The sequence below is a fragment of the Gambusia affinis genome, linkage group LG02 (assembly GCF_019740435.1).
Source record: "Gambusia affinis linkage group LG02, SWU_Gaff_1.0, whole genome shotgun sequence".
In the NCBI taxonomy this organism is placed as follows: Eukaryota; Metazoa; Chordata; class Actinopteri; order Cyprinodontiformes; family Poeciliidae; genus Gambusia; species Gambusia affinis.
The window spans coordinates 16833839-16955734 of record NC_057869.1 but is presented as its reverse complement, the minus strand read 5'-3'; the positions used below and the strand labels follow the sequence as shown (position 1 = coordinate 16955734).

Sequence of the window (121896 nt, the reverse complement as noted above, 5' to 3'; positions counted from 1 at the left end):
TATTTCTTTAGCTATTTCAGTGATATCACACAAGGAAGCTGTGTCTTTGAGGTATTGCCTAAAAGTACATCCACAGGTGAATCTTGATCTAACTCAGATGTCAAAGAATCAAAGCCATTACATTATTATCAAAGCTTTCTAAAATGACTTAGAAGCTCACTAATTTTAGTGTGGTCTATGTAAATTTGTAATTTCAAGAAAATCATTGAACTCTTCTCCTTCTCATTCTGGCATTTAGAAAATAAAAGAAAGAATTTTGTTTATCCTAACTGGCCAGAAACTGAAGAAGTCTATTCTGATTTGATATCAGACAGAGATCAAACAAGTCTTTATACACAGTATGTAGATATTTGGTTTCAGTTGTTTACCAAATCATTGTTCAGCAATTTATTAAACAAAGGCCTTACCACCATTTACTGACACAACTCTAAACTTTAAACAATTATTGACAGACAGATCCTTTTATTTTGCCAAAATTAACATTCTCACCATTGCAGTGACTTCTAGACAATATTAAGCTGGTTTTTCAACATGTTGCATGTTGTTCTTGTTTGACCCTACAAATAATTGCTGCATTAAAGTTCATTATTATTAAGTCTTATAGCTGCAACATTTTTCTCATAACTCATCCGCCATCTCTTCTATTTACATCTTTTTTTACTACAAAAGAATAGACTATTTAGGATAACTTGCACAAGACTGATGTAAATGTGTGTTGCTGTTGAGGAACCAAGTGTTCTTGTAATGCGTGAGTTCAAAAATAAACCTGTCTGCCTGAATCCGCCTTCCTCTGCTGGATTGGGAGTCTGTTTATCAGGAGGGGGGTAAATCTACAAGGACGTTTCGGCTCATGGATAATCAAACCCTTCTTTTTTTAAAGCACAGTGAAAGTGATGAGAGAGAAAAGGATGCAAACATTTGCTTGGATTTGCTCAGTGTGATGAATGCCTCGCACTAGGATGCCACACCTACATCTCCAGGAGGGAGACTGTGTGACCAAATGTCTTCTTTGTTCTGTTTTCATTTTCCTCTCTTTGTCTTAGCTAAATATAATTTGAGCATGTGAAGCTGTTCTGCTCCAGTCAGTTGTGTTTCTTTCAACCACCCTCAGCATGTAATTTTCTCTTCATGTCCCGTTTGGATATTTACCACTTTTCAGGTATTTTTAGGCAATGAGTTCATCTTCTAAATGTCTTTAAAGAACTATTAAGATAACTCTACAAATGGGCAGAATCTGTTTTATTCATTAATTGCCAAATAAAACATGTGAATTGAAATTCCTCCTGCCTGAGACCACCAAATGTTCAAATACTTACACCAATATCAATATTTTCTCTTTCCTAATGCTGAAAGATGTAGCTGATTATGCACTCTTATTACTATTACGTGGCAGAAAATTAAAATTTTTTCCCCTCCAGGGGGTGTTTTGTGGGCTCTAGTGTCCCTTATATGACAGTAGGCTGACAGGAAAAGGGGAAGGAGAGGTGGGAAGACATGTGGCAAATGTCAGTTGGGTCCAGGAATCGAACCCGCGACAGCCACATCAAGGACTCAAGGCCTCCAAATGTGGGTTGCACTATCCTCTACGCCACCACAGCACACCTGCATGGCAGATATTTATAGAACATTTTCCTGAATATAAATTCAGAAACATGAAATGATGATCACCATTATGTCTGATAGATGTATATTACTTTCTCCAACTTGTCTGTATTTCACATTTATCCTGTCCTCATCTAAAAATATCCAAAATACACTGAATATATACTTTGCTGTTTTGCCAATAATGCAGTGAATCTTTTACAGATTAGACTGCCAGAACAATAAAGTTAATATAATCAATGCTATGTACACTGGGGATAAGTTTATTTAATTTCCCTCTAAGATTAATAAAATCAATTTGAATTAAATTGATTGCAAATGATTAACCCTTCAATAGCACTCCAAGTTGTTAAAAGGACCAAATACCTCCCAATACTCCCAATACTGTAGTTTCTGTGCTGCTGGTCTTTGAGATGAGTCTCTCTTGCACAATCAAACTGAGCAACAAATGATTGGACTCTTAAATCCACAATCACTTTTTTTTTTTGCTTTTCTTGCATTATCACATCTTCCGTGCATTCATTTCCATCTGTTTCCACAAAACTGCTGGAAATGCAGCATAGCTCATTTTTGATTAATGAGAAATCTATACAGTATGCAGTGAAAATAAGCAGTAAGATCAGGGAAAGTTCTTTACTCCAAGCACTAAAGCCAGTGGAATAAACATCAGATCCAATACCCTGTAGGCAAGAATGTCTTTTTAAATTTAGCTCAGGTAATTCCGTGTCGAGAGGTGAAGATGAACTGTGGCTCCATCAGTTTGTCACCCAGACTGATAAATTCAGCTATTTATTCTGTAACTCTTCGTGGCTAATGCTGCCATTTTCTGTTTCAAATGAGCAACTAACTGCAGGCAACAAAAGTTAGCATGTTCCATCATACCTGTATGTAAAATCACAGACCAGAGGTTGCTAATCCTCAGGATTTCAGGATTCTTCTCTCTGATGCAAACATATCTTGATTGAACCTATATTTGGGATCAGACCAGGACCACAATATTTTGATCACGATTGTGCCATTCAAAAAATATTTTCAAACTTGTAATTTATGGTTTCTAAGTTTGAAGTAGTCAAAATTTTTGATATCTTTATTGCTGTGTTTCCATTATTTTCTGTCATTCTTTAAACGGGTCCTTATTTAGTTGTACTTTCCTCTTGATTGACTTCCTGGCATTTGTCTAAGTTTCAGTTTCACTGAAACACACTGTATTTAGTATTTATCTGGTGAAGTGTGTTTTACCCTCAGGTTGAAAATACTGCTATTTGTTTCACTTTCACATTTCCAGTGCATGAATTGGTTCTGTTTTCTTAGTTCTTATTTTCGCCTTTTACTTTAGTTATTTCTCTAAAAGTAAATTCTTCTTGGTTCTTATATCTGCAACTTTTTAATTAATTAATTAATTTATTTATTTTGCTTTTGAGTTCTTTGGCCACTTTCACCCATAACTATATCACACCTGTAAATTGTATCTGGGTTTTATCTACTGTAATGTTACTTCCTTGTTTGTTTTTGTCATGTTTTTGTTTCCAACCATTTTGTATTACCTTGTTGGAGAAATATGTTGTATAAATAAAGTTGCTTTGGCTTGAATTGGCTATAAAAAATATGTCTTAATTCTTTATGTTTTGACACATTTAAGTCATGTTTTACATGCAAAAATCTTTGTAACACTATTCAATAGTGCTACAAGGACGTCTTATGGGGAGAGAAAAAAAATTAAGATTCACAAAAACTGAAAAATCTAAATCGTGTGCAAAGAAACCTTGAAAGAAACTGTTCCAATTATGTCCTTTTAAGACTTTACAGTGTTTTTGTCCAAGTTTTAATAAACTCCTCCAATGCTGTGAGCATTCTTATTTTTTATAGTTTGGTTAAAATGTATGATTTCATCTAAATTTTCTGCAGTGCTTTCCACCCATTTTTTTTTTCACTCTGGTTGAATCGGTTTTCCCCTACAGGGAGCTTGTTGGCTCCCCGAGTATGTTGAGCCCCATTAAATTTTTAATGGTGCATTTCAGCATGAATTAGGAATATGACACAACTGTCAAAACCTGATGTTTGTTTGCACTATACTCAATGGAAAAAAAGTGAATTAATAATCATAAAACCCAAAACAAGACAAACCCAAAACAAATTCACTTTTTTGTGAATTTAGCTCTATCTGCGCATAAATAGATGTTTAGAATGTAAATATTTGAGTTTCTTCTTCACACATGATATGATGCTATTTTTGCTGCTTTTCACATTGGGATATTCCAGGGCAAATTATATTTTGTTTAAGTTTGTGGTTTTAGCCTTTAATCAAAGATGTTCAATTCTTATTATCTTTGTTATGATTATTATTACTACTACTACTACTACTACTACTACTACTACTAATAACAATAATAATAATAATTTTATGTAATGTTTCCATTAAGTCAAAAGTGTGGAGAAAAATTTTACAGTACTGTAATAAACAAAATTTTTCTTCCTTTAATGGTCGAATGACCATGTTTGTCTTTAAAAACATGCACATGTTTCTGACTTACTACTTTACTGATTTGTTCTCCACTTTGGTTTTGCTTTCAATTCTAGTACTAAAACAACCTCTTTTAATCTAGTAAATGCTCATGCTGCTTCCACCTTTATGATTTTCCAGATATGATGGAGATGCATTTTTCTACATAATATCACAAGACTGTTTGTTAAAAGAGTCATGCTGAAAAATATCCTTATCATTCCCTTTTTTTCAATTAAACAGTTAGAGATATGCAATGAAAAATCAAATTAATTCTTGTTTTATTGGGCTGATTTTATACAGTCTGAAATAAAAAAAAAACTGCACCATGGATCTCATGAACTTGTCATTGTTTTAAACAAGGAGACATCCACATAAAACTTATTGCTATTGCTTTAAATTCAAAATTCACAATGTGATGTTCCTCTATCATGTGGTTAAACCAAACCATACCAAACCATGTTTATCCATTTGTAGGAATGACTGTGGCATTAAAATGCTCAGCATGATACTGAGTGCAAGATCGATTTAAACCACGTGTTACAACTTCATTTTTCATTTGGATTAAACATAGGCAGCAGTTGTGTGTTGTACAGCTGTTGCAGGAAGGCTGGCGGGACAGATGATATGCAAACACAATGCAAGACCCAACTGCTTTGGATGGCACCAGTTGAGCGGGATTCTGGGAACCCGAGGTTAAAGTGGTTTGAGCTGTTAAATATGTATGTGGCACTTCCACTTGACTCTGTATGTGACCATAGATGTCATGTTACATAGAAGTTTGTTCCAGATTTGTGCTGCATAGAAGCTGAATGCTGCTTTTCCAAGATTGGTTCTGGTTCTGGGGATGCAGAGCAGCTGGAGAATGCCAGTTCCACACTCTTATTTTTGGCAATAATTTCAGTCACTAGTTATCCAAACTTTAGATTGAATATTTATGTTGGTTCCAAAATTAGATCCGATTAGCCTAATGTAGAAAACAACAAAATGGGAGTAATTTTATGTTTTTTATGGTAAAATCTTTCCATGCTGGAATGCAAAAAACAGAAAATCTCTTTCTTCATAATGAAAGGTTCCAAAAACGTACAAAGTAGCCCCTCAGATTGCATGTTCATGTTGAAGCAGTACACCAACAAGAACACTAAATCAGCAGCCAGAAATGATCAAATACAAGATGGAGTAACATATCAAAAGGATATGGAGAGAATTTCATGCAGAATCAGGAAATAAATCCCTTTGACCATCAACAATAGCCCATTAAAACATTGAGTGTCATGGTAAAGAATTATTTCCACATGAGAATATGAAATAATCTTTCAGTTCAGACTCACTTCATTAAACAGAGCATCATCATAAGTGACCATGCAATTTAAGCTTCAACTTGTCATATATGATGATTTTACATTCAAAATTGTTCAGCTGGAAGGAAAAATTATAGTTTGCAAAAGTTGTAAAATAGGTGACAGTATTATGCTTACAGAGGATTAATGTCACATATGCTGCATACTGTTATATGTGTTTGAATGGTAATTAATCAGTTTTATTGAAACCATGCAGTTTAATTTAATGAGCATTCCTGGTGTTAGAGTTATTTATTATTCATTTTAGGAGCATTGGGGATATTGCACTATCTCATTCTGTGAGGTAGAATTGGCATGGTTCAATGCAGTAAAATAGGATTGTACTACTGTACTGAGATAAAATAATAGCAAAAGGGAGCACAACTTTTCATAACATCTTTGTCTTGTAAGTCATAAGTCATATGAATTGCTAACCTGGGTTCAAACTGCAAAGTTGCTGTAAATTCAGTAAATTTTATGAAAAATTGAGGTTGGAAACACAAGAAAAAAAACTAACTACTGGATATTTTTCTGTGATCCGTTTAGGTTTTGGTGGTCTGCTATTTTAGCAAAGTGGCCACCTTTGTAGCCAAATGAGGAGATTTCACATAAAATAGATAATACAGAAACCCACCTGGTTCAGATCTTGATAGGTTGGTACGTTCCAAACTTAGCAAAGCTTTCATTCTGATTTAAAGAGATAAGTGGGTGTGAAGGAGGAGCCGTCACGAGCTGGGACGTAACTAGAGTCGTGTCGGCATGCGAGCACGCCTGCACACACATACACACAATGTTCCTGCTTCAGTTAAACATTCAACTTAACCTGTTTTCAGATTCAAGCATTTTCCCGGTTTTATTTTCAAGCGGGGTTGTTTCCGGATTGTGGGAGTCACATGATGACTTGGTGATGTCATCGGAGCGTGCAGAGCATTGTCTATTAAATTGAGTATTGTATTTTTGTTTACTTTATTATTATTATTATTATTATTATTATTATTATTATTATTATTATTATTATTATTATTATTATTATTATTATTATTATTATTATTATTATTATTATTATTATTATTATTTTGTATACTTTAAGAGTTTATTTGAGTTAGAAGTAATTGCTGAGGTTTTTTTTTGCTTGTTTGGACTTTTTGTGGGCGGAGTCTGTGACTAGACTCCTTAGAAGTCACATTGAGAGTTGTGGAGCACATTGGAGTCTGACAATGAAGGTACTGCTATCTGATTTTTACCTGCCTTGGATGTCCTTTGTAAATATTTTGCACCTGCCACCTTGTTCACTTGAAGAAACGCTTCTCTGGCCTTGGCCAGTCATTTATGTTTGACCAAGTCATAATAGAACCCCGTCACAGTGGGGATCTGCTGTTGTGGATGACCGTTCGCTGGAGGCCAAAGTCCTCTTGTAGACCACATTCCTCATGCTGTCACTCAGTGTAACAAGGTCAGAGGCGCGGATGCCTTATTTGATGTCCTTGCCGAGGTGATGGCCAAGATGATGAATCAGGCCCTAAAATGAGAAGCTTTGATTTGTAGCTTCAGTCTTTCTTGTCATCAAGGTCAGAAAGAGAGGTGGTGGAGATATGAGATGCAAATCTCTTTCATCAATCACACACCTGTTAATCACAATATTTTTATTATTATTATTATTATTATTATTATTATTATTATTATTATTATTATTATTATTATTATTATTATTATTATTATTATTATTATTATTATTACTACTACTATTATTATTTCTCCTGATGTACGCTTTTATCTGTGCCAAACATAGGCTGCAAGTGCAGCCTTATGACCCGTTAGCCAATACCAATAGAGCTGAATTGCATAATTTATACTTTGTTCTTTATAACAAATCAAAGCCACACTGGCCATACACCCAATAACCAATAATGAGCATTTTCCCTGGCAGCATCTTGCCTATTTATGAAAAGGGTTTACTTTCTTCAAAAACCTTTGTAGACACACATGACTTTTTAGGTTCATTAGCATTTCAAGCATTTAAAAATCTGTCACATCTTCTTATTCGGGAAAACAGGATCAGAGTTGCTTACCCCAGCCTTCAGCTCCACAGGTCATTTGTTTTTATTGAAGATGACATTGTGAGCAGCATATTAAAGAAGTGAGCGTTATAATGTTGCCCTCTGCTTTTGGAGGTTAGTCTTCTCTCCATCAACACTCTGGCCTTGTTTACAAATGACTCCAGAGAGTTATTCAACTGAGGCAAATTTGCTTCTTGGACCAATCATCTTTTACATATTATCCATATCTTCTCTCTTGAGAAGATTCCCAGTTTTGTGTAGATGAAGACATGGATTATTATGTGATACAATTTATAACTATATTGGGACTTTTTTAATAACACAAAATGATAAAGTTTTTGGCTGAATTCACTCACATTTTTGTTGCTGCCTTGCTTTAGAAACCTTAAGAGTTAAAAAGCTGCAAAAGTAGCCAGAAAACTGGGGGAATAAAGTCACCCTGGGGGAAAAAAAAGGTCTGAAGGCTGAATTTTGATACATGAAAGCTTCTTGTAAATTTTCTGGCTGCTTTTGCATTTATGTTGAATCTGCCCCACAAAGCAAAAACTAATTATGTAGTTAGTGCCAGGGTTTATCCTCTGGAAAGGTGCAGCACAAAGACACTTGCAGTCAGCATATTTCTGTAAAAACTGGTAAAAAATGCTATCCAGAATTTTTTTCACTGTGAAACATAAATACATGACCACATTTTGCTTTTAACATGTTTCACTTTGGTTGTTACATCTTTTTAAAAAGCCTATTCAATATCACAACATATCTTTCTGTCAAGAGTTGTGCTGTTTATTTGCAGTTGAATGGGGAGTTGGACCATTTCATCAAGTCTTCTACAGAACATTACCACACTTCTTCATGGGGCTTATGCCTGAACACCATGTCTTCATGCCTGTCTTTAATTAATCCAATAATCCAGTTTTCATGTTCCCTTGTAAAGTTTCTGTCAACCTCAGTGATGGGTTGTTTTCAAAAGAGTACCCAGCTTGTTTGCTCGAATACTCAAAATTTGTGAAAACTGCTTACTTCATTATGTGTAATTAAATAATTTGTTGCTAGCTAACTTAATGGACTCAAATGAGCTGAGAAATGTGTTCTCCTTTGTTCTAAAATTGTGTTCCTAATGTATTTCTAAACCTTTGGTCAGGAGCATGAAAAAAATGCACTACTCTGAGCCAATTTTCTTTCCAATTCTCTTCACCAACACTATTGATATCTGCCCTCCTATAAACTCTGGAAAGCTTCTTTGTTTTTGTCACTTCAAAAAATTATTCTGATGCATATAAAGTTTGTGTTTGTAAATTAGCTGATGGATCATTTCTATCAAAGAATCATTCTAAGCAATATTAGAATATTTCAGGAGATGTGCCTAAGTTCATTCCAGTATAGTGCAAGACCTTAGAAAGAAATCAATTTCTAAACATTAAGTTTTGTCTGAATGAATTTGAGATACGCCTAGAATCACACCTTCACTTCAGTGAAACCCCCCATCCTAAGCAAGCACGGGGCAACAGTGGAGAAGAACAATTCTTGTTTAACAGTAATAAAAATCAGTAGAACCAGTGTCAGAGTGAGCTCTCATCTGCTGCGACTGATGGAAGACAAATACTAACAATACTGGTTTACAGAGACACACCACTAAACAGAAAACAGAAACACACTTATGTAAGAAGGTTAAAACGAGAAACCCATTACCATAAGCTAAAAAAAGAAAGGTTCGAGACTAGACTTGTTGATTGAATAACTGGGAGGTAATTTAACAAAGTAGTTCAGATAAAAGAAACATAAAATATCCTGTTAGCTTTCACCAGAGCTACAAGATATTACTTGATCTGATCAAAGCTATTAGAATATTTCTATTCAGAATTGTTCCAGCATACAAATTATATACAAAACTGAAACTCGCCCTGTACTTGTCTAACTTATTATATTGGAGTTTCTTGTTTTTTATAAGCAGCGATGTGATGCTTTACTCCTTATCTGCTTTGTTTACATGCCTTCCAATGAAGTGTAACTTCTGCTGCTCAGTAACGTTCTGAGACACAATGTGGATTTTGCTTTTCAACAGACAGTGGCACATGAGGTGATGAAAAATGTTTTAAAAAGAAAAAAAAAACTGACTTGTTTTTCATTGTTTGCTGAAGCAGCTGTAATTGGGTTCTGTAAAGACATTTCAGGAATGGCTTATTGATATATTTTCGTCCAGCAATCTAGTGAGGATTATGGGTTATTGTGCAGTGAGTAGCTTTGATAGGTCCAGAGTCAGGTGGCCATAAAAATGATCTTCTCTCCATTTAGGGCTCAGATCACTTCAGTGCTCTCCATCTGCTCTGACAGATGCTGTTTGCCAGCAGTGATTAATTTCGCAGCTGGGTCAGAACGTTTGTTCTGTGCTTTGAAAGGCAAACACACTAAGCATGGACATTATATTCAAAAGGGGCTCAGATGAAGGAACTGTAAAGAATTCCTTTTAATCTAATGCTGATATATTACAGATCAAACATAAGCCTTCTCTTTAGCTTTTTTTAATACTCGTGGTGCACATTCCTCGGTTCTTTCAGCTCAGATTTATCGTTTCTAAGGTTTTCACAGAAAAATAACTAGCCTTCATTCATGAAGAACAACTCAAAAGATTACAAAGGTGTTATTTTTATTTTTGAATAAAACCAAGAATTTTCTTTTTTTAACAGGCAGAGATTTAACTCTTTTTTAAATAATCTGCATTCAGAGAAGAGCTGTTGAATCCAGCTTTGGCCCCTTAATGCGGTGCGATTCAAATGTGTCAGACTGTATTTGAAATGCAGTGGATGAACACCACCCATATAACCTTTGTCACTCTGTTTGGTGCATCCTGTGTCGAGCATAGCTCCCTGTGTGGTAGGAGCAGAATGGAAATAAAGTTTTGCTCTAATACCCACATGATGTCTTTCTTGACAGTGCTGCAGCGGTATGAGGGCAGACTTTAAATCCAGACTGATGTGTCAGGACATTGTTAGCAGGAAGCAAGGTCTTCTCCTTTTGAACTATTTCAGTTGTCTCAGGCCAGGCGTGTCAGGGTTTAGTTATTCTCTGTGAGTTTGTTGAAACAGCAGATACTGTATGTGTCTGCTTGAACCCAATATGTGGAAGGTGTGACAGACACAGACTGAGTCAGTCCTTGAAGTGTGATTAAATTTTGATTAACCCATGCTGTCGTTGGCTCACCTCGTTTCTGTGAGGTCTGACATGCAATCTTTCACTGAGACAAAATATCACAACCTCTGTCTGCAGAAGGCATTTCCTCACTCTGACGGATTTTCGAACTGTGCATTTTTTGAAGGCCATTCAATTATCGTCTGTTTGCTGTTCTTTTGCTGAAGAAGACTGGCTGTACGGCGGGAGCATTTGACAGAAGAAACAAGAATTATTGATGCTCAGTTAAATTAATTGTGGGTTTCGTAAGATTTAATTCAAGGTCAAGGGGATCCATGCATCAACATATAGCTCCCAGGCATTTAATAAGGGCCTTGACCACAGATATCTGACTCATGTAAGGAGCTCTTTTTGGTGAAAAAAGTTACGTTTTTAAAAATGATTTTCTAGAGTATCTGTGCAGACCTGGTCAAGTAGATTTGAAAAACACTTTATTCAATGCTCATAAATGCTTCATAGGTATAAAAAGTAAGTCTGTTTGACAGCAGTTACTTCACATTTACACTTATAATAATCCCTATATGTAATCTTAAAATATGAAAACACATATTGTTCATTATATGGACATGTTAAAACATTACTAGCCTTGCCATAATAAGAATGATTCTGATGGTATTTTGTCATGTTGTTCATGAGGAAGTATTTACGTTCTGCTTGTTTAAAATGTCTGCTTCTCTTTTAAACATTGTCTGAATTGTGGAATAATGAATTAGTTTTTAAAATAGCAGAAACAATCTGCATGGATTAAATAGACAACAAAGGTCCAGATGTTGGAAAAACATTTTAGGTTAAAGATTTCTTTTTTCCCTCCATGACAAGTGACAATGCGTGTTAGAGCTGTATTGTTATAACAATCTTTTTCACTGGCAGCAAAGTAGCTACAGAGCATGACACTGACAAATACTACAGTGATGTTTTTGGAGTTTTATCCTTCACTTTATAGTTAAGAGTTGAAGCAGGAGCTTCCACTGAGACAGAAAAAAGAATAAATAAATAAATAATAACAATAATAACATAATAATAAATTATAACATTATACCTTTTTTGTTGGATAATAATATATATTGATAATAAAGTTGATAACTAGTTGAGAAAATGTCTTATCTACTGGAGCTGATTAAGTTTCATTTCATGCTTGGCTTGGATCCAATGCAAACATCTTAATGTAGGAAATGGAGACTTTATATTTTCAAAAACTGCTTCAGCAGTTCTCAGCAGATAGGACTGAAAATAACCTTTTTTATGTTATACTATTTTTATGTCTTAATTTATAAATGTGAAGGTAAGGATGTTAATGTTAAAAAGTGTTTTATATGTGTGTGTGTGTGGTAGTGGTGGGGGGTGTACATATTTTTGCGAAATCACAGAACAACTTCAAAATTGTTACTACAAAACAGCAGCTTTAACAACTAACATGAGTTTATAAATGAAGAGGAATGTAGTTTTCCTTTTAAAAAGTTTGGCACAGCTTACATTGACAAAGTATAACCAAATGAAGGTATAAATTTGAAAGGAAATAGGTAATTAAGACATTATTGATTGCCGATTCAAATATGGAACGAAACTCAGATTTTCCAAAGATGTCGGATTAGCCTCATGATAAAGCTACTAAAATGCAAAAGCAAACAGGCTGCACATTCCAAAGTCAATACTGATTTTCACTGTTTAATCTGATTTATGGACCTCTAAATGGGAGCTCATCCATCACCGTCAAACGCGAGATCGAATCGATAAAATGTCACAGCCTACATCCTCTCACTGACTGGATATAACAGGAGTAATAAAAGTAATGTAGAGAGTGATTCGGGCTGTTCAGGCAATTAATCTTCTTTAAAATCTGTGCTCATCCCTCTTTCAAGAGGGAAAGACAAAGTTGAAAATGTTACGGCAATGCTCAATTGAACTCACTTCGTCAAATGTACAAGAAAACTTTTTTAGCCTTCAACGAGTCTACTTGAAGAGAAAATTAAAACACTGCATGGCTTAAGATGTGTTGAACCCTTAGGAAGCCACTGCGTCTGTTGTATAGTTCTGCTTTGCAGAGTCCATTACTTAGTTTTCTGTAGTAACAAGGAGCTGCTCTGTGTGCTCTGAGGCTGCAGTTTGGCACCAAACAAGAAAAGAGACTTTGACGGACCTGGGGAAATTACAGGAGATATTACCTCTGGAAGTAGACAGAAGAATGACCTTCAGACATATATTTCTCCAAAAACTGCATGATTTAAAATGAAAAAAACAAGGTTGTGAAGATTATTTTGGCAATATTTAAAGTGAGAGCTAAATGACGAGAAGTTGCTTTTCTTAATACAACTCTTTGCTATTTATGCAACATATGAGGAGAAGGGAGTAGTGATGGTTTAACACCAACTAACACCTGGTTTTGTGTTTCTTCAGTATGTTTCATTTTTTGTGAATTCTATCAATAATTATTTTTGGAGACTATATACAGTCATCTTTATGTTCAGAGTAGTAATTTTCACAAGTGTTCTTATTTCAAATCAGTTTAGTATTTATCACTGAAGTGTTTTGCCTAGTTTGTTTTGCTTAATTTATTTAAAATGTCACCCAGAATCAGATAAAAAAGGTAATTCATAAGTATACCTCAATGTTTTTCTTACATCTACATTTTTATTTTTTTTTCCCCACCAGGGGGTCTTTTGTGGGCTCTAGTGTCCCTTATGTGACAGTAGGCTGACAGGAAGGGGGAAGGAGAGGGGGGAAGACATGCGGCAAGCATTGGCCGGGTCCAGGAATCGAACCCGCGACCGCCGCGTCGAGGACTCAAAGCCTCCAAATGTGGGTCACGCTATCCCCTACGCCACCACAGCACGCCCGCCTACATATTTTAACTGTGGATTTTTTCCACACTTTTATTTTCCTTAATTCCATGTTTTTTATGTAAACATATATATATATGTATGTATATATATATAAGTTTATATATTATAAACATATAAAGACTACCTGGTCAGAAGGGCAATGTGTAAAATATCAACAGTTTAGAAGAAAAACAACCCAGGGGGGTTGTTTTTCAGTGAGAGGATGTAGGCTGTGACATTACATTTAATTGCAATGTATTGCAATTAAATTAGATATTTTTCAGATTCTATAAACTCAAACTGTTTTACTTCTGTTTTGTAAAAGAACAATATGAATCTTTTCAAACACCTGCAAACTTGGAGTCCATCACTATTACATGTGTTTTTTGCTTTGCTGGCTTGTTTGCTTTTTGAGAGTGATTGATATTTTATCCCCAGAGGAATTTCTGCTGAGCAGTTTTTTATGGACCAACATGAGGTTAACTGGACTTATAAAACTGCAATGACTTTCTAACAACATCAGAGAGCCATGCAGTTTTAGCATTTATTTCCAGAGGAATTCATTGATTTTTTTTCTGCTAGTATCATATGTTTCTGGGCAATCAAGTCAACTGCAAAAACATAAAAAGAAGGAGTTTTTCACAATCCTAGGTGTATAAGCAATATGTTTAGAATTCTTAATGGCTAATGTTACAGAAGCATGCAAAGAGACGGTCACGTCTGTTCCACACAGCTTGACATCTCCACGCATTCAGAGAGCAGCAGCAACTATGAGGTCCCTTTCACTGTAAACATCAGGGCAAACAGTGAAAACAAGGATTGCTGGGAAAACCTTCATAGTCTGTGTAATAAACTGGATTCCACTGTAATTGTTTTATTTTATTTCAACTATTCCATAGACTTTTCTCAAGTTGCCAAAATGAAAAAAGGACGTACAAAAATGCTGACAGGCATCAAAGCAAAACTGTTTCTGCGTAGCAAATGAGGAGGTTTAATGGTTCTCATAGTTTGAGATCTTGGGTGGAATAAAAAGTTGGTTTGAGTGGAACCCCATGAGGTTATCGGCACTGAAAAAAAAATGATTAGTGATCAATTATGTAAAAAGTCATTAAACATTACAAATATTTATCACATATATTGTGGGTCTGTAGATAAGTTGGAAAGAAATAAGGATGTAGGCACTATCCAATACCGTTTTCAGCCTCAAGCTAGAAGCTGACGGAGAAGTGCAAGTGTAGCTATGAAATGTGATCTTGCATTGGAAGCCCTGTTGTATTAGGACTGAATATATTTCCACAAGTCTAGGAATATTTGTGGATTTTGCAAGTTACATTTAATGTAACTTGCAAGTCGTCTCCCGTCGTTTAGTCGTTTAGTTTGAATTTAATGGAAGATTGAATTAGACCATTGGGACAGAGCCAGATGTAGCCCAACAGTGCACTGTTAGTAACCAGTCCATGGATATATTTTCATAAAAATCACTGGTACCACTAATATATGCAATAACAGATACAGAAGTTGGTTTTTCATTATTACTTTTGGAGATTTTAATTTTCATTACTGTAAATCTCATAATGTTCCTCTACTTAAAACACAGACTGAAATGCATAGAAATAAACAGATCAGTCAACTCATTCATTTTAATAGGTCAAAGCACTTGATTGTAAAACGTAAAGGGCAAAGATTAAACTGCATGTGAAGGCAATTACCCTCTGTCACATCTTTTCAACTGATTTGTTCAGCTATACTTTGAGGCCTGTTGGTATCTCTCAAAAATTATTTTGCTCATTTGAGCAAATGCTAACAACTAAAACTTTAATTTGTCTTTCGGAAAAAAATTAGCATATATATATATATACCCATATGTATCTCCTTTCAGGGACAAATAAAAGACCCACCACTGTTCTGGGAAATCAGCTTTTCTCTGCTGGGGAGCTATAGATTTTAAATGACAAGCCATTTCATCTTTTCAAGGCTTTATGTTTATTTTCAATAGAGAAGCACTAGCTAAAACAATTCCCAGTTTCTGCATCTGGTTTTGATGTCCCACATGCCCTGCAGTACTGACAGCTTCCCCTCAGCTGTCTGTGGCTCTCCTTCATGACAGACAGAAATTTCCTTCCTGCATCCTAGGAGGGAAACAGATACTCTCGCTTCTGACAGGCCACTTCCCTTTTCCATGTACTATTTAAAACTCAGGTGATTCCCCTGATCACATCACGACTTCTGCCAACGTATTCCTTCATGTTTTATGTTTCTGCGTCTCGTGCAGAAAATAATGACGAGATGTGGTAGGCTGCCTTTCAGAGTCTGCTCCCTGAAGAGGCTTAAAGGTGAATCATAAATGGATCACAATAAGATATGGGAGACGACTTGTGTTTTATTTTTAATAGAAAAGGGAACAGTGAAACATATTGGGAAATAAAGTTGTCTTAAAAAAATCCCCCTAAAACAAATGTCTTGCCAGTGCAAGAGAAAAAGTTTGAAAATTACCACAGAACTAATATCATTCTAACTTGTGTGTAATAAGCACCACAAGTTTTAAACCCAAAATATTTTTATAATGATATGACCTGCTGATTTTGGAGGCCAAATAAAAGTTTCCCACATCACTTCTGTTCTATTTTGTATATAATTTACATTGTACATTTCCTGGGAGATTGAATTTGGGACAGCATCAGAAGTAATCCTGTACAATTAGTTAATTCTAATTTTATTTAGCCAATGGCTTCACTGCTTTCTCGGTTGCTCTTTTTGACATCCACTGTAGTTTCTCAGCTACAGAGTGAGCAAAAGTGTCAGGACAACCCTTAAATTTAAAATGTGTATATGTTACTCTATGAGCACTCAGTGATCCTTTGGTTCATGCCATGAGTTTTTTTTTTTTGCAATATTTTAAACAAAGTACATTTCTGCAAAAAATAAACAGATGAAAAACATCTCCTCTCCAGGACCCCTGAATAGACCTTACCAGGGAGGCTTGAGAGTGTGACCCCCCCTGTAATTGAAGCACACCCTCCGGTCCCCCTTTTTGAACAGGGAGACCACCACCCCAGTCCGCCAAACCAGGGGAACTGCCCCTCCACAGCTCCTTAACAGCAGGAGCCAGCCAGGCGCAGCCATTTCTTCACATTTCTAGGAACTGCATTCTCTTTGGTGGTAGACAATCAGTAAAGAAAAGCACGTTTTTAGATCCAGCCTCAGTGTTTATCATTTTTAGCACAAGATAATGTGCTGAAGCAGCTAGGGTGGAAAAATATGCATTTTATAATGACAATATAAGCTGCACGTGGATTTCCCTGTGCAGTGTAGTTCAAAGCTAAAAGTACTGTTTGGAAAGCACACCAGCAGGCGAGCGATCAGCTACATGAAGATGTAAGTAAAGTGCATGGGCGTACGCTTTGCTTTCACTCTCAAATTTGCACATGCAGAGCTGCTCTTATTGCATACATTAGAACGCATTAGCAGGGTGGTCCTTTTGATGAAAGTGGGTTTCCATGTAAATTTAATACTATGGTTTGCCAGGCTCTACATGAATGTGATAGGTAATTAGGACGGGCATGTTGAAAACATGCTGTGCTACTCGTCTCCACCCCAGGTGCACCAGGAGTCGCAGCAGAAAGCTGTTCCAGTTCTCATTTTCTCTCCTTTGAGTTCGTCATTAAAAAGAGACATCACCTTCATGACTCCCTCTGAAGGCTGCCTCTGTTTAAAAGATAGTAGTTTGATGTTTCATTTTTTAAGCAAAAAGAAAGTTACACAGTCTATAGAAATATTTAAGTTCAGCATATTCGGAATAAAAGAGGTATTCGAGCACGTGCACATATGAATGTAAAATAACTCATAAATGAGAAAATATTAATGTTTTCAAAGTAACTGAAGAATTACAAAGTCTCATCATGAAATGTCAAGCTCTTAAGACAACAACTTCAATTGTTTTCTGTTTCTTGGATAAGCAGAGGGGGAATATCCCTCCAATCAGTGTGCAATAAGTGAGACAATCAAAGATTCGAGACAGCACAACTATTTTCAAGACTTAGAATTACTCCTTAACATAATATGTACTTTTCTAGACTCAAGGTGGTAATCAAAGTACTTCTAAGAAGCCTGGGCATGGACAGAAAGAACACTCAGAGTACACGGAAAAGCTAGGGCTTCGTGAGATTTGAAACAAGGACCTTGCCTTCAAGTGACAGCCATAAACAACAGGGCTGGAAGACGACGGTGCCAAGGCTGCAAAAAAACCATTATGTTGACAATGGCTATGTTGGTGTTTTAGACGAAGTGGAAACTTGGAGGAGGGCAAAAATAAAACCCAGTTTAATTGGACTTTCTATTTGTTCCATCCATCCGCTTTTGGCTCTGGATAGTGTAACAGAAAGCAGGTGCATGTCCCGCTCATACGCTATTGCATTGCAAACATGCCTCGTTTTAACCTGTTAGATGAGAGATGCTCGTCAGAATAGTTCATCTAATAAAAAATAAACAATGGAGGCCAAGTTAGTCAGTGCTAGAGCAGGTGCATCATAAGCTGAGACTATATTATTATGCACTAACAACAAGTCCGATTTCCGCCCCAGGGTCTATTTACTGCATACCTTCTCCTCTCTCTCTGCCCTTCTTCATGTCAAGCTACTATTGAATAATGCCCACTAGTACCACAGAACCATTAATAATTTCTTGCATACACTCGCTAGTCAGTATTTTAGTCAGACATTTACTTGTAAACACAATTCAGCAAATAACGAATTCAACTCATTGCACTTGGTTGCCTCGACACGGTAAACACAACATGCTGAAGTTCAAACTGAGAAAGAGCGAGCTCTGTTAAGAAGCCACAGGCAACCTGAAGATTGTTATCGAACATCTCTGTCCCTTTAGGACCACAGTATGCCCATATACTGACGGATGCTTCCAGCAAGATAATGCTTCATGTCACAAAGCTCAAAACATCTTAAACTGGCAATGAGTTCATTGTACTCCAGGGGCCTCTGCAATCACCAGATCTCAATCTAATAGGGGATTCTCCTCAAGTGCAGCTGACAAATCTGCAGCAACTGTCAATATAAACCAAAATCTCTGAGGAAGGATGTTTACCACAGCTTGTTGAATCTAAAACGGTGAAGAAAGAAGGCATGTCTGAAGGCAAAAATGGACCCAACTCGCTAGCGCCAAGACTTACCTGAAAAAGTAGCTAGTGAGTATGTTAAAAATAAAAATCAAATAAGTAGACTTCAACAGATTGTCATAACTTAACCAGCCACATAATCTTCCAAATGTAATGTCTCTGGGTGGTTTAATGAAATCCTTATTGGTGCTGGTGCATATCCAGAACCAATAAAGACACACCAAAATTGGTGACCATTTTTGTCTGTTCTGGAGGCCGAATAAATGGGTAGAAAAACATGGATGTAGAAAATTAGCCCTGCTTTCTTTAGGGTCATGTGATTTTTTTTTACTGTTTCTTTCCAAACCTTGAAGCACATTAAGCTACATACACATTTTGAAATATGTTAATTGGTAAATAAATCCAAATTGATGTAAATAAATCTAATAAATGAAATGAACAGCAAACTATTCAGATGATTTGTAGTTTTGAATACTTTAATTTCAGTAATGGTATCACACACACACACACACCTTTGGGCAACAAATATAAAAGGCACTTGTACTCAGTAGTTCTCATCATTTTTTTTTTACTGATATACACATAAGAAAACCTTTAACATTTATAAAATATCATGTCCCAATTTATTTTAACATTTCTCACAACTGTACAGCTTCATTGAGTTGTAAATCTACAAACCTGAGACACTAAAATGAAAGTAATTACAGGTTTTGAAAGCTTGCTACACAGTAGCAAATTTAAACAAAAAATGCAGGTCAACAGAAATCTGACTAAAATACATTTACCATAAAATATACTAAATATACCATCTTGTCAAGTATGCAAAATATCTGCAACCTATGGCTGATCTCGTTGGTGAAATAAAATGTTTAACATTTAGGATGAAATGATGGCCGCTCATCAGAGGACATCATGGCTCAAAATGAACTTATCCAACCATGCAGCGCTTTCCTGCTTCTTATCCTTTCACACAGCGCTGATATGCAGCCAGATACACACAAACGTGCTCTGAAAAAGACTCCAGTGTTTTCCTTCGGCACACGATCATAGCAAGTTGCTAAACAACACATTTGTGATGAACCATTTCTGTCCGGTGCATTTTTGCAGAGCCAGTTGGTAGCCAAACTCATTGTCGCTGTTCACCACAAGCTCTAGGCATCTCTTTGATTTTCTGTTCTGAATAGATCCTCCCTGAAAAAGATAAAAGCAGGCGAGTTAGAATTGTGCTGGGCTCGAGAAGAGCAATTTGAGCAGAATGCAACTTCCCCTCTCTAAACCCACACTGCTGTTAAGGAATATCAATGTAAGCTGCAGAAGTGCCTTCCTCGTTGGGCCCAACAGATAATGTCAACATAGTTAAAGGCAAAGAATCAGAAAGGATAGAAAACATACTTTCTCAGATTATTGACAAAATGAAAATATGTAGTAAAGGAGGAACTGACTTCATGTTTACATTCATGGCCAAAATTTCAATATTAGGATTTAATAGATAATACAAAACTCCTAAAGTAAGAGGCAGAATATAACAGTCTATTACCTATATGATGGCCAGAGTCAGAACAGAAAGAGCCCATCGGACGACTAAAAGCCCTACACCAAGCTCTGATGAAATGAAGCAGTAGTTACTCGTTACAGTGTTGGGGTTGTCCAAAGAGGAGGCCTTTAGCAGTCAATACAGTGTTAAGAGAGTTGTATAGAGAGAGCTCTGCTCTTCACTGAAGGGGAGCTAAAAGGTGTGGGAGGAAAAATGCACAAGAATGGGACAGCTTAGAAAGACTGTGATATAAATTATTCTTGGTGTTTTTCTACACAAGTTTGGCTTTTCTGTGAAACACCAACAATATTTATAATAAGTAACAGATTCATAGTAAATGCTGCAATCCTTTATTTATGGACCATTATGTCGGGACAACTTGTACCAAATCATTATTCAATGCATCCAGTAAACCACAATCTATTTAGACCCGGACATGTTTCGTGTCTTTAAATGGCCATCCTACAAGAGCATAATACTGATTAACACATTGCACCAATCAATCATAGCATTTTGCCATCTGACAGGTAAAGTCAATCATGTTTAGCACTTAAACCTGTCACCTGTTAGATAGGCTAGGTTCACACTGCAGCCTGAAGTGACCCAATTCAGATGTTTTTCGGATTGGATTGCTTTAGTGAGGTCGTTCCAAATATATGCTACTTGTATGTGATCTCCAGTGTGAACTGGAAATGACCTGAAAGTGTCCTGCATGTGCAGTAGAGAGCACAATAATGTCAGAGACAGAGAGCGTGCTCAGTGTTTGCGGAAGTGGAGCATAGGTTGCGATTTTGAAGTTGTTGTCCAACCGGAGCAGCATATTAACATCTTAGTCTTCATTATAGTCCGTCATGGTTGTTGTTTTCCTACCAACTTGCGCGTATCAGGATGCAGAATAGTAATGCTTGTCAAGTATCAATGATGTTCAGGTCAGATGAATGCGACCCTGGCCGGTCAGATTCAGGTCATGTTTGAAAAGACTGGGTATGTATCGGATATCCGAGTGGCCAGGGTCGCATTTGAAAAACATCCGACCTGTGTTGTTCAGACTGTCATGAAACGATCAGATACAGGTCGCACTAAGGCACAAAAAATTAGGCCACTTTGGGCTGCAGTGTGAATGCAGCCTTAGTTGTGATGTATTAGGCAGTAAGTAGCCTACTCATTTTGTCTCAAAGTGGATGCATCAGCAAGTCATGAGAGGGTGTTTTCTGTCTGTAGTGGTCAGAATCTATCAAATGTGCTGCAAGGGAAGAAAGTGAAAGTTGTGAACTGGCAACAGTGTGGGTGGCCAAAGTTCACTGATGGATGTGGGGAGAAATGCTAAGCCTGTGTGAACACACAGTCAGTGGTGGCATATGACTGCTTGTACTGAGGCAGGTTCTGCTGGAGGTTTCTTCCTGTCAAAGAGTTTTTCCTCTCCACTATCGCTACATGCATGCTTGGTATGAGGGATTACATAAAGTCAACAATACAACACAAGTGATTTTCTGGTGTCACTAAATGTTTGTCCAGGAGGAATGAACGCTGAAAGTCAATGACTTGATGTGATCTGCTGGGTTTCCTTGGATGGAAGCGTTTCAAACTACTTCAAATAATTAACTGAGCTTAATGCACTGTTTGATAACTAGGAACAATTGGAATTCATGTGATAAAACTGAAATGATTTTTTTTAAGTGCCCCAAAATTAGAGTTAATATGAATTGATGTCATATAAATAAACTTATTGAATTGAACTGAATATGAAATACAGTAATTGAAACTAATAAATAAGATAACACAGTCCCTCAGAGTTTGTAGAGAACTGCACTGCAAAGGCGTAGACCAATAAACTTTATCGGTTTATCACCACAACTCAGCTTTTTATTATACATCTTTTTCATACATAAGGAAATGAATCACTTATGCTCACATGCAACCACGACTCACTGACACTCAGCTGCACTCTTTCCTAGTGTCCGTCTGTCCATCCGTCCTCCCACTCAACCCACCCACTATACCCTCTACTCCAGTGGTTCCCAAAGATTTTCTGGGCCTCTCTATGGATTACAATAAAATCCATCCATTCATCCATCCATCCATTTTCTATTCACCCTTTGTCCCTAATGGGGTCGGGAGGGTTGCTGGTGTCTATCCCCAGCTAACGTTCCAGGCGAGAGGCGTGGTCACCCTGGACAGGTCGCCAGTCTGTCGCAGGGCAACACAGAGACATACAGGACACACAACCATTCACACACACACACTCACACCTAGGGAGAATTTAGAGAGACCAATAAACCTGACAGTCATGTTTTTGGACTGTGGGAGGAAGCCGGAGAACCCGGAGAGAACCCACCATGCACAGGGAGAACATGCAGACTCCATGCAGAAAGACCCCGGGCCAAGAATCGAACTCAGAACCTTCTTGCTGCAAGGCAACAGCTCTACCAACTGCGCCACTGTGCAGCCCACAATAAAATCCCCCCCCAAAAAGAAAGAAAAAACATCGTTCAACCAGACATTAACCTATACACATATTTTGTTTTCAAACTCCACTGAAGTTTATTTCACACTTCAGGTTGGAACAAAACAAACTACAAACCACCTTTAAAGTGAAACACTTTTGTGTAACTGTTTTTTTTTTCTTCATTCATCCATACCACTTCCTGCCTTCCCCCCTTACAATGGCATGGCACCCCCTCTAGGGGGCGCACCCCACAGTTTGGGAACCACTGCCTTACTCCTTGCAGGGTTGACCCCGATAGGACAAGGGGTATATAAAGGTCACTGAGGAACAGACAGTGTTCACCCAAGACAGGTTTCCAGAATTTGAGTTAACAAAATTAATATAAACACATAAGCATGAAATTAGCTGGAATTCTGCTTGGGCTGTAGCTTCTTGAATATTGGCTACGTTCACTGATACCCATAAGTTCTTCCAGCAATGACTCATGCTGATGGAGTTGGTGGGAAGGAAAGGTTATGAAAGCTGAAGCAATGACTGTCTGCTTGAAACATATGGATAGAAAATATTGTTTTCTGTTTACTGCCAACATCAGACCTGAATCTGATAATGAAGAGTTGCAAAAATCTTTTCACATGCATGATTAAAATATGCTTCTTTTGTTGTAACATATTTTGTTCTCAGCTCTTTGTTTAGTTGGCCCTGACAGATATAACATTTTCTCAGTCAATAATAAAAGCAGAAAACTAACATTTGCCTGTTGTTTGACCCTTATACAGTATCTAATTAAAAATGGGAACCTTTTAGAGCTACAACAAACTTACTTTAGATAGTTTATTGCTTATGAAGCAACATGCCAGGTTGCTCTTTGATTGCTACTTGTAAATTTCAATTTCATGAAGATAAAATCTACTCTCCCAAAAAGAAATATTTGGTGACAATAGGGTAAGTGATCCCATTTATTTTGAGTATTTCCATAAGAATTGTTCCTGTTTATGCTGTGTTGTTGCTGGTTCTCTCTTTCAAAGGTTTTTACTTTTATTCGCAATGTTTGAATATGTGTGAACACATTAAAGCAGATGGAAGTATTCTGTGAAGCAGACAAGGACAGAATGAAACTCAAATGTTACTGAATCTATTTTGAAAACTTGTCTGTCACAGTGTTTACTGGCTGTTGTGCCTCTTGTGATGTCATTGACAAAAAATACACAAAGAGAAGCTATTTTTTCTTTCCCGATGTGTTTTTTTTGTCAGGTTGTATTTTGCAAAATTACGCAGTGAAATGACTCACTTCATCACTTAGCTGTTTTATTATTACTGTAAATTACATGTACATAATGTTATTGAAAAAATACACTACAGTAACAGTTTCTTTTAGAAAATATTTTTAAAGGCTTTATTTTAATTTGTCTTCAGTATCGTATTAGAAACTAAGAAGGGTAAATACATACGTTGTCAAGTGGAAAGTATAATTTTGTTGTACTATGGTGATCACATTTTTAAGGCTGATCATAGCAGAACAGTTGAGTTTTTCTTAACATAGACAATGTCACCATTTACAGAAAGATATCACGTAACAAAAAGAAGTCATTCAGAAGGATTTCATTGCACAATTTTCCTATTGTTCACAAATTTACCTTGTCAGCTCTTATTTAAAATTTTCCCCCTCATCTTTCAAGAGTTGAGATATAACTTTTCAAACGGGAGGAGCAAGTCCAAAATAAAACTGAATGACTCTCAATCTACACAATGAAATGCTGAGTTGCAGCTTTGTTCCTTTGTATATACAATACAAATCTCCGAATATTTACTGATCAGTGAACGTGAGAAGATCTAATTTATGCTACAGTCTGTGGGGTTAAAGCTGGATTTTCTGACTACCTGATAGAACAAAGGGTATTTGTATATAATGAATAAAAAGGCATCCCTGCCAATCGTACAAGTCTGACTAATCTGCGTGCACAAATATACGCATTACATTCATTCTGCAAAGCACAACTTAAAGTCAATCACAATAAGTGGATTTTGTGGAGACTAAAAGAAGTGAAACAATCTTGCAGCTTTAATGGAAAAAGATTGAAATATCTCGAGTCATGAAGGTTTTTATGCAGACTGGTGTGGTATTTGTAGCAAGATCAAATAAACCCTCTCTTTTATTTGCAGATCTTTCTGTTTCGTGAAGTTGCTTTGGCTGCATCAAAGCGATCTATTTCCGTTCCAGTTCAACACTTTGCACATGTGCAGTCACAACCATGTCAATAATTGATGCCACATTTCAGAGACATGATAAGCTTCAGCCTCGCTGACACGCTCCCATAGCGCTTACTGAATTATGCAGCGTTAACTAAAATAAAGATCAGTGTGAAGATCTGTGACACCCGAGCTCGAGCATGAAAAACCTTTTTGCCGATGACGGTGTAAAACCAGGCAGACAAATGAGTGGTGGCAGTGCAGCGTTGAGAAGGTCAAAAGGGGGATGTTTTTGTTCTAAAACAGGCCTAATTTCAAAGCACTTACATGGAATAAGTCACGTCTTACTGCTAGAGAAACGGAAGCCTGTGATTACTGCGGCAATGACAAACTTCAGAGGCCACAGAATATATGTACCAGCTTAATTGCTATTATCGGGTATGCAGCGAGGTGTCTCCTGGTTCTGTTAAAATAGCTTATAGTTTCAAAGCTTGAAATCTCAAATGTATAGTTTCAGTGACTCACAAAATAAATGGCTCCATAAAAAGGGAATCCTATATTTTGAAGCACCGTGTGCTTCAAAATATAGGATTCCCTTTTGTTCAAAACGTGGGGACAAAGTAGCGGCTAATAGTCCGAAAAATATGGTAACGTGGAAAGACATTTCCAGGGAAGGCACTGCATTAGCTGCCGCTTCTAGATTAAAGTTATGTCTTACATGCCCGATGTTGAGAAGCTGTCCAGTGATGTCCGTCAACAGAAGTCACATTAAACACATAAGAACACAATACTGCCATATTTAGTAACAAAGTAGTTGTTTTCATAAATTGATTAGTGATTTTTGTAAGTATATATTTAGAATGACACTTAGCGATATTACTGTGTTTCGTTGCCCAGGATGGTTGCGTGTCAAAAGAGAAGAGGATGCTGCTATGTTTTACCCTTGCACTGACTTGCTTGGCATTCGCACAGAAATCAAACTTAAACTGTATTAATTTAATTTTATATAGTTACCTTTTCAAAAGGTTGCTGTTTTATTTTATAACTGCAGGTTGTGTTTTATTGCACTCCGTTTGTTGCCCAGATAAGGGGCACGTTATGCACTTTCGTTTTGTTGTTTTTTCGATCACACACTTTACGGTGATTATTTACAAAGAGCGATCGTTATGCAAACTGCATTTGGGAGCAGATTTTCCCAGTTCCAAGAGAGAAAAAAAAAGACCCTTTCCCTGTCGATCTTCATGATAAAATTGTACATCGTACAACAGAGTCACATGGTGTGTCATTCTTTCCAGGACGCACTGAAGGGAAAATAAACATTTAATCATAAATACTCATGAATGTACGCACTTAGTTGTTTTGACATAAGGCTAAAATAGCTAATATAAACACTTAAAAGTCTGTTTTGCCTTCATTACTTTAAATTTTTTGCGGCTCCAGACAGATTTGTTTTTTGGTCCAATATGACTCTTTCAACATGTAAGGGTTGCCGACCCCTGGTCTAAGCTAACCTTGTTTTTCTTTTTCTTCCCTGGAAGGCTGATGTGATTGGCCAGTTTGAATTGAGAAGGCGAAAGTGTAGTAGGTGAATGTAGTAAAGTTGACAGCATGTTTTGGGAATCATCACCTGAGTAAAGAGCCAGTGGAGCTTCATACGTTTGGCTGCCGCGTAGCTACACTCGATGAGGCGTGGCCTGCCATTTACGTCCACCAGGCACTTGTTGTCGTCGTCATCAACAGTGGGACTGAGCAGTCCGACAAGGAACTGCTGGTTACTGGTGTAGTACACATTCTGAAAGAGAGACCACATGCTAAAGTGAAAAAGTGTTTGCTCACCGTTGACATTTAGCTGCTCCCTCACCCAGAGCTCCACATGCCCATAAAGGTGCTTAACTGTGCAGTAAATGAGGCTAGGTCATTAAGGATGAAACAGACATCTAAGGCTAAAAATACCCCGCTCCTGGGTGAATAGAAACATAAGAAAGGACCAGGTGATGCAAACAGGCTCTTTATTTATTCAGGATAGGAGAGAAAAATAAGTAATTACACTCGCTCCGTTGGAGTTTTCTCAGTTGTAAGTTTTCTTACGATAAGCTGGAAAAAAGCTGTAAATTATTTGCAAGAGTAATGCAAAACTGTGTAATGTATTTACAATGCCTGCCACAGTCTAACGTTGTGCTTCAGAGTAATTAACAATACATTCTTTGTGCTAAATGAGTTTATTAGTTCACTCTTGTGTGGAAATTTAAGATCCAGAAGGATCCAGAATTTAAGATCCAAAGAGTGTTTGACTTTACAGAAAATCTCTGGGCTTCATTTTTGTGGTTTAACAAAACGTATAAAGAGAAAATACTCAGGGAAACTTAAAGCAAAAAGTAGTAATTTATGTGGCAGAACTTTATCTTCTTTTTCTATCTCCCACTCATCATCTGACGACCCCACATATTTAGCAGATGACCTGCTATAAGGGCGTAACACGCCTACGATGATTGGACCACTGTATCTAACTGTGCACTGCTGAGAGCCGGTAAAATTAGCTGCCCGCCTCCACCTCAACCAGCAAGAACAGTCAAAGAAAATTAATAATAATGTCACAGGGAACCTTTTCATGCATACTGTGTGCTTCTAATTTACTGTATATTATTGCTCTGAATATCCTAAATATGTCTTTGGATTTAAAAAAAAAAAAAGACAGATGAAAGCAATGGAGTCATGAACATACTGACTGGTTAGTAAATTAAGCATGACATGGAGTGAATAAGAAAAATAAGCTATATATTATAGTAAATGTATCATTCATAATATACCTAGAACAATTTAGAGGAGTACTTGCTTATTTTCTTTGGCAGCAAAAAATGTGTAGATATTCTTTCACTCTAATCTTATTTATCACTCTTTGCCAAAAGAGCCTCCTTCACACTAGACTTTTGCTTTTAAGAGGCAGCAATGAGCAAGCTGTCTTTCCTGTGGCTTTTGTCTTATGCTGCTCATTTTTGGAGTAGCTCAGGGTGCCGGGCCGTGTCTGACGTTGTTGTCTATTGTTCTTGGCTTTAAGACCATGTTTTTTTGTCATACACTCTGCTGACAATCTGCAAGCTTGGCAATACTCTTCCCTCCATGTGTGGTGTTTCTTACAGCATAATTATCTCCTTTGTTTGCAACCACTACTTAAACACAATATTTGAGGTGTTCTCAAAGCTTGCTCAAGAAAACGCTACTTATATTAACACATTTATGACATGCTACAAAAAAAATATTGTAAGTGTTTTCTTGGAAACAGTCGAATCCCCGACCGATGACAGGAGGTCCTTTCTGATTCTGAGGTGGGAGAAAATGCAGCGAGCCCCAGTCAAAGCATGAAGCCAAATCTCCCCATTCTCAGTGGGAACTCCCATTGATAGCAGATGCCAAAAAGAGAAAGCACAAGAAAACTTGTTCTTGGCGCAACTTACATTGTTTTGCCTTGGGCAACACCCTACATCACCCACAGCAAAAATCTTCACTGGTGTGAACTGACTGTAGATGCATGAGTCACTTGGAGCAGAAAACATGTTCAAAGAACCAAGAAACAATATAAGTCTGGCAAGGGGTCATGATTCAAACTTCTGCTTTGGTTCTCAGTCTAAAGTAGTGAGACATTTAGTCAATGAAATCCAGTAGAGGTTATACAAATAAATCAAGACAAGAAAAACATATTCAACATTAATATAAAGTCAGACTGTCATTGAAATAATAAGGGGTCTCTCTAATCGTCTTTTGTTTGTTCAAATGTTGCCTATCATGCTGAACCCTAATCAGAGGAGCTAATAAAGTGTCCGTGAAAATAATAGTTTTGAACTTAATTTATAAATGTGGATTGTGATACCGTTCACACTGTTAGTGACTGAAGCTGTTAAACTCTTAAAAGTACAGATCATAGGATATATATATAGTGGTTAGCTTTGCAGAAGAAGGTTCACAAATACTGTTATAAATTTCTAAATTAATGTAACATGTCCTGCTATGATCAACATGAGGTAAATCCTTCATTTCCAGGAATAACCAGATACATTTTGACTACATAGATAAACTGTGAAGCTCCACAGAAACTCAGAATACAACAGAGGGAGGATGAAACATTTACTGGCAAAGATGTCTTTCTGATATGATATCCGCAGGCAAACCACTGTTAATCTGTTTTTATTTAAGTTAGGAATCATGTGTAGCAGTACATGTAATGTGGTTAAAAGAAAAATCCAAAGATATCTCTCTTTTGTATCTGGTTTGTTCACTTTCTGAACAAAACGGAGAAAAAGTTTTGTAATCACCAAACAAGGCTGTAAGTTTGAATCCGGTTTTAAATCTGCACCACTGTGATGTCATCAACACAGGTGTAATAAGTCTGAAAATGTGTCCTGCAGATTCCTCCGACTGAGCAGAGATAATGGGAGATCTCTGTCTCTAGGAAAGTTTAACAATGTCTGAAAGCAATCTGTTCAGATGTAATGGGATGGAACAATCAATATGAGCTGGAAGAGGCAGGAGAAAATAAATGATTATCATGCTTTGCTAACACTTAAACTCCTGGTTATTTAGCTGAAATATATCCTGAACAAGCGGTTCAGAGATTTTAGGACACCGAGTAATGAGAACTGAGAAAAAACCCGCCTCTTATAAACAAGTTGTTATGATCTCCAAAACAATGGGGCTGAAATTTAGTCTAAATGTTATTACTCTCTTATAACGCTCTACTAAAATCACATCTTCTGACAGAAAACTGAAAACAACACAATAACACTTTTTTAATCAAGTTTATAGTGAGTTTTCTTGGAAAAAAAAAATGCTATTTCCATTCAGAAAGTCCTGAGAAGCTGATTATGATATTTGGTTAAATGTTACTGAAAAGCATAGAAGGTTTTTTTTTCTTGATTGTCTACTGATGAAGGCAGACGAAAAAACTAAATGTATATCACAGAAGAACAGAGAGAAAGAAAAGAATATAAAGGGAGGGCTCTAACCTGTGGTGTCATCCCATGACACAGATACAGGATGGGGACGTTGTCATTGTCGGGTCCCTGGTCCAGACACAGATCGTTCTTCAGAGAGTTTCTCAGCTGACAAAAACAAAGCATACATAAAAAAGAACATTGCTTTACAGAGGTATAAAACTGTGACACTGTTTGACCAGATACCTGTAACAAATATTGTAACAAGTAATACATCCACTTCTGACGCACTGTCTAATTTTTTGCTCTACATACTGGGTGAAAAGGATAAATAGATGTTTACTTCATAAATCCACCCCTCTCCAGCAAACTGCTTATTTGTCACCTGAATCAACAGTCTGGCAGCAAATAAAGCTATCCAATAGGACACAGTACAAAATGGAAATGAAATAACTAAGAAAATACTCGTTTCAGGCAGCAAATCACTTGTTACTTTATTATAAAACTTATTGAGATTATAGTAGTCTTTGAAAAAAACAAAAACAAAAAAATAAATAAAAAAATCAACTCTTACTGACCCCAGTAAGGGTTGCCTTAAAATCCTGTGTAAATAAGAGATCATCCTCATAACCATTTGTTGAAAAGCAGATGTGTTTTAGATGATTCTAAAACAAACAGGCCCCAGTCCATCTGTTTAGTTAAATAAGTCTGAAAAGTCGCAATATAATTATTTATTACGTTGTCATCCATAATTCTATCAACAAATCACATAAATGAAAAATATAAACAGAGAAAGAAGGGTAGACCAAGAAAATTTATTATACCATGGGGTCTGGGAGAAATGAAAAAAAAAAAGAGTTTGTAACATGTTACTTCAGATCCTGGGTGGGATTTACTTTGTAAATTATCAATGCATTATTCCCCATCTGATTTGGAGGGATCATTAAGTTTTCAGCAGTTCATTTTAGTAATGAAAATGTTTCCAAGAATGTAGAAATTTTGCAACCACAGAGGCAAAGAAAGCTGTTCATTCCGCCCACCTTTGCTGTGATTCATATAATATAAAAATTGAATAAAAATTCAAAAGTACAGAAGAAGCTGGAGTGGGTAAGAACATCTAAAATGAGAAACACATTCAGAATCTGCTTAAAGTCAATTTTGCGTTATAAAAATGCAAATCAGATGAGATACGCTTCGTGAACATGACTCAAGTCTTTCCAGGCCCAAAGGAAAATTATTCATGCTCGTCATGACAAAGGTCTCCCTGATTGCAAGGTAGAAAGTGCACAGTGGGAAGCTCCAGGGATAACGGTTTTAGAGGAGAGAAAAATAGGCAAACACAGGCGATAATAAAAACACATCTGGGAATGATTTCAGCTCCCAGCTTGCACTGGAGATAAATACTTCTATCCGATAATCAGCAAACCCACAGCTACCTTCACTGCTAGGTAAACAACACAAGACCAGACATTTTGAATGCAAGGGAAAAAACAGCAAACAAACAGAACTGATTGACAGCTGTGAATGCATAGCCACATTTAAAACCCATTTGGCCTCCTGTAATGAATGCTGTATTTCAATGAAAGGTTTGAATGATGCCTGGTGATAATGGAGGTTTAAAACAATCCTTCAGATTTAACTTAACTGCTCTGACATCGTCAATGCAAAAAACAAAAACATGTTTGAGTCAAAATGACAACTACATACATTCACCTTCCTGGGACAAGGATGGAGAGTCGGGGTAACTGAAACCTGGAGACGCATGATTACATGTCAGGTTAATAAAACCCCACAAAACATTATGACCAGAGAAGGTTAAAGTAACTGCTATGGTTGTTCTAGATAAATTCTGTTCTGGGCATAACTAATAATTAATCACTCTTATTTTCAAGGAATAATTTCATTATACACTTTCTGAACATATAAATGTAAAATACTTTAATAATTTTATAATATCTATTTATCCACATTAACCAAACTAACAATTTACCTAAAACTGCTTGCATGGTCATAATAACCTAGAATAAGGTAACATTTAAGAGGAGAATGTTTCCTTAAACTGGTACTTCTGTTTCATTTTATGTTTATAATGCTTCATTTAAAGCTGCAAAAAATCCAAGAGAAAAACAATGCTCGACAAATAGAAAAAAAAAATAAAAATCACTTCCAATTAATATCACAAGACAGGTTAGCATGACAGAATTATTTCAGTTTAGTTCTGCGGAAATCTTAAATAACAAAATGTCATCATGGATTATAGTAAAAAAAAAACAACAAAAAAAACCTGTTCTCTCTTGCATTAAATGAGGTCAACATTCAGCAGCACGTAACAAATGCTAAAGCCGTCCTGACCGACTACAGACCATCAAACGCCTGTGACAAATGTAGAATAATGAAGTAAACTCAACTGAACAAATTATTCTAAAGACACCAGTTTATTCTCTCTCTGCGTACGGTAAGTCCACTGCATGTCAGTTTGTAAAATATACAAAAATATCCAAAGGACAGAAAAAAATCTCTGCTTTTACAGTGCTGTTTGTATGCCAGTCTGTGTTAGGATGCGTTGTATTGATGCAAGGTGGGAGGACTGTGGAAATAAAGCTATTTGAGAACAACTAGAAATGGGCAAATAGAAGCGCAGCCAGCTTGTCCTGCTGGCTGTCAGTATTTCTGTCAAATTGACAGAAATACGAAGCCCTTCAAGGGAATACATTTCACATATAAAGCTAGATTTGGTTAATTTATCTTTTCATCAATGCAAAGAACAAAGAAATCTAATCAAAACAAGCAAGCAAAGCAATGTAAAATGTGCAGTAAATTTATGCATCATCAAAGTAGCATGGTGGATTTAAAGGATTTGCTTGGGCATAGCTATAGGCATGTTCTGGTTTATTTTAGACACTGGATTAAAGCTGTGAAGGAAAGGAAAGCTTACAACTCCATATGCGATGGTGTCGCTGTACATCCTCATCTCAGGGTAGATGTTGACCAGGTACCAGCGGAAAGTTTTGCACTGCAGTCTCTTCCTCAATGCTTTTCTCTCTGAGATGTTTCCAATATCAATCCCTGAGTCCTGGATTCAAAGAAAACATTCATACACAAAGACATGGATATGCATGTACAGACAAAACAAAAAAGTTCAAAAGGTTTGCCAAGAGGCAAATCATGTAACATATCAGTAAGAGGTGTTTTCCACTAACTACGTTTGTGTTTCTTAAATTAATTTAAGTTTTTTTTCCTTTACCGACATGAAACAATCTATTAACCAACTGCTGAGTCAAACAATCCCCCACCCCTGGCCCAGTCTTATCGTAACACCATGAAAGTAAGTGAGTACATTTGCTTTGGGTGAATTTAGATCCCTTCATATAACTTTAGAGGCAAAATTACCTCTTACTTTGCAGCATTTCTTTCCGGTTAGCTCACACTTTCATCGTCACAGAAAAACAAAGAGAAAACGGACAGTTCTGAACGTGAAACACATTCAAGAGTCTTGTTTGAGCTAAATTTTTTCTGAGTGCGTGTTATTTTTGTTTAATGATTTATGGAAGGCTGGAGATGTGCTTAGTTAATTTTATGTCTGTAAAGCAATTAGGAAAAACAATATGACCCTCTTCCTTGATTCCTTGCTTGGCCCATGATTTATGCCACTGCAAACTACAAACAGCATCTAAACCACCAAATAGATTGGTGAGCATGTCCAGTATGGAGGACCGTAATTATGAGTTTGATTGTGAACAACACCAGGATCATATGTGTCAACCTCTGGAGCAGGATGCACTTGATGTCAAGCATCACATCTCTCAGAAGAATTTGCATGAAATAAAGAAGTAAGAAACTGTGCAGCTCTGGTCAGTTTTGTCAGGAGTTACAGTTTTGCACTTATCGGTGTAAAACACCGTAACTGCATATTAGTTACAGTGTGACCTGCATTTTATTCTTTATTTCCACAAATGTGGATATAGATGTACATCTTTTGACAGCATTAACTAAATTCAAAAGGTTGCCTGTTTAAGAAAATAAAAATAAAATGCCACAGTATATAGATGTGTATGTATAACACAATAATCAACTAATCTTAAGGGTTTCAGTCTGTTTTTATTCTATTTTCATTAACCCCCCCGCCCCCCAAAAAAAAAATCTGGTTTTATTTGAGTCCATCAAAAAGAGCAACTTTGAGGTTCTCTGTTGCCGAGTGTCGTTGCAAACAATATCATTGGAGCATTGACCATGGCTCCTGCACACTCACTGTCCGACCACAATCCTGTCCATGTTAACGGCCCTTGTGAGGGACAGACCGTAATGGAGATGCTCCAATGTCCTTTGAAATTTTTATGTGAGAAGTAGGCGCTATGTCAAAGTAACTTTGGTATTTTGCTCATCCTCCAGAAATGACCTACTCCTGACTGAAAATAACAATTGAGGACTCTTTCAAGGCTCTTTAATTGGAATGAGTATGTTTTAATTAGGCTTAGCATATAATTGCCATGTACCTTAAGTTGAAATTGGATTTAGCTGTAGTTTCTATTCCTTCTCCTTCTTATTAAGGGATCCATTTTTCATTGTGCAATCAATTGTTGTTCTGTGTTGAGTCAAACTAAAGTGGGTGTAAATGTTGCTGACAAAGCTTTCTGATGCTCTGAGCTGTTCAAATGGGACCTCAGATGGGTGCAAACTTGAGATGAACACTGAGTATATTTGTGCTCTCAATTAACACAGATGATTTTTGTGTGTAGTTAGTTCATGGGACCGTATGGGACCGGGGCTAAAATTTAAGCCTTTTGAGTGGAGCCTCTGTTAAATGCCTCGTTATTGACTGAATGAATTGCCTGCAGATGTTCAATTCGTTTATTTATAAATTAGATTTACATAATCAAACAAATTAGGAAGAGGAAATAGACTCAGCCAGGAAACATTTTACTTCCCCTTGAGGGCATGCGAAATTCAAAACATTGGGAGAATTTTTTTTATGACTAAATCCAGCTTAAGATAATATAAAAAAAAAAACCCACTACCTATATATTCTAAGAACACAATAAATAAATAAATATCAAGATGTGGAGCATAACTAATGCTGGGATAACAAGCATTTGTTTTTAAATATGGATTGGTATTTCCATATACAATCTTAGATATTCACTAAATTAAAGAACTTTATATGATTAAATTAAATCAGGAATAACTTGGTTTTATTAAATTAACTTTAGTTTTTGGAATAATATGAATTAGTTTTTAACCAAGTCACAGCTTTAATCCAGTTTCCTTCCCTTGATGATCTGTCTGTGTTTTATTATCAGCCTCCAGCATAGATGTCTTTATTGTTTAGAACATTTCATTGCATATTAAGAATCTAGTTATTCTGAAGCATGAATCTAATTCAGAGCATTCTGGAAGTGACAAGAGGGTCTTTAAGAGGCATCAGGGGCCTTTTTTAAGAAAACATCTGAGATTGGATGACAGCTCTCAACCTGTGACCCTCAAAGGATGTGGCAGCAGAAAAGAGTTTGTAACTAATTGCTCCAGTTTCATTGAGCTGTTTTTGGTATTTTACTCAGTGTATTGATACAAGCAGGTCTATTTCTTAAAGCCAAGACTAATTGTTTAAGGTTTCAGAAACATAAAATCCAAAAAAATATCAATAGCTTACAAACTAAACGACAGCTGTGACAAAACCATTCAATGACGTTTGTTTTATGACATTACAGCTCACACTGTGCAGCCTATCTGCACAATTTGTTGACGCATTTGACTTTTCAATCCTTTTAGCCAGTTTAGATTTGAAATTTGAATAAAATGCATGCATGCGCTGGATAATTATGCTGCCCATAAAAACTGTGAAACGTCATAACAGATGGCTCACAAAGGACATGTGATGAATGCAAAATCTAACACATTCAGGGTTGTTGCTTCTGGTTTTCACAGAAGATAAAATTTCTAACTGAATTTGGTGGTTTAATAAAATAAACTGATGTAATCCATGTTTTGTCTTTACTGGTATTCTGCCACATTACCCCTGCTTTGCATTTATTCCCTTGGGGAAATGATAGTTCTGTCTGTGGGGTTTTAGAATGATATTAAAGGCTATCTTTAATCTTAAGCTTCACATCATGGTAGATTTAATTACTTTGTGTGTTTTCTGCACCAGGAACATCTCATAATAAGACAGGAAATAAGGTATCCTGCAGTTTTTAAAGAGATAAATCCTACAGTGGCAAAGAGAATCTTATACATCTTTGTTTAGTAAATAATGACATGATAGAATCTGTGGTGTTTTGTTTAGAAAAGTCATTTCATATCATATCCTTTAAACAATATAATTGCGGAAAATAATCCTGTGATAAAAACTAGTTAACAAATTTAAACAAGAAAAATCATTGCTTCTTTTCAAGTAGTACATCCAGATAAATAGGATCAACTAACAAAACAGAAAACTGTTGTATTTCAAAACAGAAAATGCATTATGCGTTATCTTATTGAAGAGCCAGATGGAGCACATTTTATCTAAACATCCTGTACCTAAGGTCAAACGTTTTCTTTCCTCTTTAGTTCTTCAGAACAAAATGCACTGGAACCAAATAATTTATACTCATTTACAAAATTTTTAAACAAAATCCTTCTAGATTTCCTCATATTTAATCACTTGGAAGTGCAGATAGCTTTGCACATACCGATGTCAGAGCTTTTCAGTAAGAAACAAACTGTTACTTGGCATATATTCCACTTACATATTTTATTTGTAGAAAGTACACACTTTCTGCCTGCAGATAATTCAAGACAGTCTTGTAAAATATTAGGTTCATCACATTCTTATCCTCATGATAATCTCAAAATGTTTATGTTACACAACCTTGTGAGGTTGCACTTATCTGAATGCTGTACAATGCAACCTTGCAAGGCCATATATAAAAGTTTTTAAATAAGACTGAGCCTAAATATTTCCATTAATTGGTAATCTCATTTTGTTAAATTTCAAATTCCAATAAAATTTGAAGTAATTCACAATTATTTGTGGATTTAGAGAATGACTATTTACTCCCCCAGTAATAAATATTGACGGCTGCAGGTTGAATCCCACCTCCCCAACCAACAAGATGTCGCATTAGAGTAAAATCATTTTATTGCTACTCACGTCCAATTTTAGCTGGCAAAATTCACCCAGATTGAGCTGCAGCTACTATTTTGTTTTCATCCTTTCTGTTCAATATCTCTTCTTTCTTAGGATTTAATAGGCGACACAAACATCCACAGTTCTGATGCAAAGATGGACATCATTTTAGTAATTTACAATCTTTTTTAGTTTGCAACTTTTCTCGATTTACAATTCAAATATGACTTTTAGTCATAAATAATGGGAATGAAAACAGTGTAAAATATTTTCTTGCAGAAGGCTCCATGTTCCTGAGGCACTCAACAATCTGTAGGGACCACAGCTCACATGCTGAAATATCAACAAAATGAAAAATGAAAACCAGATTAACACAATTACTCACCTCAATGGGGACATTCCAAGCCATGTAGACATGACTTTTGAACTCATCCATCCAGACCTCGGCTACCCTGAGGGCGTTTCGCCGAACGTGAGACGTCAGATCCTCTGTGTACGGCTTATGAGCACGTTCAATGTGGGCTATACGAGCACAGGGCAGGACCTCCACACTGCCACCACACTGCCACACCTGGTATAAAAAGACCATATAAAGACAAGTCAGCGTAGGAAACTTCAGGATGTTTTTATTTAACACTAACAAAAACAGAAAATCACTAAGATGTCTTAAGTTTATGCAAGAAAGTTTTAGATTTACTGTTGTTTGTAGAAATTGGGAATCAAATCCTGATTGTTGCTTTGATGTAAATGCAGTTTAGGGATGTCCTATAACTCAGTATGCCACTCAGTGTCAACAGTGGAAGCATGCCTGGACTGCTTAAAGCACGCACTGGTTGACAAGCAGCTGCCCTTCATCACCTCAGACACCCGCCATGGCCCTGCCTGTGAAGAGGGACGCGTTGTGCTGGAGAATGTAAATAATCCCAAAGCAGACGAGGAAAAGCCAATACCACTAACTCTTTACATAATAAATCTCTCTGGGATGTTCAGGGAAAACAGGGAAGAAATCTCTACAACTTTACACACATGGGTGTAAAGAAATGTTAGTCTTCAACTAACATTTCTTCCAATAAGATTTTAAGAAGTTTTTTTTTCTTTTTTTGCATATTATGTGAATTAATATGCATATTATTATGCATTCCCAGTGTGATAAATGCTCCAAGCACTTTCAATTAATATGCAATCAGACAACAGTTTGGTTGGTTATCTCTTTACGAAAACCCACTTAAAATAATTGCATTCTTTTGCTTTTTATTACATTGTTACATACTTCAGCATCCCAGTCAAATGCATTTAATCCCTTTCTAAAAAACATTTTAAAAAATCCTTCTTCAATATATAAATACTAAAACTTAGAGGGAGCCAAGTCAGATCATTAATTAGGAGGATCACAAAGCTCTTGATTAGAATATAAAGAATCTAAATGGTCACTTAAAACAGTTCACAAAAAGCTATGAAGACGTGCTAACCCCTTTGAACAGCTCTATCCGGGTTCATCAAGGATGATTTTACTTGTAGAGATGGTAAAGGGTACTCAGAAATCACTTGTGTTGTGCTGAGCTCAACACTTCCCCAACGCGACCTCCTATGTTTTGGATGAATACTGTTAATATCATCACTGAGACTTTTCTGTATGCAGCAAATTCCTTCCTCTCATTACCATCCAAAACAAAGTAACAAACAGCATTTAGTGGAAATCAGCGTCATCAGAGACAAAAAGGAAACATCACATGTGAGGTAAACTGTTGGTTTGATTTGGGGATTATTCATGAGACACTGGAAAGCCTTTCAAGAGTGAAAATAGTCATGAAAGCCGGTGAAGTGAGCGAGATTACTTTTCAGACTACCAAGCTGATCAATGTGTATTTATGTGTGTACTTGTATCTGTTGGATTACAGTAGTAATATCTACCAGCAATGACAAAATAATACTTTTAGCTAATATTAGTGTTACTGTATTTTTCATACCTTCTTGAAATAAATAAGAATAACTAAAAGTCAAATTATTAGAAGTTTTTTTTTGTTTTTTTTTTCAGTTTTCAGTTTTCTGAGCTATATCTGTTTTGAATGAAGAAAACACATTTCTTGACACAGGAGATTGTGCTGATGTCCAAGTAAATAAGGGCGGAATATAAAAAGGGATACAGAACAGTCTGATCTAATACTGGAGGAGGAGGCGGTCTGTCGTATATTTCTCCTTTGCAACTTATTTTTTGTTCTATTAATGATTCAGATGGAAAAATGCAGTGCTGTCTAGAAGGGTATTTATGCAATGCATTATTTTTTCTCAGGTTATAGTTTATACATGGCTATACGACTGTAGCTTTAGGGTCACAAGATTGACAACAACATTAATAATTTTTTTTTCAAAACTGAAAGTAAAAAGGAAAATCTGGAGTGAATGACATGGATGCCGTCTTAATAAATCAGAAAACATTGGAAAAGACATATTTTAAACCTATGAAAGTCAGATTTATTGGTACTGCCACTAGTAGGAATCAGCAACAGATTTCTTAACAAACAGCATTTAGTGGAAATCAGCGTCATCAGAGACAAAAAGGAAACATCACATGTGAGGTAAACTGTTGGTTTGATTTGGGGATTATTCATGAGACACTGGAAAGCCTTTCAAGAGTGAAAATAGTCATGAAAGCCGGTGAAGTGAGCGAGATTACTTTTCAGACTACCAAGCTGATCAATGTGTATTTATGTGTGTACTTGTATCTGTTGGATTACAGTAGTAATATCTACCAGCAATGACAAAATAATACTTTTAGCTAATATTAGTGTTACTGTATTTTTCATACCTTCTTGAAATAAATAAGAATAACTAAAAGTCAAATTATTAGAAAAGTTTTGTTTTTTTTTCAGTTTTCTGAGCGGTTCTAGGTATAAACCAGTGGTAGAACCAAATATAGTATTCATAAAAGAAGGGTACAGTGTATCTGTTTTTACAGATATTTTAATTATATTTGTTTTGAATGAAGAAAACACATTTCTTGATGTTCATGCAACACAGGAGATTGTGCTGATGTCCAAGTAAATAAGGGCAGAATATAAAAAGGGATACAGAACAGTCTGATCTAATACTGGAGGAGGAGGCGGTCTGTCGTATATTTCTCCTTTGCAACTTATTTTTTGTTCTATTAATGATTCAGATGGAAAAATGCAGTGCTGTCTAGAAGGGTATTTATGCAATGCATTATTTTTTCTCAGGTTACAGTTTATACATGGCTATACGACTGTAGCTTTAGGGTCACAAGATTGACAACAACATTAATAATTTTTTTTTCAAAACTGAAAGTAAAAAGTAAAATCTGGAGTGAATGACATGGATGCCGTCTTAATAAATCAGAAAACATTGGAAAAGACATATTTTAAACCTATGAAAGTCAGATTTATTGGTACTGCCACTAGTAGGAATCAGCAACAGATTTCTTAACGTTGCATAAGAACACGTTTGAGACGTTCAGTTCAAAAGCTATATCTAAATAGTTTACTGGCTGATGAATATTACACTGAGATACCAGAGGTCCAAAAATATTCGATTTGAAAAAAGATCAAAAGATCAAATTGCTTGAAAGGGTTAAACTTTTGCCTAGTTTTCTGAAGTATTTCTCCATTTATCAAAAGTTAATTTGTATCTTTAATGCAATGGTGCAAAAATGGTCCTTTTATTGTTCTGAATCACATCTTATGTCTGCCTAAGAGCTTTTGCTTGACGGATATCCGTGAACTGCCTTCAGTGTTTGTTCCCTAAATTCATTACAATAATAAAGCATTGCTGTCAAGACAGCAAATCTGAGTCTGTCATAATGTCCACTGGCTGCAGTCAAAGCACAGCAGCCTTATATCACCATGCCCAACAGTTGCATCTGAACAATCAAACCCACCATCTAATTTGCATCTTGACTCATGCAATCTATTTTCCTATGTGCTAGTGAGCGAAAAACAATGCTGCACCAAAACAATTATAGGACACTTTGCCCATACGCAGTCTTCAGTGTGACAATTTTCTCAATTTCCATGCTGTCAAATAGCCGACAAGACTTTAAACACAATTACAAACACTTGCTTCATGTCATTTAGGGATGGAAGCATATTTCAGCCACACTGTGTTCAATGAAACCACCGCTTTCCCTCCTCCAGCGGATGTTTGAGTCTGTTTTGTTTCATTAGGAGTTAGGTCCGTCCTCTGAGTCTCTCTGGCTCCACCGCAATGAACCAATCTCAATCACAGGAGCAAAAGCACTTCTTTGTACACATGTACATTAAACATGGAGAGACACCACACCTTCTGTTCCATCTTCAAGCCATTCTCTCCCACCCCCTTAAAAAAAATGTTTTTCCCAAATGTATTTGGGGAAAACATTTTTTACAAGCTTTTTGTTAGAGAATTTGTCCCATATCTAATGTCATATCACCATTAGCATTAGTGGGAGAATTTTATCACTACTCTCATCAGAATTTAACAAAGAAAGAAGCAAAACCAGGTGGAGCTGATTCACCTACATTGACTGTTGGCTCCAATTTTTGCTAATTTTTGGTGCTTGGTGTCTGCTCTCCCAATACTAAGAGGGTCATCTTTTTTCAGCTAATGTAAATTAGCATTCAGCCACAAGTAAAATGGGCAGAAAAGCTAGAAAGAATGAAAAACATTTTCTTGCAGTAAGCTTAATGTTCCAGGGGGATGAAGCTTAATGGTTCTTCTAAAAACTGGAAAGACAACTTAGATGTGTGATATTACAAGCAATTATGAGCGCATTATCAATCCTGATCAGTTACATATAGTCCTAGGCTGAGAAATCTCTGGTCAAAGACCAGATCACAAATCCCTAATTCGTACTTTTTAAAGTCTGTTTATCCTACACCGTCCTACACCAGAGAGGAGAAAAGAAAAAGACAACAGTCAGCACACAGAATGCAAAGTGCTGGATTTGTTTCCTTTGTTAAAAGGAGTAACAAGGTTTGAATTACAAGACATGATCCCGAAATACCCCTCGCTTCCCCAGGGGCCGTCTCTGGGATCGGTTACCAATCTGAAGCCCCAAAGCAACAATCTTATCTGTTGAGCAACAGAGTAAGAGACAGTGTGTCATAAACTCTATGTTGTAAATCACTGACTGAATCACTGGAAAGTGTGAGGTGGGAGATTGTGTTAATCAAACCGATCTAAGTCATTCTGTGAAAGGAACAGCATGGTGTGCTAAACAGATTTGACTAAGCAGCATGATACATAGAGAACATCTGCATTCTTATTGCTGAAACGCAGTTCTTGCTTTTTCCCAGCATTTTCTGCACCAACAAATAAAAATTCAACAAGCATAAAATAAAATATTTTCCAATATTCCAATGTGAATGTCTGTGAAGCAGAGCGATGGTTCATTCAAAGGGTGTTAACTTTAAATAAACATGTACCAGATTTTTCAATTATTGCATGTAGTTTCCAGGAATATGAGCTGTGCTAATCTGTAAGTTGTCAAACCACTTTTTTTTCTTGACTATCATTGCTTAGTATTGCACTCACTCCATGCTCTTTCCACAGGATAGGGTCTTTCCTTCTCCCCCAAACCAAAAACTGTGCTCAGCACATGTTCGTATTCAGTGTTAGTTTGATTATTTGAAATTATTCTGGAGGTCACACACTATCTATTAGCATGTACTATAACTATAAGGTTTGTGCTGAAACATTTATGCAACGTTTTAACAATTTGAAGTTGTGTGAAATACTGTGCAACAACTCAGGCATCAGTAGAAAGGGTTAACTATCTACTCTGTGACATCCATGTAAAGTTAGCAGTGCAGGTTGCTTTATTAAGACTTGCTATTTACACTCATGAATTATGAACATTCTGGAGAACAGCCTGCTTGGTGCAAACAGCACAAGACTTTTGAGAATTGGACACTTATACCCTAGATGATACAAAATATGAACAGATAAATAAAGAGATACTCCTCTAAAATTATGCCTAATACTTTATTTAAAAGTAGTCAAACCATGTCTGCACATATAGAACCTGATTGCCCAGAAACCTCCAGTGAAGGATTTGTGAATGAAGCTAATGCTCAAGGTTTTTCTTTCTGGTTCTATAGTGAATCCCAAGTGAGAATTTGTTAAATGGCACAAAATAGTAGAAACTTCTATGCAACACTTAATAAACCCTATTCTTTTTATTTTTCCTTATCTATGTAGAGCTTTGTCACAATTTTCCTGAAAAACATAAAAACCTCACCACAAAACAATGAATAATAGTCATATATACACACACACTATATATACTCAATCAAAGGGACTAACCATGTATGTTGCAAAAACAGTTGTACCCTCTGATATGCACATGGTGAATGACTGCAGGAAAAGTGTTTCCCTTGCATAAAATAAATAAGCCGAGAATGTGTGCAAATGTGAATATTTGTGTTAGAAATGATTAGTCGGAATTATACCACTTACAGGTTGTTGTATCTATCCTATTCAAATATGCTTTTTATTTTGAATCCTTCTCAAACTCATCAAGCAAGTAGCATGGATTTCTGATCTGTAAATTGTTTTATATTAAATCTGTCAAAAATTGGACAGATTCAGTATGAATTCAGGGAAAAACATTGTTTTTAAAGAAGAGATCCATTATGAAGCACTGGTCTCACATTTAAAGGATTGCACTATGTATTTTCCAAGCGCATAGCACCGTTTTATACCACGATCAAGTAAATATATAGCATAAAAATTCTCTAGAGGAAATTTGACTTCGAATTATAGCCATAAGCCTTGAAACTAGCCTCCGTCTTTAAGAAGCTTCAACCCTCTCTGTCTTTCCCTCTTCAGGATGTCATCACAGCAATGCTTCTCCATGATGCTGCTTACAACCATTCTTAGAAGTGTTGGACTCCTTTTTTTTTTTTCTGCGTCGTCTTTCAGCAAATCCTTTTCTGCCCCCCGAGAAAACTAAATATCTTGTGAAAACATCCTAATATTTCTTAATTCATTTGACTTTAAAGTTCCCCAGTAGTAAAATATTTAATATCAAAGCTAATGTCAAAACACTAAATAATAATTTGCTCCCTGATGCACAACTCAAAGCAGTGCAGGCAGCCAACACTGCCCCAGTCTGACTACACCTTCGTTTATCTGAACCAGATAAAAATCATGATTTTCATTATCTGAAGGGAAATTTAATGTCTTTTCCAGCTATTTCCAGCAATTTTGTTAAAGTCAATAGGAAAATATTATGTATGCCATGCATGTATTTCTGTGCCATGATCTATGATGAAATTTCACAAAGCCTTTCATTGGGAACAACAGTTTTGTTTAGCTTTGTTCAGAAATGCTAACAGGAAATAAAAGCTACTTGAAACATAAGAATGAGGATTTTATTGCATTTCAAGAAAGCTGGAGAATCGTTTCTCACCTGACCATAAACCACATGCTAAATAATATTACCCTAAACCATAGGGAGAAGAAAACACAGAGAGCAGTCTGAGCATTTGCTTCTCAGATTGTCATTCCTACAGTTCCTAAAAGTAGAAGAACTTTTGGGTTACATTAACACACACAAAAAAACTAAGCATAACCCCTAACCCTAAAATGTCAAGACAGCAGATAAACAATAAAATGATAAAACAGAAACATAAAGGAAAACAAAAGTAGTAATAAGTCAGGATCGCGACACAGAGAAGTAGTAGTCATATAGTTAAGACAAGGTTAAAAATACACTGTGGCTTATGTCATCCTGACTATTGTAGTTATGTTGATTTAGGATGTTGGTGGACAAAACTGACTGTTCCTCACTCTGCTCAACCATTTATTTTATGTTTTCCTTTTTGTTTTCTCTTCATAAAAGCTACATCTGGCTTGGCATTCTGTTCAGCTGTGGCATCTTCCTGGCGGGGGACAGGAGGAGCTATTCTGCTAAAACCCCACAACCATTATTTTCATCTCACAGTGACGGTCTCCTGTGTGACAGTGAGAATATATTGACAATTTAAAGAAATTTGTGAAGTTACACTGTCAAGTTTTTCTCTATGCAATCATGAATTACTTTGAAATCAAATCTAATCTTACTTTAAAGTGCAGCAAAAAATCTCGATGGCAGCCAACCCACTATGGCACACTTCTGTCATCACTTGTCCTCAGAATTTATTGTTTTTGTAAAAGAATGTAATTACTTGATTATGTCAAGACTTCAAAATATCTGCTGGATATTTTGTAAATTGTTCTGTATACCTGATTAGCCATTATCAGAATTTCAGGATATATAAGTATTAAAAAAAAACAACATTCTACGTAAAAGGACTCGGGTTCCATTTTCCAAAGACTGATTTGTTAATAATGTAAAACCTTTATCTAATAAATGAAGACACTAATGAGAAAATTATGAGTGATTCTCAAGTTTCAATAAAGGTAGAGGGAATGTAGGTTATCATCCCTCTTGGTCACTTGGGTCTTTAATTAACATAAAGATTACCCAAACTTTAAATGGCTTAAAGTTTTTAAAATCCACTTACAGCACACATTAACCAAGCATCTCCTCTGTAGAGGCTGTCCTTAGTTTCTAGAGTCTTATTTATGTAATAATGGTAATACAATTCCAAGTGAAGTATCTATTTACATATTTATTTGAAAAGTACATTAAAATATTTGCCATGTCAGAATTTGTCACTGTTTGTACATTTCTAGTTTTAATGGTTTCTAGCATTCACTGGGTTTCTTACTGAAAGCTGAAGTTGTTGCCTTTGATATATCAAAGTAAAGAAAAACACAACAAAAATCTCAAATTCGATTCTGGTCTAAATCTTTTGAAATACTTAGAACTCCTCTTCACTATTACATCTCAAACTATAAAGCAGCAGAGCAATAGACACTAGAAAGAAAATAAAGAATTTATAATGTTAAGGTTTTTAGTAGCTCATATTAAATTCAAGTTAATATGCACCAATAAATCCCAAAAGAGCTTCTCCAGCATTTCATGCAGCTAAAGTCACAGAAAAGTAACTTCAGAGGCCTGCAGCAGATGGTACGGACACTTCTTGGATGACATGGGGAGAAAGTACAGTCTAAATTCACAGGGGTTGTGTGGTAAGATGCTGCCAAGTGTCTTGAAAACTCAATGTGTAAGTGTACTTAGAAAGGCTGCTGCTGTGTGAAAGGCAGGAGGGGAAAACTGCAGCAGAGAGACTGATGCACGGAACCGAATTAGGCTGTTACAGAATATGGATCTTATTTTAAAAGCCTATCCATCTCTGCATGTTTGTTTTTTTTCTTCTTGATTTTGAATGCCAATAAATAAATAAATAATGAAGAACAAATGAATAAATAAACAAATGTAAATTGTGGAAGACAAGGCTGCAGTATTCCATATGGACAGCTGAGAGAAAATTCACACAGAATTGTTAAATTATGAATAGATCTGTAAATATTGCATTTATCTATCCACATTTTTTTTAAAGGTTTTATTTGCTCTAGTGGCCTTTATTTGATAGTTAATTGACAGGAAAGTGGGTAATGAGAGAAGTGGGAAGACATGCGGCAAAGGTCGCCAGGCCGGGAATCGAACCTGTGACGGCCGTGTCGAGGACTAAGGCCTCCTTATGTGGGTTGTGCTTAACCCCTGCGCCACCACAGCACATCCTATCTATCCACATTTTAGAGTACTTTGGAAAAATGTTGTTGATTGGTTTATTTGACATAGTTATTTGGGATGTGTTAATTATTTTCCAGCAACCTCTTTTAGTGTTCAAACACAGGGTGACTGATAATTAAATGCCCCAGAAAACCTTCATAAAGGTATTCAAAACAAAGGTGGTCTAGATCAGACTAAAACATCCTGTCATGATTTGTGTAGAGGGATTTAAACTCCGGAGGGAAATTACTCAATTCATATTCAGATATTGTGGATATCTCTGAGTATCTGTGCTGGGAAAATCCCAGGAGACACTTGGTAAGGTGCATCTTCCTAAATGAAAAACCTTCAAACTGAAATCACGTCTTGCTCAGTTTTGCTAAATAGAAGCGGCAGAAAATTCCCATTTGTGTTTAAATCTTTACTCAGTGTTATAGACAGGAATCCTTTAAAGTGAAAAGTTTCACACATTTTACTAGCCTGTCTTCTTTTTACATTATTATCCAGTGACAAACCATCGGGGGCTTCAAAGAATTCAGAGAAGCACTAAACTGACGCTTGCCTATAATTTAAGAAAGTAAAACCTCTTTAAGCGTTTCTTCAATGACAGCTGCACATCAGAGTTTTGAGCCGGAAAATAAATGAATCGATGAAACAAAAAAAAACACACCCAAACAGTTTTTAAATGTGCCATCTGTAAATGTTTCAGCTGTGTTAGATGTTTGAGAGGGAGTATTATGTATTGTAGTAAAAATAAAATGACCAATTATACAAAGTGATTGACAAACATCAGGTGGACAATCTCATCAGCAAACAATATTTTGATTTGTAGCCAGTCTTTGATGAATTCTGTAGGAAATGCTGCTACAGAGACCTTTAGCACTAAAAACAACATTGATATTGCTGTGGATTAATTAAACTACAACTGTGCAAATAAAAAAAGGTTCCCTAAAAATGATAAGTGTTATCTACCCCCTTTTGAATTTCTGGGTATATTTTATGTCATTTTCTATGAAACAATCCCAACAGCTCTTTGAAAAACAAATTAAATTAGAAACGCTATAAGAGTTGTGGCTTTTTATATCTCTTGGTTTCATAAATAAATTCAATAATATAGAAAGTATTACAGCCTATGGAAAAGTCAGTTATGTGAGTTCAAATTCAAGTAGACTGCTGCTTGTTAAAAGGTAGATTGCATGTCAATATTGCAGCAAAAATTAACATTTTAAAATGTCACATAGGTAATAAGGAAACCATAAAAATTTGTATCTTGCCATCTACTGTGAACTATTGTTATTTCCCAGTACTGAATTATATTTGAATAGTATATTACCAGCAGGAGGCACCTCATGATAGTTTTCATTTTGTACCAGAGTCCCATCACTATTCACATCACCTGTTAGACAAAAGACTTTCTTATTGATTGAGCTGTTGGTCTGAGATTACATAGTGGGAGACGATGGATTTTCTGCAGTCCAGGGGTCATGAAACTCCATCTGTGCTGTTCTACAATTATAGCCTCAGTCTGTGGTCTAACACTTAGTTATTCACCTTTAATGATAACCTAAAGCCTTCTTTCTGTATTCAAAGGAGAAAGTCAAAACATCAATGCAGAGAAAGGTAAAAATGCCCAGATTGTTTACTTGAAATTGATTTTCAGTGATAGTAATTATATTTAAGATACTGTAGCTGTTAGGTCTGAGTTAACAAATACAGTCATACTCTATTCATCTCTTTTATTAGACATAAGTGGAGATTGCTGTGGTAAAGTGAGGCTTATTATTATTAACACTGACCAAGCTCTGTCTGTGATGATGGTTTTTGTAAGAACAATATATTATTTACTACAATTTTTGGAACATCCTTGATTTAGAGTTAATACTTATTGATTGATGAGGTTTCATCAGAAACCTTCAGTATAAAATCATTATGATGACAGTTATAGTACTTTTTTTCCATTTCCATAAGTAATGTGCATAAAGCCTGCTAATAGTTGTTCATAGCCCTCAATGGTCCTCATTTTTCAAGAAAAACTCAGAGGGAGATTTGCTTTCTCTTGTTTTGATGCATTGTCCCAGGTTGTCTTCAAAAGTGCAATAGTCAGGATTCACGAGTGTTTGGGGAAATTTCTTTAATTATAGTTTTGTTTCAAGGCACTGAGGTAATTTTAGACGTATTCTCTACAGACTATGTTGCAGGACCACCTCAGATAAACTTGCATGTTTGGTTTGAGGTATGATTACATTCGGCTTTCAAAGAACAATTTCAACATATACAGACAGGCAGAACTCAAAGCGACATTTCAGATTTATGTTGTAATTGAAACACTGTGGTGTTATTCATCCTGGACACCGATTACATTTACCAGGACTCTATTTCAGGCTACTGCAGCAGGAAGCTATCATCACAATTTTGCTGCATCCACTGGATCAATATGGGTACATATAAGATGTCCATGTCTTTAGTGGAGATGGACATCACCACGCTTCCAGTATTGCCACTGGGTTTCCTGAAAACAGATAATAGCTGAGAGACTTTATTGTCTCTGGTAACCTCTAAAACTGAAAAATGCTAATGGAGATCGTTTTGTGAGTGTATTCTGTTTTTTGCATTTTATCTTAGCTTATTTGTGTTCATCCACATGATTAAAGACAAAGAAAAATTGTTCATTCTAATGTATGTTTTGTCCTTAAATCAATCAACCATTAGCATTCTACAATAAAATAAATTATATTTATGAAAAATAATTATTTTTCTGAAAAGAATGGTAAGTATAACAAAGTTTAGTTGTTTTGTTCATACCATGTCTGTGTGTTCAGTTTTATAGTAGTATGTGTACTTGTCAGATGTTTTTTTTTCTTTTCATTTTTGTGTTTTTGTCAATAATTGCACAAACATAATAGTTTCCGCAAATTACCTTTTTCATTGATATGCTGCAGAATGTTTGTCACAATAATGATTTTAAAACATTTACTTGCTCCATAGAAGACACTCGTGGGATCAGGGGAACATCAAGCAAACTTCTGTTTTCTGTTAGCATTTTTAAATTGTACATGAAAAGTCAACAAAGTGGAACAAAAACCTGCCGTGAGCAAGAACTGCAGCTGTGCATTTGCACAGCAATTTAAATGCACTTTATCCAGATGTACGCATGTGTAATCGCAGGAAGTATCAGAAATCTAAATCCCAGGCATGCATAAGTTGGAAGCTTTAAATAAACTCTAACATGGGTGTGAACCTAATCACTGTCACTAACTTTCAGTTGTTAATGACACCATTGATTTGGTTAAATGTGCTGACATGCAGACAAAGTAGTGAGAGGCATATTTTTTCTGTGTAAGAAAACTAAACAGAGTGTGGATCATTATGGAAAATTAAATGTTCTTTCCAACAGAAAGAACATTTAATTCTTTCTGTTTACTGCTGAAAACAGCAGTAAACTTTTGAAAACTGGAAAATTCCTTACAAACATTCACTATGTCTGCCAGATGAAAACTGGCCTTATATTTCCCTTAAACTGGATATAGTTGTAAGCTGTCCAATTGTGTATGCATGTCCATGTTACCATGCTTCCTTTGGGAATATGCTTTAAATCTCAAAGTCTGTACAGATCCAGCGTTTGAGGAGGCAGAGAAATGGAGAGCATTGCATATTGCCTCAGAATGATGCTGAAAATCTAGTTCATACCTTTGTTACCTCGAGGCTTGGTTACTGTAATGCATTATTACCTGGATGTCCCAAAATCTGTTAAAGAAATCTTCATCTTATCCAAATTGCAGCAGCTGAAATATTGGCAAAAATGAATAAAAGAGGCAATATTTCTGTGACTCACTGTACAATACAAAAGTAATTTAAAATTCTTCTTCGTACCTAGAAAGCGTACAATAACCAGGCTCCATCTCATCATGAAGATCTTATGATTCCCATTCATCCAATCAGAGCACTGTGCTCTAAGGCTAAAGGACTACTTGTGGGTCACAGAGTTTCCACAGAGAGCCTGTGGGCATCAGGATCCTGCCTGATTCAACAGTCAGATGAGGTCTCTAATTTCAAGGTTTTTCTTTTTCTTTTTAACCACTCAAAACAGCTTGTTTGGCTTTTGTTTAGACAAACAATGTCCAGATAAACAAGGACGCTGTTTATCTGGTGAAACTATAACTCTACAACTGGATTTGACTTGTCTAGCATGTAGAAGCAGCATAAAATAATCCACAGTATTTCACTAAATACCCCAGAGAATGCTATAAAATTAACAGATATTGGTGTCTCAATATAATGTTTCCACAAAGCAAAACCATAAGAAGAAAACTAGGGTTTATTTTAACCGTTTTACCACTGAACCTCATAAAGTTGTGGCCAAAGAGCTGCTGGCCTTGTTCAAATGCATCTCAAAGGACACAATGAGAGCCAGCCCTGTGTTGGCAGCCAGTCTGGGGGCCATGACCAGTATGCTGCAGGAGGGCAAACTCTGCTGGTGCTCCATAGCAGTGGTTCCCAACCCTGAACCTCAGAGCATTTTATCCTGAATGATTTAGACACTGCTCCTCTTCAGAATACCTGATTAAGATAAATATTTATAAACAACCTATTTCATAACCTTTAGGAGGTATATCAGTAATTTCACTCTGATATGTGAAATTACAAAACAGAACAGCAGGCCCTAAGGCTCAAGGTCGTGGACTACCTCTTTCTGGGATTTCAAATCTTGGATGTAAAATATATAGGCCTAACTTTAAATCAATATTTACCTTAAAGTATGCCTGCTTTATAACCACTTTTTTTTTTTTTTTTTACAGCGACCAATTTTGCAGTGTCTTGTAGTCTGACATGCTGTCGACAAAATGTCGTTGTAATGTTATACAAAGACAATAATTCTACCTAAATAGCAACTCAGTAAAGCAGTTAGGTTAATTATAGTTTGTAAATGTCAGCACAAAATTAATCCTAAGAAAGGTTTTGAACTCAAGTGATGTAACAGAACTAACTGTATGTGTTCTGTTTTAAAGCTGCGAACAAAAATCCAAACACTGCTGCTAAATGATTTCTGGGATTAATCTTCATTCTGTTCTGCTAATTGGATCTCTGTTATTAGCTAGGATGGATAAATCCACATTTGGCATCCCGCTCTGAAGTTCCTTTCCACAGTATGCTCAAGTAAGAAGAGAAAAAGGCACTCCTCTCTTGCTTTTATTGAAAAGGCTGTTAGCTCATATAATGGTCTTTGTAACTTTGCTGTGAGCTACTATTACCAGTCCTTGAGAAGGACAGCTCCTGCTCTGACCCTTCTGTGTGTCATGCTGCTATAATAAACACACACCGTGTACTTTTATGGTTCACAGTCAGAGCTGACGGTGTATAACATAATGATATGGTGGAAATTATGGAGAGTGTACATCTGTCTGCTCTGTCCAGCATTATAAAGAGTAACACAGACTTTAATGCTGACAAGTCTCTACAGATGGATCATCGGGGGGGAAGGTGATTGTTCAGACTTCAGAATCAATCAGTATGGATTTTTTGTTCTTGCTAAAACTACACATGTAAGAAGGTATGTTGCAATGCCTTCTGAGTAGCTAAAGGATAATTTCTTCTGCTGTGTTGACTATTTTAGAAGTGTTGGGTCAAGTCGTTAAAAAATGTGATCTGCAAAGTCAAGATAACTATTTCATTGGTTTATAACAATCTCTCTGAAGAATCATGATTTACCTTTTATATAATAGCTGGGATGATCAATCAATCAATCAAACTTTAGTTGTATAGCACATTTCAGCAGCAAGGCATTTCAAAGTGCTTTACATCAAATCAAACACAAAGATACAATGCAACATAGAATCAACAATAAAAACACAACATAGTCAGATTCCGTCAATAAATTTGCAATTGATTACGTTTCGAATACAACTCTAAACAAGTGGGTTTTTATGTCTACCTTGTTACATTTTGCAGGCTGGGGTTTTCTGAAATTGCCCAACCAGCTTTTCTTCTGCAGTAAATATCTGTATATGCTAAAATAGATCATGACTATGTAATTGCTACATGTGGACAAACTGTTGGAATATTACAGACATGCATAAGCCTGCATGTGTTCATAGCATTTTGAGATCAGTTGGACAGATTCATTCATAAGCTTGTGGTTGCCATGACAGTATTGCAGGTGGAAATAATGGAGCAGTATATTGGAAAAAAAAAAGAGGTATTTTTGAGTGATATCTGACCACAGATTTGGGAAAGCTTTTTAATTCCTGATGTCCAAAAGGGATAAATAACCAAAATTTGTATTCCTTTTAAATCTGGTGTTTCTTTAAAAAGAAGTGTGCTGCTCCAGATTTGATTCCCTGTCTGTTGTGTGCTTAGTTTCACCTTCTCAATGGGGATTTTATTGTCATTGTTGCGCAGACTCAGCATTACCACTAAAATTCGGGCTGCATTCAGTTGCAACACAAAGAGACCTAAAGGATTCTTGTAGGCAGGAACAGAAGATGAAATTTATGTCACGGGAGCTTTGTGGATAAGCCAAAGATCAAGGCAGCTGGGGTGTGAATCCCTCCTAAAATTGATTCGGACTCAAAGGCAAAATATGTCTATATTTTATGACAAACTAAAGGGCTTTCAACTAGTTTTAGAATTTAGAAATGCCCAGCAATTATTGCACCACTCTGTAAAAAGCTCTATTAGCACTAATTGTTTAACACACTGCAACACCACCAAAATACTGCTTTGAATACACATGCCACACATTTAAATCAAATGCCATGAATTGAGTACTTTCATGGTTTTATGGAAAAAGGTGAACCCTGGAGCTCTCCCCTTTACAGCCACTGTAATATTTTTCCCTCGCATTTCTTGAATAAACAATGGACTTCATGGCCAGCAGCATTACTCACCCTGATGCCCAGCTCCACATTTTCTCCCCCATACACCTCCATGCCTTCATCCAGCAGACCAATCTCCTCAAAGTACAGTCTGTCCACCACAAAGCAGCCAATCAGAGCCGGGCTCCTGAAACATTTATAATGAAGATCAGTTTTGTTCGATGATTCCCATACAGACAGTAAGAACCCAAAAAAAAAAAAAAAAAAAAAATATATATATATATATATATATGTAATAATTGTAATAATTACATATATATGTAATTACTGACATTTAGTAATTTAACGTCAAACATATAACTGTGCAGCTTTTACTTACTGGATTGGGGCACTTTTGTTGCCCCTGTGCCACCAGGTCTTGGGTGGATTGAGGTAGCGGCACCAGAGTTCCCAGTCAAAGCCCTGGGCGGACAGTGGATACTCTTCAATCTCAAACGTGTCATACTTGATGTTGTCAAATGACGGGGAGATTATGCGTGTTCTGTCCTCTTTAATTCTCAGCAGTACTGGTTCAGCCCTGATAACATGGAGAAAGATTTTAATTTCATCATTTGCATTTAGTTTGACAAACTTACTCTCCATAGAACATGTTTTAAAAATTATTTCCAATAAAATTTGAAAAAAAAGAAGATATCCACTTATAACAAATTCAATTTTATTAGTGAAAATATTTGTCAGTAAAAGATATTTATGTAAATATGCTAGAATTAGATCAAAAAGCTACTTGAAACATTTAATCCCCAGTAGTTGAAAGGTTGGAGTGCACAAACCTTTGGGGTGGCTATGTTGCTAAAACTAATGGGTGACCTCTCCAAATCACTTTATTGAGTTATTTGAGCACAAGTGCATAAAATCCAGCAAAAAAGGTATTTTTTATGAAAAATTTATGAAAGAAAGGGTCACTCTCAGGAACGACATGAATTCCACTGTCGAACCAGGGCAGGATCCCAATTGTGCAAGTTCAGTCAAGTAATCTCTTCACAACTAGATAATGTAGATATGTTAGTAGTATTATAACAAAGACGATACAGTTGTGAATGAAAGCAACTCAGCCACAAAGAGAGACAGAGAGGACAGCAGATCCTGAGGTAAATAGTGCACAGTGTAATGTGCTGAGCAATATCTTTTTTAAGCAACACTTGTCCAGAGCATTTGCAGTTTCCTTGATGGTAAAATTTTTTTCTCCTAATTTCCTAATGTCAGATTTCAGCTTCTGAGTACCGTAGTTAGGGGTCTCCTATATCATATCTATTAATCACAAAAACATTCTCTACAGACTACGCTGTTATAACAGGTTTTTTTTTATTATGAAGAAATGCAAATGAATTTGATATTGTCATTGTGAATCAAATAAAATCTCTCCTAAATAAATGTAAAAAAACGAAATAAAAAACAGGTTCAAAGTAACTACTACATATTATAATAGAAGGAACCAAGTCTCGCTTTTCAGAGGAAATGTTCCAGCAAGTTTAACAGAAACACTTGAATTACAAATGAGAGACAGAAAAGTGCATCAGTTCAAACAAGTACAACATCAGGCTGAAACCCATGTTTGTTTTGTGAAGGATAAACACGTTGCCTGTATAAGAGGTCACACACCTTTGTGTTGTAATGATCAGAAAAAACAGAGTTGGACAATTTAAATGTGGTTTCGGTTTTCCCGTGTTTGTCTGAGAAAATGTTATCTGTATGCCAGGAATTCAAAACAGTTTCCACAAATCCAATTTCTTGTCGCAAGCTGACATACGACTTTGAACAACATAGTATACATGGATTTTATACATACCTAAGACCATTGTTTCAAACCCATGCTTACATAGTAAGAAACCATAACTAACAGTGACAACAGAAAGTGTCATAATCCATTTTTAATTCAGATTGTTTTAAAACATGCATATGAATGCAAAGTATGATGAATGGATTAGCTGCATGGAACTTCACTGCAAACTTATTCTTGATAATTACCAGCTCAAGGGATTCACCTGCATTTTGTTATATTTTTATAGTTTATGCATCTGGTTGAAGGTTTTCCGCAAAGCACAAATTGGCTTAAGTGTGTGTGTGCAAGTTTAATTGTGTGTGTCATAATAAGTGTAAAATAAACATAAATATTTAGAACATTATGGGTACCAAGAGCATAACATTAATCTTCTCAAGATTTAGTGAAACATGATGCATTATCCTAAATTTCCAGAATAAAATTACTTTAAATGACTGAAGAACTTGTGCATATCTGTTAAACCAAGCTAATATCACTTCCCGCTGCACTTGTGAGTGACTCACCAGCCGACATTGAACTCAACGTGGGCATCAAATAGGGCAACAACTGGGGCAGTGGCAACCCTCCATCCACTCACTCTGGACCGGATCAGCCCCTCCTGCCTGGTGTGCCGCACGATCTTTATGAATCCTGGACGCTGACTGTTTGTTTCCGACACAAAGTCCTGCAGTTTTTCCTTGAGCTCATCTGCAAACAAATCAATCAGACAGAATGTATTTTGCATCAATATCAGCAGAGCTTTTGAAGATTCCCTTCAGGATTAGGTGAGTAAAGTGAGAGTTGCCTCAAGCAAGCCACCCACAAGACATCATCATGTTCTCCTCCAGTGGGCAGTTTTTCAATGGGCAGAGGCCAAAGGCACTCATGCTTCATTGCTTTGATCAGCGGACCAAATAGGGAGCAGCTTGAGCAGACTGCTGACTTCCATGGGGTTTAACAGCCATAACAGGGCCTCTGCAATATTGAGTGTCAGCCTGCAATCCTTTTCAACACATGGCAGATGTCCATATTAAAAGTTTATCGTCATTATTAACCAACTCATACACAGTCTGATGAATCATACCCTGCAAGACGAGGTCATACTGAGTGTTAGTGGAGCAAAATCATCATTTCTGGGCTTTTTCTTCTTGGAAATGTATTTAACTACAATACTGGATTAAACTTTCAATTTATTTAGTATTAATACATATCAGGATTTTTCAAGATATACCATTAGCTGAACATTTGTAGATAATTGAAGGCTGTTTTGATTCTTACAATAATTTTGCAGAAATAAGAGAGTGGCTTTTTCTGATTACAGAAAATTAAATATATCCATCAATTAAATCCATGCTTTATTTGTATAGCACATTTCAGCATCAAGGCATTTATGGTAGAGAGCGCCAGGTGTAAAGTGGAGCACTAGTACTGTTGCATCACATCTGGAAGGTCTTTACATCTATGGATGTTCTTTAAAGGTGGAGTTTGCATTTGCTCCTCTTGTAACTATGAATTTTCAGCAGTTACTCTTCTTTCCTTCCAGAAAAAATTGTGCTAGTTGAACTTTGTCCCAAAATTTACTGAATGATGTTACCAGCGAGCCTATAATTGTGCCTATAATGCCAAAGTATTGAAAATGACAATTTTGCATGACTAAATGTTCAGCACAAAGTAAAGTTTGTGGGACATCAACTCCTTTTTCTTCATGTTTTCTGTCTTGGCATTGCAGGCATACCTTATAGAGTAGCTTGCTGCCTTACATAAAAACTATGCCTTACAACAAAATTTTATTTGAATGATTGACATATTGGTATAACCTGCAACCAGTTAGCTTATTTGCCTGGATTTGTGGGTGTGTGGATGCATGTTTCTACCAGTGGAGGGAACGGGTGCATGAACTTGTCACCTGAAGTTGCAAAGTTGCTATAGCGGTGAGAAAGGCAGGAAGCCTGCAGCACTCATTACCCAAGAGCAGCAAAGAGCAGGTAGCCTTCAGTCATAAATGCAACAGCAGTCCCAGTCAGACACACACCAGGCACCCCCAAAGAACAGCCTTAAATAGAGCTAAGTTGGCAGTGAAGCACAGCAACAGCAGTCCTCTGGCTAAAGACGCACAGGGAGTGAAGCAGACCACCGAACTTCCCAACCTAGTGCCCTAGGCAAAGAAAGCCTGAACTCAGTCATCCGGGTAGCCAGGCATCTGCACAAGCCCCGGCAGCAAGACTGCCTAGCATCCACCAAAGAGGAGACAGATCATCACACTGCAGCTGTAGGTAGTGAAGAGAGGGCCGTCACAAAGCCATACCTACTTCCTGAGTTAGAACCCAGAGAGGAAGGAGGAGTATGTGTTGCGTTTAATGTCCTCCTGTTTTGAATAGCGTGTGTATGTTAGGATCAAGGGTGTGGGATTTTGTGTTCTCCTGTATACCGCCATGACAAAATTAATTTCTTTTTTAATATTTAAGAGTCAACCGACCATCTTTTAATAAAATGTCAATGTTTTATGAGTGATTCCACATCATTTGCTGAATTAATGAAAAAATATGCCACAATTTCAGTTTCATTATCATTTTTAAGGACCCGGCACCCCAAGGTGAGACATCTTCTTCTCACAATGCACATAATGCGATTACTTCAGTGTTATTCTAGAGTCTCTGCTACAATATTTAAGTTTTAGTTGTGTTGATTCTGTAGCAGTGATGCATGGATGCATGCAGTACCCATCCTGCAAAATGTATTTTTTTAGCAATGCCCAAAAACATCAACAACAACCAGGTTTATCTGGTGACCTGACTGTATGTTTCAGTGTAAAATGAGTTAGCTGTTTTTCAATAGCGTCCTGTCATCCTGGGCCCTTAAAGGAAAGGCAGATAGAGTGAGTACAAAGTTCTCTGATGGTCCTAGTAAATTATCTCCTCTTGTTTAATAACTAATGGGATAAACTTTATAGGTGTTGCATTACAATTTTACAAGTTAGAAAACCGATTATGTCTGTGTCTAGACTTAGCTGGGCAAATTAATACACATGTTTACTGCTTTTAAGAATGAATGATTCATGGATAAATAGCAGAGACATTGGGTTGTTTTTCTCTTTTCTGTGCCTGCTGGTTCTCAGCAGGGGTAGGCGTTTTCTCCAACAGACAGAAAGCAACTTGCAGCAGCACATTTTTCTCTTTTCAATTTTTCTAATGTGCACAGCATGAAACAGGTAACTATCATGTTTGTTCATTATGGGGTGGTCAGAATTGTGTTCTCATAGACTTAATCAACCAGCGGAACCCTGTACCAACTCATGTTTTACAACACTTATCAGAAAAAGTAGCTTGTGAAGTCATTTACCTTGGTCTTCTAAAATTAGCTGAAGGAAGCTGCAGAAATTTGCGTGAAAAGGCTGCTGCAACAGATTTAATACCTTTAATTTCATCAATAATTAAGACATCCTAATGTGCTGGGAATTGAAAAATAAGAGTGATGTGGCGTTATGCCTCATAACAAATCACAATAAAGCACACACCATTACGCCAGCAATGGCTGATGGCTACCGCTCATCAATCTTTCAGGACTGATATCCCGCTGAAGCTCCGCTGGAGTTACACAAAAAGCAAGCGAGTTTTCGAGCATAACTGTGCAGCCATGAAATAAATCCAGCAGCTTATGACTGTAAATCTAGCTGAAATGTCATCTAAGAAGATAATGAGCAAAGTTAATGGTAAGTGAAAAAATGAACATGTTATTTTGGTCAGATCAGTCTTGCCTTAAGTCACACATAACAGAAACAAACCACATCAATACTGATTTAGATTCCTGCAAAATATAGAAAGCAGGGGATATTTTAACAATTAGGTTAATACCCATGTTTTGTAATATAGTTTACAACCATTTTATAATTGTACGATTATGCTCATGGAAGTCTAACCTGAAATATGATTTTGTTTTTAGAAAATGAACACTGCATTCATGCATGTTCCTCTGCAAGCATCATCTATTACCATTAGAGTATTTCTTCTCACACAGCAGATGGCAGATCGGCATGGTTACAGGTCTCACACTTGCTTTTTAGTTTGAGCTGCACCACTTGCTTGGCAGCTTCTCAGTACATAAGTCCACCACAGCAACATTTGTGGCTGAAACATCCAGCAGGTACTGGCTCTTCCTCAGCAATCAAACCCACGGCCCACTGGCAGTTTGTTAAAAAACAGTGTGAGTGAAGCTCCAGCCTGAAGTTTGGCTTTGCTAGTTTTGCTGGCTCTGTGTACCCTCCAGCTTTCATCAGCTGGTTTGGGAACAATATCGTGCAAGATATCCAACAGTGACTGGAACTTCTCTGCACACCTTAGGCTGCTGAATAAATGCACATTAGATTACTGCTCTCACAGCAAAGCACAATGTTGAAATGGAAAGCGAGATTCAGGTTCTTCCTGGCAGCCAAAACAATGCAGTAATGAAACAAAAAATGTTAACATTTTGAACAGGACTAACATAAAATTAGTATTATCACCTATTTTTTCATCACAGATCAGTCTATTTTTAAGTGCAATAAATTGACAAAGTTAAAGTGTTAATTAAGAGCCATCAACCTCACTGCCTCCTTTTTAATTAGTCAAAAAAAAAAAAAAAAAAAAAAAAAAAAGCCTGCTTAAAAAAACTGAAATAACTTAAAATACATTCATTGGAAGCAGTGGCTGCCTATCAATCGGTTCTGGTCTCTGGACTACCGTATCTGGTTCAGAAACATGGCACTGAAGCAAAGAGGAGCCGCACCATCTGGAGGTATAAAATTTTAACTCTAATATGATGCAACATGTACTAGTCCAAAAACCTGATGAGATTCCATTCATATTTTACTGTAATATAAAATAACAATTGAACATCAATGCTTCAATGAAAGTTATGAAGTTAGTTACTTGATGCAGTATAGCAAAATTATAATCTTTAAAAAAAATACTGCTTTTAAACACTTTAAGTAAGAAATATCCTCAAAAGCACACTTAGAATAATTTAAATAATATTATAGCATTGCATATGGATGTAACATAATATTTTACTGAGGTTATTCGGTGTGAAAACAAAAATTCAAGTTACAGTAATCACGCAACTTTTTAACAAATTAACCAATTTGATATCCTGATGGCTTGTGAAACCAAGCTACTATTGAATCTGCTGGTAGTTTTGGTAACACAAATGTCAGCATCACATTACATGAAAAGTTAAACAAAATTACTAAAAACAAATAAATAAAATGAAAATGTAAAAAACAAAAACCTTTATGGTTAAAAAATTCTAATAAATGTAATAATATTTGACAGAAACTGGACACAAATCAGAAATTGTTCCTACTGTGCAATAAACCTCTGTGGTGTTCCCTCCCTGCAACTGTTTCTTCTCTATTAGGGGTCAGGGCAGAACAGATCTCCTGGAGCTGTGAGCTGAGTCACCAACACTGGCAAGAAACCAAGACATCACTGACTAATCAGTGTCTATCCTCATGTACACTCTGAATGTGTAATAAGATCTTGGTATTTTAAGATATAAAGTAATTTCACCTCCAACAGTTGATATGCTCATTATTATTATTGTTTACTCTATACGGTGTAAACATTTTAACTCTAAAATTCTCTATACCATATTTGGACTACAGAGCGCACCTTGCTATAAGCCGCACCTAAAAAGGTTAAAGAACAACAAGAAGAAAAAAAACAACAAAACTAGAGCTCACGCCGAGTTTACGTGCAGAGGCTCCATTTCCCTCCTGTACTGCCAGATCGATAGCCCTCAACTTAAAAGCTGCATCATATGAACTTCTTCGTGTGGTTTCCATGATGAGGAGGTCTGAGTTTGAAAACATTTCTCACTTGTGCCTGCTGCTAGCATGTGCTTGTTGAAAATGAAAATTAGCGCTTTCTTCTTTGATTTCCAATTTTGACTTCCACTGATTCACTTCCTCCTAGAGAGCCCCCTGGTGGTGAAAGAAAAATCCACAGAAATGCCGCACCAGGCTGTAAACTGCATAGTTCAAAGCGTGGGAAAAAAGTGCCGGTTTGTAGTCCGAAAAATACGGTAGTTGACCACTTGAAAGACAACTTGGTAATGAATGCAACAAGCTCTGGTTGTTCTGGGTCACTACAAATTCTGTAGTGACATTTTTCATAATTTCCATCTATGTGAGGAGATTTTCTCTGAATCCTTTACATGTAACTTTAAAGATGGAATCATTGTATTCTGTACAGATCGTTCAATAGGTGATCCCCCCTTCTTCAGTTTCCTTCCAAAATTGACCTGGAGTTCACCAGTCAGGAGTTCAAGCCACAGCTTGGAACACTATCCAATTACAAAAGAATCAGCTGGGTCAATTTGCCATTTTCTCCCTTGATGGCTATGTATGTTCTCCTACATGCTAATGTCTTCTGGAGTTGAACTGTGACGCCAGGTGACTGGCGTGAACAAGCGGGTGGCTGAGAGGTTAGGTGTGGACCCCTTCAAGAATCTCAGCAGAGTCAGGGGTCAACAGCCTGACGACATTTAGAGTTCAGTCTTGATTGAAATGATAGCACCAGGCCTATCGGACGCAGTGTGACAGAGTGCTCAAACAAACAGAGTGAAATGCCATCAGCGAAATGTCGCAGTGCCTCTTGGGGCTCTGAAGAAGCTGAAGACGACAACTCTCCAGCTTGCGGTTATGTAACGAAAAATGAATGTTCGTTGCTCGTGATGTGTTAATCTCTCTGTGCTAGAAGGAGAATAGGGGTTGCGGAAACTTTTAGGATTTCACATTTACATTTTTTAATAAACATCCTAAACTGTCTGGTCAATAATAGCCTGAGGGAACATGACCATACTTATTCCAGAGTGTTAAATTAACAAAATTGATTTAAACTCAGTTTCAGGAGCCTCCTGGACATGCCACATTTTGGTCGATTGACTTTGGCAAACAGTTTTTGCCATGTTGATAATCTAATTCCTTGTTGAAAGCAGCAGAGCCAATTAAAAAGCATAAAACTTATAAATGACTTTGGCACTCAGTCATTACCATTTTTAATAACGGCTTTCTGCCTTTATAATATAGCCCTGTAGAGCAAACTACCAGCTCCACTTTTCACATATGGCTACAGGTTGATTTTGTTTCCCTTTTACATGGTGCACTCCAACCTGACTTCTCAGGATACACTGACTGTTTTTAAGTCAACAATCCTTACAAGACATGCAGCGAATGCAGATGAAAGAATTAGGCTTAGAAATGAAGACTCATTGCAAACACCTCATCACCTTGCTGGATTGTTGCGTGCCTCTGGGCAAATTTCCTGGCTCTGCAGCTAATTAGTGTAATTCATCCATCGGCTCAACCCAGCGAACACGGCTTCCTAATTAACATTGAGAGCCTGGAGACCATCAGAGGAGCAAAGGACATCACAGATTTCTCTAAACATGTAAATGCTGATTTCTGAATTACCAAGGTGTTCCTGAATTTGCATCCTCCCCTCTGGATATTTTACATACATGAATGATTAATATCAAGTGATTTCACCAGAAAATTTCATTTTTAATTGACAAAATGTATTTTGACTTTGAATAAGAGGCTAGTGTCATCACTTGAGACACATTCAAACCATCAGCTAGAGAAGTTTTTCAACTAGAAGCTATCACTTTGAGTCAATTGAGTCAAAGGAAGTACTCCTTCACAAAACTTTTCAGTTATTTATTTTTGTATAAAAATATTAGCGTATTGAACAAAGATATTTAATTATAAAAAAACAAATCCAAAACATTTGGAGCTGTCATTGCAGCAAAAGTTAGTTCAATCTATCAAAACAGAGGGCAGAATAGATTTTAGATTTTTATTTGGGGAAAAAAAAATGGTGACTACCATTAATCTTTTGTCTTACAGTTTGAGCTGGACTACCTAAAAAACATAAATAAAAAGTGACGTTTTTAGGTGTAAAGTGACAAAGGTTCAAGGGTTCTCAATACATTTACAAGATTTTGCATACCTGGTTCAGAGCAGATTTACTGTTTAATGGACATTTGTGCTAAAACATGCCAGTATTTTCACAGAGTGTCACAGGAAGTTTAGGAAAAGTTGGCAAAGAGCACTGCATTATTTTGTTGCCACAATCAAAAATGTGCAAGCACAAACTTTTTTGGTTTAAACTGTAAGACAGCAAGTTGCTCTTTACGTTTTTCAACTTTATAAAGTTCTTTCCAAACTTCTGTGGACAGCTCACTAGTGTCAGTCATCATAACACCACTGTCATCCTTCAACAGCTCATCTCCTGGGAGATTTCAGAGCGAGACATCAATTACATGTGAGACGAATGCTTGTCTTTGTTGGCATCAGGGATTATTGTGAGGAGGGAAGGACTAAGGTGCAAAAAACTGAAAGAATTCAATGTTGACTTACTCTGCACAACCAGCCAAAATTCTCATAAAAAACCCATAGGCAAGGTAAAAAGAAAATCACCAAATACAAAAAAATTGTATAGTAAACACAACCTTACCTTTGCCACTAAATTGTTCATTACTGATTTGATTGTAGATCCTAGTTCAAATATTGTTAGCTAAAATCAAAACAAGCAAACCCACACTAAAAAACATATCAATTCATGTGTTTCCATCTTGTTTTAACGCAATAATAAAATACAGAAAAACACTGACCATAAAAAATGTGTTGCAGGTTTCTTTCAAAGTAGCAGAACATGGGGAATTACAAGAATATTGTCATATGTGCATCAAAGAACAGGTCTTTAACATGTTTTGATTCTTATCGAACTCAAATGAAGAATCACATCAAAACATGTGCTGTTTGTTGATGTGTTTTGCAGACTGAAAAAAAGTATTTATGGTACATTTAAGGATTAGAAACTCAGCCTCATCAGAATTTCCTACCTTTGATGTACTATTAACCAAACACATTCAGGGAATAGCTGAACTATTTCAATCACTGACAGATTGATCAGTGCATTTCTACTCATGTGACAAAGCCAGACATGCACAATATATTGAATCTTAATCATCATAGCAAAATCAATATTACCAAGATCAAAAAACTAATGTGCTTTGAATTTCCACACTACATTCCAATAATATATTTGTCACCTTTGATTTGCACCATATGAGCAGTTTTAGAGGTTGAAAGGCAAAATTGTAAATTTCAATTATGGAATGGAGACAAAAGAAAATGTGGAATAGTTGGAATTGATATCATCACAAAATTCAGCAACAGTTTCATAACTTCCTGTTTTTCTCATATTGTAAAAACTAGCCCAAGATGTCCTTAGTTCCTGTTGCCAAACATTAATCATAGGTACATTTCTGATTCAGGTTCTGTTAAGGTCTATAAGCCTAAATTTTTATGTAGTTGATCTTTTTTAAAATGTTTTATGCAAGGAAATAACATGTAACTTTAACAATAGAGTAAATTAAGAACATTTTATTACCGTATATCTAATAAAAAATTATGGTTCTGAGAGAGATTCTTAATGCATTGTTAAACATTTACTGTATTTAAAACAAAACTGTTTTCTTAGCACAATGGCGCAGTTGGTAGAGCTGTTGCCTTGCAGCAAGAAGGTTCTGGGTTCGATTCCCGGCCCGGGGTCTTTCTGCATGGAGTTTGCATGTTCTCCCTGTGCATGCGTGGGTTCTCTCCGGGTTCTCCGGCTTCCTCCCACAGTCCAAAAACATGTTAGGGTTAATTGGTCTCTCTAAATTCTCCCTAGGTGTGAGTGTGTGTGTGAATGGTTGTGTGTCCTGTATGTCTCTGTGTTGCCCTGCGACAGACTGGTGACCTGTCCAAGGTGAACCCGGCCTCTCGTCCGAAACGTTAGCTGGAGATAGACACCAGCAACCCTGCCGACTCCACTAAAGGACAAGGGTGAACAGAAAATGAAAGGATGGATGTTTTCTTAGCTTAGACTTGCCTACATTTTACTTATAATTTTTTTAAAGCATTTTAGTCGTTTAAAATGTGTGGCAAACAACTATAATACATTTTTGTGTAGATTGTATTGGTTTCTTATCACTAAACCCACAAAACTCAAAAGCTTTGAGTCCAAGTGCACAGTGTAAACTTACACAGCCCACGAATGCACTGATATGTATGCTGTTTATCAGATGTTATTCTCAGTGGCTTTGAAAGTATGTGCAGGTTGAGTAACTGTGTATAAACAGGCTGTTATCGTACAGCAGCCTATAAAAAAAAAGTACTGAAGAATTCAGAGTATCTTCTTTATGACAGACTGGTGCACACTGCTTCCACATGCTGATAAAGCCAAAGCTGCAAAGTGTCTGTCACACCTGCATTTTCAACTAAAGCTTTAAAAAATAACTTTAAAGAAGGGGCTTTGCTGTCAGCTGTGAGGTGTTTGGTGGAATGAGATTTTATTTCTTTACCGTTATTGCTGTTGTCGTCCACTAGGATAATCTCTTTAAGAAGGTGGGAGGGTGTCCTGTTGATGGCAGAGTGGATGGATCGCAGGATGACTGACAAGGCTTCATTCACAAATATGAACACAATGCTCACTTGAGGAAGGTTCAGAGGATAACTGATGTTTCTGCACCTGAGGAAGACAGATAAAAGTCCTGGTAAGTGAAGCTACAGATACTCAACCAACCCCCCAAAAAAAAAACCCTCTTTGTTTTTAAATAAAATTATATTACCATGATTTATATCACAGCTAACTGGTTTGTTTGGTCAAAGAATTATATTTGTTATTTTCTATACAACACAACATTTGCTAGTAGGAAGCAGTATTTATTTATTTTTTTTCACGCACGTATACAATTTTATAGCAAATGTGTGACAGAGGAGCGTGGTATGAGCTGGGATGTATTCCACAGTAAAGTCCGTGCCAACAAGCAACTACGCGCACACAAATATGCGCAGCCGACAGAACTTACTTTTTGGCGTGGTTCGTTGTGGGTGCACACGCGGTGTTCCTGCCACAGTTGTCATATCCATCCTAGCTCGTAATTTTCAGTATCAAACATTTTACCGGTTCCAATATTTAAGCAAAGCAATTTCCGGATTATTGCGCACCAGGGTGTGAGTCACGTGATGACGTAATGATGTCATCAGGACGTTGCATCCATTGAGTATTGTTGGGTTGCAGACACGTGACCCAGATGAGGCGCAAAATTCAGATGGAGGTCCGGAAGTGGATTTCTCCGGTTCAAAACAAAGCAAACTGGATCACAACCAGTACACTAATGCCCTAAAACATGGGAGCTCTGTGGAAGCTGTGCTGCAGACTGTAGATCGAAGGGCAGACTGTGCATCTACCGTAACGTTTTGTGGAAACAAGCATGTAGACACCCTTGAATGGCTGCCACAGGAGAGTCAAGGATTTCTCAAACTGGCCTGAAAGAATCAAGGTAATATTCCAGGTTTGTTTGTGTTTGTGTATTTCAAAGCTAAAAAAAATACATTTTGCATAACACCTCACCCCTTTAAGCTTTTATCATATAACTAAACTAGAATTAAGTTAAATAAATGGATCTGTATGGGTAGAAACAAATATTTATACTGAGGTCTGGAGTGAAATCAGCTCTCTAATGTTCTCTTATAAAAATGTATGACAATATGTTCATATGTTTTATGTTTTCATCCATCCATAAGTACACTTTTCCATTTTTAATTGGAAATATATACATAATATTTGTGCAAGACCTTTCTTATAGCAGTAAACGACAGGAGTAGTAGTCTTATGTTTAAATCCTGTAATAATGTCTTGGCATAAGCTTTTCGTTTAAATGTAGAGAATGAATTGTGGTGTAATTGGGATATCTAATTCATTACCATCTAGTGTGTTAAATGTCACACTGCTGTTCATGAATCTCCTCCTCTGCTCCCTGCTGGATACACACAATGTTATGGCTGGGGCACTTAAAATGTGAAACAAAGATGCAAATTATGTATGATTAACGTCTTCACCTGCAACAGTTTTGTATGTGCAAAGAGACAGTATTACTGTGACCTGCTCCTGCAAGGGTTGTGGTGAAAACTGGGTCACAGTCACCATGTTGTGGTATCAACAGTTTTCATTTTGTATAAACATGATGCTTTAAGCCTAGGATTAAATCAAAAGTCAAATTTCAACTATAGGGACGTTCTTCAGGGATAAGGGAATTCTGCAGAGTCTATTTAATAAAAACCTTAATTTCTACCAAAGGAGCTGGGGTCTAAACAAGACACCAGGGAGTTTAATCCTTTTATAGCTAGAAGCTCCATTAATGTTTTTTTTTTTTTTTTCTTACTATGGCTGTACTTAAACCTCCTGTTACATTTTGGGTCAATTTGTAACCATAATGAGCATTAAAATGAGTTATTTTACATAGTTTCAATCACACAAACACACACCTTTTCTCTTTACCTCACTAGTAAATTGTGAGGTGTTGTGAAGGCTTCTGTTCCCATGTTACGTGGAATATCAGCAGAGGAAAGGGTAAGCACATAACTATTCTCTGCATGCTAGTCCTACAACATTACACACTGCATGGTATAATAGTTTTCATATTTTCAAGAAAGGACCAGCAGAAATAAAAAGGTAACAGCCTTAGAGGTGCTGAGACTTATCTTCACTCTCATGACAGTGAGATGCAGAAGGATGTGTCTGAAGTGTGAGCAGCCATCAGCATTGAGGTCAACTCTAAGTCTGATGATTCCGATTATGAAACAAATGACGAAAATATTCGTCATGTTCCTCCCAGCAAAATATCTGTCAAATGGTGAAATTCAGTGGTCTTGACCGCCAAGAAAACTGCAGAAAATATAACAGACAGTAACACTAGTATGGCAGTAACTTGTGTTAAAGACATCAACGTTTGAGCTACTCTTGCCTAATTCAATGCAAAAAATCTTTCTTGAAATGACTAAACTAGAAAGAAGGGGAGAAGTAGAAGGAGTTGGCTAAAATTCATTTTCATACATATTTGGGTGGCGGTCTTCATTCTAGCAATATACTGTATGCCTTTTAAACAGGTAAATATGGCATAAAAATCTGTGCAGCATGTGTTGCAAAGACCAGTTATGCATAGAAGATCTACCTCCCAAAGCCAACTTTAGGAGCTGCAGAGAAGTATTAACGCACATATGTCAGAGTCAAGGCCCGCGGGCCACATCCGGCCCGCGAGAAGATTTTCTACGGCCCCTGGGATGATCTTGATTTATTATTAGAACCGGCCCGCAGACCGCAGCAAGCCGGCACCCCGTCTGAAAAAACGGGGTGCCCCCCCCCCGTCCGCAGGAAATTTACGTAGGCTTGGGCCGGTCCGCTGCACTAGACTATATGCGTCATTTAAAAAAATTTCAATGAACATTCGATCAGTCCGGCCCTCGGCTTGTAGCTAAATTTTTTATTTGGCCCTCCGTCCATTTGACTTTGACACCCCTGTATTAACGTATAAGAGTTGTAATTGATATAGCAAATGGTCTCATTGGGGGTCCAACATAACCTGTGACAATTTCTTCACATTGCCCTAAAAATGGAAAAAAAATTTTTTACTTTGTGAGCACTTTGCACTAAAGTAATGAAATCAGTACTTAAGGGTCCAGAAACCAAGTATGGACCTTTAGTACTATGGTACCAAAGGGGGGAGTAGTTAGCTTGGACAAGGTCACTGCGTCATACAGCATCATGTGAATCACTGAACAATTGCAGCAAAAAAAATAAAAATATAATTTTCATGTAAAATCACTGACTTTTATGTGTAAGCTTTCCTAGTGGACATTAAAAAATAAAATAGTTTCATTTCTTATCTATCCTTTATATTTTAGAACATCATTGCACTAAATATGGATTGAAATAAAGTAAAATACATAGTTTTACCCATCGGGTCTGAGGTCAGGAATTGGCCTGCTTAAGGACAGACGATCACTGAGGTAGGCATTATATCCGTAGTACTGGAACGTCTTCAGAGCCACCCTCCGGTTGTCCGGACTGAGCTCCTGGCCCCAGTGAGCGAACAGGGATGAGTCAGAGAATGAGGTGTCCGGTAGCCCGTCTTCTCCCTTCCCTGGTGTTTCTGGGAGGCAAAAACAGATAAATGGTATGAATATCTGTCTGGGTCACAAGGCAAGGTTGATTTAGCACAAAATGACCTTTAAGCTAGTTGAATAAATAACAGTGCTTATATAAACAGTGCTTAATGAATGCTTTATTGCTTGAGCAGCAATCTATGCTATCAGCTAAAAGGTGGTATGTTATTTAAATATGTAGACTACTTGTCCTTCAGTAGAAATGTAATCTTTTACGAAGGCCCATGAGGATGGTGAGAATGTTTTATCTTCTTGAGCAAAGGATCTGTTCACTGTCCGCTGTGATTAACTGTGCTGAAGATGGCTTTAGGAAACCAATTTCTAAAAATATCCACACTAAAACACTTTAGTAAAGAACTAGGGTAGTATTAATTAATTTCTGCTCCTCACAGGATTGTAGGAAGTCTTTTGTTAAAATAAAACCTAAAAATTGACTGAATCAAAACTAACATCCATGAGAAGGAGGGAAACAGTTTCCTCAGCCAAACACTCCATTCTTGTTTATGATCCAAAACTTTGTGGATATCCAGACATTTTAAAACATTGATGGCATCCCTTAAATGATTGGCATAGCTTCTAAGTCAAAAAATGCCTGCTCTTAGATGGCAGCTTTAAAAAAATCAACACATACATGAATAAAATCTGAGCAAAAATAAGCTGGAAATGAACATAAAAGTGTGTTTGCATAATTTCAATGTTTTGTTTATAAAACCTACAAGTAGGCTGAATTTGTTGCAGTTTTGCCATTTATCATGTTAATGTGGTTGATTCAATGAGTTTGTGTTCCTGCAGAAAGTAATAATGAGTAAGGTCTGCAGAATAAATAAGGTATTTACATCTAATTCTGTAAGAGTCTTAGGTCTTTAATAGGCTGCATCAAAACAGATGCCACAAAACATGCAGCAATTATTTTTTAATTATTGATATCATTACTACTGCCAAGAGGTCATCCCTAAGAGGAATTACATTAATTTCTGGAAAGAGTTTATTTCCTGATGATCTACTTCTGAGTCATGGATAACACTTCCAGAGTTTTAATTCAAATGTCCAAATCATACATAAATTAAATCTAATTAAAAGTAACTCCCGAATCATGCATAAACATTTAATTAAAAACATGTGCAGGCACTATAACAACAAAATTAAGGCACATTTCATTGGAGATTTTTAGCATTTCATGTTGTTACTGACAGATTCAGGTTATCAACTGTTGCTTGCATTTTACAGCTTTCTTTTCTTTTTCGGTGAAATGTAACAGCGGAAGAATAAGGATGGTTTCTGTTTATTTTGGCAACATGATAAGGATGAATTAAGAGCTTACGATAGTAAATGAGGCTCGAGAGCCATTTTAAAGAGCTGCAGGATAAAAGAAAGAATAATGACACAGGACAAAAACAGGGGGAAAAAAATAGGCTTTAGGTTTTTTGTGACTGCCTGTAAAACACAAGGTTACCTCAGTGTGTGTGCGTGTGTCTGCATGTGTTTGTATGCAGTGTGTTAAGCAGATTGTACTTTAAGCAGATTGGGAGTAGTTAATATTTATGAGCAGACTGTTTTTATGCAGGACTTAAATTTTGTGTCAGCAAAGTAAAAAAATAGACCACAGAGAGAAGGCAGGTGTGAAAGAATTACATTAAATAGCAAAACACGAAGAATTTTTTCCAAAATGGCAGTACATAACATTAAAACGCTATACAAGTAACTTCGTTTAAACCATAAGTCCATTGAAAATAAAAACACACATGTTTGTCTTACTCTGTTGCTTAATGCTGACTTTGTTCAAATGTAATCCAATCCAATTATGCGTTACACCATGTTGCAGATCTCTAATGTTGTCCATGCTGACACCTACCTACAATCAGAGCATATGCACTAAACATGAATGATGCCAGGCCTGATTAATATCGTTTTTAATCTCATGAGTGGATGGGTAGGTCATTTATCATTGAAAAAGCCTCTGGAGAAGAATGTAAGCCAGCAGAGGAAACATTGAGGTTCAGCATTTGTGTGAATGTTTTATTTTTGACATATACCACCTACTTAGACAACAACACCTTTGTGACCGGAGTGACTTGTGGAAAGTACCACACTTCAGATCAATATTTGAGAATTTATCTATGAACTTTGCAAACAGTTCAAAGCATTAACTTGGCTTCCAAATAAATCATAATCTGATGAAACCAGGGGACTTCAAAGCCTTGAAGGTTCTGCTGCAAACACATTGGTGCTCAGTAGCAAAGGACACCTTCAGAAGTTCCTGCCTTTATAGACTGTAGCTAATTTGTTGGGCTAAAACAGAACTTCACAGCATTAGGGAGTTTGAAAGTTATCGTTACCCACTGATCTCTCTGTTTGATTGATGAATCACAGTTGGGGTATACATACCCTGGGTCCACCATGTCAAAGTAAAGGTTAATGATATGTAAATTATGCAACCCTCAGGGAACTAAAAGTTCTTTTGCAGATTCATGGAAAGACTTTAGGTAAAGTGTTTAATTTCATGGTATGAAATGTGTGATATTATATTAATTCAACAGTAGAAACTGCAGGGTCACAAAATGCTACTAGCAACAAGTGTTAAATTGAACATGTTTGTTATTTGTTTACCATGCATTAATTCAGTATTGGTGCAGTATTTTTGTTTAAGATGAACAGTGTAAAGTTTAAAGTTAGAAATGCAAAGAAAGAAAAAGTTAAATGTTTCTATGTCATTATTTTAATTTTCCCCATGAAAACAATTGCCAAACCATGTAGGGAAAGTCCAGTTTCCCATCTTCATGTTCAGTGTTTTACACAACGTGTAACAGTCACTGCTATGATACTGTGTATCACCACAAGGTGGCACCACTTGTCTATTATGATCAGTAATTTACCCTTTTTACTTTTCTTCGTGTATTCCTCCTTAATGGACTCCTCCATGTGCACACAGGCTGGTGTACAGTAACATGTAGTAAATCTGGCACTATGCTTTTTATATTTGAAATACATAAGTAGTTGTGGAAAGTTACAAGTCGTTGCTCATTTGCTATCCACCTGCACACCTTCGCAGCTGGCTTCATGTCTGCCTCATGTTACACGTGACTATCCTAAAGTCCTGATAAATTATGAAGTAAATTAAACAAAAAAACAGGAATAACTTCCCTGCAATACTGAATACTTCAAATATTCCGCATGCTGAGGTGAGGGAATTTTCCTCAGTGCAAACAGAGATCCTACACATTATAGCATAGCACAACATCGCATATAAGGTTAATATTTGAGTGTTACAGTGACATCACACCTGCAGACAAAGTGCAACTTCTAAAAATGGTATACATGTAGTAGTGCTCATCTGACAAAATTATTTGGCATGTCCAAAATCATTGGTGGTAGCCTTGCTTAGCTGGCCCGTTTCAGGATCAGATCCGTAGAAAGGTGATGTTGGGGCATCACCAATTTTTATGCCATATGTATTGTCATATGGCATAAAAATTCAGGGTAGTTATCCAATAGTGTAATTGACTATTAGTATTTATTTATTTATCTAATTTTGATTATAATAATTTACCCTAAATCATTTGATCACAATGCAAAGGTTTGCATAATACCTAGCAAGGGACAACGTTGAAGCTGTGAGTAAATTCCTTGTATAATCTCTATGCCATGTTTGGATGTGCATCTCAACAAGGTACAGAAGTATTTGCAGAAAAATGTTCTCACTGACAAAACATGCGTAGTAAAAAAAGAACAAAAAACACAGTGACGCCTCAACAATCAAAAATAAAGAAGAAAGTCAACATCCAAGTTGAGTGAACACAGTGAACATATTAGCCTGAGGCAGGATAACTTCTCACATCCAACATGCTTGTTGAAATCTCACAACTGCGAAACAGATGGGAAGACTCCTAGCCCTTGATAAGACAACCCTGTGATTAGATAGGATGAAAGTTCTGCAGGTCTTTCAATCTGGACAAGTGTGCCTGAAGCCCCATTCATCAGAATTTTCATGGTGTGATTAATTAGGCCTACTGAGACGTTCCTTCAACAGTGAATCCCTTAAGCATCAGTGTGGGCACATTGGTGTTGTTTGAACATGGTAAGTTGACCAACGTAGTATTTTCAGATTATGTTCAGGAAGATGGTGTTAGAAATAACAGCACATTCTTACAGTAGAAGAGCAATTAAACTACATCAGGGGTGTCAAACTCCAGTCATGAAGGGCCGCAGTCCTGCAACCTTTAGATGTGCCTCTGCTGCACCACACCTGAATAGAATAATTGGGTCATTAAGGCTCTGGAGAACTGATCTACACAAGGAGGAGGTAATTAAGCCATTTCATTTCAGTGTTTTGTACCCGTGGCACATCTAAAAACTGCAGGACCCTTGAGGACTGGAGTTTGACACCTGTGAACTACATCAACAGCAAAGCACACGCTACATTACATGACATGTTTCTATATTAGTACTTAAGCCTTTTGTTTAAAGGATAGTTTTTTTTCTAGAAATTCCATTCAGAGAATTAACACTGATACTATTAGAAATGAATTACAGCTATTTACCAAACAGATGGATTCACATGCACAGTCTGAGCTCATAGACAACAGCTCTCCTGGCAGTTGAAGTAAGACATTCGTCAGCATTTGTTGTCTTTACAACAGAGACACTGAGCCGTAGCTGTCTGCTTTCAATGTTCCAGAGAGGAAAAATAGGTGTAAACATACAAGAGAAAGACTTTGATGGCCGTCACCCTAACTGTAAGGAAACAACAGAAAACAGGGAAAGCGTCTAACAGAGCACAAGAAAATTAGCCGACATAAACACATTATGCTGTGAATATGATCCCATGAAAAATCCCACACAATGCATTAAGATTTTATTACATCATCTTGTCTCTTTCTCTTCCTGTGCAGCGAGAAGGTTTTAAGTTTCAAAAGATGATGTTGGTTTTTTGTAATGTGAACAGAAAACTTGTGCTGCACATAGACTCCTACAGGCCAGGAGGGAGTATACGAATGTATTGTGATAACATATTTTCAAGCCACATTATGTCTTATTTTAGAGGCAATTATAAGTATTTCACATACAACAAACTATAGGAAGAACAAAGTTGTTTTGAAAAACATAAATAATTAAAGTGGGGAATATTTGAGGGCATTCAATAAACACAAGCATATCCTCAATAATATATGCTACTTGTATAAAAGATCAGCCTTCCTGGTAAGGAGTGTCCCAATGTGGCCTTACTGGCTCACTAAGGGATCATTTAAATTTAAACACACTAAAGGTTGCCAGGTGAAAATTATATGCTTAAATTAAAGCTTTAAGACATGTAAGAACCTGAGATTTCCCACACTAGGGCTGGTAAAACTTGGTAAAAGAGATGCAGATGCTATTTTGTTTTTCTTTTTACTTATTTCACTACAGTAATAAATATGAGGCGGACTTAGAGTTTCAGAGCATTTATTCAGACTGCTTGCTGTTTAAGACAAATTGTGGTCACTGGCTTTATAGTTATAGGCATGCAATTCAGTTCTTCTGCAGATTTATTGTCCTTTGAAGAACTTTTGGATGGTGCATAGTCTGAAAGACTCATTCAGTTGTTCTGTCATCACTGTACATTTTACAAGTCTTATCTCGGTTAAACTTTGCAGTTACTGTTTATTAATATTCTGAAAACAAATTATAAATAAAACATGTAAAAGCAAATATAGTCTTATTGCCAATTTGCTTAACTATCTTAGCATGCCTCAGTTTGACTTGGACCAGAAAAGATTTACGGTAAGTAAAATATGGTTGCTTGATCTCATGCAACTCTTTGAAAATGCTCTTGAAGATGAAGATTTTAACCCACAGCTTTTTGGTTGCAAGATAACTATTCTCTCTAACGAACCATAACCCCCCTATTGTTCCTACTCTTACATGGAAACATTTCCTATTAAGTTCTATATTACTCATGGGGGTGTATCAATATTGTAAAGTAAAAACAAATGAGTTTGTCACAAGGTGACTTTCCCATTTTCGTTGCTCATGGACAAGCATTTCAGGATGAATTTCTCTTTGTTATGATTTTGCCGTGTTTAAGCAACCTCCAATTAGAGTTTATCGTCTAACTGGGTTGCTTAACTTCCAGAATAATGAGCACTGGGTAAGAAGCCAAAACATCAAACAAGGACATTAATTGTGACACTGAGAATGAGGAGATAACCTTTAGGAAGTCTGCTAACTGCATGTCTCGTCATTCATTTGAAGGATGCAGAATTTGTTGATAATTTAAAAACGCTATCAACTGGAAACTAACTGCATACAACGTTGAGAAGAAAATAAATGTATCTGACGCACTGCTACAGGAGTCTTAGTTTTAGCTATATAATTTTGAGAATAAATGTTTTATATGCTGTAACATTACAACCATAAACCTTATTGTTTTTATTCAGATCTTAACTGATAGATGAACACACACACTGGGGAAAACAATATACAGTTTTAAAGATTTGGGTGTGCTGTTCATTTCTATCCAGTCCTCTGTGTTCATATATTGCTGAACATTTTGCTGCAATTACAGCTGCATGTTTGGACATCTGGAGAAATTTTTGCCCATATTTCTATACAAAGTAGTTCCAGCTCAGTGGTCAAAGAGCATCTCAGAATATTTGTTTTTAAGACTTGCCATATATTCTCGTTTGTTGTCGCGGTTGCCTAGAAACGGACACTACATAGCTGCAGTGAGCTGCTATCAACCCTCGTCCTTATAAAACGTCCACCGATTCTCCACCAAGCAAAACCTCTGGCAGAAATACAGACAGAAGGGGGAAGACACACATTCTGGGCTGAACAATTTTGCTGAAGTTAAATAGGGGCGATTTAAAAAGAAAATGTGTCGGCGACATTCAGTGACGCACAGAGGACTGTGTGATATCAGGAGAGGAACACTGCGGACCGTCGGTACCTAAAGAACCAGACATCTGAGTCTCTTCATCCCTCGATCATCTCCTGAGACCGAAAACTGTAAATGGCAATTTAAAGAACAAGTCATATTAATAGATTAATTGTAAATAAATACATATTGTGAAGAGAAACCATTTATTTTTTCTACATTAGTTTGTTAGGGCTTTCTGTGTAGGAAAATGTTGATATCTTTTATATATACAGTGTTATGTGGTCAATATTATTTCACTATTTTATTAACATGGGTTGCCAGTTTGGAGAACCTGACTTCCTATCAAGGTATAAGAATTAAGGAAAACATGCTAACAAAATGCCTCAGAGCTGCAGCCCATAGAGACTGGCAGAGACTTCTAGAGGCTGGCAGAAGTGGCTCTTTGGCGTGGTTGGGCAGTGATAGCATAGTTACTTTGAAAAAGTAACTTTAATCAGACTACTGATTACTCCTTGAAAAAGTAACTTAGTTAGATTACTGACTACTTGATTTGGAAAGTAACTAAGTTACATTAAAAGTAACTTTTTAGTTACTTTCAGCAGGTGCTAACAACAGCGCTCTGCCTCCTGTGAAAATCTCATTGAGCTTTGCCAATTCTTAATTGTCAGATAATGGTAACATCAACAATGTGTCTCCACTGAAGGTTGAAATGAAGAGGCGATTGTAGAAAAAAACAGTACAAAAATAAAATAAAAAACGTGAGTAATTTGTGTGGTCCACTGTTGTCTGGAAAACTCTAAGAAGGATTTTAAATCTGAGTGACACTGCTTAAAATATTTAGACACTCTCAAAAAAATGTTTGTGCTTATGTAAAATTATGTTTCTTTTCCGTACGTTTTACTGATGCTGATTATTCTTGCTGAAGTTTTTGGAATATATGCAAAAAAAAACCCCAAACAAACAAAAAAAAACATTTCTTATTCCAGCAGCTGAGATGCAAAGTCTCAGTCACACGTATCAGATTGCCTGTTTTGGCATGTAAGCGATCACTATTCAGGTATGCTTGGGTAAATCACACTACATAATATTCTGACAGACATATTTTATGTGGCTACTTTATGTTGTTTGCTCAGTGAGAGAGTTGAAAAGATCTGGCATAGAAAATGATTTTTTTTTTTTAATCTCTGCCGGCTGTCTTATCTTCATTCTTGTTCTGTTTCCAACAGAAACCCAAATCGTTTCCATATCTAAGAACTATGATAAAAAGGTTTAGAAAGCAGCACACTTGTTTTCTTGCAACAGCTTGACTTCATTCACACCTCTTTCCAACGCTTTGGTCTAAATCTGTATTAGCTGAGAATGTCTCGATATTTTCAGTGTAACTTGACACGTGAGCAGATGAAGAGACACGTTCAGCCATTTCAGTTCATACTTGCGTTAAAGACTGCTCTGCTCTTACAACAAATTGGAGGTCAGTTGTGCCTTCATCTTCTTATAAATTACCTTCTCTGTTCCTGCTGCTGCTGCTGCCAGCTGGAGGCTTTACAAATCAAAGCTGATAGTCATTTAGTAGAGGCTAAATGACACAATAACATCACTTCACTTTTATTACCTTTGGACCCCCTCTCTCTCTAAGGTTTAAAATGAGTTTAAAGGTTTAATTGATTTTGGCGATGCTTGGTTTAAAACCATTTCACAAGGCCCAACATGGGTCTTAAATCATAAAAAATTAACATTATGCTTCCAGTGGTTTAGGTTAATGATGGTCTTAGCTTTTACTGAAATACTTTTAATGCACTAAAATATAAAAGAATGCTTTGATTCAATATTTCTATAACAAAATGTGGTCTTTTTAAGATAATATTCATCAAATTAAGAAAATATTTTCAAAAGTCAGATAAAATAGAAATAAAAATAGCATTCAATGTGATGATTTTTAACAAATATAAAGCAAATCACGTCTCCCTGAAACAGATCAGATTAAATATGCCTAAATAAAAATGGTGGGTTTGCATTTTTATTTAAAATACAAAACAGGGCTAGCAGTCACATTGATTATACAACATGAACGTGATGAATCCTGCCAGATGTTTATATTACTTTAAGGCCAATTAAAGAGGCAGGTCCAATAATTTTAGCTTTGCATTTCAGCTTTAATGCAATACGTTACACTTTGTGTTGAATTGTAACCAAACAAGCATAAATTAAGCTACAACTACTTCACAGTTTTCCTAAAGACATACAAATTACATGTATTATCCACAAACATTTTATAGGTGTATGTGAAAATAAATGATAGTCAAAATTTGCCTTGTTTTTAAGTTTCGTTGTCAAGTTTGTTAGACTTGACAACAATAATTTTAAACATGGTTTAAGTAATTTTTTTTCTTAATATTCTCTCAAACAGACAAGAAAACAAATCATTAACAGTTAAATATTTTGAATTGTGATTGAGTTTTAAATTGTAATTTATGTGTTGTTTTTTTAGCAATCTGGTTGCTCGTGCACATTTGTTTCTTTTAGCATTTGGCTCGTTTTCTGTAGAAAATCTGTTTAATGCTTTTTTTTTTTTTGTCATTTGGTACATACTGTATATCTGTGAAATATTTTTAATTTATTTGGTGCCAAGTCATTTTTGGCTTTGTTTACCTGGTTTGCTTGTCCTTTCTGTGTTTTACTCTCAGCCACATCAGTCTGTGCTCTTCCAAAGCTGCTCCAGGTTCAGTTAATCAATCTCCCTTGATCCCAATCAACCTCCCAGGATTTATGTTCACTGTTTACTTTCACCTCTTGCTGGACTTCCCTGTGTGCTTCCATTTGGGTTTTCTCTGCTAATTTGATTTTGTCAGCTTGATTCTCATTAAATCATTTATAAAATGATACTGCGTGCCTCCTTCCAGCTTGCTTTTGAACCACAAAACATCTCAGAATTGGTATGCTCTGACATTTTCAGCTACTCTGAAAATCCTAATAATTAGCTTTGGACATTAGGAACAGTGTAGTAAGGCTCTCAGCATGTCAACGTACATTTTTGTTACAAATCTGTCTTTGAAAAGGATCAGCTGGGTCTTGGCTGTTTAGTCAATAGTGTCGGGTTTTTAAAGGGCAAAGCTGTCAACACAGCCCAGGGAAAAATCTACATAAAAAAATGTAAATATAATGCATCTTAGAAGTTATTATAATGAAGCAATCAATCGTTTCATCTTAACATCTTAATCTGTTTCAACAAGTAACAGCCGTAGTGCTTTTGCTTTGAAATAGAAGTAGATTTAAAATAAAAATATTTTATTTTAGGAACAGTGAGTATACAGATAGATGAGGGAGCTTTAAAAAAAGTCACTTTATGCAGGAAAGAAGTTCATGTCTTTAGCATGTGCAGTGGCTCTCACACATTACGACCAGCTTTGCAGACTGTTTCACCCATGTTGCTACAGCTGTACTAACTAGAGATCCTATTTTTTTCTCCCTCCAATACAGACACCAAGTATGGTTTCCACTTACTGGGAGGAAAGCTGTGTTCACCACTGTTTGGGCCTCTGTGACTCTCATTAGGAGGCATCAGTAGCCAGCACATCACACTGACATTTTCCCCATGAACGAGGAGAAGGGTGTGTGGCTTTCTTCCCCCTTGTTTATTCCCAAGAGACGATATGCAGCGGCAGAATTTAGGGGGACGGTCTTGTTTATTTGGTGCAGCTTTTGTCATCTCCTACCCTCTTTTGTTCCTTTCTCCTCATTAAAGCACTGAAACCATTCATGCCCTTCAGGATAGAAAGGCTTTCTTTGTGCTTTTTCATTCTGTAGGAGAAGGGTTCCCCTCCAGAAATTTAATGTCATTAGTTCCTAAAAGTCTGAGCAACTGGCTCCAGTGCATTCTCTTAATTTGAAGAGCAGCTATTATCATGAAACAATGATAGAGAACCCTGGATATTTCTTCAAAGCTCATTGTTATGATAGTTTCACAAACAACAAGGTAAGAGTGATGTATTTTCAATACATTCAGTCATCTGAGATGATAACCTGTCAAACCTTGCAGCCCGTGTAACAAAAAAACAAACTGATTATATGGTTTATCATCGGTACCTTCCAACTATCATCTGAGCTCTGCCTTTAGCTTTGCCTTTAACAGTATTTGACTTTTAAGGAGGTCCTTCCTTGGAGAAGCAATATATAAATAAAAAAATATTTCAGAGCATTTTTATGGCCGAAAAATATACCTATGTGGCTGTGGGCATGAAAAACACAGAGTGAAGAATTTCCTTAATCTCTTACATGAGACATCCATCAGTCTGATTCAATCCCAATAATTCACCTGTGATGAAGTTTAAAGTATAACCCAAGACCCACTTTTCCTATACTTTTCCCCCACAAACTGACTTACTGCTTCTCAGTGTGGATTTTCAAGATGCATAATAACACAAGGGGACAAGAACAGAGCTGAGAATGAAAAAAATGAGAAAGTGTTGAAAGGACAAGGATTATTCAGAATGTCAGGTAGATAAGAGTATCACCATATGGGTTTTTATATCTGAAAGAGCATCCTGAAAACAATGGGAATATTGAAAATGTCAGCATCCACTGGAACGATAGACTCAGAAATAAAAATATCAATGGAAACATGTAGTGCAGCTGCAGAAAGAAATGTTTTCTGGGGGTACTGTATGCTTTACTGCTATTTGTTTTTCATGAGCTACATAGGTGGATATCTGTCATGGGTGGAAGTCGTATTTTCTGATTTCTGTGGTCCCTTTCAGTCAGATATTGCTCACTGCCACAAAGAAAAGTGGTCCAAGAATAGCTTAGTAGCAAAACACTAAGTTTAAGATTTGTTTTGGACTCAATTTTTGTAATATTTCCATCTGATTGAGCATCTTTGTGATCTGCTTGATGAATGAGTGTGATCCTTGGAGGTCCTATACTTCAACCTATAGGACTGCAAGGTCCTACTGCTAACATCTTGGTGCCATCTACCAAGGCATACCTTCTGATGATTAGTGGGGCTCAGGCTTTCATGGATCAAGAATGAGATTGCGGCAACAAGTGAACGAACACGCAAAAAATGTTATAGCTTAAATTGAGCCAAAAATCTCATAGTGAATATATAGATGAGCTGAAAATTCGAGTCAGTAGAAGTGTTTTCTATTCGGATTCTTACAAGCCATTTTTTTTTTTGCTGTGAACAGATGCACCCATGACTAGTCTGCTCCCAGACAATCAGGGATAAATTTTGAGATCTGACACAATTTTAAACCAGGATGATGATTTTCCTAAATTTTTATGTGGAATGTAATTCTTCTTTAAAACTGGTTTGCTTAGGAAATTAAATAAAACAACTTCCTCTAGGACTTTATGTTCTCATAAGGGAGAACACAATGGACCAGTCACACCAAATATAAATATATTTTATCACATTATGACTCCTTACCTGAAGCTACATTTACGCTTTGGCAGTCAACAATTGCAACTCATTTTCTAATTGGTTGGAGTTCACTTGTGTTGGTGGGACAGATGGTTAATTTAATGACCAGCTAAGTATTTCTTTGAAAGTGGCTGCATTTTTCCAAGCAGCTTTGGCAGAGGGCTTTATAGATTGATTGTTGTGTATAATTACCCATCTGGCACATTCGTTTACGATCCATTCAAACTACACACTGTGGACTTCACAGCAAATGTCCCAGAATTTGGTGAAATATTTTAGCCTGAGTGACTCTTAATCAACTTCCCTGGAAAGGTGGCCACGGGCTAAATGGTGCTGCTGTGGTACAACACACAGAAGTGAAAGCAGATACTTTCAGCCAAACTATAACTGTAAAATTAGTTTCTTAATGAAACCTAGATATACAAAGGCCTGCATCCGTTTTGATAATCGACAAGCAAGAACAAAAGCTTTTTTTAAAAACATTTTCTTAACCACTACAGCCGTAGAAATGTTCTGTGTAAATTGTGTTCATGAAGTATGAAAATTATATGGTATTCTGTTTCATATTTTCTTTCTTTTGATAATAGCTGATGGATGGTGAGAACCATTGATCAATTATTCAACAGGAGAACTCCTTGGATTTTCATTGAGAGTATTGAGTAGCAAGAAAATATATATGTAAGGTCTGAGTTAGTTGGGGCTAAAGTGAAAGTTGCAAACTCCCTCTCCAGAGTTGTGTTAAAAAAAACTCACAAGCACTACAAAGACAAAAATCAGTACTCATGTTTAATATTGAAGATTTTGTCCAATGTACGATTCTATAGTTAAAAAACGCCTCTCAAAGCTGCAGCATAGCTTTGAGAGGCGTATTGCAAATAAAGTCATAATAACAGTGATAATATCAACTAGAAATTAAATCATTAGAGTTTTGGTCAATAAATTTTTGTTTTTGTGTGTTTTTCTGTACATTATTCACACTGCTAGGAACAGCCATGAAGTCTGGCGTCTAATGGCACCATTAGCCTTCTGACACACCCACACACTAAAACGGCAGGAAATTTGATTTATGAACAAATATGGTAAAAGGCCTTATTAGAAGAACTCTAAAGTGCACACAAAAAACAATAATGGGAAAAAAAGGAATGGAAAAGCCCTATTAGTTTTTACCAACTTCAAGATTCTTTCATTTAAGTATTCTATTGCATCTTTGCTGTGTACAAAATAAGTTATCCCACAGAGTGTCATTAAAAAGACAAAATATTGGTCTTCACTCTGAACCAGTTTCCAAATATTCCAAACAAAATACCAGTGATACAAACTGAGAACCCTCAGTGTTTTGGTGCACACTGCCAATAAGCCAAAGAGAATATTTTCTTTTCTGCATTGAAAAAAATGATACTTATTAAGTAAGCATGGCATAAAAAATACAAAATGAAAAACAGATTAAACTTTTTGCATCTGAATGTTACATTATTTTGTTTTGGTAAACTTGTGTAAATAAACAGGAGAAGTAGCTTTCAAAGGACATCTGACTCGTACACTGTTTATTCACTGCTGAAATTAGAGAAGTCAGTTTGACCCCTGGGGAGCCGTCAAGGGATGAGTGTAAGATGGATAGATGGATGGATGGATGGATGGATGGATGTTTGGATGGATAAGTAGAGAGGTCAGGTCTGTATATGGTAAATCAGATTACTTAAATAACCTTGATGTTGGTTTATTTCCAGGTTGTTCTACAGATGAGATGTGTGAATTTTATCCAAATCAAACATCTGCTCAGACTGAAAGAGTTTTCAAACATGAATATATTGATTCATTCATTTAATTGTTTAGCCTTCAGATTAGCCATAAATTCTTCTTTTCCCAACATACTGTGTAAATTTACAGATAAGTAGGTTGAATAAAACTGTTTTACCTCCTGCTAAGACCCCAAATGCCGAGTTTACAGTTCCGGGTTCCTAATTATTTTTTTATTGATTTGTTAAATTTTTGTTCTTTCTGATTCTAATTATTTATTTTCTGCAAACCAAAAATGCTGTTGAGGCAAGTCAAGCAAAAGCAGAAATCCACAACAAAAATGTAGACAATGAGAAATTTTCCAAGGACTTTCTGCAGATAATAGAAGTAATACTGACAGCAAATAAAAACAGGATTTTTTTCTTCAATCAGAAAAATCCAGAAGAATATTTGATATGTTTTTCTTTTTTTAGAGAATACATTTCAAATTTCTACTGACATGAAGACCACAGCATCAGCAACAACCCAAGTAATCTAGACATACAAGTCAAGTTATGGGTTCAAAGTATGGAATGAGACAGTTGTTAAGTCTTGAACACACTTGTATTAAACACTTCACTAGCCTTACCTGCTGGCGATGCACAGAGAGCAGAGTGGTGCTGGTACATGGTTGCCAGCATGTGAAAGTGTCCATAAGTGGGTGAATGTCTAAACCCTGAGCTTCACTGGCATTATAAATATTTGCGACCTGGAAAAAAACCCCAACTAATTTTAAATTACGAAACTTGTGTAGGTAACTAAAATTATGGCTGCAGTAAATATTTCAATTGATGATGGAATATCAAATATTTATTTTATAGTTGGAAAACTCTAGGGGCGAAAATAGTAAATTTTGTAATCATAAAATAAAAACACAACTGCAAGGAAATTCAATTACATTCACATGCTTAAAAATTCCCCATTTTGCAGTTGAGCCATGGACAACAAAACAGTTCTGGTTGAGGTTAAGACACATGTATAACTTCTTATAAGTTTTACACACAAGCTAAACCAACAAAGACATCTTTGAACTACCCCTTCAAACATTATGTGGCAAGATTTGAAGATTAAAGGCGAGTGAACGTACAGATGAGGCAGTGGGATGCCGCTCATGCTGCTAACAGAAATTACTTTTTTTTACTGGAATCTTTAGCTTCCTAATAGCATAAAAATATTTCTCCAATTTGGAGAGGAGAACACTTTCAGAAATAATTTGGTTTGTGTTAGCAACCAGACTGGAAGGCCAAAAACACACCATGACAAAATTAAAGTCAATGGAAGGAACATTTGAGATTATCTCTCTCTTTCTCTCTCTCTACATATATATATATATATATATATATATATAAAAATAAATAAATTCCCTTCTCACCCACCGCGGGTGGTGATTCTTCTTCCTCTTAGCTCGGGTCCTCTACCAGAGGCCTGGGAGCTTGAGGGTTCTGCGCAGTATCTTGGCTGTGCCTAGGACTGCACATTTCTGGACTGAGATGTCTGATGTTGTTCCTGGGATCTGTTGTAGCCACTGTTCCAGTTTGGGGGTGACTGCCCCGAGGGTCCCGATGACCACAGGCACCACTGTGGTCTTCACCTTCCAGGCCCTCTCCAGTTCCTCCCTTAGGCCCTGGTATTTCTCTAGTTTCTCATGCTCCTTTTTCCTGATGTTGCAGTCACTTGGTATTGCCACATCCACCACAACGGCTTTCCTCTGTTGTTTATCCACCACGACTATGTCTGGTTGGTTCGCCCTCACCATTTTGTCTGTCTGGATCTGGAAGTCCCACAGGATCTTAGCTCGGTCATTCTCCACTACCTTCGGGGGTGTTTCCCACTTTGATCTTGGGGTTCCAGTCCATATTCTGCACAGATGTTTCTGTACACTATGCCTGCCACTTGGTTGTGTCGTTCCATGTATTCTTTCCCTGCCAGTACCTTGCACCCTGCTGTTATGTGTTGGACTGTCTCAGGGGCCTCCTTGCACAACCTACACCTTGGGTCTTGTCTGGTGTGGTAGATCTGGGCCTCAATTGCTCTGGTGTTTAGGGCCTGTTCCTGGGCGGCCATGATGAGGGCCTCTGTGCTGTCCTTCAGTCCAGCTTTTTCCAGCCATTGGTAGGATTTTCTGATGTCAGCCACTTGGTTATTTGCCGGTGGTACATCCCATGCAGGGGCTTGTCCTCCCATGATGGTTCCTCCGGCACCTCAGCTTCTGTTCCCCATTGTTTGAGACATTCACTGAGCACATTGTCTGTTGAGGCTTTGTCCCTGATGTATCTATGGATCTTGGATGTCTCGTCTTGGATAGTGGTTCTCACACTCACTAGTCCTCTGCCTCCTTCTTTGCGGTTCGTGTAGAGTCTCAGTGTGCTGGATTTGGGGTGGAACCCTCCATGCATTGTTAGTAGTTTCCGGGTCTTAACATCTGTGGCCTGTATCTCCTCCTTTGGCCAGCTGATTATTCCTGCAGGGTATCGGATTACTGGTAGGGCATAGCTGTTTATTGCACGGATCTTGTTCTTGCCATTGAGCTGGCTTCTCAGGACTTGTCTTATTCGTTGAAGGTATTTGGTTGTGGCATGATCTCATCAAGGTTGCCATTTGCTTGTGATATTCCCAGGTATTTGTAACCTTCCTCTATGTCTGCTATTGTTCCTTCTGGGAGTGAGATCCCTTCTGTGCGGATGACCTTCCCTCTCTTTGTAACCATCCGACCACACTTCTCTAGTGTATATATATATATATATATATATATATATATATATATATATATATATATATATATATATATATATATATATATATATAGTGAATGCCTGTAGCCAAGCACTGTACATTACTCACTGATTGGAATCACAACACAGAGTAAAACACCTTACAGTCAGGGAGGTTTGGAGGGAACAATCAAAGCACAGATTGTATGTATCGACTTGTTAGCTTGTTTGCTGTCTGTGCTGGTCCAGAGCTGAAGTAAAATGGAGAACACAGTTTACTGCCCACTTGCACAGATGCTACACTGCTCACCCAGCAGGCAGGACTAAAACCATCAATTTACTGCTGGGAAGACTATGACTGCAGCCAAAAAAAGAGAAAAAGACAATGTAAAAGAGGATAGAGTGTATAATGAATCATTTATTGTTTGGAAAGAATTTGACATTTCTATAATTCCCTCAATTATTAGACTGTTGAAGCTATTTTAAATTAAACTTAATTTTTTTTTGCCAGAAACAAGTGACCAGCCATGCAGTCTTTTCTGTCATGGCGAGTCCACCTGAGGCAGCTGCCAACATGAGGACCACATACAGAAATACGATATATGAGCCTATTTGTATTCTGTTTCATGTCTGTAATCGCAGCAGAGCATAAGTGCTCTTGTGTTTTCAAAATCATTTTGAGTAAGACGGCTTGTACTGCCCTGTGCTCGCTATCACCAGTGACGATTTTGTGCAGGCTCAACATTAATTTCAGTAGAAGCATAATGGGATACATAATTAGTACCAAAACTCTGTACTTTGTTGCAAGAAGTGAAACAGTCGAGTTCTTATCACCGCTGAGCAGACGGCTCACAGAAGGCACATGACAGGGGAGTTTTTGCACAGTTCTGGTTTGCACCTCTGGGCAGGCAGAAAAAAAAAACAAACAAAAAAAAAACGCTTTTGGCTGGTTACTGGTGGCCACTATGGGGCTCTGTGTAGCTACATGTTAACAACATTGCGGTCATGTGGTTTTAGGAAATAAAAATGCTGCAGAGAGCTGTGAGATATAAGAAAAACAACGACAAGAATAATATTAACATTTCAAAATTGAACTGAATGTTTTATTTCTGTATAGCTTAATGTTACAAAAACAGCAACAATGTCAAGACAATTATATTCTCTCTGTCTCCCCTCTGTCCGAAGCATTTAAAACTCTTGACACACTTTAATGGCTTTGTCACAGGGCAGCTTGTCAAGCAAAGAAAGAAAACTCTTGGCTACAAGCAAAGTATTCACAGGCTGCAAGCAACCTTTTCCCTGGAAAGAATGATTTGTTTTTGAGGACTTTTAGCACTGCAGGCTTTCTAAATGAATAAATTGCTGTAACACTTTAGAAGGAAAGGTCAAAAACAAAAAGCTATTATCCAACCTCCAAGATTCCCATTGGCCCTTGTCCACAACATTTAAAAGATGTAATCGGTGACATTAAGACTCATTAAGTAGAGTGGATGCATTTTGTAATATATTTTGGGTTTATAATGTCCTAATTCTTTGACAGATCCAACCTCTTAAAGGGATTGTATCTTTTAAATGGCAATAATTTGCATTCAAGCGATATTGTGGGATGTCCTCTAATATTCCTGCTGCAGATCTATGCAAAGGCTAAAACAGAAACACGTGTGGCAACGGATTTACACAGTGTTTCAACAGCAAGTTGCAAAATGACTTCAGAATTTGCTCATTGAGAATTTCGATTAAATTAATTAATTGATTGATTTTTTATATAATTTCAAACAAAAGTCCTTTGTGTTTTTATTGCATTTTCAAAGGACTGTTGATGTAATACAAAGAGTGATTTAGCAACCAACTCAAACTGATTGATGTATGCTTTTTACAAGAACGTTTTGTAATCATTTCATATTTTATTTTTTATTAATGCACTGTATTGCTTTATAAGTTGTTAAAGCTGTGCTGTGATATGTCATTTATCTAAATGTTTGCATTTGCAAGCCAAAATGAAAGGGAAATTCACCTGTTTGAAAGATTAAAGGTGGAACATTTTGGAAACATAAAATACTATTTAAGTTTTTGTTTGTGCAAATCATTATAAACCCTAAATGTGGTTCTCTTGCAACATTTCAACAAATCTTTTATAAATGTTTAGAAGAGCAAATTTAGGCGCCTCGTTACAGAACAATGTGCTACACATGAATTGAAATGAAATAAATAGTTTATCTTCAAATACTTATTCAAAACACAGAGACAATTTGAAAGTGCTGCCATTAAATGACTTTGAAAATGCGAGGCATAGTCAACTAACAGGACTTTATCTTTCCATTTCTCATGGAAAGATTTAAAGTAAAGTCCACAGAGTAATAAAAGCACTGAAAGACCTTGATCTTCACACACAACTCTATTTTAATACAAACTGGAATCTATGTTGAAAACCACGGTATGAACTCAAATACCAGCAAGGAACATTGATATTTTAAAAATTGAAAGTCCAAAATGGCTGGAAAAAATAAAAGCATGATCAGTTTCTTGAGCTGTTTTGTGACCTGATCAGTTAGGCAGCTGTAAGAGGCTTCAAAATCTATAACTTGCAATGGATGTTATGTTTTATAAAGGAATCAGTCCAGTTGTGAAATATAGTGCAAATGATAGAGTGTATTATCAATATTTTTATACACCATAACTCCAGAGTTGACTGAGGTGTAAACTGAGGCCTTTGTTTCCCTGGTAACTCCATATTACAAAATGACTTTGTGATTCTTGTAACGTACAAATTTAAACTTAACTGATTGAAACAACAAAATGTGGCTAATCACAGCTAATTATAAAACATAGAGGGTTTATTATTTTATGCATAAGTTGGTTTGGATGGCTTTTTCCTAAATAAATGAAATTATCATTTGAATCCCTGTAGGGTTTTTTTTGGGGTTATCTTTGTCAGATTTTAAAATTTGCTGATGTGACATTCTTGAGTGTGACAAAATAAATACACAAATAAATCTGTAAAGGGGTAAAAATACTTTCCCCATCACTCCATGTCATTCAATATGGCCCCTAACATGATTAGTTGAGGTAACACCACCAGAACAAGGCACATAAAAGTGGGAAGCATACACAAAAAAAACAATTAAATGAATGTGTTTTAATTCCACATCCAAACATTGTGGTGACAGAAAAAACCCAATAGCTAGCTAAAGGAGCAAAAGAATCTCAAAGAAGTAAGAGAAAAAAAGTACAAAATTTGTGAGATGTGAAGACCGTGGCAGTGCCATTGGGGATCGAAGCAATCAAGGTTGTGACTGCCAAACGAGGGAGAGTAACTCCAGTGGGCGTGCTGGTGCGTGTGTGTGTGTGTGTGTGTAAAGAGGTAATGAGAAAATGGGGGAAAAAGGTAACCAGAGCTGCCAGAGGAACAGCAGAACTGGAAAGGCAGGAAGGGTCAGGGTCAGTGCAGCGCAGATGGTGGAGCTGTATCTGAAATGTCAGGAGAGATTCTGTGGCGGATAAATAGAAGAACTAATAACTGACTGATTGCAAAACAAATGAACTGTGAAAGCATTAAAATACAATAAAAGTATTAGAATCCATTCTTGACACAATTCATTAACTATGCACAGGTGTGCCCTATTCAAGTTATCAGGCAAAAAAATATTAATCCTGTTTTCATGCAGCACACATTATAGTCCTTATATATCAAGCATAAGTGGTTTAAATTATAATAAAAACATTTGCAGTTTAAATAAAATGCTTTACACTTCAATGACTCTGCAAGAAGTAAAATTGACTCTGGAACAAAACACTGATGTAAAAAAATGAGTTACATACTTTTCTAAATATTATGAAATAATAATTCAGTGAAAGAATGTCTGAGCACAAAAATAAGGGCAATAATAAAAGAACAAAAATCTGTCTTTTTAATTATTTCAGGGGTTGTTTATTATTGCAAAGTAACTGATCTGTGCTTCACTTTGTCACAATCACTGCTGTGTTTATATAGTTCCTAAATAGTTATGAATAAAAATGGAAAACCAATTGTTTCTACCTAAACTCTAGCTACACAAGACAAATTTAGTTTTAGGACCAAAATCCAGTCTGACTTTGCAGTCCATCTCTACCTTCTTAATCCCTCCCTCAAATCAATAATAACGGATCTAATAGAGGTTGTGCTCTCGCTGAATGAGACCAAACACTGTTAAGTGAAAAGTTCATGTTGTGTTGAAACTGCAAAGTTGGACAAAACCAACTTTCTTAAATGTGATGCCTGTGAAAAGACCTTTCCTAACCTAGTTTTGCAAGTTTTCCTAACCCTGTTTTGCAATCAGCCAGTTATTAGTTTAAATTCCCCATATCACACTCAAGGTGAGACGTCACTGAATTTATTTAAGGTTTTTGTTTCCATGTGAGACTGAAGTTGGAATTGTTTGCCGACAATAGATATCAGTCATGCAGGCAGCACACCCCATGCGGGTCCACATGGTTCTGGAAGACAATCCGGAGCAGGTGTCAGACGGGTCATGGTCTGTGAACACGGGCAGCACCAGCAGAGGAAATGGTTTCCTCTCAATCATCCTCATTCTGTCAATAGAGTCTTGAATGACAGGTTCACCAACACAAAGCTGTACAATGACCTTTTATTCTTTTAATCTAAGTTTGACCTTTTTCCAAACATGTGAAATTTAAATTTTTTGAAGCTTAATGTCTCTTTTGGTGACATCATACAAGACCTGCTTGTTTGGCTTTAATTTTTGACCAAACTTGAAAATGGAGCAATTAATTTGTTTGGTGAAAATAAGTAAGAAAAAACAAACCATCTATCAACAAAACATGGAGAAATATATCCAAAAAAAAGACATTTCTTACATGTATAATTTCCCGGCATGTTATCTGAAAACTTTTTAATCCTGGTTTTGAGTCTGTGTAGCCATAGCAGTATGTTATTGTCTTTTGCTGTTTTTTTCTGTGTTGCACCGTTTAATGAATAGAGCAAGCAGAATTTGCTGTTCCACTTATTGAAAGCAGCTTTCAATTTATTAACCAGAGAAGTCATAAATTAATTCTCCACGGTAAAAATTATCTTTCCAGATATTGAGAACAGGAGTCTTTCTATTTGTAAGGCTAACTTTAACAGCCTTCTTTCTAAGACACAAAATTATATCAAATTTCATTCCTTAATATTGGATATGTAAGATATCCTTAAGCTGTCTCAAATCTCGCGCCTCCTTGGATGATGTGTCTTAATAAATAAGGTCGACGTCATGAGTCCATGACAGCAGCTCTTTTAATTATAATGTAGCAGCACAAGCTCCACTTCCACTTCACACACACTCAACAACTTGCCTCTGTCACTACCTGACATACTGGTTTGAAATGTTAACAGAAACTTTTACTAAAAAAACAAACTAAAGTATGAAGAGATCTTCTCAAGCTAGACTCTAAAGTGTTTTGTGAAAGAGGTCTGGGTCGGTTCATCATTTCATGACATATCTGTGATCTCAGCTGGTTGGTAATATATTGTGTCCAACCACACATTTATTCTTCCCACTTAAAATGAACACTGGCTGGCTGAAATTATCATTTTTACAAGCAGAAACTCTCAAATAGATATCTGTAGCTAAAATACAAATTTGAGATAGCTGTGTTTTTGACTAAAAATGAATAATGGCTTGTTATAATCTCTTCCTGCTCATACTAGGCAGGTTGTTGTACCTACATGGCATTGTCAATAATGTTTAATATGCTTTCTAAAGCTAAATAAGAAAGTTAAGACAGAAAAAGAAGGGGTGAAATTTGAACCAAGTTTTTCCAATAGTTACTGTTGCTATGCTTCCACATTCTAGATAAAATGTAAATCATTTAAATCCTTTAGATTTAAAATTGATAAAGCTGTCATTTCAAACAGTATGCCAGAAATAATGATTTTTCGCTGCCTTATTTCTTTTTTAAAACCTTCTAAAGTACTATGACCTTAAAGTCACTCTCATAATAAAAGGCTTCTTTGAATCTGCCAAATCACCCTCAATGGACAGTAGTTATAGTATTTAGCACTTTTTCTTACTCTCACTGTATTCAAAGCACTCTGTAGCAAAGGTCCCATCTACCATATTATGAAATGCACATACCTGATGTGTGCACTTTTCCCCCACAACATATACAGGATTACTATTGAGCATATAACATTTTATAATATCACTAAATGTGAAATTAATAGGCAAACAAATGAGGAATTGAGAGGACTTGAGATCTAAATCTGGCCTTTTCCAGATATACATTCTGTAACTTTATTCAGTTCATCTCCTCTTTAACACAGGAAATTCACTTTTATTGTGAAGAAGGTGTATCATACCTACAATGCCATAAAAAAACATTGTTGTTCAGTACTTTATTTTAAAGATATTTTTTTCCTCAAAGTTTTATTATATTTACTCTAATAAGAGAACTACTGTAGAAGTGTGGGATTACTTTCATCTGATTGCTTTAATTCATTCTGACAGGTGTGTCCACATAAAGCCATACTTACTGAAATAGGCATTTTGTATTGACAGCCTCAACAATAATATAGTTATTATAAGCTAGAACATTGAAAAAAACAACAACAAAAAAAACCCTTCTTGACTTTGAAATGGAGTACAGGGAGATTGTTTGATTCCCTCTCATGAGAAGAGAGAAAATATTAGCCTGAAGTTGTTTGTACATGTGAAGAAAACAGCTGGTATATAATAGCATATGGGTTTGAGCCAGAGCACACTTTCTAATTCAGTGCCATTAATTATAAAAAAGTGGTGAGGAGTAAGAAAAGGCTGATGTGGCAACAAAAACACTTTGATGTTTATTGCTACTTACCTTCACTGAAGATACTAGATACTTTCCAGGATCAAGACATGAAGCTTTTACAAGAGACAGGGAGTAAAATATTGAAACTCGCCCTCATGGCAAACATTTTATTATGTTTACTCTAATAAGAGTATGACTTTATGACTTTGAAGCATTAAATCTTGAGCCAAAAGTATTGTGGTGTCAGGCTTTGTTGTTTCGTCATTGTTTAAATGTCTATTTTGTTTCTAAGACTGTTCCGGATATAGAGGCGTTTTAATAAGAAAACTTTAAATAGTGGATGCAGCAACGAGCAATGTTGATTATCTTGGTGTCTTTCTTAAGTAAACAAATCAAATGGCCCTAAAACTGTTGACTTCACTGCCAGACATCAATTAAAGAACAAGTGATTTGATTAGTTTAATTTATTAAGTTCAGGATATTTATGGGTTTTTCACAGTGAAGCAATGAGTGAATAGCTTGTTATAAAATCAGATTGTAATATAACCTTCACGCAGTTCTAACCTAGATTTCTGACTCACCAGCAGGAACAATTTCAAAAACCCAATTGGGTAGAAAACTACTCTAAAAAGCTTCTGCAATAGCCAACTGATACACTTATAAAGTCTCAAGGGAAACTCTTTGATCCAAACCCCTGTAAGAGCCTTTTGTTCAGTGTAATTTTGTCCATTCATGATGATTTAGCCCTTGGACGCCAAAATAATTGATTATTTTCATTACAAAACGTTCTCCAGCGGACTGTTCAGCCTGCAACCACAACCCGATTCAATGAAATTATAGAATATTGCTCCATTTTACATTCCACCTCCTCTCCATAAACTCTGCCTCACACCTTTATATATTAAATATTAAAGAAATCCACAGCAGATTATGATGTAAATAGCAAATAATGGTGCAGCTATGTCCAATGAAGGCATTTAAGTGTCTCAATATAGATTTACATATCTCCTTAACTATGTCCAGAGTCATCTTATGCAGCTTCCTGCAGTTATGGAAAAATAATGCCAACTTCCCAAAATGGAAGTATTCTCTCTTTCTGTGTATATATATATATATATATATATATATTTTTTTTTTTTTTTTTCATTGACCAGTATGAAGTAAAAATAATGCCACCATTTTAGCTAATTAATTTTCACATGCCTCTAATCGGCTGTTTTGCAATTTATCAAAACGATTTTGTTTAACTGAATGTGAAACTATTGTTTCATGTCACATATTTTTAAACCGTTGCAAGACACATTATCCATTCAATATTTCAAAAGGACAAAATGAATGGTTTGTGAAAAGGTTTGTTTCGAGTCACTTTGCTCCCAACACTCGTGTTCACATTTAGGGTTTGGAGTTTAGTTGTAGCTTTGTCTTGTTTTACTTTACGGTTACTAACCTTGAATGTCAGTGTTGGTTTTGCTCCAAATGTTTTTCTGCTTTTATTTATTTCTACACTTTTGTAAATTTCATTCAGCCCCGTTATTAACTTTAGATCAATAGGTTCTCTCTATTCTGGCTTGCAGGCACAAGACCCAGCTAAAAGTGATTACAAGCAGTAGAGGGAAAAGTTTCTCACACAATCTGTCAGAGCAATCAAAGTTTACCATGTCATTAGTACCTGACAACATAAATGTGCAGTAACAAAGAAATATGTTAAAAGAGCATATCCAGCATTTACTCATTAAATCTCCATGTCGAATCAGTTCTATTATGATTCTCTTAGCCATATTCTTAGCTTTGGAGTACGTGGTCCTTAGTGGATACCAGACTGATTTAGCTGCATTTCTTTAAGGAGTGTGCACAATGAAGCCAGTTCAATCCCTCTTGCTAAGATAATGTTCTTTTGTCCTTTAGAAGTCAAACCTATTTTACTTAGGGTGCATTCACACCAACGTCTAGTTTGTTTGGCAAAGTCTGAATATTAATTGAACTATAATGCAGCCCACCTTAAAACCTAGATCTCAGTTTGCTTGGTTTAAATTCTGGTGCGGATGTGTAACTGCACCAGAATGTGTCTGTATATGTTAACGGCTAGCAGACTGGATACCAATGTAAAAGGAGGAAGCAGACCATAGTGCAGGGCGTTATAGGTCAATTTAAGCAATACAAACATGCATGTTCAGTACCAGCTATTTCTAATATTAGCTATTAGAAATAGCTAATAGTGATTTGCCAAAGACAGAAAAGAAATCCTACTGCCGCCGTTAAAATCTAACAACTTTTGTTTACATGTGAAGAAGGAGGTTGTGCTCAGTGTCTTCTTCTGAGGTTTTTGTGGAGCTCCATACCTCTGTCTTACCATACCTCTCCAGTCAGTTCAACACAGCAATGTCTGCAGTATTGATTATATTCGATGTTGCTGTGTTGTGACATCAGTGCTTCAATTTCAGTGAATGTGCACAGCAAAATGCAACTCCAGTCTGAACAACTTTGCTTGGTTGAGTTAAGAAATGGTGACATGTAAACTGCTTACCGCTGAATTTCAACAAAAGTGCTACATTGATTATTGCACTGATGAAAAGATTCCTGAAATCTTAAGGCACATTAGTTTCCTAAAGCTGCTTTTCCACAAATTATCCACCATTATTAACAGATTTGGCATGGCTCGACCTGCCTGTTCTCAGATTTTTATACCTACTTCAGCGGTACCACTAGAAGGACCGAGCCAGGTGCGGCACCAAAGATGTTTGATTGCATCAGTTGATTGGCTAATCAGCTCATCTGAGTCTTTATCATTATGTTTGGGCAAGCAATGGATTTCTTTAAGACCAAATGAAATATCTGGGTTTATTCGAGTCCATCAGAACCAGAACATAGAGGTTCTCCATTGCTGTGTTTTACAATGGCAGAACTGATACATATGTCTGTTTGCTTATATTAAAGCCGTTTCTGTTTAATTTCCTTCATGAATGCAAGCAGAAGTTTAGCCCATACTTCATGTAGCAGGCGCACCCAAAAAGTCAGACAATGAGGGTGAAAACCACCAGAGAGCAAGAATAGTTCAAGCAGGTGTTGGTTTAGATTGTATATCTATGCACCAAGCTGTTTGTTGTTACTTACCGGGGTGTTGAGTTTTTTCCCCTTTTGGTCTTTTCTCCAATACTTTTGTGTAAAAACATGGTTAAATGTGAAGCATATAAAGGATTGTATACAACTTCATTTCAGGGCTCTGCTTCTCTGACGTCCAGGGAAAGAGGCTTTGAAAGCTTTCTCCTTTGAATAAAGCCTTTCGAAAGATTGATCTTTCTATATTCCAGCAGTTTCTCTATCCTTTATTAAAGAATTTCCATGACACTGCAAACATCAGCGGAGAGATGACCATAACCGCTGCACGTTCCCGGTCCGCCCTCAATAGTAAGGAACAGACTGTATAATGTACAACTCACTACCTGGAATGAAACGGAAAGGCACGTTAACTGAGCGTCTTGCCAGTGGAAAAGTGCCTTTAGATCCTCTGAATCTGATCTGAAGAATCTGGGTGTGATCAAGGAACAATTTATGTTCCTTGATCTTCATTCCAAGCTCAAAATTGGTTTTACAATTTAAGAGAAAAAAACAAACAAAAAAAGCTAAGCTCAGAAACATGATATCTAGTTGTGAACTGGAAGTTATTGTAAATGCTTCTGTCTTTTGTAGTGGATTATTGCGATGGTCTTTTAACTTATTTTAACAAATCTGCAATGCATCACATTCAAACTGTGCAAAATGCTGTGGCAAAACTCTTAACAGGAGCAAGCAGGGGACTTCATATAACTCCTGTCTTAGCTTTTCTTAAGTGGCTACTAGGTATTTTAAGGGTTTGTTTTAAACTTTTTGTTATAACTTTTAGGGCTCTACATGGTCAGGGAACTCAGTAGAGCTCATGCTTGAGTCTCAGTCTTTTGCCAGAGCTCTGAGTTCGCTGTTGCTAGTCCCACATACCAGGTTTAAAACCTGTGGGGATCAGTCATTTCAAGTGGTTCTCCCCCAGTGGTAGAATCCTCTCCCATTGTTGTGTGGCGTATCAATCTTATTGATTATTTTGAAACTTATCTAAAACATATTTGTACAGACAGGCTTTCAATTAATGTGATGTTTATGTCTGACATGTTTTTCTTATGTGCTTTGTTAAAAATAACATGTTACTTATTTACAGTAAGGTCAGTGAAGGTAAATCAGAATTGTCTATATTAGTTTAAAACTGAAATGTTGTCATTAAACATAATTGAGAGAACTTTTGGAATCAAAATCCAAAAATCAAATACAGTTACAAAGTGTATTATTGGAAACCATCTACCTTGCTTCTGCTTTTAGTTGGCATAAGACGTTATTTTCAGAAAGGCTAAGTGGAAAAGCACCGTAACATTTTCATTTCAGTTGCTCATGCTTTCCTGCTAGTCTAACGCTGTTCCGTCACTAAACATTTTTTTCTCTGCACTAGTCCTCAGCTGTTCCTGCTTTCCTCATCATCACCTGCACCACCTGTCCCTTATTAAGACTAATTATATAAGCAAGTTATGCCCACAAAAATCAGGCATCTTCCTAATGTTTGTCACTCTACAGAAAAACTCTGGGTAGTTATCAGTATCCAAACAACACATTAACAAACTGAATTACAGTCTTTTACTTTTTAACCCTGTAAACGTAAGAGGAAAAATTTAGATAACAATGCACAAGGTCAAATCACATTTACATATGATAAATGAATGTAAGATCTAAAGAACAGAATGTTACTTCTTCATCATATCAGCAGCATTTATTTAGTTTGGAGTATCAATCTTGTACCTGCTGCGGTAATAAATCCTCAAATAAAACTCTGCTTAAGAACTGGCATGATGAACTGAAACAGACAAATCATCACCAAAACTAGACACTCTGCATATTCAGAGTGTCTCGTAAACTTCTTTGGCTTGTTAGGTTTTCCATACATACATGACATTTATTTGTGTATAAAACTCCACCACTCAAAACGTTTCTAAATTTGGATTTTAAAAGGGAAAAAAGGATGTCATCCTATAAATTTACAGCTTTGAGCTTGCTCTCCAAATGGCCTAGTGAATCATGTGGCGTTGCATACCACAGCCTGTACAAACATGCAGACCATCATGTGGCTCAACAAGCAGCCACCACTGTGTTTCCAAATCTCATTTAAGCCAGCACTGCACTGATTAGTGTTCTGCTAGAATCCCATCAGATAAATACCCGCATATAACTGTCCTCTAAGCATCAGCAGATTCACCAATTGACTTGGTGGCAGGATTTGTTTGAAGCAATCATGTCACAGTCATTTTCAGCTATGCGAGCAGTAATGTATTGATGTTGTCTCACAAACTTCATGGCTGCTAAAACATGAAACTCACTATATTCACAGTACACACACACACAGGTAAAATGAACAATTGATCACATTCTTTCAAACCTAATCTTGCTCAGACATGGCTTTGGTAATGTCTCCCATTAAATCTGAGGCTGTAGACTAATAAGATGTTTTGAACTAAACCAGTTTGTATTTTTTTAGTTCATATATACACAAGAAGATACTTTACGATATCTTGAGATTCTTCTTGGCCTGTAATTTTTAGTCACGAGGGTAGTAATTAAAAATAACCATGAAGCAATGGGACATTCCCTCAAGATCCACAGCATTAGTGGTTGCCAATTCTTTGTGTGTAAAGACTTGATGGTTTTTTTTTAAATATGAAGTTGCCAGAGTTTTGCTTAATGCTTGACTTTAGCCTTAAAGCTAAGAGTCCAGAGAACAAGACTCATGGTGGGCATGTGGAAACCTGTATCTATCTCCATTAGAAACTCCACGACTGACAGTGCTCAATCTAAGAGAAAGTGGAGCCACTTTACATTGCTGTCGCCATGTTGCTTTTGTCTTGGTAACAGCCCGCCTAACTTTATCACATCGTGGAATATTTCTGTCTCACACCGAGTGAGAAGCTGACACCAGATACATCTCTGCTGTCAGCAGTGAGTCAGCCTGCAGAGATTGTTCGCTGCCTCACATGCAGCCCTGCAGAGCTCTAACACAAAGTGCATGTGATGGGAAATGTGAGCAAGGACAGATCAAGTGTGGGAGTCACAGTAGTACGAAAATGAAAAGTGTGAGTCAGAATTTACAACTTCTGTACTTGTTTGACATCCCAGCTTTGGAATATAATGTATTCTTACATAGCTAAAATGTCTCTGCCTCTTCACTTTATTTGAGATTCAGTCTCCCACATATAGATCCAGTTCAGAAGTTGCATTGGAAGAAAAATGAGTTCCAGTTTGTCTTACAAAATATTTTCTTTAGAAAATAAAAAGCTGGGCATGCTGTGGTGGCGTAGGGGATAGCGTGATAGGCCTTCAGTCCTCGACGCGGCGGTCGCGGGTTTGATTCCCGGACCTGGCCGACGTTTGCCACATGTCCTTCCCCCTTTCCTGTCAGCCTACTTTCAAATAAGGAACACTAGAGCCCACTAAATACCCCCTGGCAGGGGAAAAGAAAAGAAAAAGCATGGAAACGTGCTGTCATTGTGATTTGACACTTTTGGTTAAAAAAAAAAAAGATTCAGGGTTTTAAGATCCTTAAAATTCTTTGATCTACAAATCCTTTCATAGGATTATACAGACACTGGACTGTTTTACCCAGTCATGTAAAGTGTAAAGTGCTCCCCCAGCCCATCTTATTGTGAGATGTCAGTCAACTATATGATGTTGGAGTGACAGGAATTCCCTTGGACATTTCCCTAGCAGAAAAAAAGAATATCCCCCATAACTAAGCTTTCTTAAGGTAACAGGCTTTAACAACAAGCAATGAGTGTTAGACAGCAATATGCACAACCATTTACAGCAACTACAGAAGAACAAAATGCAGCAACTTAATTACCAAATATAGTTTTGTCAGATCCAAGACAATCATCTAAATAACATAGAAGACTTTTGATTTTGGATAATAAGCACATTTAAATTATTTAGCTGGGGCTTATTCTGCTTTTTAAATTAATCTTGGTATGTTCCAGTCACTTGCTGCTGTAAGAAAATCTAGAACCTAGGTATCCAGACTTGCTCTACAAGCATTTGCTAAAGAATTGAAAGAACTGGTCGTTTCCAGGAGCTCAATGAATTCCAGTGTGACGCTGTAATAGGAGCCCGCCTGTGGTATAATTCCAGTCATGAAATTTCCTCAATACTTACAGTATTATCCCACAGCCAAGTCTTAGTGGTATTATACCAAGGTGGAAGTGACTGAAAATGACAGGAGCCACATTAAATCTCAGAGCAGACTCAGTGGATGCAGAGGCACAAAGTCAATAGCTGCAGACCAACAAACGTCAAGTGGTCTTCAGATCAGCTCAATGATAGTACAAAAGCAAAGCATTGGCTACCATGGTGTAAAGAATGTATTCTCTCACATGACAAATCATTCCCTTTCTGCCTATTAGTTCAATGTGCAGGGATTGTATCTTAGATAGATACATCTTTATGCTCTCTACTTTGCCTTGACAGTTTTTGAAGATGGTATTTTTGTATTACATCTGCTCACCTGTGAACAGTGATGGCATAGTTATTTTGAAAAAGTAACTTTAATCGGACTACTGATTACTCCTTGAAAAAGTAACTTAGTTAGATTACTGACTACTTGACTTGGAAAGTAACTAAGTTACATTAAAAGTAACTTTTTAGTTACTTTCAGCAGCTGCTAACAACAACGCTCCGCCTCCTGTGAAAATCACATTGATTTTTGCCTATACTTAATTGTAAGCTATTTTATAATGGTAACATCAACAATGTGTCTCCACTGATAAGGTTGAACTGAAGAGGAGATTGTACAAAAAAAATAAAAAACGTGAGTAATTTGTGTGGTCCACTGTTGTCTGGAAAACTCTAAGAAGGATTTTAAAGCCTCTCCCTCCCCCCAGCCTCCAGGTTCTGTGCAAAAGTTTGAAGCAAGATTTGATTAAAAACAATTTGCCAAGTTTTGAACATCTGACAGAGTAGCAAAAGTATAAGATTCTGTTGAAAGCCCAAATATCAGTCATGCATTCTATAAAAAAAAGCATTTTCTGAAAATTGACAACAACATATCTATAGTTGAAAATAACCCATAAAAAGTCCTGAAGCCCAATGTGGAGTTTCCCATTAGTCATATAGGGACCCAGCAGAAATATAGAAGAAAGTGTTTGATGCAAATTTTTGTCATTATACTGAGAACTAAGATAAAAAATAGAAAACTTTTTTGACGCAAATAAAAACTACGTTATTACATGTAGTTGTAATTGAAGAAAATATTTCCCACACTTTTTAGATTTTTAGTTGTACATTTTAAGTGTGCTCTGCCTCTCAACTGCAGACTGCTGGAGATAGACACTAGAACCTCTTGCGTTCCTGAAAGGATAGGTGTGTTAGAAAATGGATGGATTTAAAGTGGGTGTGCTACAAAAAATATCCTAATACCATTTCATGAATAATTTTCATAAAGGTTGTAAATACTTTTGCAAGGGACTTACGTCTTTGTGGTAATTTCTTAAAATATAGTTGTATTATAGAACATAAAGACTAGAAGAACAGAAGAAACATAAACAAAAACTGCATCCTACTAGCTCTTCAGTTATCATTAATCAAATCTCATAAAGATAATCCAGTGGCATTCAATAATTCAATATTTGGAAGCGTGGCTAACACGGACTGAAAAGCCTTGTTCACTGTGTCCGTTGCTATTGCTAGAACTACAGCCAGACTACATTTCTAAGTTAGTGCAGAAAATCAATGTCCTCGCCCACAACGCCGCCTTTTTGCTGATTGACCCAGTTGAAGAGAAATTGAGCTCAATGGAAGAAGTCCCATTGAGCAGGAAGTGGACAGGGAGATGAGAATCAAGAATCAAGCGCAATTATTTTAAGCTCACATAAACAACTCCTGGCTTAGTAATAGCTGGGACAGATGAGCTGTACCTACACATTACCAATATTTCACAAGTAATTATATTGTTGTAATGGTTATTTACAAGAATACACATTTATTTAACACCACAACACTTTTCTCCACTGAAAAGGCAATGCAAGTGGTACATTTTGATAGATAATTGTTTTTCCAGCGTTTTGTTTTGGCTAAATGTCTTACTCAAGGCCAAGCCATTTCATCTTTATCACATTTAGGAGCCTTTATGAACTAGCATGCAGATATTCCAAACACATCATTCAATATGCTCTGTTGCTTAGAAATATTTTGTTTCCTTGTTATTGAGAGGTGAAAGTGTTGTAGGTGTTCAATATGAAAGTATGCAATATACTGAAATATTTTTTTATGTATCTCAGATGTGTTCAAGACCTCAGAATATGTTAGAACATTTAGATTTTTGCTAGATGTAACAGGGAACATTTACAGAGAGCCAGTTGCAGATTTTTTGGCATCAATCCAGCATGAAATGCTCTTTTCTGTCAGAGTAATGGAGACTGCTGAAACGTGGACTTTAGAGGTATGTCACTGAGGGCACCGCCACAGAGCTCCACCCCACCAATGCCTATTGGTGCCAAGCTAAAATGGAGGCCAGCCTCTAGGAGGAATGTTTATCCAAGCTGAGCACAGAGCCTTATTGCTCAAAGAAGCATGAGTGGATTTCTGTTCTGCAGCAGCTCTATGCCATTTCAGCCAGAGACCTGCACAAAATGAGCCTTCTCTCACCCGTGATGAGAACAGCTCTTTTAAAGAGGCATAGCAGAGATAAATTAACAAGGTGTGATGAAGCGTAACATGTGCGCACTAGAAAGAAGGAATTCAAGCACTAAAAAGATCCCAAATTACTACAGAGGAACAGAAATCAAAAGATGTTAGATTACATTTCTTTAAAACTTTGAAAAATTATTTCTTAGTGAGCTTACCAGAGGCAAGCAAGAAAAGTTGAAAATATAATTTGCATATTTCTTAGATGCATGAGTTTGGTTAGACAGAAACTTTAAAAAGAGATATCAGACCAGTTAAGCTTTTTCCTGAAGGATCAATCTCAATCCACGCTGAATCCAAATAGAGGTCCAACCAAACTGGTGGAACTATTTAGATGCATTAGCTTAGACTTAAATCAATGTCCTTACATGGTTCAATGGAAGGAGAAGTTTTCTGGTTATTTAAAAGTTGTCTTTTTAATTCCAGCTTGCTCAAACCATATGTTGATGAGCTCTTGAGCAAGCCACTTAATCCCAAGTTGCTGACTGATCTTCATATTGGTAAATTACTGTGAGAGTAGCAGAGTGAGTGATACTTGTAGGGTAAAAATCCATTTAGTGGTTTGAAAGACAAATGGACTGAATTTATAAAGTACTTTTCTAGCCACTGACCACTGAAAGTGCTTTACACAAGAGCCATGCTTAGCCAAATGCACTCACATTTAACTTGGAGTGAAGTGTCTTTCCCAGGAGGAAATGAACATGTGACAAGAGAAAGATGTAATTCAACCAACAACTTTCTGACTGCAAGACTACTCCACTCTCTGAGCCACAACTGCTATGACTAGAAAAGGACTGTCTAAGTTCAACTGATTTATTTTGAGTACAATTGGAAAGCCAGACAATGAACTCCTAAAAATTAAAAACACTTATCCAGTAGCTCAGATATATGGATGACACCTGGATCAAAATGCAAGTCGAATAAATGGAAGCGTTTAGTGAACTCATCAGCTCAGTGAACCACAACATCAAGTTCAGAATGGAGTATCCCAAAGAGAGGAACCTACATTTTTAGACTGCTATGTGCACAGTGAGAGAGTTGAACGTCTATTGAACGTCTATAAACATGGACCAGCATCTGGTTTTTCAATCACATCACCCACTGAAACATAACGTGCCAGTCACGAGAGCTCTGCACATCAAGAAAATACTTGAAAATGGTGTCCAGGATTTTATGAAAGTGTTCAAACCTGTCCAATGAGGGACACAAGAAGAAGCAGGGGAACACTGACATTCCATATGTGGTTTAGAAAGTGTCCAAGAAACTGAGTATGACATTTTCCAAACATTATATTCCAACAGCACACTCAGACAGAGACCGGTTCATCCCAAGGATAAAACACTCAAACACAAGCTCAGTAGTGTGAGGTGTAGTATAAGACCGCAAGGACTGTTTAATTCTCTACGCTGAAGAAACTAAACAGCAGCTACACAAATGGATGGCCCAGTGCAGAAGAAAAAACTCATCGGCTCAAGAATCAGTGGTTCACTTGCATCTTAAAGATGCATTTGTATGGAGCAATGTGAACATTTTGAACAGGGAAGACAGATCTGAGAGAGGAGAGAAAGACGGAATCCAGATTAAACATAAAAATACAAAACTAATCAGAGGAGATGGCCTCAGATTTGAGCTTTCTAACACCTACTACAATCCTGACTCTTCTCCCCTGTTTCTCAGCAATAAACATTTTGGGACATGACCAAAATAACTCCCATGGCTTCACTAGGGACATGTTTGGATCATCAAGCAACAGTGATGCATACAGTGAGCTAAATAATGAGTAGGAATAATGACTCATCTCTTAATTGCTCCATTTGTGACTTCAATAGAGCTATTAATTTTTGATTGTTCTAAAAACAACTCACATGCCTCTAACTTCCAATCATGTTCACAACTGATGAATCCTTTTGGATGAGAGCTGAGACATCTTAAAGAAACAAGAGAAAAAGTCCAGTTGCCTTCTACTCACGCATTTACTGTCAGATTGAAGTTTAACAGCTAAATAAGGCTAAAATAAATTATTTCAATCCCACTACTTTAAAATGTACTTATTCAAATTTATCATCTTATTATTTTTTGTGCATTTTACTTTTGTACGTCTAATTTGTTCATGTTAGAAAGAAACAAAAATAAGAACTTGCGTTGTGATAGTGGCAAAAAAGGTAAAGAAATAGTAATAAACTATTTAAAATCTATTTTAACAAAACTGTGTCTTTGCTGTCTGCCCTTAGGCTAAAACTAAGACGTTCATTACCAATGATTGCCTCAGGTACAGAAGCTGAACTTGATAGCCACATACATTTTAGCATTAATTACATCACTGAACTATAACTCTGACATTTTTCAAACCACAAATCTTGTGATTGTTTTGTTTAATCCATTCACGTAAACTGGGAGTGTTAAGGTTAACCTATTTTTTTTTTCAAGTTTTATTAAAATTTTTGAATTTGTTGGGTAATGTTTAATACCTCCCAGAATTTCTTCTTGTTGTGCATGAAATCAACAATAATGTCAGACACTAATACTATTCTATATCTGCCTGCTAACACCTCATGTTCACCTCTTGTCTCCGGCAAAACGATGCGGTTTTTGTTTTGTTCTTCATTCCACCGTCTAAAGTGTGTGATTTTCAGAGCTGGAAAAAAAAAAAGTTCTTACTGTCCCCAAAGAGAAAACAATGAATAACAGGTACGTTCTCTGCAGACACCAAAACATTTACCATTTAGTTTGAATGAAGTATAAGGCAGTTCATTCAAACTTTATCTCGGAGGGAGACAGTTTGCGTTGACCCGCTTTCCCTCAGTTGTAATTTGATATCTGGATATTTGGAATCTTACCCTGGATGTGCTGGTTCACCACGCTCTCCAGCCGATCCAATCGCTCCATTATCCGGAGAGTGTCCCCTTTTTTGTCCCCTTCCAACTTTCCCACTGCTAACGGCATGGGGACCTTAATGTAAATATTGGCGATGTAGTTAGTAACCCATCCGACATAGAGCAGGCAAACAATGTTGGTCATGCCGCTCAGGATCACGCATGTGGACACCAAAGTTTTGGTTCTCCTGGTGCAAGCCATGCCGACATCCCTCCATGCAGCACAGCCTGCAGTCTCCCCTCGGATCGCGGCACAGGGCGACAATTTCCCGCACACACAAAGAAAAAAGGAATCCTGCAAGAATAAAGTTATTCCTAGCGAGTGCGCAGCGGCGCGAAAAATGCCAAGCACAGAGCGCCTACTTTAAAAGTGCCGCGGGTTTATTTGTTACGTTGCTGAAAGACAGGTAAATGGTACAAAAGAAATCTACAGGTGAAGGACCCTCCTCTCCTTTTCTCTCTCGCCCTACTGCGAACCTCCGCGCGTACAGTTGCATTTGAGGTTTGAGAAAACAGGAGGGACAGAGCGCATCCCACTGCAGCCAATGGGAGAGATGGAGAAGACTGACAGCCTCCGAGTCTCCGCTACGCGCTGAATCACTCTGATCCGATCGGATCGTTTTTATCTTGCAATTAAAAAAAGGAGTCTATAAACAGCTATTGAAACAACAACATAATACACTTTTATATGTAATTTATGGTCTTTGCCCTTTGCAAATCCATTCTAAGTATAATGAATTTTTCAGTACTCTGCATTTTACCAAAGAAAACAATCATCACTCTTATCAGCTCGTAGGATAGAGCCAGATATGAAGGTGTGCAGAGGTCGTGTGCCTTACTCCGGATTCATGGAAGGGGTCGCTGCTGTGGTTAAACCAGCGCTCAGGAGAACGCATCAGGGAACATATTGAGCATGACCTTAACCTTTATAGATCATTGCAGCATTGTGTGCTCCTCTTTCTTCATTTCCTCCTGTGTTAGGATGCCCTCTCCCTCCATGCTATCTTATTTTTTTTTTTTTATTTTGATAATGGTTTCACCACAAGGAAAAAAAAATAGGAACTTAAGTCATTGGTGAAGATTTTGCTCAAAGTCATACCTGCGATATATGGCGACCTCATTCTGATTTGAGAGTTTAATTCAGAACCCTTCTGGCAAGTCCTTTGTTAGGCTCTGTGATTTACTTTTTGACTATAGATAAACTTATCCAAAGGCAAGTTTTAAATAACAAGATTCATATTTGCATATTACCTGCGGCCGTTGAATGAATACAATGATTTTCTCTACATTTTCTTGTTGACAAAATACTTTTTTTGTTTTTTTTCGACAGCAGTTTCTAGTATCATCTTTGGCAGATGACCACTTTCTAACAGCTTTTATATTCAATCTGCCAGACTGCTACAACACAGCATGCTGCCAGAGTGAAATTATTAAATCCAGTGTCACAATCATTTCTACCACCAACAGCATATTGTGACACTTGATTTCTAATATGTTTTCATGAGTACGACTCAGCCAATATTTAAGAATTACTGTCAAAGGAAACCGAACTAACACTGGCAAATTTCTGCTTGTGCAGAATTACCCAGTTCGTTGACTTCTCATTGGGCATTTCAAGTGCAGCCAGTCTTTTTATTTTGTATCACTGGTCTGGATTGCAAAACCGCTGCAGTGTCCCCTTGTGGTTCCTGGAGGACATAACAAATTACTCAGCAGTAACTTCAACAGAAAGCAGCAACAAACTTTTATTTTTAATAAGTAGAGGCAATAACAAAGTAAGTAAGTTGTAACACTGATCTAAAGGAGGACATAAAGATAGGTAACACACCTGGATCTGAAAATCCAATTTTTATTTTGGTTTATGTACAAGCTATCATTAGCACTGCATACACAGACAACGGCTACAGGAAGTCGAAAGACTAGCAGCTTAAAAGTGTTTTGTCTTTTTTGTGAAACTCGGTGACACTACCAATCTCCTCATGTACTGAATGTTTAATTTAATCCTGGAAATTTTAGTCTGTAGGAGAAAAACAAACAGAGTAGGTAATTGTCTAACATATTTTCACTTTGAAAGCTGGACATCTTTACTCTAGCTTGGCCCTGTTACTTTTTATTACTATTACTTATATTTTGTGGTTCACTTCCATTTTTTGGCCACAGAAACACTGTCACTATAACAAGCGCCACAGCATGAATCTATCAATAGTTTTTCTTTTTTTCTCTACTATTTTGCCAATCTTATGTAAATTCTAAGTTTATATGCAGTTAAATCCAAGAGGATTTCCTCTTGCATGATTTACTGCATCAGTGTGCCGTAGCATAGAGGCAATCAACCTGTGGGACTGCGCAGATGTATGTAAATTCAGATTGCGTTGATAGCTGCCTTCACCTCATCTGCTTTGTTGGTTCTGGTGTCTCTCATCTTCCCCTTGAAAACAGCCCATAGATTTTCTTTGGGCTTCATGTCAGGGGAGTTCACTGGCCAATAAAGTACAGGAACTCATCAATGAACCATTTTTTTGGTACATTGGGGAAGGTAATTTTAGGTGTGTCCCCTGCAGTAGGGGAAGCAAGTTCATATGTAAACATTTACTCAAAATGTATGTCTTTGTAAAACTTAGTAAAGAGAATGTCTTTAGCTATTCACTCATTTTCAGGTGGCAAAAATGAGTCAGGCGTTGCTTAGCGCCGCTTAACAAAACACTCCCAAGTTTTTGTTTTGGTTTTGTTGACCTTATGTAAGTCAGAAGATAATTATCTTTATTTTGTACTTTGTCATTGAACATCCAGAGACTGCCCTTCTCCTTTGTGTTATGGCTATATGACTCAGTGCTGGGTGGTGGGTCATTCATCTCAGCTAAAAGAGCTGCCAAAGTGCAAAAAGGTCATTTTCTTGAGTTTGTACTGTGTGAAAGGGTTTTCTGTTTGCTAGGAACATGGGTGTGATGAAACAGCATTTTTCCCTCTCTTTGCAGTTGCTCACCACTTTCTTAAGGCATTTGATTCTCTTGAAAATCAATAAATTGTCTAAGGGATCTTGAGTGCTGAAGTTGCTCTAAACAGTCCTTGAATTAATGCATTAAGAAAATAAAACCTTTGGAGTTGTTTTGCATGCTGTACAAAATTCACAGCACTTGCGTGAGCTTAATTTAGCCCCCATTTGAGCCCAGGTAGATCTGAGCTACTTCCATAGTTGATCAAGTCTGAAAAAAGTAACAAGATATAGTCATTCCTGTTCCTTTGTTCTAAAAATGTCACACTACAGAAAAGTTTCACATAGAGACGCTGGACATTATATTAGATGACGAGGTTTACAGTATAAATACCTTCCAGGAGTTATGGCTCGTCCTCAATATTCTGTCATGTTGGTATTCTTATTAATGCCTCAGGCATGAAGTGTAAAACATTGCAATGTTAGAGGAAAATGAAATAGCTTTTTATTGACAAGTGTATGAATCATGGCTATGCAAACAATGAAATTTTACTCCAGCAGCAAGAACGCAAACTGTTGCTTCACCTGAGGAAAGACTTTCAACCTGAAAAATGTTGCCAGGAATGTTTTGTATTAATGTTTTGTATTCTCTCCTCCACTTGCTTTGGAAGCAGAATGTATTTGACTCTGCAGCTTGTTGTGATGACAGAGAGGAGAGCTTGAATGGGATTGCTGTTCAGTCCGTGATGCCATCTGTCAATCAAATCTGAAATTGAAGCTGATCTGTCCTTCTCTTTGACTGCAGCAGTTCAGACTTGTGTGCAGGTCATTCATATGGATTCATTCATCAGACATAATCTTTACACTGCCCTGAGAGCAATGAGCATATCAGTGTGTAACATAAGCTGCCTAATTGTTACAACACAAACAAATGGAGCTGAGCTAAAAAATGATACAATATGATCATATAGTTTAGAAGCAAGATTTTGTCTACAATATGCATGGTAGTAGAGGGAATGATAAAGTATGTTCCAACTCTAATCACGCTGCCTATTTGCCCATCTTTATTTTTTATTCCAGCTGAATCTCATAGGGTTGTGAAAGAAAATGTGTCTGCGTCTTAGAGATCGATAGGCAAGAGTCAGGACATTTCACCAGTTCTTCAAGAACATACACAGATATACACAGATACGCCGGACTACCAAAAAAATACACCCAAACACACACATCAAAGGGAAGTATAGAGTCTCTAAATAAATCACCTAGCATGGGCTTGAGATGAAATATCCAGAGTTCAGCTAAAGTTTCAACTAGAATTCAAACCTAGAACATTCTTGTTGCAAGGCAAATCTCCTGCATTGTGCAGCCTCTGATCGTACCTGTGTTTTCTTTGAAGCAATTTAATTTTTTAGATTTTTGTAGCCGTTTCACAGTTCCTTGTTCTCTTAATTTTGTTTCTCCTCTTTTTCTGATGAAACTAACTCAGCTTTTGCCTTTCAAATTAACTAACAACCTTGAGAAACTGATGCTGAAGATTTGGTTGTCGACCATCTAAGAGAGGTTCCCCATCATCTTTTGTTATGAATTGCTGTTATTGTTTTGAGACTCTGGTTTAAAGGGCAGTATTGGAAAAATTAGGCTCACAGATAAGCGTGTTGTCGCTGGGTGTCCTGGTAGCGCCACAGCATTACCATGACAACCTCAATGTGTGGTGCATTTTTAATTGACAAACCATAAACACCTGCAGGCATTAGATGTGTGACTTCTATCAGTTTCTTTTGAACCAGGGCCAGGCTGGGGGACACTTTGAGGTTGATATGAAGGGCCCTGCAGCTCCTGCTGAGTGATCCACTCGCCAAGCGACTGTCACATTTAGTCAGAGCAAACGGACTTCCTCTAGGCTGATTAATTACTGTGTGCAAGAGGTTATCCTATAATAATCACAGTCAAGTTTCAAAGAGAAAAGCACTACCAGAGTAAGTTCCTCTATCTGGGGGAGAGAATAACAATTAATGAGCAGAATGCATCACTAACAACAGCAACACAAATACAAAATACCAACAGTCTGTCATTATTAACCGTTTAATCTTCTGATGTGTTTTGTTTTTTAGCTCAGTCTTTACTACCTAAATAGAAATATAACCCTGCATACAAAACAAAACATGAGTCTGCTTTTAAAAACTATACACCTTGATAGAGTGCATTTACTTTACTTTCATGATGCCTGCTCTTACACACTGTGACACTCTTCATCAACGTTCAGGCAGCACTTAATAAATTTATGACAGTCATGAACAAAAAAACAAAAAAAACAACATTGATTGACTGAAAGGCCTTCGCAGATCAGAGAAGCCTGTAAAATGGTATGCCAGTCTTTTGATATGATTTCCTGAGATTTTGAAATTAAATGCTAGTGGCAAGCTTTGGTTCAAATCCTGTTATATTACAATAGAAAGAGAGGAAATGAGGAAAAGATCGAAGTGTCTGAGCTGAAAACCAAAAGCAATATTCCCTGTGAATGTTAAGAAAAAGGTAAAGCAATTAGAAATTGAAACGTACAAGCTAAAGAGTCATTCTTTCTGAAAATATAAACAATTGCATTCATTTATATATTTGTTTATATAAACAAAATAGAAGTAAAGTTAGTTTACTTCTAACTAGGCAGAAGTAAAATCTAAACTATTTTAATAACTGAATGGAAGAAAACAAGGATTTAGTGGGTTAAAAAGAAGCAATCAAAAAGGAAAGTCATATTTCATAAGTGATACTTCTGTCTAATACCTGAAATGTTCTTCCGTTGCATAACCCTGTCCTTCTTTTTATGCTGAAAGTGAGAGATTATTTACTCCTCGTCTCTTTGGGCTGCTCACCTGGAACTTACCTGGTACCCAATCATGTGGCCAAATATTGATTCATTTCTCAACTGTAATCCTTACCTGGGAAACTCACTGGGATCTGGCTGTGGATCAGTGGTTAACGTTTGTCTGGCTGTTGGAAAGCTGTTGGTTTGTGCCCAGAATCCCCCAGAACGTATTGAGGTGTCCTTGTTTCTACTGATCTGTGTATCAGTGTATAAATATGTGTGTTTTGGGATTGTTTGAGTGGCACTAAATGTTTAATCCATTAACCATTGACTGAAGTATCTGTACAATATTCAGACATCTTGACCTCAACTGTCTTCTTGTTAAGTGTGGATAGTCTTTAATGACAAAGTATGGATTGTATTTTCGATTATATATTAACAGTCAAGCTATCTAGCCGTTGCCTTTCAAAGGCACAAATTTTGAGATGCATGAAATAGTGGGTTGTTTATATATATAAATTAAAATTTGTAAATAATCCAACAAATTTGAATATTATTGTATTTATTTGATCTGTAACTCAAGACAATAAGAATAGAAAACGTATTCTTTCTTGTGTTTATTATCAGAAATTACTTGCATGTCGTTAGCGTTCATCTTAGCCTTTTACAAAAGACTTGAAGGGTTTCAGGCGATATCTGTGTTGGCAGGAGCTTAAGGGAGAACATTCAGATCAAAACCGTCTTTTTTTTTAATTACATGAGTGATTCCATCCACACTTCCCTAATCACGATCTCCCAGTGACAAAATGAGGTGTTGTAATACATGATGAAACAAGTGAAATGCAAGACGAAAAGCAGAACACATCTAATTATTCTCTAAGCGGTGGACACTTTCACCAGCACCTGTTCAATATAATGCTATGAAATACAACCCAGCAATCTTAATAGCACTAATAATGTACAATACTTTTAGTCATGACAGATAATTATAGATGTGCAGGACATTTTTTTTCCCTGCACACTGTTTTACCAACTAAAGGTTTGGCCTGATTTAAACCAAATTTTCCAGTTGCGGTACTCCTGCACAAGAATCCATTAAGCTGCAGACATATTGTGTTCACCCCAAGTACCCTCTGTGGCCTGGTCTTATCTGCTGGAGTCAGAGATGGTCATGAAAAACCTCCATCTTTCCCAGCACCAGTTTAAAGCCGCATCCAGCTTGTGAAATCTCATTTGAAGTAGAGCCTCCTTTCACTAAGCATAATTTTATAATCTCATTTCTCTGGGCTTTCTTAGGTCAGAAGTCTGAATCTTGTTGACATGCTGTACTCTATTAACACTGTGCTGTGAAAACTGAGTGCGGAAGGAGCACGGCTAATCTTTTTAAATAAAATCAGCAAAAATGAAAATCTGCTGGTCTTTATGTCTTGAGAAAGTCTTTAATTTTAGCCTGTATTTGCTGAGCAAATTGACTTGGGAAAATGGCAGCAAAAGCAAAGGCAAACCAAGAGAGTAACCGAGGAGGTAACTGGTTTTAAACTCTCTCAGTTGGGTGGAAAACATCCTCAAGGATGAGGGTGCTGCAGTGTCGCTTTGATGTAGAAAACTTTGGTAATGTAACAGCAAGCGATGGCAGAGGCTTGATGAGAAGCAGAGGCGTCCAGTTTGGCAGAATGAAAAAGAAGAAGATGAGAGAATTCACCTTAAACTCGAGGGGAAATAGGGCTGAAAAGCTCAGCAGGTCCCTGAAACAGAAGTCACAGAGATTTTTCTGCGCTATTAGCGATTGAAGTAAGGTTATTGTCAGTGCGTAAAAGAAAAGTCAAGAAGAGGAAAGAGCTTTTTGTGTTATGTTATGCTCACTCACACTCAATAATATAAAGATCTAGACAGAAATATCCAGGTTTCATAATAAGCCTTTGAGGAAAGTGCTGGACACTTCCCCTCTTCCCATTTTACACCTTTACAGTTCTATCTTTATGTCTATATAAATATACATATATCGTTCTACAGTCTATTTATTGTTTATTATTTGTGAAAGTGATTTAAGTACTTTATTAACTTACACGTACCAGCAAGATTTTACCAGTCAGTTATTTCCAAACAGGGATCAGTACTGAAATAAATATAAATAAGATGTAACACAAAGTTTCTGACAATAACACATAATTAACTTCATTGATATATAATATTTGAGCATTTTTCTCACTATTTGTCTCCACAATTACCACAAAAATAAAGCATGCAATGGTTTGAGTTTAAAGGTACAAAGTAGTTTGTTTGACGGTACAAAATGGGAATAAAAGGGGAAAAAAATGACAACATGGAGGCCCAGAATTGACAAATTGACATTGGGGAAAATGGCAATGAAGTTTTTCAGAGCACCTTGACACTCAACAGACAGGTAGTTCAGATGGAAATCAAATGATTTGCTGTCATATTCATAGTTTTTAGGTTTTTGCTTCAACTTGTGTTCTGTCATTTTTCTTGTAGGTTATTTATGGCCTTGTAGTAGTTTTCAAATTTCTCTGTCTATTGTCGTTTCTAAGGTATTGCTATATTACGGTAGTTAATTTCTCACTTGGACACTTTAATGTTATGCTCTTGTATATGTTTGTTTTCTTTTTAACTGTTTGTCAGGGCTTATTTTCCTTTTTTTTCCCCCATTTTGTCTTAGTTAAGCTTTATTAGCGTTCCCCGTTTCCATTTCATTTATGTCCTCCAAGAATCAAGCTCATTCTGCCCACCTGTGTCTGTCACCACATTCATGCTGTTCACAAGGTCCACCTGCCATTTAAGCCTTTCCAATTGTGCTGTTGTCTGTCAGATTCTCCAGGTCCATGTTTTAGTCTTGTCAGTAACTGTGTTTCCATTGACCATATAATAGCGCAAATTGGAGTTATGAAAATAAATGTAATTGAAAATCCCGCCAATTTTGAAAAAAGTCAAGTGTTTTTATAAAAGGTTTTGGCATTAGGATGAGGTGGATTTTTGTCTGTATTGAAAAATGAGAGCATTTCATAAAATCACAGTGGAATTCATTTTTTGTGTCACACCAGTCATGTGATCAACATTCGGATCCACTACTGGCGGATGACGACAGAAAGTGGTCTCGCAGGAACAGAAATATTCATGTGTTACTTTAATTGCGTTTCTAATGTAATGGAAACACTGCATTTGCGAAACAATTTTTTTCTACATGAGCAGAATATCATCAAAGTTTTGTACACATTTGTAAGGTAAATACAGTTACTTTCTGAGTTTTGACAAGGTGTGCCCAAGTGGAAGACTACAAATAAAATAGGAAGAAAACAAAAACTAACAAAACTCAAAGCTAAAACAGAACAAATAAATGTAAATCTCCAAAACAAAATCTTTGACCATATTTGGAGCTCTCTGTTTAAGATTAACATCGCTGATTGACATTTTTACTTTGTAGATCCTCTGATTCTGAAGATGATTCAAAAAATCTTCAAAATCAAGAACAGCTACATTTAGAATGTGTAGCACAGCCAGAAAACTATTATAACTTGCACTCTTCTTGCACATCTTGCACTGTGGAACAGAGGCAGAGTAGAAAGTTATTTTATTAATGATGTGCCTCCTGAAATAGGAATGATGGTCCAAAAGACACATCAATGACCAAGACATTGATGTTACAGTGAAGCTCTAAGATTCTGTCCAACATTTTTGAGCTTGTCTTTAGATATTTGCGTTTTGCTATTTTAAATTTGTTATCCTGAGATTTTCCAAAATGAGGCAGCTGTGCTTTATTCAGAAACAGACCTTCAGAAATCTGCTTCTCATTCTGATTTACTTGTTGAATCTTATGCCCAGTACATCATCTTTTTTTTTTTTTTTTTTACTTGTCCCAATTTGTCCTTTTTACTGTCTTGATTTTTCCAGAATTTGTTTGTTCAAAACAAAATTCAACAAACTTCTGAAAGAAGAGTGTTTATTATGCAGAGTGATCCGGAGCCAAAGAGAGTGCAGAACGCACTTGGTGTGGAAAAGCAGGACACTGTTGCAGCGCTAAGTTCTATTAAAAAGAAGAAAAAAAAAGTCAATTAAAGCACATTTTTAACATTCAGTCATTTTTAAGTGGATACTCTTTTCAGATTTATCTTAATAGAAGCATATAATTAACAAATTTGTTTCAGGATGCCATTTTCAAAATGGATGGATTAAGTACGTCTTTTTGAAAATCCATCAGCATTTAGTCCTCTGAAAAAATGTTTCTTGTCTGTCTTGTAGGAACCCTTAGGTGCTTTAAGTGTAATCCTAATTACATGAGCTGTGTGAGGAAAAAAATAATCTGTCTCAAAATCCTTTTGTGCGCCTTAAAGCTGATGTTGATTCCCATTTCCTAACAGGCCTCAACATTTAATTCTGAGCCAATCTTTGGCTAAAACAAATCTTGGAATGTACCAGGCATAAAATCTACTTAGGTTCTTTTCCCTGTCTTTTAAAAAATGAACCTCATTGCTGTAGGAAAATGAATGAGGAACAAGCAAGCCACAGTCAGAAAACCTTTAAAAGGTGCCGACACAATAGGTGTTCAGGATGAAATGAGGAAGAAGTGAACATGAGCTTTTTGAGTCCATTTCATGAAATAATACATGTATGTGACGCCTGTGAAGGTCAAATCATGGTCACTTTGGATTATATCACTATCTTCTCTGCTGATCATTTATTGCAAAAATCTTTTGCATTGAACTAAATGTTTATAATCCAGAGGCATCGAGTTTGGGGAACTGTTGGCAAATAAAGGCTTCAGGTCTTTGCCTATGGCTGTTTGCTGGCACTTTGGTTTTTGTCTTGATATGACAGGGGTAAAAGGCAAGCTGCAGATATAATGCCTCAAAAATAGTAGCTCTGCCATTGCTTCATTAATTTTAGTAGAAGATTGGTTTGCTAAGTGGCTTCCCTCAGGATTTTTGAACACATCATTGACCTTATCCAGTTGGTAAAAAAGAAACACCATTTATATCTGGTTATACCCTGCATGCCCTCAATGCTGAAAAACCGTCTCTGGTGTACAGTCAGCACATAAATCAGTAGAATCTGATTTACACTTCAAAGGAAGACAGAAAAGGATAAAGGGGGAAGAAAAGACAGAAGAAGAGAAACAGAAATAAAAGTACAAGAGTTAGTGGCCCGTGGCTTAGTTTCAATTTGATTTTCATTAAGCAAGGGAACATAAAAGTAAGATAAATTTAAGTGCATCTGCACTCCTCAGTCACTGTAGGTTGCTTTGTTTTCTGCTTGACTGCAAAGCGTTTCTACACTGCTGAAAACAAGGCACGGGTTTAATTGGTGACTCGATCTTGAGCTTCTCAGTTATGGCTTCTTCTGCTTCTTTTGTTGCTCTGAGGGAAATGACAGTAACACCTTGCAGGTGCACAGAAAGACGATTCCAACAGCGTGAGCTGCAGGTTGAGTTTTGCATAAGCATTTTGCAAATCAAATCTTTGCAGCAGCAATTCCCAGTGCAACTAAAACAAATGAAACAGTGAAACTTGTGAAAATAACATTAAAAATATCTATTTAAATGGCTAAAAATCCATTTAAATGCAAGACAGAAAATGTTTGTGTGTCTTTATTTTCTATCTGATTGAGGAAGATTTGCTAATATGTTAACAATAGATTGTCTGGGAGCATAAAAGTTATTTTCATTCATTATTTTGTTAATTTGATTTCTTTATTTCACTCTTTTAACATGGTTTGTAAAGCAACATGCTGATGGAAAACCAGCAGCAGAGCAAATGATCAATTCAAATCTTTTATTTAAGAAGATTTTTGCTCAAGCATCAAGTAATAGTCAAATATGTTCATGGTTTTAATACGCAAATTAAGCAAGCACTCACCTGACTATCACTGATCTAAACACACAGCCATTCTGGAAAAAGATGCTATTTACAGCTTATAGTGTATACTACTGTATATTCTGTATACTACTAAAATGTGTGTGCTTACATAAAACATTTGTGGGACTTTTATGTACTTATTTAAGTTACTAGTGATGTATTTTTGTTTCGTTTGTTATCAACAATCATCGTATTAAGTGGCATTTATTTTCTAAGCTCTTTTTGGATTTTATTATCCATTGTGAGGACCGATAGGATAAAATTAGTTGCCAAAACATTTTAAATGTCATTGATTTGAGATTTGCTTTAAACAGACATGGGATGATTGAACCCTTAAACAGTCACATTCAATAAATTAGAATATTATTAAAAACTTCATTTAAATAAAAAGAAAGCCAATGTCTTCAAGCCTGTATTTCTGGTAATTGTGTTGAGTTTTGCTTACTAAAGAAAACTTGACATTTAATATTAAAATATCACATCAGGCCATTTTCATGTAAAATGTGGGCTTAATGAAAAGAATACTTAATTGTTGTTTTCAAAAGATGCTTTTAATCTTATTTTAATTTATTAAATGTGACTGTATTGCACCATTGACTTTTTTATGCTGTTTTCAAGCTTTGTTACTTTAAACTACTTATCAAAAAATTACACAGAGACCCAGGAATTTATTTAACATATACGCTTTGCTTTGTAGACTCTGTTTTTGGATTTGCTACTTGAGAACCAGCCTTTACTGTTGTGCAGCAAAGTGCTCATCATCGAGAGAAAACACAAGTTGCTTAAGTGTTCAATTGACAGCTTTGCACAGATGTTTGCTCTGCAGATGTGAGGTGGAAAAAGACAAACAACTCATGCAGATCAGGTCTTAAAGGAGAAAGCAGAGTGTCCAAATTAATCTTTTAATGACATTAAAATAGAGAAGGAAAGACAACATAAAGAAATACATTCGCTGTTTTCTGTCCTCAAATAGCTGTGAGCTGCAGGCTTTGGTTTTAAATTAAGGGACTTGAAATAACACCGCAGGTGCATTAAATCTCACAGCTTGCTTTTCATTTGTCTTAATTATATGGTACAACAAAAGAAAGATATTAATCTTAATTAGTCTGACCTGCTCAGGCATGTATTATTTTAATTCAGTTTTACACCTGTGTCCTGTTTGTCACCCACTGAACCTCAGTGCCATCCCAAGTGATTCAGTCACACCTCTCAACTTAATACGTAACGTTCACCGTCCAGAGTCACGGGAGTAATGCGAAATGAGCTTAATGAACATTAATTATACTAAAGTTTAAATGTCTCTACAGAGGACATTGTGCTGCAAATACAAATGTTTATTTTACATTTAACTCGTTTTGTGTAAAACAGAAATTTAAGTTGATTAAACTGCAACTTGAAAAACACACACCTACATGTTTTTTGCTTTAGACATGACTTTAAGAGATAAACTACATTTTTATGCCTGTGTTTAAAAAATGATGCATCTTGTTCACGTGCCTTGTGTTTTTTCCATTCTGAGTGAAGAGGTGATAAACGAGGCTGTTAAAGGCTTCAGGTACAAGTTCAGTGCAACATGTTTGAGCTCCCATGACTCGTGCCTTTATGTTATGGCAAAGCAGCAACAACAGTAGCGTCAAAACAGACCTCCTTTCTTTCTCAGTAACAAATCACAGCAGAAGGAGAAAGAGAAGGGATTTTCTATTTGTTGGAATCTCAGGTCTATTCCTTATCAACTAAAATATGTGTTCATCTTCATATTTGACATTGTATTTAAAACCAGAGCAATACTGCAAGTTGATTGATAATATCTTCTCTAAATCAGGTGTGGAATTAAAATGTATTTATATACATATATATAAAAAAAAACATTTTAAAAATTTGGTAATTTCATTGCCTTTATTTCAAGTTTTTCTCAACAACTTGCAGTCAATGAAAAACAAACCTATAAACCAAGTTTGATGTAGTTTGGTCATATTGTTTTATTCCTCCCCAGAGGTTAGTAATTTACAAGATGGTGCGACACAAGCACCATTCTTATTTGTGTCACATCACAAAAAAAAAAAAAAAAGATCTAGAAGAGAACTGCAGCAGACTCTAACAAGCTGGATTATCCATGGATCCAATTTCCAGATTACATTTTTATCTTCCTGTTCTGATTTCTGTCTCTCTTCAAAAAGAGAGACAGAAATCATGTTTATTGTTCATGTTTGAACTCACAAAGCTAACCATCCTATAGAAAGTAATTTAGCTTATGCTAACAACGGGGGGACTAGCAGACAGCCGTGTTTCGATGAAGAACAAGATCAATAGTGATCATGACTGTGTATATAAATGAGTGAATTAATTAACATTTTGAACACAGCTAAAGAGGCAGAGGCACCACAGAGCAGGATCTGAATGCAGTACAGTTCATTTGGCTCTTTAAGAATCACAGCTTTAAGTTCCTGTTCTTTTGCTTGCAAATTGGACGTAATTGCACCTATCTGGGACACAGGCTGTTTATTCTGAATAGTTTCCCCCGTTGAGCTCCCTGCTGATTCACTCCAGGTGATTCACATGGATCGAGCGCAATTTTGGTCCCCTCATCGTTGAAAGTCGCCAAGCCACCAGGCTGGCTCTGTTTAAAAAGTTCAACGTTGTGAGAGTCTCCCCACCTTGACTCACTTTTATCAAAGTTCTCAGCTAATGACAGCACTGGAAACATTCAGGTTTTCTCCAAAAAAATAACTGGAGGGTGAATGATTAGCTGTGCATTTGTTATAATAAATGAAGGTGCAATAATCTATGATTTCCTATATCTTAGGAAATCATTGATCATTTTACAAGAATGTTTAAAACAATATTATTGAAATGTTTTGCAAATCTTTAGATTCTGTTCTTAACAGGCAGAGAATGAAAAAGATAATAACACCTAGCTTTATTCTACCATTTCTAAAATTCGGGCTCAATTCCAATCATCCACGTTAGTGATCAAATTAAAAAGAACAGCAACTTTTAAGCTTTTCGATTTTCTATCCTCCCCAGTTCAGCAGGGAGGCAGCAGCTCTAAAATGCTCTAAAATCCATTTAGTACTACCCGCAGAGCACCAAACAACAAACAGACGGGAACCAGCACATAAGAATAGTTTAGCATTTAGATCCTGAATAGTCAGATATTTCCCACAGGAGTTTGTAGAGAGCAAAACAATGTATAAAGTGCTTGTTAGCTGCTGTGCAGATACATTACGTACACAACTAAAAAATAAATGATGGTTTCATAGTTCTGCTTTTACTTGAACATGTCTGGCTTATTTGAAAGCACAATATATTTTTTTTTGTCACTGAATATTTATGGTCTGTGTATGGAGACATGTAAAATAACTGTTTTAATCTGCACACTTAAAGTTTTTCAGCTTCAGCAAAATTGTGTTAAAGTGTTTGATTCTCAGATGTGATCAAGGCAGCGCAATCATTTTACAGCTTTGGTCATTGTAAAAGTACACAATACATGCATTTTAGAGTTAACTCTGGTTATTATTAGGAATACTGTATGCAAGATTATGTTTAGAGACAAAAGCATGTCTTTGTTGGTGATTTTACAAGAGCTGCTTTGCGATATTTTTAGCATGAAAAATGGGGACAACATTAAATACAAACAATACAGGATCTCTGCAGTTTGGTTTGCATACAAGCCAGTATTAGCACTGTGGCTCGCTGCTACAAGATGTTAGAAAAGTTACAGTTTAAAACTCTCATAAGTTATTGCTTTAAAAGACCTAGATGTGTTTCTGATTCGTTTTCAAGTTGCGTCTGGCACATTAGCAAAGGCGGTCCTGGTAGTGTTATAATAAATTTTTATTCTTGCTGTTGCTGAGAAGATTGATTTAATCATTCCTCCAGCATTTAAATAGGTGCTGCAAGATACTAAAGAGTGTTCAGAACTAAAAGTATTGATATTCTGATGAAAAAAACAAACAAAGCATTTGCACTGTTTCTAAGATTTCATCTGGCACAAAAATCTCTGCAAAAGTGAACTAGCAAATGAAACACTTTTATGGTGTAAGGAAATTCTGACTTCTGTAACAGATAAAAACAGGGTAGCAGCATATATGAGGCAGTAAATGAAGCTTAAAACATCACTGACATATATATTTATGCTACCAATATGCATGGATCATTTCCCATTTTAAATCATATTTTTAATCCCTCCACAGACACATAGCAGCAGCACTGGTCTGTGCCTTGATGAGTAAATCTTATCAAACTGATTAATTCATTACAGCTCCTTCAAGTCACCATAAATCAGTGTGTCATTCTCCAGCTGCTAGCTGATGCAGAGGTCAGCAGACAGTCTATTATGTTCATGTTTGACTTTTAATACAAAAAACCATTATGTTGTTAAGGATGAGAGGGCCCAGCAGCCTGATGCTGATAAGCAGGATTTTTAGCGACCTTCAGCAACATAATTGTGCTGAGAAGTGATTGTACATTGATTTACACCGTTGAATCTAATATGAAGCACAACGAGCCAACTGGACCTTATTTTCTATATCATTAAAAAGTTATGTTTCTTCTTCTTTCCATGCTCTTAGAAAATAAAAGATATATTGTCATATTTTTCATCCACCATGATCTATTTCTTTCCTTGACATTCATTAGTCATTGCACAAAAGAATTTCAAGATTTATTCTGACTCAGGTCTTCAAATCTAGTAGTGAGTTTTTTTTTTGTTGTTGTTGTTTGTTTGCCTGTTAATCAATTTTTCACTGTTGAACTTTTAGAAGACTTGCAAACTTCCACTGAATTATATGTCAACAATATTGGATGAAGTCAAACTTCTGATGGCTTCTGATCATATTTTTTTCATTCACATCTTCTTCAAGTTCTCTGACACTCAGATGTGTTTTGCTTTTCTGGCAGTCTAATTAATAGATTTATTCTCCTCTGTTTTTTCTGAGCTCACATGACCTCCCAGATTATTGTAGAACAAATTTGCTCCTTTTGATTGCAGCACTAATTGAGGAAACAATTACAAAAAGCTGTTTTGTTTATCTTCCCGTTGCTTTGAGGTT

General features: G+C 36.6%; 1 protein-coding gene across 1 annotated transcript; it reads right to left on the bottom strand.

Annotated features, from left to right (window-relative positions):
• Nucleotides 1-19084: 19084 nt before the first annotated feature.
• Nucleotides 19085-105716, bottom strand: galnt18b (UDP-N-acetyl-alpha-D-galactosamine:polypeptide N-acetylgalactosaminyltransferase 18b). The gene is made up of 11 exons (XM_044096508.1): nucleotides 105208-105716; nucleotides 68894-69089; nucleotides 65460-65626; nucleotides 55598-55781; nucleotides 53634-53831; nucleotides 53327-53441; nucleotides 37212-37397; nucleotides 32657-32794; nucleotides 29794-29889; nucleotides 26424-26588; nucleotides 19085-19820 (listed from the first exon to the last, which is right to left on the bottom strand). The coding sequence occupies exons 1-11, from the start codon at nucleotides 105443-105445 to the stop codon at nucleotides 19674-19676; spliced, it is 1830 nt and encodes a 609-aa protein (XP_043952443.1). The 5' UTR covers nucleotides 105446-105716; the 3' UTR covers nucleotides 19085-19673.
• Between the last annotated feature and the right edge of the window lie 16180 nt (nucleotides 105717-121896).

Excerpts from the sequence above, each read along its gene's own strand:
- galnt18b (XM_044096508.1), bottom strand. The coding sequence starts at position 105,445 with ATGGCTTGCACCAGGAGAACCAAAACTTTGGTGTCCACATGCGTGATC. Across the intron at positions 53,442-53,633 it reads AACAAAAGTGCCCCAATCCA|GAGCCCGGCTCTGATTGGCT; the intron begins GTAAGTAAAAGC and ends TAAATGTTTCAG. Across the intron at positions 29,890-32,656 it reads ACACCATCGCATATGGAGTT|CTGAGAAACTCTCTGAAGAA; the intron begins GTAAGCTTTCCT and ends TGTTTTTGTCAG.